Here is a 105340-nt window from a genome sequence, read left to right on the forward strand (position 1 = left end):
GCCAAGCCAAACATAGTGCCAGGCAGGTGCAGGACATGTGCCTGCCCAGGCAGGTGCAGGACATGTGATGTGGACATGTGACCAGCGGCCATCTTCTGTCTTGTGCCTCCTCCACAGGGACAAGGTCACAGGACTAATTAAAGGGCCAGTAGCATTTTAATCCTTCATAATAGTTTATGTCCACAGCATTTTTACTGCTAAGGGAAGCAAAATAACAACTAATTACACAAGTTTTAATATAAGCTTTTTAATGACCCATTTGAATATGAATTATGCTTGTTCCTGGAATACCCCTTTAATATGAATAAACAGATGACCCCTGACTTATATTTTTCCCTTTTTCACCATTAAAATTATAAATGAACACAGATGTACGCTATATGACCAAAGATATACAATTTTATTAATAATGCAAAAAGAGCACAGCAAGTACAAACAACAATAAAAACCATTAAAAAGTGTGCAAAGCACACAAATTCAACAGGCAGAGCAACCCAGCATATGATAGTGCTGGTTGCTCTGCACACCACCAGCTCCCCCCTACCTGCAGAGAACCCCTTCCTCTGCACAAGTGTAAGGCAATGCACGATGATGAATCAGTTGGAAAAAACCTTGCTATGTCCCAAAACCAAGGTGCGGTTTGACTAAGTGTACAAATGTACAAAGTCTGGGGGGAAAAAAAACCCAAGATACTAAAAAAAGGTGTGGTGGGCGCTAGCCCAGGGTCCACGCTCAGTTTTACCTGTAAAGATGGCAAAGTCCTGTCGTAGAATGCGGTGGGGGGAAGAGCTGGGGGAAGACCCCACGCGTATCGCTAGTCGCCTAGCTTCCTCAGGGGTGCTGAACTAGCTGTGCAGTCTCCATTTTATGGGGGAGTGATTCTATGATGTCAGCTGGACCCAGATCATGTGACTTCCAGCGGAAGTGACGCGCGCAGAAAAAAAAAAAAAAAACTTTATCAAAAAAAAAAAAACTTTATTGCAAATATCATGTCCAAGTGGAGGTAAGTATGTGCGCCTGCGCCACACCGCACGATTGAGTCGTGCTATTGCCCATAATATTGAGCGCGTCGGCATGTAAGTAATGGAACGGACAGCCAATGGGCAAAAATGAAAATACGAAAAAAACGGGAAAATAACTGAAAAGGAGGTGTGTGAAAGAAGGAATCTTGTGACCAAATATATGTGGTATTTGTGTGATAAATAAAGTGCCGCGTGCATATGTAGTGTACCCAACATTTGCTGGTTACGGGTGACTAATGATAATAGTTAACCCCTTGAGTTGCCGGCCATGCAACATGTCATGCAAGTGACTAAAAAATGGACCTCATGATACCATATATATATAGTCAATCAGTAAAATTAAATACATGGTGGAACTCACTAATAAATGAATACATAAAACAACACCTGTGAAAACATAAAATTAGGTGTACACTAAATAAATATACAAATGTGTACCATGCATCCACTCACACATACTTTCATGGGCCCATGACCATCCATACTCACATGCCATATAATAAAATACAAATGCATCCACCAAAAACTGCTAGGTCAAAAATCTCCCCCCAGAAAAAGGGAAAACAATACAATGAATTCATCATATATACATTCATGTAACAAAAATAATTAAACATGTATAAGAAGGAATATATATTTTAGATCTCAAATTCTATGGTTAAATACTCCTGTGGATAAGACGGTAGAAACCGGATCCAGATGCGCCAAGGAGTCCGACTGGAAGGGCTGGTGAAAAACAAATCTTGTTCATGTGGGCAGGCTTGATGTAAAGAGGTCTCAATTGACCATGTGAGGTATAAGTTGGAATAAGAGCAACATCAGGTAAACGCTGGACCAATAACAATCTATAGAATAAAGGTAAGTAAGGCAAATTAGTACATGCGATGTTAAAAAATCAGTAACAGGGTTATGAAGTGTGTGAAGTGCAAAGTGCTTACCTGAGTGAAACAGAGAGATGATAGTAGTGATGTGCCCTGGATATAATCCAGATAAGATCCCTGGAAATTGCCATGGAAGGTGTGACTAACCAGTGAAGAGCAAAAGTGATGGACGAGTGGCAGACAATTGTACACAAATTGTGATAATGAGAAGATGGATGGGGTGATGAGGCTGTGCATGTTGGGTGAATGTGTAGGGCTACTCACAAACCCGAAAAAGTGTGTATGCAGTGAGGGTAAGGGTGTACGTGAGGGAAGGGGTCACATGCATTGACACCTGAAGGTGACCCAAAAAGGTGAAAAAGAAGTGTACAAAACCTGAAACAGTGAAAAGAAAAAAGAATTTGAACCACTCCCCTAGTGGCTGCTGAAAAGAAGTGAAATAAAGTAAAGATGAATATAAAAACATGATTACCTTTTGTAAAAACCTCCAAAGAAGAAGTCCTCATTCATGCCTTCCGGGGCTTTGCATTTTAGGCGGTATATCCATTTTGTTTCCGCCCGTAAAAGGGCCGGTACAACATCCCCTCCCCGAATATTTAACTGTAATTTTTCAAGTCCAATGAGGCGAAGGCCGCGAGGATTGCCCTGATGGCATTGAAGGAAGTGTCTGGCCACAGTTGTAAGGGTTTTACCCTGCCTGAGATCCTGGTTTGCATTGGTGATAGTGGAGATATGTTTTTGGGCACGTTTTCTGAATTCTTGTGTGGTTTGACCAACATATAACATGGAGCAGGGGCACTGAAGACAGTAAATAATATTCCGAGAGCGACAATTAATGAATGACTGTAAATGATGTTTTTCTTGGTTCTTCGGATGGCAAAAGACATCACCGCAAGCAATCAAGGGACATATTGAACAATCCCCACACGGCTGGGTGCCCGTGAGTCGCTGTCCATGTCCCAAGGGTATAGTTGGTCTTTGAAAGTGACTATGTGTGAGAGTGTCACGAAGATTCCTCGCCCTTCTAGCTATCAAGCGTGGTTTATCTGGAATATGGGGTATAAGCCTGCAGTCACTCTTCAAAATTCCCCAGTTCTTGGACAAAATATGGTACACATCTTGCCATTGATTATTAAAGTTGGCCACCAATACTGGCTTGTCATCTCTCTGTTTGATTTGTGGCTGGAAAGTCATACTTTGTTCAGTTTTACATGCCCTCTGATAGGCCCTTGATATTATTTTGTGGGGATAACCGCGTTCTTTAAATCTCCGTGTTAGATCTCGGGCATGATGCCTGAATTGTTCTGGCTCACTGCAGTTTCTTTTAATACGAAGAAATTGGCCCACTGGAATGGCCTTTTTCATGTGCTGGGGATGAAAACTGGAGTAGTGTAAAAGGCTATTTATTGCGGTTTCTTTACGAAACAAAGTAGTATTGATTCTGCCATCTTGAATAGAGATTCGTAGATCCAGGAAGTCCACTGTTGAATCTGAAATGACCGGGGTAAGTTTGATCTGCCAATCGTTTGAATTCAATTTTTCCACAAATTGCAATAAATCACTGCGGGGACCCTTCCAAAAAAAGAGGATGTTATCAATGAAACGGAACCATCCTATGACATGCCTCCCGAACTCCGGCAATGGGTACACGCAGGCCCCCTCCCACCATCCCAAAAATAGATTCGCGTACGAGGGGGCACAACGCGCACCCATCGCCGTGCCGGAGACCTGCCGATAGTAGGCTCTGTCAAACACGAAAAAATTGTGTTTTAGAATAAATCCCAAAAGTTCAATGAGAAATTCATGGTGCCGTATATCACCACCCTCCATGTTCTGAAAAAAAGATTGAACTGCATTGAGGCCTACCTGGTGGATGATGTTGGTGTACAAGGCCTCAACGTCCATTGAGACAATCCAAAGGTCTGTAGAAGGTAAGTCCAGGCTCTCCAATTGAGTGATGAGATGGGTTGAGTCCCGTATATAGGAGGGTAAACGGACGACATGCGTCTGTAAGAAAAAATCAACATATATGCATGCCTTCTCACACAGCCCCCCTATACCAGCCACAATGGGCCTACCTGGTGGCTTGTCCACAGATTTATGCACCTTTGGGAGCATGTAAAAAGTTGGGGTGGTTGGATTTTTGGTCATCATGTAAGACTTCTCTTGTTTGGTTATGATGCCCTGTTGGAAAGCAGCGTCTAAAAGGCGATCTATCTTGCCCTTGAATACTTCGGTGGGATCAGAGGGTAAAACAGTGTAATAGGCACAATTGGATAGTTGTCTTCTTGCTTCCTCCAAGTACATGTCAGTTGGCCAAAGGACAATATTCCCGCCTTTATCTGCTTCTTTAACAGTAAAGGTCTTGTTTTTATGTAAATCTTGGAGGGCTCGTCGCTCTTCCCGAGATAGATTTTCATGTCTGTTGGGGTCCAGACGTAATGATTGTATATCCTGCAACATACAATCAAAGAAAATTTGTATTGCAGGGAAAAGTTTTAGGTTAGGTGTTACCTGGGAGTAATTCCTAAGTGTGAAAGGTCTCCTACCTGTTGGATTTTCGTTTTCCCTAAGTAGAGCTAAAAGATCTGCAAAGACCTGACGGTCAGTATGCGGCATGACATCCATCAGAGACGGTTGGTGAAATAGCAATTTGAATGACAACTGCCTACAATATAAATAAATATCCTTAATCAGCAAGAATTTATCTAGGCGTTGCATGGGCGAAAAATTAAGATTTAGAAACCTACCGGTAAATCAGTTTCCACTAGTCCACCATGACGGCCACCTGGAGGATGCCCTTTGACCTCTGTGGGAACAGGAAGGAGAGAGGTTAAAAGTCCCCTCCCAGCATCCTCCCACCAGTGTCTACCAAATAACCACACCTGGAATGGATGCAACTGTATTTATTAGTATGTTAAGTCACACACCTGAATACAACAAAAAACAATTAATATTAGGGAGGGAATAAATAGGCCGTCATGGTGGACTAGTGGAAACTGATTTACCGGTAGGTTTCTAAATCTTAATTTCCACCACGTCCCCCATGACGGCCACCTGGAGACTTATCAAATGAGATGATAAGCTAGGGTGGGATGACTGATTGAAGCACCTTCCTTCCGAAGGCCAAATCTTTATTTTTAGGAATGTCCAATCTGTAATGTTTAATGAATGTATTTTGGGAAGCCCAAGTCGCAGCCCTGCAGATTTGGTCTAGTGTAGCTCCCCTTCTTTCTGCCCACGAAGTAGACATGGCCCTTGTAGAGTGGGCCTTTATGTTCAATGGAACCGGCTTGTTCTGTAGGTTATAGCACTTTGAGATTGCCATCTTGAGCCATCTAGCGATTGTGATCTTAGATGCCTTTTTTCCCTTGTTGGGTCCCTGGAATTGAATGAAGAGGTTATTATCTACTCGCCATTCCTCAGTGGACTGAAGATACTTTAATACCATGCGCCTTACATCAAGAGTATGCCATTCCGCCTCCCTGGAGGATGTCGGATTGCTGCAAAAGGATGGTAGGATAATTTCCTGGTTTCTGTGGAAATTCGAGACCACCTTTGGAAGAAAAGCAGAGTCAAGAGTTATTATAATTCTGTCATCTAGAATCTTTAAGTAAGGCTCTTGAATAGAAATGGCTTGTAGTTCTCCAAGTCTTCGGGCTGAGGTTATAGCTACCAGAAAAACTGTTTTTAAAGTCAGGTTTCTGATATCAATGTTTTCTATTGGTTCGAATGGACCTTTGGATAAGGTATTGAGAACCAACGTAAGGTCCCAGGTAGGGATTTTAGTAAGGACCTGAGGATGGATCCTAGAAGAGGCGGTTATAAACCTTTTTACCCACCTATTGTCCATTAGGCAGCAGTCATGAAAGGCACCAAGGGCAGACACCTGCACTTTTAAAGTGCTTGTGGACAGACCCCTTTCTAATCCAGCCTGCAGGAACTCCAACACCTGAAAGATATTAGGGTTATCTTGTGATGGAGGTTTGTCCCCTCAAAAAGATACAAATTTTTTCCATATTTTATGATATATGGCAAATGTCACTGGTTTTCTACTTGCCTGTAGAGTGTTCACCACCCTTGATGAAAGACCCTTTCTTAGCAGGAGTTCCCTTTCAGGATCCATGCTGATAGGTCGAAGTAACTCGGTCTTGGATGAAGAACTGGGCCTTGAAATAGGAGATCGTTCTCTGGAGGAAGTAGGATGGGTTCCTGAAGAGCCATGGATCTCAGAAGAGGGTACCAACTCTTCTTCTTCCAGTTCGGGCAGATTAGTATTACCCTGGCCTTGTCCAGGTAAACCTTGCGTAGTACTCTTGAAATCAGGGGAATTGGGGGAAAGGCATATGCTAGTGGCTGGTCCCAAGTATGGCTGAATGCGTCCAGAGTCGAGAATGGTTCCCTTGTGTCTAGAGAATAGAAAAGGTTGCACTTTGTATTCTCTCTTGAAGCAAACAGGTCTATGAGAGGTTGCCCCCATAAGGTGATCAGATGGTCGTAAATCTCCTGCTTTAGACACCATTCGTTTGGTAATAGTGTTTTCCTGCTCAAGAAGTCGGCTGTTAGGTTCTCTCTTCCACGAAGATAGATTGCGGAGAGAGATTGGCAATTGTTCTCTGCCCATTTGAAGATTTTCTGTGATAGTGCCAGTAACTCCGGAGATCTGGTTCCCCCCTGTCTCTTCAGATATGATACAGTGGTGGTGTTGTCGGATAATATCAGGAGGTGAGAACTCTTTAGGTGAGACCTGTTGGATCTCAGAGTTTCCCAGACTGCACACAATTCTCTGAAGTTGGAGGATTTGGCACTGATTTCTTGAGTCCATTGACCCTGTACCAGTTGATCTTGAAAACAGGCGCCCCAACCTGACTTGCTTGCATCTGTTTGAATGGTAATCAAGGGCTGTTGGATCCATGGGACGCCCCTTCCTAAGTTCCTTGTATCCAGCCACCACAGAAGATCTCGTCTGACGCTCGGCGGGATCTGGACCCTTTTCTCTAACCCTCTTGGTGATTTGTCCCAAGATGAGAGAATCCAGCTTTGGAGGGATCTGGAATGGTTTTGGCACCAAGAAACTGCTGGGATACTGGCTGTCATCTGCCCCAAAAGCTTCATCGCCGTTCGGATTGAGACGTATGGTTTTTTCCTGAATGATAATACGAGGTGTCTGATGTTGTCCTTCTTGTCCTGTGGAAGAGAAGAGATTTGGCGACATGAGTCTAAGATTACCCCCAAAAATTTTATCTGGGTAAGGGGAGAAAGACTTGACTTCTGAAAGTTGACGATCCACCCCAGACTTGTGAGTGTAGAAATCGTAAAGTCCCGAAACCTGATTAGGTCTAAGCTGGTACTGGCTATAATCAGGAAGTCGTCTAGATAGGGAACGATAGACACATCCTGATTTCTTAAGAAAGCCACCACCTCTATCATCAGTTTGGAAAATACCCTGGGAGCGGAAGATATTCCGAAGGGTAGTGCGCAAAACTGAAAGTGGTGAGTTACCCCTTCCGGAGAAAGAACAGAAAATCTTAAATATTTCTGAGAGGAAGGGTGGATGGGAACGTGGTAATAGGCGTCCTTTAAGTCTATGGTGCACATAAAGGAGTTTTGGTGGATGAGGGGTATAGCAGATCTTACCGACTCCGTCTTGAAACGTCTGTATATTATGAAGCGATTTAGTCCTCTCAAGTTTATTATAAGACGATTCAATCCGTTGGGCTTTTTCACTGTGAACAGAGGAGAGTAGAAACCTTGTTCCTCCTGATTGGGCGGAACTCTCAGGATGGCCCCCAGTTGTAGCAGATTCTGGACCTCCTGCCAGATGGTGACCTGTATAGAAGGAGATGATGAGGATGGGCGGAAGTATCTTTGTGGGGGAAGACAGGAGAATTCTATTCTGTAACCATTTTTTACAATATCTCTTGCCCAGAGATTTGATGTTATCTTCTCCCATTGGGAAGTATAAAACATGAGTCTTCCCCCAACCTTGGCGTCACTGCTTCTTACTTTTTGATGGGTCACTATTTGAGGAGAACAAGAAGCCACGACCTCTGCCTCCCTTGGGGTAGCTCCAGCGGCCTTGTTTGCCCTTCCCTCTGTAGTTTTCCCTCTGGTCCTTGGGGCCACGAAAAAATTTCTTTTTGGTGTCGGGACGATTTTCCGGAAACCCCATCTTCTTGTCGGCAGCTTTCTCGAGAATGGCATCGAGGTCCGGGCCGAAGACGAACTCGCCTGAAAAGGGGATTCCACACAATTTTGTTTTGGAGCGTAAGTCCCCTCCCCATTGCTTCAGCCAAAGCACTCTCCTCGAAGCGTTGGATAGAGCCCCTTCTTTAGCTGAAAATCGGATGGACTCCGCAGAGGCATCAGCTAGGAAGGCTGTTGCTAACTTGAGGAGAGGAATATTCTCTAAGATAACTTCTCTAGGAGTATGGTCTTTAACATGGTTTTCTAGCTCTTTCAGCCAGAAGAGTAGTGTTCTGGCTACCGAGGTGGCCGTCAGGTTAGTCTTCAGATTTAGCATCGATGTATCCCATGCTTTCCTGAGTAGTGCCTCGGTTTTACGGTCCATAGGGTCCCGTAGTTGCCCCGCATCTTCAAAAGGTAAATCCATTTTCTTGGATACCTTGGACACCTGTACATCCACCTTAGGACATGCGTCCCAGATCTTCGAATCTTCAGGTTCGAATAGAAGTCGTTTCTTAAAATTTTTGGAAACTGCTATTTTCTTTTCAGGTTCTTGCCATTCTGCCGTGATTAGATCTTTCAGGGTATTATTAACAGGAAAGACCCTTCGCTTTTTGGTCCTCAATCCTCCGAAGAGATCCTCTTCAACCGATCTGGGAGGGATTATATCTTCAATATTTAGAGTATCCCTTACTGCTTTGAGTAATCTTTCCATTTCTTCAATAGGAAACAGATACCTAGCTTCAGATTCTTGTAAGTCAAAATGTGTTACTTCTGAATCTCCATAAGAACATGACGGAGATTCGGAAACATCTGAATCCGATACCGGAGTGGCTAAATCTGGATCCATACGAGCTCTCTTAGGGGAGGGGCCCTGAGGAATCTGAGAGGTTGAGGTGAGGGATACAAATTTTTCTTCGATAAACTCCTTAATCTCATCCATAAAGGAGGTTTTCTCGTCCCTCAATAATTTATCAATACAAGATTTACATATTGGTTTCTTATGCGTATCGGGTAACTTGCTGAAACACATATTACATCTTCTGCTCTGAACATCAGATGATTTAGTTTTAGATTTCGCCACTTTGCCCCCTTTCTCCTGCTTCTCCTCCTTGCCTTTCCCCCTTCCACCAGATTCCTCCTGGAAGGGAAAGGAGGAGAATTTGTTGCAGGAGACCGTAAAACAAAATATATACACATGTAACATGTGGAGGACACCTCCAGCGCACTTACAAGTACCAGCGGGTGGAGAGAGCCTGCATCTGCCTCTTCAGACATGGCTGTGACGGCAGGGAGCAAAACACACGGCTGCACGAGAGTCCAGAACCAAACTTGATCTTAGACCTCAGATCAACGCTTACCCTCAAAACCTGCTTAAATACCTTCTAGGGGAGCCCATCCCCTGTTGAAGGCTGCAGCCGGCGTTCATGCTCCGGACCCGGCATCGGAGCGTCACTTCCGGTCGCGCCGGAAGTCATCATCTGCCTCCGCGCGACACACCGGGATTTTGTATTTAAAGCGCACGGAGCGCCACCGCTCTCCCTTAGGCGCCGCCGCCAGCGGGACGAGCGGTGTTTCATCAGGCCGGACGGGGATGACCAGGGAGGGCCGAAGCCGCCCGTGGACCCGACCTGCGTGGCTTGGTCGAGGACCGCGCGACGGTAGGTGTTCACGTCCCCCCTTACACCTGGATGATGCAAGGAGAGATCTTCTCTCCATCCTGACCCTGTGGGAACAGGAAGAACACTGGTGGGAGGATGCTGGGAGGGGACTTTTAACCTCTCTCCTTCCTGTTCCCACAGAGGTCAAAGGGCATCCTCCAGGTGGCCGTCATGGGGGACGTGGTGGAAATTCAGCCCTTTTGCCAGAACCCTCCTCTCAATATCAGTTAGCACATGTGTGGAAAGATTAATGATCTGCAGATTGGACTCACCAGGGTTTGTTATTAATTCCTTCTGCGTTGTCTGCCCCTCTTGTACGTTGGGGACCAGTCTCTGTATTTGGGTCCTCTTTTCCGCAGATTGATTTGGCTTGCGACGCCCCCGCCTGATTCTCCTTCCTGGTCGCTGGTGTCTGTAGATAAAAAAATCGCTTGATGCTGCTTCATTAGGTGTATCCCCATTGTCTCTACGTGCCGGAAACCTTCTCTTATTACCACTATGTGTCCATTGATATGCACGTTGTTTTTCAAAATCCACCCGATCCCTCACAAATTTGTCTTTTTTCTTTGAAACTACTTCCTTTTCATATTTATCTATGATGTCTTTTAGTTTGGCCTTAAACGGTGCGACTAGATGCGTCTGGTCAAACTGGGACAACTTCATTTCATTCACCTTAATGTGCTCTTTTGTCTCCGACAACAATTGTCTATCATGATTCAACAACAGGTCTATAAGTATTATGGAGCACTGTGTCAGTCCCTTTTCCCACGTAGTTTTGAAAGTGTTATCAACCTCCCAAGAGGGAAATTTTTGAATTCACAATGCATGTGACCCCTTCCCTCACGTACACCCTTACCCTCACTGCATACACACTTTTTCGGGTTTGTGAGTAGCCCTACACATTCACCCAACATGCACAGCCTCATCACCCCATCCATCTTCTCATTATCACAATTTGTGTACAATTGTCTGCCACTCGTCCATCACTTTTGCTCTTCACTGGTTAGTCACACCTTCCATGGCAATTTCCAGGGATCTTATCTGGATTATATCCAGGGCACATCACTACTATCATCTCTCTGTTTCACTCAGGTAAGCACTTTGCACTTCACACACTTCATAACCCTGTTACTGATTTTTTAACATCGCATGTACTAATTTGCCTTACTTACCTTTATTCTATAGATTGTTATTGGTCCAGCGTTTACCTGATGTTGCTCTTATTCCAACTTATACCTTACATGGTCAATTGAGACCTCTTTACATCAAGCCTGCCCACATGAACAAGATTTGTTTTTCACCAGCCCTTCCAGTCGGACTCCTTGGCGCATCTGGATCCGTTTTCTACCGTCTTATCCACAGGAGTATTTAACCATAGAATTTGAGATCTAAAATATATATTCCTTCTTATACATGTTTAATTATTTTTGTTACATGAATGTATATATGATGAATTCATTGTATTGTTTTCCCTTTTTCTGGGGGGAGATTTTTGACCTAGCAGTTTTTGGTGGATGCATTTGTATTTTATTATATGGCATGTGAGTATGGATGGTCATGGGCCCATGAAAGTATGTGTGAGTGGATGCATGGTACACATTTGTATATTTATTTAGTGTACACCTAATTTTATGTTTTCACAGGTGTTGTTTTATGTATTCATTTATTAGTGAGTTCCACCATGTATTTAATTTTACTGATTGACTATATATATATGGTATCATGAGGTCCATTTTTTAGTCACTTGCATGACATGTTGCATGGCGGGCAACTCAAGGGGTTAACTATTATCATTAGTCACCCGTAACCAGCAAATGTTGGGTACACTACATATGCACGCGGCACTTTATTTATCACACAAATACCACATATATTTGGTCACAAGATTCCTTCTTTCACACACCTCCTTTTCAGTTATTTTCCCGTTTTTTTCGTATTTTCATTTTTGCCCATTGGCTGTCCGTTCCATTACTTACATGCCGGCGCGCTCAATATTATGGGCAATAGCACGACTCAATCGTGCGGTGTGGCGCAGGCGCACATACTTACCTCCACTTGGACATGATATTTGCAATAAAGTTTTTTTTTTTTTTGATAAAGTTTTTTTTTTTTTTCTGCGCGCGTCACTTCCGCTGGAAGTCACATGATCTGGGTCCAGCTGACATCATAGAATCACTCCCCCATAAAATGGAGACTGCACAGCTAGTTCAGCACCCCTGAGGAAGCTAGGCGACTAGCGATACGCGTGGGGTCTTCCCCCAGCTCTTCCCCCCACCGCATTCTACGACAGGACTTTGCCATCTTTACAGGTAAAACTGAGCGTGGACCCTGGGCTAGCGCCCACCACACCTTTTTTTAGTATCTTGGGTTTTTTTTCCCCCCAGACTTTGTACATTTGTACACTTAGTCAAACCGCACCTTGGTTTTGGGACATAGCAAGGTTTTTTCCAACTGATTCATCATCGTGCATTGCCTTACACTTGTGCAGAGGAAGGGGTTCTCTGCAGGTAGGGGGGAGCTGGTGGTGTGCAGAGCAACCAGCACTATCATATGCTGGGTTGCTCTGCCTGTTGAATTTGTGTGCTTTGCACACTTTTTAATGGTTTTTATTGTTGTTTGTACTTGCTGTGCTCTTTTTGCATTATTAATAAAATTGTATATCTTTGGTCATATAGCGTACATCTGTGTTCATTTATAATTTTAGTAGTTTTTTGGTACAGCTTTGGCCGCCATTGTATGCTTTTTACTTTAGTGGTGCCGATCCCAGTCTCTAATCTTGCATTTTGACTTTTTCACCATTGGCAATCACATAGGGATCGTGTATACCTTATTCCCATAGAATCTGGAGCATCATGTTCCCTGTCAGGCTGAGAAGCTGCAGCCAGGTATTATGTACCATGCAGATCATAGAGATGTAAAGCTGCCGTCATCTGATCCGTCTCTTCCAGATATTAAATTGCAAGTTGTGAAACAATTCACATCACTTCAAAATCTGAGAAGTGAGACGTATAATAAGTGCTGGACATCTCCGCACAAGCCTAATAGGATACATGAAGTGATCCCACTCTACTAGGAACAAGGCGCACAATGCTGTAATGTATGGAGCCATCTCTGCCAGAATGATGGAACCCAGCTGCGACAGGAAGATTGAATACTGGGAGAAATGTATTTAACCCTATAAGGAACAATTTTCTAAAATAAATATTTGGACAGTGAAATAAATTTTGTTTTTCTATATACCTTTTTACTGAAACATATTCAAGTTAGACTCCATGCACACAAATGAATATCCGGCTCCAAATTCCGTCCCTATATCGCCTATGTCACCCGGCTACGGTACGGTGAGTGCATACATGTGTTGCCATACCGTACCATCAATGGAAAAAAGATCTTCTCCCAAACTTATACCGGGGTGCATGGCTCTTAATGGAGAGGGGAGGGGTGAGCAGTGATTACCTCTCCAGCCCGAACGTATGCTATGCCCCAGTTCCCCGTATGCTATGGCCCAGGTGTAGCATACATTAGGGCACATTTACTTACCCGGTCGCGATCCCTGCTGTGCGTTGTCCGACAATCATGGACTCTGGCGCGATTCACTAAGATCGTGCGCTCAATATCCTGCATGTGTCGCTTCCCTGCTCAGGTCCGGCGGATTTCACCTTCTTCCTGGTGCATGTAAGTGCTTGATCTTAGTGACACAATTTAAATGTTAAATCCCGAGCTCAGTCTGAATCCGTCAGATCGGCTGACGGCCCGCCCCCCCATTTCTGTCGCATGAAAGCCTGTGCCGATGCGCCAAAATCAAATCACGTGCGACACAATCCCCTTCTAAATGCCTGTCCCAGCGCTATCCCCGAAAATGTCGGAAAACCCCACGGAAATGCGGCCGCGGGACCCTTAGTAAATAAGCCCCATTGTGTACAAGGAGCCTTAAAGTTATATAATGGACTTAAATTTCCGATTTCAGCTTTTATTTCAGGGTGTCCGCATTAAAACTGGATGAAGGGTTCCGTAGTTTCATCTTTTTAACGTGTGCTGTCCTTTAGGGCTTTCAGACTAAGCCCAGTTTTTTTAAAAATCAGCCTTGTGTCACTATAAAAGGTTATAACCTTGGAAACTTTAACACATCCGGGGGATTATGAGATTATTTTGTCGTGACACATGGGGGAACATTTACTAAGAGTTTTGGAAAATGCACTAAAAGTGCTTTGTCTGTGTATAATGCTCGGTGCGCCAGATTCATTAAGATCGTGCGTCAGAGATCATGAATTTGGCGCTTCCCTGCACTGGCCTGACAGTTCACCAACTATTTTGTGGTGCACTTTTAACATAGGGCTTGCGACAGACTTTGCATGTTAAATCTGGCACACAGTCCGACTGAGCACCGGAACGTCCCCTAATTTGTGTTGCGTGGAGACTAGTGCAGCTGCCCCACAAGAGGGTCACGTGTGACACATTTGTTGTACAGACACTTCTTAAATACCTGTGCAAGGAGTTTACACCTATAAGAAAGTGCAAAGTGTGTCAGAAAACGGACGCAAAGCCCTTAGTAAATGTGCCCCATTGTACTTCAAATTTATTGAAAAATGTATTTGCGTTTAGTTATGTAAAAAAAAAAAAATTTTTGAACAATTCTCCATTTTTTTTAAAGTTCGCTGCTTTTCAGGCAGATAATTACGGCACGCAAATCACTTCATAGCTTACATTTCCCAAATGTCCGCTTTATATCGCCATGGCTTTTTATGCATCCGCTCATTTTTCTAGGGTGTTATGGGGCTTAGTTTTCTGGATGCAATTTTTCACCAGAACCTACATTTGTAGGGACCTGCTCAGCCTTAAAGTTCTATGAGAGGCCAAAATAATAGTAAAACCCCATAAATGACCCCCCATTATAAGAACTTTACCTCTCAATGTATGAAAAACCAATTTTATGAAGTTTGTTAACCCTTTAGGTGTTCGACAGAGGTTAAAACAAAATAGAGGTGGAATTAATCTTGTTATGGTTTTATGCTGTTGTAAAACTTTTCAATAAAAAACGTTTAATGATAAAAATTTGTAATTTTTTCGGACCATACATTAATTTTGGCCCAAAAATTAAACATTTATCAAGGATTAAGTAATCCCATATGTGGTGGTAAACTGCTGTATGGGCACACGGCTGGGCATAGAATGGAAGGAGCGCCATTCAGAGCAGAGCTGCATTGTAATATCTTACTGTCTATAAAGTTTTGTTTTTTTTAATTTAATTTATTGTGGATATTTGGGGACTTATTTTTTTCAGGATGAGATCCACTTTTCAGGTACATCACTTAAGGAGGTTCAATAGCTAATTGATCAGATCTTATTAGCTCTTTATTTGTGGGGATAATTTGGGTATAGGGTTTTAAGTTATTAGTTTTAATTGGGCCGTTCACCATACCAAAATAATGTAATCTTTATTCTAAGGGTCTTCACGATTACGGTAACATCCCATTTTTATAGTTTATCTTGGATAACTTGTTGACAGAATATAGATCTCATTGAGTGAGAATTCCCTTGTTTTTGTATCACCGTGTTCTAGGAGGCATTACATTTTACATTTTTTGTTTACAGAGCTGTTTTAGGGATTGTTTTTTGTGGGACAAGCTGTACCTTTTAGTGGCAAAATGAAGAGGTAAATGTTACTTTTTGATCACTTTTTATCATGTTATTATGAGATTGGATGGGAAAATATCATATTTTTTACATTTTTTTATGGCGTTCATTGTACGGGTTCTGTAACATTAAGGGGCTAAAGGGACAAAAATTAATAAAACAGATCTGTATTAGGACCTGTCTACAATTTGGCTAGGTGATAACGTTTAATAGATGGAAAATATTTGGACACAGAGATACCTAAAATGTTTAACTTTGTTTATTTTAATTGGGTTTTTATTAAATGGGAGGTCAGTTTTTAAAATTTGTAAGTATTATTTTTACTTTTGTCAAAGATTCCTAACAGGGTTTTGACATGTTTTTATCTAATGGCTGTTACCAGATACTACTTCAATATACCGTATATACTCGTGTATAAGCCGAGTTTTTCAGCACAAAAAATGTGCTGAAAAACGTCCCCTCGGCTTATACACGAGTCTATAACAAAAAAAAATTACCCACTTAAAAAAAAATAAACTTAAATACTCACGCTCTGATGTCAGCGCGACTCCCCGATGTCGGCGCGACTTACCGATGTCAGCGCGTCCCGTCTTCTTTCTTCTCTGCGGCTCTTCTCTCTTCTTTCATGGACGCGGCCATGTCTTCTTAGTGGCCGCGCATACTATGACGTCAGCAGCGGCCGCGTCATAGTATGCGCCTGCTAGAAGAAGAGATGGCTGCGTCCATGCCGGAAGAGAGAAGAGGAGCCGCGGAGAAGAAAGAAGACGGGACGCACTGACATCGGGGACATCGGTAAGTCGCGCCGACATCGGGGAGCCACGCTGACATCGGAGGGTGAGTATATAAGTTTATTTTTTTAAGGGCCGTGGGGGCAGGCTGGCTGTATACTACTAGGGCCTTCTGTATACTACTGTGGGCTTCTGTATACTACTGTGGGCTTCTGTATACTACTGTGGGCTGCTGTATACTACTGTGGGCTGCTGTATACTACTAGGGGCTGCTGTATACTACTAGGGGCTGCTGTATACTACTGTGGGCTGCTGTATACTACTGTGGGCTGCTGTATACTACCGTGGGCTGCTGTATACTACTAGGGGCTGCTGTATACTACTAGGGGCTGCTGTATACTACTGGGGGCTGGCAGGCTGTATACTACTGGGGGCTGGCAGGCTGTATACTACTGGGGGCTGGCAGGCTGTTTACTACTGGGGTGGTTTGACCAATGCATTTCCCACCCTCGGCTTATACTCGAGTCAGTAGTTTTTCCCAGTTTTTGGTGGTAAAATTAGGGGTCTCGGCTTATACTCGGGTCGGCTTATACTCGAGTATATACGGTAGTTATTTTGCAGTAGAAAGCGTTTTGTTCATTATATCTATTGATGCCATGTCCTAAACATAACCAGTTGTCCAAGATCAAACATTGTTTCTATTGGCCCCTAGGGGTGTACAAATAATAAAGAACAAATACTTACCTCAAGGTAAATAAGAATTATTTATATCTACTCCCCTCCCTGTACAATGACCTCTATATAGATAACACTGACCCATCATTACATCATACTGACAATAGATGATGTCACAGCTTATCTCCTCCCCCTCCCTGTACAATGACCTCTATATAGATAACACTGACCCATCATTACATCACTGCAGACAATAGATGATACGGTACGGTACGGTGAGTGCATACATGTGTCGCCATACCGTACCATCAATAGAAAAAAGATCTTCTCCCATACTTATGCCGGGGTGCATGGCTCCCAATGGAGAGGGGAGGGGTGAGCAGTGATCACCTCTCCAGCCCGAACGTATGCTATGCCCCAGTTCTGGCCCAGGTGTAGCATACATTAGGGCACATTTACTTACCTGGTCGCGATCCCTGCTGTGCGTTGTCCGACAATCATGGACTCCGGCGCAATTCACTAAGATTGTGCGCTCAATATCCTGCATGTGTCGCTTCCCTGCTCAGGTCCGGCGGAGTTCACCTTCTTCTTCCTGGTGCATGTAAGTGCTTGATCTTGCGACACAATTTAAATGTTAAATCCCGAGCTCAGTCCGAATCCGTCAGATCGGCTGACGGCCCGCCCCCCCATTTCTGTCGAATGAAAGCCGGTGCCGATGCGCCAAAATCAAATCACCTGCGACACAATCCCCTTCTAAATGCCTGTCCCAGCGTGATCCCTGAAAATGTCGGAAAACCCCATGGAAATGCGGCCGCGGGACCCTTAGTAAATAAGCCCCATTGTGTACAAGGAGCCTTAAAGTTATATAATGGACTTAAATTTCCTATTTCAGCTTTTATTTCAGGGTGTCCGCATTAAAACTGGATGAAGGGCTCCGTAGTTTCATCTTTTTAACGTGTGCTGTCCTTTAGGGCTTTCAGACTAAGCCCAGCATTGTGTCACTATAAAAGGTTATAACCTTGGAAACTTTAACACATCCGGGGGATTATGAGATTATTTTGTCGTGACACATGGGGGAACATTTACTAAGAGTTTTGGAAACTGCACTAAAAGTGCTTTGTCTGTGTATAATGCTCGGTGCGCCAGATTCATTAAGATCGTGCGTCAGAAATCATGAATCTGGCGCTTCCCTGCACTGACCGGACAGAGTTCACCAACTATTTTGTGGTGCACCTTTAACATAGGGTGTGCAACAGACTTTGCATGATAAATCTGGCGCACAGTCCGACTGAGCACCGCAGCGTCCCCTAATTTGTGTTGGGTGGAGACTAGTGCAGCTGCCCCACAAGAGGGTCACGTGTGACACATTTGTTGTACAGACACTTCTTAAATACCTGTGCAAGGAGTTTACACCTATAAGAAAGTGCAAAGTCTGTCAGAAAACGGACGCAAAGCCCTTAGTAAATGTGCCCCATTGTACTTCAAATTTATTGAAAAATGCGTTTAGTTATGTAAAAAAAAATTTTTTTGAACAATTCTCCATTTTTTTTTAAAAGTTCGCTGCTTTTCAGGCAGATAATTACGGCACGCAAATCACTTCATAGCTTACATTTCCCAAATGTCCGCTTTATATCGCCATGGCTTTTTATGCATCCGCTCATTTTTCTAGGGTGTTATGGGGCTTAGTTTTCTGGATGCAATTTTTCACCAGAACCTACATTTGTAGGGACCTGCTCAGCCTTAAAGTTCTATGAGAGGCCAAAATAATAGTAAAACCCCATAAATGACCCCCCATTATAAGAACTTTACCTCTCAATGTATGAAAAACCAATTTTATGAAGTTTGTTAACCCTTTAGGTGTTCGACAGAGGTTAAAACAAAATAGAGGTGGAATTAATCTTGTTATGGTTTTATGCTGTTGTAAAACTTTTCAATAAAAAACGTTTAATGATAAAAATTTGTAATTTTTTCGGACCATACATTAATTTTGGCCCAAAAATTAAACATTTATCAAGGATTAAGCTATCCCATATGTGGTGGTAAACTGCTGTATGGGCACACGGCTGGGCATAGAATGGAAGGAGCGCCATTCAGAGCAGAGCTGCATTGTAATATCTTACTGTCTATAAAGTTTTGTTTTTTTTTATTTAATTTATTGTGGATATTTGGGGACTTATTTTTTTCAGGATGAGATCCACTTTTCAGGTACATCACTTAAGGAGGTTCAATAGCTAATTGATCAGATCTTATTAGCTCTTTATTTGTGGGGATAATTTGGGTATAGGGTTTTAAGTTATTAGTTTTAATTGGGCCGTTCACCATACCAAAATAATGTAATCTTTATTCTAAGGGTCTTCACGATTACGGTAACATCCCATTTTTATAGTTTATCTTGGATAACTTGTTGACAGAATATAGATCTCATTGAGTGAGAATTCCCTTGTTTTTGTATCACCGTGTTCTAGGAGGCATTACATTTTACATTTTTTGTTTACAGAGCTGTTTTAGGGATTGTTTTTTGTGGGACAAGCTGTACCTTTAAGTGGCAACATGAAGAGGTAAATGTTACTTTTTGATCACTTTTTATCATGTTATTATGAGATTGGATGGGAAAATATCATATTTTTTACATTTTTTTATGGCGTTCATTGTACGGGTTCTGTAACATTAAGGGGCTAAAGGGACAAAAATTAATAAAACAGATCTGTATTAGGACCTGTCTACAATTTGGCTAGGGCTTCAGTGATAACATTTAATAGATGGAAAATATTTGGACACAGAGATACCTAAAATGTTTAACTTTGTTTATTTTAATTGGGTTTTTATTAAATGGGAGGTCAGTTTTTAAAATTTGTAAGTATTATTTTTACTTTTGTCAAAGATTCCTAACAGGGTTTTGACATGTTTTTATCTAATGGCTGTTACCAGATACTACTTCAATATACCGTATATACTCGTGTATAAGCCGAGTTTTTCAGCACAAAAAATGTGCTGAAAAACGTCCCCTCGGCTTATACACGAGTCTATAACAAAAAAAAATTACCCACTTAAAAAAAAATAAACTTAAATACTCACCCTCTGATGTCAGCGCGACTCCCCGATGTCGGCGCGACTTACCGATGTCCCCGATGTCAGCGTGTCCCGTCTTCTTTCTTCTCCGCGGCTCTTCTTCTTTCTTCTATCTTCCGTCATGGACGCGGCCATGTCTTCTTAGTGGCCGCGCATACTATGACGTCAGCAGCGGCCGCGTCATAGTATGCGCCTGCTAGAAGAAGAGATGGCTGCGTCCATGCCGGAAGAGAGAAGAGGAGCCGCGGAGAAGAAAGAAGACGGGACGCACTGACATCGGGGACATCGGTAAGTCGCGCCGACATCGGGGAGCCGCGCTGACATCGGAGGGTGAGTATATAAGTTTATTTTTTTAAGGGCCGTGGGGGCAGGCTGGCTGTATACTACTAGGGGCTTCTGTATACTACTGTGGGCTTCTGTATACTACTGTGGGCTTCTGTATACTACTGTGGGCTGCTGTATACTACTGTGGGCTGCTGTATACTACTAGGGGCTGCTGTATACTACTAGGGCCTGCTGTATACTACTGTGGGCTGCTGTATACTACTAGGGGCTGCTGTATACTACTGTGGGCTGCTGTATACTACCGTGGGCTGCTGTATACTACTAGGGGCTGCTGTATACTACATGGGGGCTGGCAGGCTGTATACTACTGGGGGCTGGCAGGCTGTATACTACTGGGGTGGTTTGACCAATGCATTTCCCACCCTCAGCTTATACTCGAGTCAGTAGTTTTTCCCAGTTTTTGGTGGTAAAATTAGGGGTCTCGGCTTATACTCGGGTCGGCTTATACTCGAGTATATACGGTAGTTATTTTGCAGTAGAAAGCGTTTTGTTCATTATATCTATTGATGCCATGTCATAAACATAACCAGTTGTCCAAGATCAAACATTGTTTCTATTGGCCCCTAGGGGTGTACAAATAATAAAGAACAAATACTTACCTCAAGGTAAATAAGAATTATTTATATCTACTCCCCTCCCTGTACAATGACCTCTATATAGATAACACTGACCCATCATTACATCATACTGACAATAGATGATGTCACAGCTTATCTCCTCCTCCTCCCTGTACAATGACCTCTATATAGATAACACTGACCCATCATTACATCACTACTGACAATAGATGATGTCACAGCTTATCTCCTCCTCCTCCCTGTACAATGACCTCTATATAGATAACACTGACCCATCATTACATCACTACTGACAATAGATGATGTCACAGCTTATCTCCTCCCCCTCCCTGTACAATGACCTCTATATAGATAACACTTAGAGATGAGCGATGAGCGAACATACTCGTCCGAGCTTGATGCTCGGTCGAGCATTAGCGTACTCGAAACTGCTCGTTGCTCGGACGAATACTTCGCCCGCTCGAGAAAATGGCATCTCCCGCCGTTTTGCTTTTTGGCGGCCAGAAACAGAGCCAATCACAAGCCAGGAGACTCTGCACTCCACCCAGCATGACGTGGTACCCTTACACGTCGATAGCAGTGGTTGGCTGGCCAGATCAGGTGACCCTGGGATAGACTAGCCGCTGCCCGCGCTGCTCGGATCATTCTGTGTCTGGATGCCGCTAGGGAGAGAACTGCTGCTGGTCAGGGAAAGCGTTAGGGTGTTCTATTAGAATAGTGTTAGGCAGGAGTGATTCAACAAGAACCCAACAGCCCTTCTTAGGGCTACAATAACGTTATACATTTTTTTTTTTTATTTGCAGCTAGTACCATATTGTGAGGAATTTGCAGGGGGACTTGCTACCGTTGTGTTTAGCTCTTAGTGACACACATATCCACCTCAAACACCAAAGTGGGACAATTTATTAGGGGTTTGATTTCAATTAGGCACAGTCTGCCATTTACTTTTTATTTTACGTTTATTTTTTGATAACTCAGCGTCATCTCATCTGGCATAGCAGTGTGCTTTCATAGTTGGCTAGAAAATAGCCATAGCAATAGGATAGCATCGTTTGGTTTTAAAAACTAAAAAACACAAAAAAAAAACACAAAAAAAAATTATAAAAAAAATTAGTTATAACTTTCAATTTCAAAATGTTTAACCCGAGGGCTAGGGGTAGAGGACGGGGACGTGGGCGTCCAACTACTGCAGGGGTCAGAGGCCGTGGTCCTGGGCGGGGTGAGACACCACCTGCTTATGAGGGAGCAGGGGAACGCCGCAGAGCTACACTCCCTAGGTTCATGTCTGAAGTTACTGGGACTCGTGGTAGAGCACTGTTGAGGCCAGAACAGTGCGAACAGGTGATGTCGTGGATTGCCGACAATGCTTCGAGCAATTTGTCCACCAGTCAGTCTTCCACGCAGTCCACCCATGTCACCGAAATCGGCACTCCTCCAGCTCCTGCACCTCAGCCTCCTCCCCCCAGTCTGCCCCCTCCCAGGAAAATTTGGCATTTGAACCGGCATACTCTGAGGAACTGTTTTCTGGACCCTTCCCACAGTCACAAACCACTTGTCCGGTTGCTGCTGAGCAATTTTCCGATGCCCAGGTTTTCCACCAGTTGCAGTCTGTGGGTGATGATGACCTTCTTGACGTAGTGGAAGAAGTGTGTAAAGAGGTGTCGGACGATGAGGAGACACGGTTGTCAGACAGTGGTGAAGTTGTTGTCAGGGCAGGAAGTCCGAGGGGGGAGCAGACTGAGGGATCGGAGGATGATGAGGTGACAGACCCAAGCTGGGTTGAGAGGCCGGGTGAACACAGTGCTTCTGAGACGGAGGAGAGTCCTCGACCAGAACAGGTTGGAAGAGGCAGTGGTGGGGCCAGACGGAGAGGCAGGGCCAGAGCTGGTGCATCAGCGCCAAATGTGTCACGTAGTGAAGCTCCCGTGGCGAGGGCTCCCGCGGCGAGGGCTAGATTTTCAGAAGTCTGGAGGTTCTTTAAGGAAACACCGGATGACCGACGGACTGTGGTGTGCAACCTTTGCCAAACCAGGATCAGCAGGGGTTCCACCACTACTAGCTTAACTACCACCAGTATGCGCAGGCATATGAATGCTAAACACCCCACTCAGTGGCACCAAGCCCTTTCACCTCCGGCCGTGCACACCACTGCTCCTTCCCCTGTGTCAGCTGATAGTCAGCCCCCTGCCCAGGACCCTGGCCCAAAAACCCCATCGTCGCCTCCACGATCCTCCGCAGCATCCACCAGCGTTCAGCTCTCCATACCCCAGACGCTGGAGCGGAAAAGGAAATATAGTGCAACCCACCCGCACGCCCAAGCCCTCAATGTCCACATCTCCAGATTGCTTAGCCTGGAGATGCTGCCCTATAGGCTGGTAGAGACCGAGGCCTTTCGCAACCTCATGGCGGCGGCCGCCCCTCGGTATTCGGTCCCCAGCCGCCACTACTTTTCCCGATGTGCCGTCCCAGCCCTGCACCAGCACGTGTCAGACAACATCATCCGTGCCCTGACCAACGCCGTTTCTGACAAGGTCCACCTGACCACGGACACGTGGACGAGTGCTGCCGGGCAGGGCCACTATATATCGCTGACGGCACATTGGGTTAACTTGGTGGAGGCTGGGACCGAGTCTGACCCTGCGGCTGGTCATATACTGCCGACGCCGAGGATTGCGGGGCCTACCTCGGTCCAGGTCTTTCAGGCCTACTATGCCTCCTCCTCCTCCCACCCCTCCTCCACCTCCTCCTCCGAACTACCATCCGTGGGCATGGCGACAGCAGGCGGTGCTCAAACTGCTGAGCCTAGGCGATAAAAGGCACACCGCCCAAGAACTATTACAGGGCATCACGGCGCAGACTGATCTGTGGCTGGCACCGCTGAACCTAAAGCCAGGCATGGTTGTGTGTGACAACGGCCGTAACCTGGTGGCGGCTCTGCAACTCGGCAGACTGACACATGTGCCATGCCTGGCCCATGTGTTAAATCTGATAGTTCAGCGTTTCCTCAAGACATACCCCAATCTGTCTGATTTGCTCACGAAGGTGCGCCGCATCTGTGCGCATTTCAGGAAGTCCAGCACAGATGCTGCCACTCTCAGGGCAGCGCAGCGCCGCCTCCAACTGCCCGCTCACCGACTGTTGTGCGACGTGCCCACGAGGTGGAATTCAACACTAACCATGTTATCCAGAGTTTACCAGCAGCGCAGAGCGATTGTAGACTGCCAGATGTCAACTTCCACCAGAACTGGTAGTCAGGTCAGTCAGCTTCCTCAAGTCTACAATGAGGAGTGGACGTGGATGTCTGATATCTGTCAGGTGCTGAGTAACATCGAGGAGTCAACACAGATGGTCAGTGGCGATGCCGCCATCATCAGCCTCACCATCCCGCTGCTTGGCCTGTTGAAAAACTCTCTGATCAGCATGAAGTCGGAAGCTTTGCGCTCGTCACAAGAGACGGGGGAAGAAGATTCCCTTGTTGATAGCCAAAGCACCCTCAGGTCTGTTTCTCAGCGCATATCGGAGGAGGTGGAGGAGGATGAGGAGGAAGAGGAGGAGAATGTTGGCGAGACACAAGAGGGGACCATTGTTCAGTCCTTCCCTGTTCAGCGTGTATGGGCAGAAGAAGAGGAGTTGGAGGAGTTGGAGGAGGAGGAAATGGACAGTCAGGCCAGTGAGGGGAGTGAATTCTTGCGCGTTGGGAATTTATTCCAGCACCGATTACTGGGTATTCACTCTCCTGGACCCACGGTACAAGCAAAATCTTTCCACTCTCATCCCTGGAGAGGAAAGGAGTGTGAGAATGCATGAATACCAGCAGGCCCTGGTGCACAAGCTGAAACAGTATTTCCCTTCTGACAGCGCTAGCGGCAGAGTGCGTAGTTCTGCGGGACAAGTAGCAAGGGAGAGTAGGCGAGCAGGCAGCTTGTCCAGCACTGGCAAGGGTACGCTTTACAAGGCTTTTGCCAGCTTTATGTCACCCCAGCAAGACACTGTCACCTGTCCCCAGTCTCGGCAGAGTAGGGCTGATCTTTACAGAAAGATGGTGAGGGAGTACGTAGCTGACCATACCATCGTCCTAAATGATCACACAGCTCTCTACAACTACTGGGTTTCAAAGCTGGACATGTGGCACGAACTGGCGCTGTACACCTTGGAGGTTCTTGCCTGCCCTGCCGCTAGCGTGTTGTCCGAGCGGGTTTTCAGTGCAGCTGGTGGCATCATCACCGATAAGCGTACACGCCTGTCGACTGACAGCGCAGATAGGCTGACGCTTATTAAGATGAATAAAGCCTGGATTTCTCATAATTTCCAATCTCCACCAGGTGAAGGAAGCTCAACCTGAATAATTTATGCACTCCTCCTCCTCATTTTCCTCCTTCTCCTCCTCTTTGTACACTAAAGCAGAGGAAACTGGCTATTTTTTGACAGGGCCCACTGGCTCTAGCTATAGTACTCTATGCATTAAATTTTTCTGGAGGGCCACCTACCTGCTCCTCTGGTTTGAAAACTTTTTTGGACTGCCACATACAGGCACTCAATCTATTTCATTTTTCTGGAGGGCCACCTACCTGCTCCTCTGGTTTGAAAACTTTTTTGGACTGCCACATACAGGCACTCAATCTATTTCATTTTTCTGGAGGGCCACCTACCTGCTCCTCTGGTTTGAAAACTTTTTTGGACTGCCACATACAGGCACTATCCAAATTAAATTGTCTCCATAGCAGCCTCCACACGTTGTCTCCATTGCTACCTCCAAAAGTCGTCCATATAGCTGCCTCCATACATCGTCCCCTTATCAAACGAGGTGTGTCAGGCAGAAATTTGGGTTGTTTTCATGGATTCCACATGAAAGTTGTTAACTTTGTCGCCCCCCTGCTGTGTTATCCACAAAATATACTGGCAAACTTTTATGATTAACCGATATTATTTCAGCGCTTCTTGCGCATCTGTTTACATTCCCCTCACCCGCCATATCCCAAACTTATAAGAACGCTACTACACTTAACTTGGTGGAGGCTGGGACCGAGTCTGACCCTGGGGCTGGTCATATACTGCCGACGCCGAGGATTGCGGGGCCTACCTCGGTCCAGGTCTCAAAGGCCTACTATACCTCCTCCTTCTCCCACCCCTCCTCCACCTCCTCCTCCGAATTACCATCCGTGGGCATGGCGCCATCAGTCGGTAGCTCTAGGCACAGCAGCAGTGCCGTCGCTAAGCGACAGCAGGCGGTGCTCAAACTGCTGAGCCTAGGCGATAAAAGGCATACACCGCCCAAGAGCTATTACAGGGCATTCCACATCAAACTTGTTAACTTTGTCGCCACCCTGCTGTGTAATCCACAAAATATACTGCCAAACTTTTACCATTTACCGATATTATTTCAGCGCTTCTTGCGCATCTGTTTACATTCCCCTCACCCGCCATATCCCAAACTTATAAGAACGCTACTACACTTGATCTTATACAAAATGTTCTTAGAAGTGCTGTTTGGGGAGTAGCCTAGAGACAGGGGCTTGGATTGGCGAAAGCTCGCCTGGCAGCGGAGCGCCAGCTCCATCCCAAGATCCAACTAACATAGTTTTAACTGCAGCACCTTTAATCTACTACTAGTTCACTGCCTCCATACATGGTCCCCTTATCAAACGAGCTGTGTCAGGCAGAATTTTCAGGTGTTTCACCACATACATAGTGGAACTCGGCGCGTCTGTCGCCGCCATGCTGGAGACCTGCAGTTGCAATCATAGAAGCGCAATATGGATGCCCCATACTGTCGCTCTTAATAATGGAAGTCCTCTCCATGGCTGCCTCCAAATGTCGTCCCCTTATCAAACGAGCTGTGTCAGGCTCATTTTTCGGGTGTTTCACCAGATACGTTATGGAACTTGGTCACTATGTCGCCACCATGCTGTGTTATCGACTAAATATACCGTCAACCTTTTGTTCACAGAGGAAATAATTTCAGCGCTTCTTGCTCACCTCCTTCGGTTCCTCTCTGCCACCCATTGGTTTGAAGCCTGAGTCCATTTAGGGTATGTCGCCATGCCACTCTCTAGCCTGCCGCTGCTGCCGCTGCCTCTGCATGCCGTCCCCTATAGTGTCAGGGTCAATTATTGGATGTTTTAGATGCTATCTAGCTTCATTCTGTCACTCTGTCATGGCCATGCTGTTGCCCATAATTTTGGCATAATGGTGCGTTTAAGCAGCCTCAGAGGCATCCATGCATGCTGCCCCTGCTGTTTCCTGTCCATTTCCGTGGTGTTTCCATCCTTTTCTGAGGTTTCCAGGTGTTTGGCCAAGCTTCCCTGTGCAGAGCCTTGGTCCCCTTGAAAAATGCTCAAGTCTCCCATTGACTTCAATGGGGCTTGTTATTCGAGACGAGCACTCGAGCATCAGGAAAAGTTTGTCTCGAATAACGAGTACCCGAGCATTTTAGTGCTCGCTCATCTCTAATAACACTGACCCATCATTACATCACTACTGACAATAGATGATGTCACAGCTTATCTCCTCCTCTTCCCTGTACAATGACCTCTATATAGATAACACTGACGCATTATTACATCACTACTGACAATAGATGATGTCACAGCTTATCTCCTCCCCCTCCCTGTACAATGACCTCTATATAGATAACACTGACCCATCATTACATCACTACTGACAATAGATGATGTCACAGCTTATCTCCTCCCCCTCCCTGTACAATGACCTCTATATAGATAACACTGACCCATCATTACATCACTGCAGACAATAGATGATGTCACAGCCTATCTCCTCCCCCTCCCTGTACGATGACCTCTATATAGATAACACTGACCCATCATTTCATCACTACTGACAATAAATGTCACATCTTATCTGCTCCTCCTCCCTGTACAATGACCTCTATATACATACCACTGACCCATCATTACATCACTACTGACAATACATGATGTCACAACTTATCTCCTCCCCCTCCCTGTACAATGACCTCTATATAGATAACACTGACCCATCATTACATCACTACTGACAATAGATGATGTCACAGCTTATCTCCTCCCCCTCCCTGTACAATGACCTCTATATAGATAACACTGACCCATCATTACATCACTACTGACAATAGATGATGTCACAGCTTATCTCCTCCCAATCCCTGTACAATGACCTCTATATAAATAACACTGACCCATCATTACATCACTACTGACGATAGATGATGTCACAGCTTATCTCCTCCCCCTCCCCGTACAATGACCTCTATATAGATAACACTGACCCATCATTACATCACTACTGACAATAGATGATGTCACAGCTTATCTCCTCCCAATCCCTGTACAATGACCTCTATATAGATAACACTGACCCATCATTACATCACTACTGACAATAGATGATGTCACAGCTTATCTCCTCCCCCTCCCTGTACAATGTCCTCTATATAGATAACTATTATGGACTATTGCTTCCTATTCCTATGAGACTGTGGTAAAATACGTCACTAAATTCTGTTACTAGACTTTGGAGAACATGGCCGTCCTATAATCTCAGCCCGGACATAGAAGAAAAAATCTAATTAGAAAACAGTGTAAGATTTTGGTTGCACATTCGCCTAATGTACACATTCTTCTTAGGTTCGGCGCACCATATGGAATGCGCTGTTATCTTCTGCCCATCCATCTTTCTGACAAGCTATCGCCCATTTCGGGATTTGATTAATTTTTCTGTAATGTTCAAAATGAGCCAAGCTTACACAAATTAAGGTTGAAGCATCTCGGAAATGAAGTGTGTACCGGCTCCGGTTGTTTATCAGCTGTAATTAGAACAGACGGGTAATTTTCTTATGAAAGTAATTTTGGGATAACCTCATGTCTTTGCCAAGTATATAGTAGTCACCCGACTATCATTGGCAAGTCTGTTATTTACTCCTGAGCTTCATTAATGAACAATTTTATTAGAACCACCTGGTAGGATAAAATTACTCAGATACGCACTTTGTAAAAAAAGTATGCAGGCACCGGGGCATTATCACCCCATACCTGCCCAATCCACGGGGGCGCCTCTCTAAGCTCTCTGCATAACCACATGGCGTGGGGTAGTTGCATGATTATGGGGTAGAAGTAGTAATAAAGTCCTCTCATAATATTTTGTAGTAAGTATTTAATGGGATCGAGATTAAATAGGATAAGAAAAACACTGGTTGAGTGTGAGTGTATACATATGTGTATATGAATGTGTGTGTATGTGGTGTGTTTATATTCTATGGGGCATATTTATCAGGGCCTCTGCGGCACGAAATAATCGCAAATGCTAGCTTATTGCTAGCACTTTTGATTACTTGCCCCAATCCGCCACCTTCACAGAAGTGGGGCGTGAAGGGGGGAGTGGTAATGTCCCGCTGTAATGCACCGCGCCGGAGCACCGGCTGCTGCTGGCACCTTTTCAAAATTCATCTGCGTTTATCTCTACGCCAGGCAGGGCCTGGCATAGAAATATACGTTGTGCAGGACCCTGCCTGATACATCAAGAGGCGGGAGCAAATGCAGCGGCGGGGCCACGAGCTCCAGCGTATGATACATATCACCCTATTGTGTATGTATATATATGATGTGTATGTGCAGTATGTGTGGGTGTGTAGTGTGTATATACTGTATGTGTGTATATATGCTGTATATGGAACTATATGATTATATACTATATTTGTGCGTATATGTGATGTGTATATGCTGTATGTGTGTGTATTTGGTGTGTGCCTGTGTATATGGTATAAGGTGTGTAAATACTGTATTTGCGTTTGTTTATATACTGCATGTCTATATATGGTACTGTATGTGTGTATATACTGCATATATGTCTTTTTACGCTATATGTGTGTATATGGTGTATTAATATTGGATACATGAATATACAATATGTGTAATAATATGATGTATATACTATATATTTGTATTTGATGTATATAATGTATGTATAAATGTATATATAAGTGCAGAAATGTTGTCTGTAGAACTGCATGTGTGTATATAAGTATATAAATGTGTGTGATTGTATAAATGTGTGAGTGTAGAAATACGTATATTTTTTAAGGGGAAGGGGATCACATTCAGAAGTCTGCTATGTATCCCAGTCTCTCCTTGTATGACGGCACACTCTGCACTTTCTATATCCATACTTAGAAGTACATGGGATATTAGAAGAAGTCCCCGGTTCTTCCAATTATATATGGAGGCATAGAGAGAAGTTTCCTTGGAGAAATCCCTTGTGTTGCTGAACATCTGTATGCTTCATCCATCCTCTACTGATAATGGAGTTATTACCGCTCACATATACATTATTCAGTCACTCTCTCCCCTCCTGGGAATGATTAACAACTCATACATGTTATCCAGAGATATTCTTGGAGAGAAACACTGCTTTATGCCTCCAGAATCTACAATTACCTCTTCTTCTCATTCTTGTCATTATTGTAGAGAGATGTCCACAATGTAACTGTGAACATGGCTCTATAGCTTTCTAGTAATCCTTGTTAGTACACTAGTATCTCCCACCAGGATCAATGATTGTAAATCAGCACATTTACACACTGGTGTGTTCCCCCTCTGGCAGGATCTGGTTTTAGGGAAAAAAAAGGCTTTAAAAATTATGCAAATGAGTCTGAGGGGCTCCATGCTCCATTAACACCTATGGAGCCCAGAGCCCCTTTGGACTCATTTGCATAGTTTAACAAATCTTTTTTTGTAAAAACAGGTCATAAGAAGTTAAAAGAAGAGCAGATCCTGCCAGAGGGGGCACACACCTGCATGTCAGTGTGCTTGGTTTACAATCCTTCATCCTGGTGGTAGATTTCCTTTAAAGATCAGAATGGCACTTTCAGCCCTGGCAATGATCATCTTGGAGGAGACCTTTCATAACAAATAATATAAAATATGTAACTGCTTCTCCATTCCCTGTGTTCCTACACCATGCTTTAGAAAATTGGATTTCTAAGACGTTTTCCAGTTTGTGGGATGAACCTGACTGTTTAAGGAAGGTACCCCTAGACCAGTGATGGCGAACCTTTTAGAGACCGAGTGCCCAAACTACAACAAAGACCCGCTTATTTATTGCAAAGTGCCAACACAGAAATGTAATTTGTGATTTATACTCCCTTCTCTGTCACAGTTTTCATTGATACCAGCACCCTGAGGCACCAATAAAGCAGAAAATAGTCCCAGGTACAGCTGTCACTTTAATATAGCTCTGTGCACAGCAAGTCCTGGGCTGTCTGGGACTGCAGGAAGATACCTGGAGTCATCTCTGGTGATGGCCTGAGTGCCCACAGAAAGGGCTCTGAGTGCCACCTCTGGCACCAGTGCCATAGGTTAGCCATCACTGCCCTAGACTGACTGGTGGTTATTAGATGTGAAGGGATTACAAATTTAGGTATTATTGCACTTTAGTAGGGTTGGTGAGCTGTGTCTTTAAGATGGGCTCTCACCCCTCCCCAGCGTACCTCACAATATCCTACTCTCCTACAGAACAAAGTTTTTAAATGGCTGCTTCTATATGCTTCTATAATATCTATAATAAGTTTTTAATTTTAAGTCACAGCAGGCAAAATGGTAGAAGATTTGAGATGGTGGTTGCCCGGTTGGCCGACTTGCCAGCTGGGAGTCTAGCTGGGCATACTACTTCCATAACTCAAAACAGTGCCTGATTTTTGGATATTACAGGTTAATGTATATATTAAAAGCTGTGACCTAATTTTCCACCAAGCAAGAAGCCTTTGTCATTTTAATAAATTGTTATAAATTGTTATACTGTTATAGTTTACTAACAGGTGGTTACATTAGGTTGCATGCCCCTCCACTCTTCATGTTCAGAGCAGTCCCAATGGGCTGACACCTGCCACTTACTAACATTTAGCTTTGCTATGTAGACAAAGACAGAATAAGCAGAGTAATTTTACTGTCATTAGAGGATGAGAAACTTAATTGTGACCCTGTTAAAATATTAGATAAGACAAAATAGTAAAAAACTGAAACTATACACAGAGATAAGGCTCTCCTGTCACTTCATGGGCCTATATTGTGGCCTGTATTGGAATATTTACAACAAAAAGTAATACTATTTGGCATGTGTTAATTGTTCATTGTAGCTCCCATAAATCATAAATAAAGACACTGGGGCAGATTTACTTACCCGGTCCTGTCGCGATCCAGCGGCGCTTTCTCAGTGGAGGATTTGGGTCTTCCGGTGATTCACTAAGGTAGTGCGCCCGATATCCACTACGTGTCACTGCTGCGATGAATTCCGTTGGAGTTCACTGAAGTTCACCGTCCTACCCTGGGTGCAGGTAAGCGCGTGTCGAGCGACAAATTTTTTTTAAAAAATACGGTGGTTTTTCCGAATCCTTCAGGTTTTCTAACAGCCACGCCCCCGATTTCCGTTGCGTGCATGCCGGCGCCGATGCGGCACAATCCGATCACATGCGCCAAAATCCCGGGGCAATTCAGGGAAAATCGGCGCAAATCGGAAATATTCGGGTAACGCGACGGAAAAACGTGATTCGGGCCCTTAGTAAATGACCCCCACTATGTAACTTTAAAGGGAACCTGTCACCACATTTTTCACAAATACAGCTAGAGGCAGGTAACTAGAGCCCTAGTAACTAACTGACAAACTAACTACCTTTTAGCTAAAAATTGTTTCTCTCAGTTCCCCATTTAATCAACTTTATAATTTTACCTGGTATCCAGGGATATCTATAGCAAGTCAAGGTTTGCGTGGCCTCCTCAGGATCACATCATCATGTGACCAGGGTGACATCATTGCAGGTCCCTTAGCATTCTAACATTAGCAAACTGTACCCCATGCATATGTATCACAAGAAATGTGATTTCATTGATCAGATATATATGTATAGGGTACATTGCGAATGTTAAGAGGCTAATGGACCTGTGGTGATGTCTCCGTAGACTCACATCCTTGGATATCAGGTAAAATTATAAAGTTGATTATATGAGAATCTCAGGGAAACAATGTTTATCTAAAGGAAGGGTGTCAGTTAGTTACTAGGGCTCTATGGGAACCTGTCACTAGCTGTATTTGTGAAAAAGACTTGATTGTCTTCAGACTGAAAAGCTATTTGTCAAATTCTCAAACCACTTTAATTTATCCAATATTTTTAATGACCATTTAATAATGAATTTTCTATAATTGTTTTCCAGGTGGTAAACTCTAAGGTACCTGACTACAGCCACTGTGACTCATCCTCCATATTACAGTTCATGGCCCTTATGCCTTATGTCATCAATCCAGTCCTGTAAATATAATGACTAAGCAGAGCAGATTGTAGCAACGAAATGTTACATTAGTGTAAATTAGCGCAGACGATAACACAGATGTGCCGAGACACCGCTGCTTTAATGGTCTGTCTCCATAACTCATCTGAAGTGAAGACAGAAGGTTGAGTCAGCTATTATCACTGCCTGGCATATGGGACGCATTGCGCCAATTTCTGTACAGTAAAGACTTTAAGATGGAGAGGGATCTCAGATTTAATTATTTTACTGCTTAAATCTAAATGTAAATTGCTCTTCAATATTATTATCCTGTGTAACCTCCTTAAGAACACAGGTAATTAAAAAGAAGTGTGCGGGGGGGAGGGGGCATTGGGGCTTGGGCAGATGCACATATTGCTACGATTGTGCAAAATGGCATCAATGCGTGCAAGTCTGACACAATTTATAAAATTCCAATGTGCATTTTGACTTGCATGTCCTATATTTCATCTAAGTAACAAATAATTTGCATTCCTTAAAGGGACCCTGTCACCAGGGACCTCATTTTCACTATAGACAGATTACAGCCCATTACAGCTGCATTGAAAATATTCCTTTCTGCTTTCTCTAAGCATTTGCATAATTATGTGTTATAGCTTACCTTAAAATCCTCTGTGAAGTCCTAGGGGTTGGTATTTGGTTTGGATGGATTTAAAAAAAAACAACATTGTCTGTGACTTGTCTGTGCTGCAGACTGCTCAGCTCTCAGCCCGCACCTTTGTGCTCCTGTACAGCTCCTCCCTCTCCCTCTATTGTCAGCTCACCAGGCTGTGAACTCTGTGAAGGAGCAGGAGGGAGTAGCTGTACAGGAACACAAAGTTGAGAACTGAGAGTTGACAAGCAGACAACCCCTGGGACTACATAAAGGACTCTGTCAGGGTGAAAGGTAGGTTATAACACACAATTATATTGTAATGCAAATACTTGCAAATACTTGGAGAAGGCAGAAATGACAAACAATGCAGCTGTGATGGCCCTCTGTAACCTGTCATTAGTGAAAATGAGGTCCCTGGTGACAGGTTCCGTTTAATAATACATAGGGAGGTCGTGAGCAGGATCTCCTGTCTTTTTTTATTTCCTGCAATCCAAAAGCCATAAGAAACTGTCTGCTAATTATAGAAGCACCCTGCATGGTGATCGCTGGGTTCTGTCTTCACAGGAGGACAGCCTAGGGCCTAAAGATGGCCCCCTGGTCTGTCCTCAATTTATGGGCTCTTTCACATTGGTGTTGTTTTTCATGTCTGTGGTTCCGTGATGTCCATGGATGCCTCACTCAGCCATTGATTTCTACGGGTGTTTCCACATTGGCTTGTATTTTTACTGATGCATTGTCCGTTGAAAAACAGCTGTAACATCCGTTTTTTTCGCTGATGTTTAACCTTTAGCTTTTTTTCGCTAATGTTTAACCTTTAGTTTTTTTGTCTGGACACACAAATGGAGGCATCATGGAGACAAAAAAAGAATGAAAAACAGAGACACAATGGAGACAAAACCAACGGATGCACAACTGAAGCGGAGCAGCAATACCAGTGTGAAAGAGCCCTATGACTGCTAGATCCTGCCTCCAGCAGGATCCAGCAACCTGTGTGTCAGCCTATGCAGCACAGCATTAGATTAGTATTATTGTGCACAAGTGATTAATAGTTCACTTCTTCAAGTTTCGTAAGACTTAAAAAAACTATAAAAAACTAAAAAAAATATAAAAGAAGTTACAGCTTTTGAACATCTTGCCACAAAAAATGGAAGAAAAAGCGATCAAGTAGTTAGATGTACTCCGAAATTGCATCAATAAATAGTACATCACGCCCCACAAAAAACAAGCCATCCCAAACCTCCATAAAGAAAAAAATGTTCTGTCTTCCAGAAGATGGCAAAAAACAAGTGGTTTTCCCACAAATAAGTTTTTATTATGAAAAATAAGTAACATATAGAAAAACTCTATAGATTGGCTGTTGCTGTAAGCTCACAGACCCATAGAATAAACCTTACATACCTTAAAGGAAACCTACCACTTAGAATGGTAGGGGTAGGCTGTAAGTACCGAGCACCAGCTCAGGGTGAGCTGGTGCCGGTACTTACTTTAGTTAGTGTTATAAACCACGGTATTGCGGTTTTAACACTTTTTAAACTTTAGAGCAGAAGGGGCTTCGGTGCTGCGCGCGACCGTGCGCGCGCAGCATCTCCGCTATTTCCTATGTAGGCGCGCGCACGGTCGCGCGCAGCGCCGAAGCCTCTGCTGCTCTAAAGTTTAAAAAGTGTTAAAACCGCGATACCGCGGTTTATAACACTAACGAAAGTAAGTACCGGCACCAGCTCACCCTGAGTACTTACAGCTCACCCCTACCATTCTAACTGGTAGGTTTCCTTTAACTACATTACAGTTTGGAGGGGTATATTGGGCACTAGCCTCGGGCCCGCAGTCCCAAAGGTATCCGGCTCTAAATTAACTTCCCTGGAAAGAGGTTTCATAGTTACTATAATGCCCCTATGGCAGTGGTGAAGGTGTGGCGCATGATCATTGGATCATGGTGGCAGCTTATTAACCTAAGGCAGCAGATTTATCCACTTAGCACAGTTGATGTTGCCCTAAAAACCTCATTTGCTGTTATAGTGCCTCACACTCCCTTCTGTTCTCTGGGCACTTCCCCCCTCCCTCTGCCTGCTGTAATCTCACAGTGGGAGAGGGGAAGTGCTCTTACACAGTGTCACAGACAGCGTTGGACTGGGTCGGCGGGGGGGGGGGGTAGGGGAATCCCCCGGTGGGCCCCCGGTCCCAGACACCAACCGAGTCCAGACACAAATTTGCTTGGAGGTTCTCTGTTAATGCCCCCAGAGCCCTTCTGGCTCATTAACACAATTTTTAAAGTTGAAGGAGGCCATGCATAAGAAATATAAGAAGTATACCAGAGTGCCTGGATCTATGAGTAAGGGCTCTTTCACATTGACTTGTGCTCAGGTTTAATGCTTTAGCCAATAGTTGCAGAGCAGGAAGTCTGAATTGTTATGCTGTAGCCAATAGCTGCAGAGCAGGAAGTCTGTAATGTACTGCTTTAGCCAATAGCTGCAGAGCAGGATGTCTGTAATGTAATGCTTTAGCCAATAGCTGCAGAGCAGGATGTCTGTAATGTAATGCTTTAGCCAATAGCTGCAGAGCAGGATGTCTGTAATGTAATGCTTTAGCCAATAGCTGCAGAGCAGGGTGTCTGTCGTGTACTGCTTTAGCCAATAGTTGCAGAGCAGGAAGTCTGTAATGTTATGCTGTAGCCAATAGCTGCAGAGCAGGAAATGATGCCACAAATGCAATATTTTTCCAACTTGTTACACAGTTTAGTAAAAACTTTTGCTCTTTTTTTGTTATTTCGTGTGGGTCTTCATTGTGCAGAGAAGGTTACAAACCTTTATTTGGAGACTAGAGCTAAAGAACAAGCAGACGCGGTGTATAACATGACCTTTGCACTAATAAATATTCTCTTGCAGTTTTCTTGTAAGCTTTTCACCTCTGGGATAACATCTCTAGTAATAATGCATATTGCATATTTCAGTAATGTCTCATTTCCTATGTGTCTCATATTCCCGACAATCGATTCTCTGTCAGTCGTGTGACCTCTATCTCTCCTCATCACCATTTCTCTTACTTTAAATTTGATAAATAAAGGTAACAGAAACAAGTCACGTTTGCTTGATATCCTCCATCGCATGGCAATTATCCAATATGTGCCTCCCATAATTCACCTATGGAAAACCATGTAAACAGGTAACGTAAAGATCAACAGCGAATAATGTTGTAAATGTGGCTAAGAATTTGGAGAATTAAAGATGGCGACAGACACCAAAGCTAATCCAATTCTTTATTCTAGTGCTTGGTTATAGAGAGGTAAAAACATCTGATCACACAGCTCGGCTGTTACCACCGCACCGCAGACCTACCGCTTCTCCCCCATGCACTGTAATAGGAAACTTTTTCTATGCGGTACAATATATCCATATTTATATATTTACTATTATTTTGTTTTTTAAAATATACAGTATATACTTGAGTGTAAGCCGACTCGAGTATCAGCCGACCAAATGCATTGGCCTCCCCAGTATATAGCCAGCCAGCCCCCTGTAGTATATAGCCAGCCAGCCCCCAGTAGTATATATCCAGCCAGCCCCCAGTAGTATATATCCAGCCAGCCCCCAGAAGTATATAGCCAGCCAAACCCCAGTAGTATATAACCAGGCTGCCCCCAGTAGTATATAGCCTGCCAGCCCCAGTAGTATATAGCCAGCCAGCCCCCAATAGTATATAGCTAGCCAGCCCCCAATAGTATATAGCCAGCCAGCCCCCAGTAGTATATAGCTAACCAGCTCCCACTGGTATATAGTAGTGTATAGCTGGTCCTCTGTAGTATATAGTCAGCCCCCTGTAGTATATAGCCAGCCCTGTGTAGTATATAGCCAGCCCCCTTTAGTATAATGCCAGCCAGGCCCTTGTAGTATATATACAGCCCCCTGTAGTATGTAGCCAGCCCTCCCCCTGTAGTATATAGATAGCCCCCTGCAGTATATAGCCAGCCCCCTGCAGTATATAGCCAGCCCCCTGCAGTATATAGCCAGCCCCCTGCAGTATATAGCCAGCCCCCTGCAGTATATAGCCAGCCCCCTGTAGTATATAGCTAGCCAGCCCCCTGTAGTATATAGCCAGCCAGTCCCCTGTAATATATAGCCAGCCAGCCTCCTGTAGTATATAGCCAGTCAACCTCCTGTAGTATATAACCAGCCAGCCCCTGTAGTATATAACCAGCCAGCCCCTGTAGTATATAGCCTGCTAACCCCTGTAGTATATAGCCTGCCAGCCCCTGTAGTATATAGCCAGCCCCTGTAATATATATAGCCAGACAGCCCTCTGTGGTATATAGCATGCCTGCCCCCTGTTGTATATAGCCTGACAGCCCCCTGTAGTATATAGATAGCCCCCAGTAGTAGATAGCCAGTCCCCTGTAGTATATAGCCTGCCAGCCCCCTATAGTATATAGCCAGCCAGTCCCCTGTAGTATATAGCCATCCCTCTGTAGTATATAGCCTGCCAGTATTTAGCACATAAAAAAATAAAATGAGTACTCACCCTTCCGGCACCCCAGGCAGCTCCTCTTCTATCTTCATGTGCGCCCATGCCAGCTCCAGGTCAGTGACAGGTCCGTGCGCACAACTGTGATGTCAGGTGCTGGTGCAAGTGAAGAAAGAAGAGGACCTGCTCGGGGCATCGGAATGGTGAGTACTCAATTCTTTCTTTTTATAGACCAATTGGGGTATTTTCAGGACAAAAATTGTGCTGAAAAACTCGGCTTATACTCGAGTATATATACGGTAACCTGTCTAACAAAAAATAGCTTTAGGGTTCCAGCTTTTTCTTCAACTAAGCTTTTTGATGGCTTGTTCTATGTGGAGTAAGCTGCAAATTTGTCACCTCTTCAGGATACATATACCATGGTTATCACTATTTCATTTTTTATGGAAATAATGTGACATTAAACCACTGGTCCATAACAATCTGTGGGTGTTTAAGTGCTCAATTCAACAGGATCACAACATTGAAGAGTTGAAATACAATGTGCTGTACAGACTACAGAACTTTTTAACCTTGTCCTGATTCTCTTGGGTAAATCTGTTACTAGAAATAAATAATACATCCAAGTCACATTTTAATTTATTGAAATCATGAGCCCCAGGTACCTTCAATGAAGAGAATCCATGGAGATCAGTGAGGATCATGGACAGGCGGAGATGTTTCTATAGGACAATTGTAGAATGTTTAGAGGAGTATTGAAATCTCACAATGTACTTGTTACAAGTATCATTCATTCTCCAGTTCTGAGCTGGTTATTGTTGAGCTACGACTATATGTAAAATTTTATATATTCAGTGTCCCATGCCTTATTAATACGAATAAGTTACTTTAGATTTTTAATGAAATATTTTACCCTTGAGGGTTCTTACAATTATAAGTATATCTTGAACTCTCCGCAACTACACATTCCAAAACTTTGCTTCCTTTAAGTCTATGCTCCATTACTTTCTTGATGTAGGACGTAATAGTACTGCACAGGTTGATGTGACTTCTCAAACCGTGCAGTACTATTATGTCATGCTTCTGGCCCCGACTCACATGCAGAACCGGTATCAGAAGCTGCGGGTGTCAGCTGTATATTTCAGCTGATACCCTGCTGTACCACCCACCACCTGAGGTAGCTCCAGTTGTTGGTATTAGCCCTTACATGCTTCAGTCAAGCATGACCGCAGCGCGTAAGAGAATTCTGGCTTATTCTCATCTAGATCAGACCCCCTGCACCTTGGGTCCGATATGTGCCCTGGGGCTGCCCGGGCCCAGGTAAATGAGGCCCTGTCTCCGTCCGGGACCTGGCTGTAACTTACTCAGTGTGCATCACTATTTTCAGTTACTTACATTACACTTCTCTGTAACACAATACATGACTATAGCACAGAGGCAGCAGGTCCGCTGTCTTTGGGTTGTGCTGGACTTTGACCTCTCCTTTGCAACTCATAGTCAATCTTGCTCTTGCCGTATGCATCTCAGAAACATCTCCAGAATCCATCCATTTCTTAAGACAATCCAGTCTTAATTCAGCAGCCAGGCTCGTCTTTCAGACCAAACAGTACACGGATGCCTCCAGTTTGCAACTGCACTGGTTGCCTGTCTCCTTCCAAATACAGTGAAAAATAATCACCCTAATCCACAAAGCTCTGCATAATGCTGCACCTCCCTATCTCTCTTCTCTCATCTCAGTCTATCGTACAACCCATGCCAGTTATATTAGATAAATCTCTACCTTAATTTAAACCTCTCACGTACATCTCTAGGATTTCTCCCGAGCTGCACCAATTCTCCGGAATACCCTTCCCCGGACTATCAGACTAATACCCAACCTCCAAAGCTTCAAATGTGCTCTTAAAACCCAACTTTTTGGCAAGCCTATCACACTCGCTAACTGCATGAAATGTCAACTTTCCCTTTACTAATCCATCCTATGTCCTCCTCCAGCAAACCTAAGATATAAAAGAGAACAGAATAAAATAATTTAACAAATAAATAAAAATTCAACTGCTTGAACCGGCCATCAGTGGAAGCTGTATAATTGTGTATCTGGTGAGGTCCACAGGGGAAGCTATAATTGTGAATCTCATGAGATCCACAGTGGAAGCTATATAATTGTCTATCTGGTGAGATCCCCTAGTGGTGACTGCAGGTAGCACTTATCACAGTGATACAGTAAGTACACCGCCTTGTGTTAGATCCGCCATCCGCTGAGTGATTTAGGTTTGGTTGCATCACTGTGATCAATAGGAGATCAATCAGTCAGTGATTCAGTCTTGGCGGTCTGTATCCTATTTGTGACTCACAATTCCGTACATTCCTGCTGATGTTTTTAGCAGGATTCCCCGCTGCTCGTGTATTGTAAACATGATCCCTAATGACACAGCACCGGATTATGGTCGCAGCAGGAACAGAATTGTCCTTTGTGTCAGACGCCAACTTAAAACGAAAAGCTTGTGAGTCATGGACCTGAATCCATATAAATATGTCATGGGGGGGGAGAGGCGCTTGGATTCGCACATCAGGCATCTTGTAGGAATATAAAGAATTTAAGGAAAATGCTCCTATAAACACAGAATTATAAGAATAAATTACTGTATCTGCCAGTAGCAAAGAATTTTTTTTTGCATTTATTATTTTAAAAAAATGGTCTATTATATACACTCACCGGCCACTTTATTAGGTACACCTGTCCAACTGCTCGTTAACACTTAATTTCTAATCAGCCAATCACATGGCGGCAACTCAGTGCATTTAGGCATGTAGACATGGTCAAGACAATCTCCTGCAGTTCAAACCGAGCATCAGTATGGGGAAGAAAGGTGATTTGAGGCCTTTGAACGTGGCATGGTTGTTGGTGCCAGAAGGGCTGATCTGAGTATTTCAGAAACTGCTGATTTACTGGGATTTTCACGCACAACCATCTCTAGGGTTTACAGAGAATGGTCCGAAAAAGAAAAAACATCCAGTGAGCGGCAGTTCTGTGGGCGGAAATGCCTTGTTGATGCCAGAGGACAGAGGAGAATGGGCAGACTGGTTCGAGCTGATAGAAAGACAACAGTGACTCAAATCGCCACCCGTTACAACCAAGGTAGGCAGAAGAGCATCTCTGAACACACAGTACGTCGAACTTTGAGGCAGATGGGCTACAGCAACAGAAGACCACACCGGGTGCCACTCCTTTCAGCTAAGAACAGGAAACTGAGGCTACAATTTGCACAAGCTCATCGAAATTGGACAGTAGAAGATTGGAAAAATGTTGCCTGGTCTGATGAGTCTTGATTTCTGCTGCGACATTCGGTTGGTAGGGTCAGAATTTGCCGTCAACAACATGAAAGCATGGATCCATCCTGCCTTGTATCAATGGTTCAGGCTGGTGGTGGTGGTGTCATGGTGTGGGGAATATTTTCTTGGCACTCTTTGGGCCCCTTGGTACAACGCCACAGCCTGAGTATTGTTGCTGACCATGTCCATCCCTTTATGAACACAATGTACCCTGTAACATCTGATGGCTACTTTCAGCAGGATAATGCGCCATGTCATAAAGCTGGAATCATCTCAGACTGGTTTCTTGAACATGACAATGAGGTCACTGTACTCAAATGGCCTCCACAGTCACCAGATCCCAATCCAATAGAGCATCTTTGGGATGTGGTGGAACGGGAGATTCGCATCATGGATGTGCAGCCGACAAATCTGCGGCAACTGTGTGATGCCATCATGTCAATATGGACCAAAATCTCTGAGGAATGCTTCCAGCACCTTGTTGAATCTATGCCACGAAGAATTGAGGCAGTTCTGAAGGCTAAAGGGGGTCCAACCCATTACTAGCATGGTGTACCTAATAAAGTGGCTGGTGAGTGTGTATATATATAAAATATTTGATATGATTATCTGCGCATTTATAATATTTCTTATTTATTGGGGGACATTTATCATACGCTGCCGATCGTGCGCCAGTGTATGATTGCCCCGCCGCTGCATTCGCAGCATACATCAAAAAGAAGCCTCCCGGCCAGCCACGCCCTCAGCTCGGCCGCCGGCCGACTAAGGACTAAATTGTCGCAAGTGCTTGCAATAGACTAGCATTTGCGAGTATTTCAGGGCCACTGCGCCACGTCAGTCCTGATAAATATGCCCCATTGTCTCTATTTCATAGAAAGATCATCTAAAGGGAGGAGTTTAGGGAACAGGGTGTGGCTAATGTTGGTCTCCGGTTGTAGAGGAAGCAAAGGTTTGAGGCACAAATAATATTTTCATGATTGAATACAAGACATGCAGAATTCATACAGGCTGAAATTATTTTGCATGCAAGTAAATGCATTGGAAAGCATGAAGAACATACTTTTTCAGAACCTGAACTAGCAGGGGCTGCCAAAAGCTATCACCCCCTAAAGACTATAAACAAATAGTGAATAACCGAGTTTTCATGAAATACAATTGTACATATGGTGGAGGGAGAAAAAGCTGGCACATCATGCCCCAATCCTAACATCCCCCCCCCCCCCACCAGTGTGGGGAAGGCGGACTTACTAAGCGGCACCAGCCTGTTGGCGACTTCAGCTATAAACTCTGCAGGTTTTAACTTTTTCTTATACCTTGTATTCCAGAAAACTGAAATAAATGTCTTAAGTGTTTTTACAAAAAATATGGTGGACAGATCACGAGGACTGTCACTTTACAGTAGGATCAGACAACAGAGAATTGTTTGTAGTCTGTAACCATGGAGATGCATGGGTCTTTATGGAACCTTATACACAAAGGGGCAAATTTATCAAAAATTCGGTTTTAATTTGCGCCAAAAACTAAAACAAGCAAGATTTGAGAGGGGAAAATAATGCAATAGACAAATAACACATCCAAATAATGATACTTTAGAAAAGAGAGGGAAAGCGGATGTGCAAACAAGATAAATTTTATTATTTCATCAATATACAAAAATAAAAACATTTAAAAACCCAAAAAATGGGAGAAAGAACACAATGGTCTCTCCTCAGAGAAATATTTCATATATGTACAACCAACAATGGATAACAAAGCTGCTAAATATGGAGGTGTAAAAATATACACAAAATCACATGTAATAATAAGGTGCAAAGTGCCTAGGCTGAATACATACAACGGTTCTTGGACTGTGTGCTGTGTGGTGTACAAGACAAGTAGAGACAGTGTCTCTATGCAAGGTGTTTATATATTATGGGATCAAAAAACAAAATAAAACATAGATAAAGTGCTGCATGCAGAAAATAGCAGCTAGTGGTGTAGATACACAATTCAAGTAGTAGATTTCGAATGGGAAATAGAGATGCGCTCATTAACATGCATTAATTATTATAAGAAGCCTTTCTTAATCAGTTCCTGAGACATCAATGGGGGACTCTAATCATCTGTGAATACTAAAGAGATGTGACTTCACAGTGGCTTCGCAGATACAGAACAGAGGCAAGGACAAGGGTTTAGAATAACAGAGACCAGGACACTAGACTTGGGTTTTATACATCAGCTTCGCATTGAAATATGATGAAGTACAACAGACCAAATTTATTAAAAAATATACACCCTTCAAAATGTTCATCCCTCCGTGTCTGCTTAAAAACTATATTTACAGCTACATTCCCCATAGCATGACAGCAAAGTTTTAATTTTCTAAGAGCATAACAAAACACTAAAGATGTGCTGTGATTGGCTACTATAAGCACCAATGGCCATGTCTCTTTTGCAATCAATCTGTCACATGATAAAGACGAAAGCCACATCCTAATTTGAGCTTTCTACCTCTCACAATTGTTGTAAGCCAAAAAAAGTTGAAAATGTACCCCAAAATTGCTGAAAATCTCTAGATACATTGTTTAAATTGATCTAGTCTCCCAGTGTTATTAGAATTTGGGAAGGAACCATATTGTTTAAAAAAAATGAAACTTGCAATTATAAATTCTAAGCGATTTTGTAATTTTGCTGATAGGGGACAAACAACCAACTAAAAAGTAAGGGAAGACACAAGTGTTAAGTCCTAACGGTAAACCTGCCCAGCTGTCCCTACTTACTTGCTGATGCTACCCTGGATGGTAAGTGACAACTGGGTGATGTTGCCTTTCAGCACCTATGTGAAACAGAGACAAAATCAGGACAAGACAAAATACAAGAGGAAGGTTATACTAATATGGATGAAGACAAAGAGTACTATAGAAAACAGGAAAGCAGACTAGCAGAAGAGGAATGTGAATGGGAAAAGCATCTGACCATCACAACAAGCTTAAAGAGGTTTCCCCACGAAAGAAAATTCTCAAATTTCAATCCCCTAGTGATGTTTACACAAAGTTTATTTTTAACCCCCTTACTTTACTCAGTTTTATTGCTGTTTTAGCTCCTATCACTCAGTGATGGTCAGTGTAAGATTCCAGAGTGTTGGCGGGGACTCTAAGCAGACACATTATGATCCCTGTAGTGCTGTGAAGTGCTGTGTGCTGACAATGTGCTTAGATTATTAGGGTACAGGTTTATATAGACTTTTATTTACCTTCTGAACATTGTGCTAGTATCTGACACATAGAAATAGAGATGAGACGGATCAGAGATAAGATGAAGAGATCCATGACATGCACATTACACACAATGACACAGTCAGCTCTGCTACATCTCTGCTCTCACACTATCATATCTGCAGTGCCTCCCTCCCTCTCCCTCGATAAAGAACTTATCTGCCTCTAGCTTGTACTTCTCCTCTCGCTGCTGCTGTTGTTTGCCGGCGTGGAAGTCAGTGTGTATCAATGTGAGCTTGTCCTGGGATGCAGAGGGAGAGAGTAGCTCAGTGAAGCATCAGGCAAGATGGCTGCCGACCCTAAAGTCAGAAGATATAGGGTCGGAAACCAGGGGTGACCGAAATTGTATACACCAGGACTGATAGAGACCTGTTGGACTTATATCTGTGAAATGCTGCATTTTTGTTAACAACAGTGAATTAGAGAATGTGTTATTTTGTTATCCTGAGTATATTTAAGAAACTTGTCTTCATGGGAATTCCCCTTTAACTGTTTGCAGACCATAAAGAAAAATCAGAAAAAGACAGACAGGTGTGGTGGAATTCAATAGACAGCCAGGAATAAAACAGGGCTGCATTCAGACTAGTGCAAGACAGAATACAAAATAAGTACAAAATCAGAGTTAACAGCATTTCTTTTGCTGTACTTTTTGGACAGAATATAGCGCTTAAGTCTGAACAAGCAGAGATGTTAGAAAAAGACATAACTGAAGGGTTGCAGAGGGAGCCCAGGAGCCTAAGAGGGCCCATAATGTGCCTCAATCTCTGGTGCTATTAACAATAAATTATAGTTTTGTCCTAGCTTACATTTTACATAGGGATTTGGTCTCCTGTAGGAAAAATACTGAATTCTATCCTATTGATTTGTTTCTGGCTTTTACTAAATAATGCATTTTAATCTTCACAAACAGATGGAAAATGGCCAAACATTAAGTAGCGAGGCCGCTTAATCCCGGTGCTTCTTCTAATATATTGACATTGTCTGTGTTGAAGATTTATATGCGAAAGATTAAGAGATAAATTTCCACCTGTATGCGCACCGCTTGGGGAACGCGGAGTCATAGTAACAGCATGACTTACAGTGTGAACAGAGATTCCTCCTGGTGATGAGGTTCTTCAAATCATACATTAGAAAAATCCTACAATAATTGTGCAGCATAACGATCATTTAAGTAGTGTAACTTCTTGTGACGCAGGCCTGCTGCAGTCTTAAAGGAGTATTCCAAAAAATTAAAGTTATCAATTTCATATTGCCGGGGGTCCGACACCTAGAACTCCAAAATATCAGTTTTCTGAAACACAGAACTTAGTTTGACTGACCCATGATGTTTATGATATTTATGCTGCCAGATAACAAAGAAGATTAAGGTATCTTGGGGGGGGGGGGGGGGGGGTAAACCACCCTTTTGGGTTGGGCTGTAATTGAAACTCCTTCAACTACACCATTGGCTGTATAGCAATAGAACAGATAAAACGACCACCAGAAGCTGCTCTTACCTTTGTTCTCCTCATGTCTCTTTACATGGTTGAGTGAATATAGTTTATTTTACTCCAGCCACCAACACTTGTGTTTTCCTTGACTTCCTTCCATCAATATCTCCTATTCATCTATGAACACTTAAGATATCTCAGTACAATGAGAAGATGAAGTCTCTGACAATGACTTGTATTCTGCATCTGTTTAGCAGTTTTCCTATCAGAACTCCTGTAGGTTCTAGTTCTGCTGGCTGAGTACTAGACTCAGGTTTAGGCTCTGCAGAGGGGTAAGTGACATCTTGCTGCCTCTCTGACCTAGGGGTGTGTCACAAATCCCGGTTGGAACGACAGATGGCTCTTGGTGATCTGTATTCTCTCTATGTGCTTTTGCTGCTTGCTTTAACTTTTTGACTATTCTACTGCTTTACAATTTAGTACCTCGCCACCATTTTAGTTTTGACTTGGTTTGCCTGACCTTGCCATTTGTCTGTATTTCTTGTGTGTCAGTCTTCCTATTCTGTGCTTGGGAAGGGAACACTACCCAATTGTCTCCTGCTGTTTAGCACATAACATGCAAATTGTCATAGGCAGAGTTTGTGAGAAGTGCAGGGCTTGCAATTATTCCCTTGTGTTGACCCCTAGGGAGGTTCATTCTTTTATCCTTAGTAGCATAGGAGCCAGTGGCTGCAGACTAGCCATTATGGATTCTCCATTACACTGCACAGAGAAAGGAAATTTCGTTAATTCATAAAGTACGGACCTGTTTGACTAAGATAGAAACTTCCTATTAGCTCCAGCAGCCTGTTCAGATCTATATTTCTTCTCTGTTGCCCATGACCCCAAAACTGTCACCTGCCAACTTGCCTCATGTGCCCTAAAGGTGGCACGGGACAACCACGAGGATGGTCCCTCCTTTTGCCACAGTGCAGACATGGAACAAGACTGATAAAGAAACAAAAACAGAAAGCAAGGTCAAGGTTGGGGGTCACAACGAGATAGCAAGTATAATACAGAATCGGAGTCAATAGCCGGGCTCAATAAACCCAAACACAACAAAGGCCTAAGCAAAAAATACAACCAGAATTAACGCCACCTTATCTGGCAACTGCGGATAGAGGGGCGTTTTGGCATGGACGTTACAGTAAATGAGTCCTGCTCCTCCCTTCAGACCCTGCGTCATGTATTATACAATGAATTAGCTTTGACTCGAGTTTTCCCTCACTGCCCCCTTCCCTCTCAATAGAATTCATTGTAATCTGATTCCTCTGTAAACTATAGTGCACACGGATTCACTAGAGTTTACAGTAAATTTTAGCACGGAGTTAGAGGAAGAAACAAGACTGATAATTAGTTACAATCATTTTTTATAAGAAAAATAAAACAATTTTTTTGCTAACTATTTTTTTTCAGATTTGCTTGTTCTATTGATTTCTACATTCTTCTTGCAAAAGTTATTGATCAATGATGTTCCCTTTCACTGCACATCTCCAAAATATTTCTTAATAAAAATAATTTCAAAATAGTTTTAACTTATTAAAACAGGAGTTATCCGTGCAAACATTTGTATTCTAGCTCCAAATTGTAAAAAAAAAATAACATTCTAGAATCAAAACTTGATTTATTCACCCCATGCAGTGACTGAACTTTCTTGATACTTCGAAAACAGTTATATTTGCTAAGTGGAGGCATCCTGTAGAGTTAGAATATTTTACTTTGTGTAGAATGCACATAAACACCTTCAGGCAACTTTGTTTCCAACAGCGATATTCTGAAAAAATAAAGTTGCATGATGATCTGAGTCAACAAGATGATTACTGAAATAAAATCTATAGAAATATATATATATATATATATATATATATATATATATATATATACACTCACCGGCCACTTTATTAGGTACACCACGCTAGTAACGGGTTGGACCCCCTTTTGCCTTCAGAACTGCCTCAATTCTTCGTGGCATAGATACAACAAGGTGCTGGAAGCTCCTCAGAGATTTTGGTCCATAGTGACATGATGGCATCACACAGTTGCCGCAGATTTGTCGGCTGCACATCCATGATGTGAATCTCCCGTTCCACCACATCCCAAAGATGCTCTATTGGATTGAGATCTGGTGACTGTGGAGGCCATTTGAGTACAGTGAACTCATTGTCATGTTCAAGAAACCAGTCTGAGATGATTCCAGCTTTATGACATGGCGCATTATCCTGCTGAAAGTAGCCATCAGATGTTACAGGGTACATTGTGGTCATAAAGGGATGGCCATGGTCAGCAACAATACTCAGGTAGGCTGTGGCGTTGCAACGATGCTCAATTTGGGGCCCAAAGAGTGCCAAGAAAATATTCCCCACACCATGACACCACCACCACCAGCCTGACCCGGTGATACAAGGCAGGATGGATCCATGCTTTCATGTTGTTGACGCCAAATTCTGACCCTACCATCCGAATGTCGCAGCAGAAATCGAGACTCATCAGACCAGGCAACGTTTTTCCAATCTTCTACTGTCCAATATCAATGAGCTTGTGCAAATTGTAGCCTCAGTTTCCTGTTCTTAGCTGAAAGGAGTGGCACCCGGTGTGGTCTGCTGCTGCTGTAGCCCATCTGCCTCAAAGTTCGACGTACTGTGCGTTCAGAGATGCTCTTCTGCCTACCTTGGTTGTAACGGGTGGCGATTTGAGTCACTGTTGCCTTTCTATCAGCTCAAACCAGTCTGCCCATTCTCCTCTGACCTCTGGCATCAACAAGGCATTTCCGCCCACAGAACTGCCGCTCACTGGATGTTTTTTCTTTTTCGGACCATTCTCTGTAAACCCTAGAGATGGTTGTGCGTGAAAATCCCAGTAGATCAGCAGTTTCTGAAATACTCAGACCAGCCCTTCTGGCACCAACAACCATGCCACGTTCAAAGGCACTCAAATCACCTTTCTTCCCCATACTGATGCTCGGTTTGAACTGCAGGAGATTGTCTTGACCATGTCTACATGCCTAAATGCACTGAGTTGCCACCATGTGATTGGCTGATTAGAAATTAAGTGTTAACGAGCAGTTGGACAGGTGTACCTAATAAAGTGGCCGGTGAGTGTGTATATATATATATATACATATGAACCCCTCAAAGTCCTCTGCATACTCTAATAAACAAGAGGTTGTCTGTTAGGTAGTAAGTTCATTTTTACTCTCCGAAATGGCTGTGATTTATGTTGCAGAGCGATGATTCAGCCACTTTGCTTTTTCACTTGTTGTGCCATACTGAGCCGAAAAGAAGTTGAATTTTTTTCACTGCAATACAAATTACAAAGGAAGAAGTATAGATATAATATTAAAAAACACACTCTACAAAATAGTTATAACCCCTTCCTCTTATTCTGTGTGGGAAAGGTGTACATGATTCCAGTGACTTAAAGGGGTTTTCCAGCAACTCTGCAAAACATTTGGGGGCCAAGGCACCTAAAACATTCTGTAATTCCAGTAGTCAGCTGGAAGATCAGGGAGTCATGGGAATAGCTTAAGCTAATGAATGGCCTTGTTAGACCACAGGCTCAAGTGCAAATTCCATGGTTTGAGGAAAGGACTCCTTAAAAAAAAGTGAAATGACACACCGGAACCAACACAGGCTAAAAATCTGTAAAAGTATTTACCCCACAGGGTGCAGTGCCCAGGTTATGTGTGGCCCCAACGCTATGCTGAGCTTGCCAGGCACTTTCGAGGTGCCATCATGTGTTGCCGCTCTCCGGAAGGAATGGTAAAACATGGTGCCCTCTAATAGGAAATACGTCCAGAGAGTCAGGGTCTCCAGCAAACAGTTTCTTTCTTTACTGAAGAAATTCAGGTGCAAGGCAATACAGGCAGATCAAAGGGCTGACGTCTCCTATCTCCTCCCTGGCAGATGAAGGGTTAATGCTGCCCTGGGCTAGCTGTCCCTCTCTTTCTTACAAGCCTAGTACCCTGGTCACAGGCTGGAGCCCATTGTCTATGGTAGAGTCTCCCCCATCTCAGCTTCTTCTTCTGGTTGCTCAGGTAGACTGGAAGTCTTCTCCTCCAAGCTCTGTTCCCTAACTGCAAGACACTAAGGACTAGGATTGTACCCATGGCATACTTTCTACCAGGGGAAGAGAGGTGTTACATTTCAGCACAAAAACAATGCTAAACTGTTTCCTATAAACTTACATTGAGTCCCAATTATATTCTATGGCAGCAAGCAGGCCCGGCTCCAGCACCCGGCATACCTGGGCAAGTGCCGGGGCCCAGAGAGCTGCCGGGGGCCCACACAAGCTGTGCACATCTTCACTTCCTGTTTTGACTGAGGAAGTATCCTGTGCCCTGCACTGTTCCTCCCTCACTTGGACAAGGCACAGGACAGTTAGAGGCTGCTGAGCAGCCTGTGAAATACAGCACATAATAGGTTAACCCACCCTTCCCCCATCTCTTCTTCACACGGAGCTGCAGAATAGCAGAGATCTGGCAGCTTAGAGATCGGGACGAGATGGAGGAGGAGGAGGAGAAGGAGAAGCCTGAAGACTCCTCTGTGTGATGCCAGGGCTGCTGCAGACACCATGGGGTGTAATGGTATGTCACATGTATGGCTGTGTATGACTGATCCATATGGTGAGTGTATGGTATGTGTGATGATGTGTTTGCCTCCATGCTTGTCTGTATGTATCTGTCTGTATGTAGCTATACTTGCTGCATGTGTGACTGCCTGTATATGTCTTGCTGCATGTGTGACTGCCTCTATATGTCTTGCTGCATGTGTGACTGCCTGTATATGTCTTGCTGCATGTGTGACTGCCTGTATATGTCTTGCTGCATGTGTGACTGCCTCTATATGTCTTGCTGCATGTGTGACTGCCTCTATATGTCTTGCTGCATGTGTGACTGCCTCTATATGTCTTGCTGCATGTGTGACTGCCTGTATATGTCTTGCTGCATGTGTGACTGCCTCTATATGTCTTGCTGCATGTGTGACTGCCTCTATATGTCTTGCTGCATGTGTGACTGCCTCTATATGTCTTGCTGCATGTGTGACTGCCTCTATATGTCTTGCTGCATGTGTGACTGCCTCTATATGTCTTGCTGCATGTGTGACTGCCTCTATATGTCTTGCTGCATGTGTGACTGCCTCTATATGTCTTGCTGCATGTGTGACTGCCTCTATATGTCTTGCTGCATGTGTGACTGCCTCTATATGTCTTGCTGCATGTGTGACTGCCTCTATATGTCTTGCTGCATGTGTGACTGCCTGTTGGTTTGTATGTACATGAGAAGGAGAGAGGCTTCTGTTTCAGCAGTGATGTGTATTAGGAGGTTCTGCAGCAGCTGAACTGTTATTGTGATGTATTGAAGCAGCTGAAGTGTGTATTATGATGTTAGGCAGCAGCAGTGATCTGTATTGAGGGGTGTATTATGAGGTTCCGCAGCAGCTGAGGGGTGTATTATGAGGTTCCGCAGCAGCTGAGGGGTGTATTATGAGGTTCCGCAGCAGCTGAGGGGTGTATTATGAGGTTCCGTAGCAGCTGAGTAGAAGCTTCAGTTTTATTACTTGGCAGAGGGGCACAAAGTTTTAGGCTTGTCCTGTTGGTTAAATGACCTCAAAACTGCCCTTTCCGTGATAGGGCTGTTTGGGATGATAAATTAGGGAATATTTTAGGAAACAGGAGACTGTTTTAGTTTCTGAATTTTAAATGCTGCCACGTGAGTTCACTGCAAAGGGGCCCCCTGAGGTTCTGTCGCCCAGGGGCCTACTGAAACCTGGAGCCGGCCCTGGCAGCAAGATTCTAAAGTGTAAACAACTTTCCAGACACCACCTGTCATTCTAAAGGTCAAGCTGTCTACTGTTAAACAAGTCTGTTTTTCTTCTACTACTACTACTAGCTTCTCTGAGAGATAGAGATACACAGTCAGAAATCTCTCTCAACGTTCATTAACCCTTTCTACTAATCTACACAGATACAGTAATAATAAACAGAATGTATATAATAAAACACTATAGATTAATGCAAGATAACCCTTGATGTAAAATGAAGTCTACCATGGGGCCCAGCCACTCATAGTTACACCACTGCCCTCAGGGACTGCTGTATACGAAAGAGGGGGTGGGCTACGATATTATGAGGAGGAATGAATAAATTATTAGAAGGAGAGCTCCGGGTGCCCTTTGTGACGTGCACATGGCACTAATTTGCATAAATTCAAAAGATAATTTTTTACTGAATTCACAACGGTTTATGGATACAGAAGATAAGTCCTCACTGCTAAATGTGAGTGTGCGTGGTTTTTCTACCTGCTTTTCTCAGTGGTAGATAAAGCTACTCCATTTCGGTCTACTCGGATGAAGTTGCTATCATTTTTGTAACTTTTTGAAAAAAGAAAGTTTACTTAGATCACTCTGGAGCGCATAGATCAAAGCTTTTCGATTTTTTTACGGCAGAATTTTGTTGTGCAAGTAATGGAAAATTTTTCCCAAAACACTTACATTTCTTTTATTTGTAAACAGCTTGCTCAGATAACCAAATTCATTGGAGGGAACTAGAACCCATTCCCTCTCCGTCTTCCATCCATCTTGTGCCCAGAATAGCGCAGGCAGCCGTCGTATCTATGATGTATGAGACATCCAGGGGCAGACACAGACTCGGTCACGTAGCCGCGGTCCTCAGCCAGACGAGGCAGCCGGCTCAGAAACCATCGCTTACTATTGGAATACTGCGGGGAACAATTCAGGGGGATTTGCAATATTTACTTTATTGGAAATGAATGCAAAAAGATCCAAGGTATAAATTTTCCATGTGCAATCTGCTAAAAGCCCTAATTATTGTGTTTCAGGAAACAGATTTGTTCTAAATGTGCAAAATGGATGATAACAATTACCGGTAATGTTTTTTATTATATTGTCTAACTTCATGATGAATGTTGTCATGTGAAATCCCTTTACACAATTTTATAGTTTAGTCCTTTTCAGCTGGGGACACACAGGGCAAAAGAGGGTCATTTTTCCTGTTTATGAGTCATGTTACAATTGCCTATGAGGATGGTTGAGATATTTAATTTAATTTTTAGTTTTTTTGTCTTAAATTTATTTTTTGGTATCGGTGATGTGAACATATAGCCAGGAACTAGTTCCCAAGAAAATGCAATCACAATTGTCTTTTCAAGCTCTTTTTGACCCCAATTTTATATTGGTCCCCCTTTACCAGGAGGTGGCCCTGTCCACCATCAAAATCCATCATGATAAACCAGGGACACTTACTCATAGATCCAGGTACAGAGACTGTGGTAATCTTCTTATATTTGTTATCCATAGCCTTCTTCCTTCTCAAATCAACTTTGAAAATTATGATAATGAGCCTGAAGAGCTCTGGAAGCTTTACCAGAGCCTGTCAGTGCTGCAGGTTCACAGCTTGTTACACCCAACCCCTGCTCTCTCCCTCCTCCCTCTACCTGTGTAATATAACAGCAGTAGGAAGTGCAGGAGGAGGGGAGAACTGCTCTTCTCATTATAACAGCTTGTAAAGCTGCAGCACGGAGGGGCTCTGAAAACACCCATTAGAGCCCTCCAGGCTCATTTGAATAAATATACAAGTTGATTTTAGAAGGAAGGAGGACATGGTAGCAAATATATACTCAGTTTTCCCACTTAAAAAGATGAGAGAGGTCTGTAATTGACATCATAGGTAGAACCTCAACTATGAGAGACAAAATGGGGAAACAAACCCCGAAAATCACATTGTTTGAGTTTTAAAGAATGCTTTTGCAAATTATGGTGGAAAATAAGTATTTGGTCAATAACAAAATACTTTGTTGTATATACTTTGTAGGCAATGATAATAAGGCCAAAGTTTTTTGGGTAAGTCTTCACAAGGTAGGTACACACTGCTGCTGCAAGATCTATGGCTATGTGTATGAGGCTTCATGAGGATCCTCTATTGCAGATTTTATCTGGTACTATGAAGTATGCTGGGAAAACGTGCCATAAACTCAATTGTAGTAAGTAGAATTTTTAGGCTTCCATTGTTTTTTCATGATCTTAAAGGGATTCTTTCATCAGAAAGGTCGTTTTTTCATGGTTACGGGTTCCAATAGCCTCTGGCATGTCGATTTAAAAAATGCCTTTCTAATGCGTCTGAATAATTCCAGTGCTTTTTACTGTTTCTTTAACAGTACCAGGCTCCCTGCCAGCAGTGTGTGGTGAGTCCTGGGGAGGGGCAGTTGAAATGAGAATTGCTTGTGGCAGGGCACTGACATAAGCTTGGGGTGAGAGGGCAATAAGTAAGGATGAGGGGAGGTGAAATTAAGGAGAAAACAACTTGTGCTGTATGAACTGTCCACTATCCCCCAGGACTCACCACGCACTGCTGGTAGGGAGCAGGTAATGTTAAATAAAAGATTAAAAAGCAATCGAATTATTCAGGTGCACCATAATGGCATAATTTGAAATCAACATGCCAGATGCTATTGGAACCTGTCATTATGTAAAAATAGCCTTCCGGATTGCAGGTTCCCTTTAAACATCTATGGCTGTCTTTATTTTGATTATTCTCTTCCTATAACAAAACAAGAAAAAGACCACATGCAAATAAGAAGGAAACCTAAGAAGTCAAATGGCAGGATTGAAAAAGGTTCTGGCACACTTGCTATAGCTTATTAGCTAGATCTAGCTGCTGTAACTCACTGCTCCTTCCCCCCATAGGTTTATGTAATAGGACACCACCATGACTGTCACGGGTGCTCCCCTCCGTGCCGCAGCGTGGCCGCAATCTCTTTTACCTGTCCCTGTTTTGGCAATCGTGCGCACGCTTCCCCGTCTCCTAGGGCCGGCTCCCAAAGATTTAAAGGGCTAGCGCACTGTTGATAGGCGCTGGCTATTCCCAGAATCCCTTATAACTAGAGATGAGCGAACATACTCGTCCGAGCTTGATGCTCGTTCGAGCATTAGCGTACTCGAAACTGCTCGTTGCTCGGACGAATACTTCGCCCGCTCGAGAAAATGGCAGCTCCCGCCGTTTTGCTTTTTGGCGGCCAGAAACAGAGCCAATCACAAGCCAAGAGACTCTGCACTCCACCCAGCATGACGTGGTACCCTTACACGTCGATAGCAGTGGTTGGCTGGCCAGATCAGGTGACCCTGGAATAGACTAGCCCCTGCCTGAGCTGCTCGGATCATTCTGTGTCTGGATGCCGCTAGGGAGAGAGATGCTGCTGGTCAGGGAAAGCGTTAGGGTGCTAGTAGATTACTGTTAGGCAGGAGTGATTCTACAAGAACCCAACAGTCCTTCTTAGGGCTACAATAACGTTATACTTTTTTTTTTTTTTAATTTGCTTGTGGCTGGGCTTGCTGGCACTAGTAGTGCAGCTAGTACCATATTGTGAGGAATTTGCAGGGGGACTTGCAACCGTTGTGTTTAGCTCTTAGTGACACACATATCCACCTCAAACACCGAAGTGGGACAATTTATTAGGGGTTTGAGTAGAATTAGGCAGAGTCTGCTGATTTTTTTTTTTAGCTGTATTTCATTTTATAGCTCAAACTCATCTTGCAAAGCAGTGTGCTCTCATTGTAGGCTACAAAATAGCCATAGGAGAACCCCAACGGCTTACTTAGGCCTACAATAGCGTTATATTTTCCTTTTTTTTGTTTGCTTGTGGCTGGGCTTGCTGGCACTAGTAGTGCAGCTAGTACCATACTGTGAGGAACTTGCTGGGAGACCTGCGACCGTTGTGTTTAGCTCTTAGTGACACGCATATCCACCTCAAACACCGAAGTGGGACAATTTATTAGGGGTTTGAGTAGAATTAGGCAGAGTCTGCTGATTTTTTTTTTTTTTTACCTTTATTTCATTTTATAGCTCAAACTCATCTTGCAAAGCACAAAATCCAGTTGTGTGCTGTCAGTGTAGGTTAGAAACTAGCCATAGCAATAGGATAGCATCGTTTTGTTAAAAAAAATAAAAAACTAAAAAAAAATAAACACAAAATTTTTTTTTTTCAAGTTTACACTTTAATTTGGAAAATGTTTAACCCGAGGGCTAGGGGTAGAGGACGAGGGCGTGGACGTGGGCGTCCAACTACTGCAGGGGTCAGAGGCCGTGGTCCTGGGCGGGGTGAGACACCACCTGCTGATGGGGGTACAGGGGAACGCCGCAGAGGTACACTCCCTAGGTTCATCATGTCTCAAGTTACTGGGACTCGTGGTAGAGCACTGTTGAGGCCAGAACAGTGCGAAGAGGTGATGTCGTGGATTGCGGACAATGCTTCTAGCCATTTGTCCACCAGTCAGTCTTCCACGCAGTCCACCCATGTCACCGAAATCGGCACTCCTCCAGCTCCTCCACCTCAGCCTCCTTCTCCCCAGTCTGCCCCCTCCCACCAAAATTTGGCATTTGAACCGGCATACTCTGAGGAACTGTTTTCTGGACCCTTCCCACAGTCACAAACCACTTGTCCTGCTGTTGCTGAGCTATTTTCCGATGCCCAGGTTTTCCACCAGTCGCAGTCTGTGGGTGATGATGACATTATTCATGTAGTGGAAGAAGTATGTAAAGAGGTGTCGGGCGATGAGGAGACACGGTTATCAGACAGTGGTGAAGTTGTTGTCAGGGCAGGAAGTCCGAGGGGGGAGCAGACTGAGGGATCGGAGGATGATGAGGTGACAGACCCAAGCTGGGTTGATAGGCCGGGTGAACACAGTGCTTCTGAGACGGAGGCGAGTCCTATAGCAGAACAGGTTGGAAGAGGCAGTGGTGGGGCCAGACGGAGAGGCAGGGCCAGAGCTGGTGCATCAGCGCCAAATGTTGCCCGTAGTCAAGCTCCCGTGGCGAGGGCTAGATTTTCAGAAGTCTGGAGGTTCTTTAAAGAAACACCGGATGACCGACGGACTGTGGTGTGCAACCTTTGCCAAACCAGGATCAGCAGGGGTTCCACCACTACTAGCTTAACTACCACCAGTATGCGCAGGCATCTGAATGCTAAACACCCCACTCAATCAAGGGCACCAAGCCCGTTCACCTCCGGCCGGGCACACCACTGCTCCTTCCCCTGTGTCATCTGCTAGTCAGCCCCCTGCCCAGGACCCCGGCCCAAACACCTCCCGTGCGAAAACCCCATCTTCGCCTCCACGATCCTCCACAGCATCCACCAGCGTTCAGCTCTCCATACCCCAGACGCTGGAGCACAAAAGGAGGTATAGCGCAACCCACCCACACGCCCAAGCCCTCAACGTCCACATCTCCAAGTTGCTTAGCCTGGAGATGCTGCCCTATAGGCTGGTAGAGACCGAGGCCTTTCGAAACCTCATGGCGGCGGCCCCCCCTCGGTATTCGGTCCCCAGCCGCCACTACTTTTCCCGATGTGCCGTCCCAGCCCTGCACAAGCACGTGTCAGAGAACATCCTCCGTGCCCTGACCAACGCCGTTTCTGACAAGGTCCACCTGACCACGGACACGTGGACGAGTGCTGCCGGGCAGGGCCACTATATATCGCTGACGGCACATTGGGTTAACTTGGTGGAGGCTGGGACCGAGTCTGACCCTGGGGCTGGTCATATACTGCCGACGCCGAGGATTGCGGGGCCTACCTCGGTCCAGGTCTCAAAGGCCTACTATGCCTCCTCCTCCTCCCACCCCTCCTCCACCTCCTCCTCTGAATTGCCATCCGTGGGCATGGCGCCATCAGTCGGTAGCTCTAGGCACAGCAGCAGTGCCATCGCTAAGTGACAGCAGGCGGTGCTCAAACTGCTGAGCCTAGGCGATAAAAGGCACACCGCCCAAGAGTTATTACAGGGCATCACGGCGCAGACTGATCTGTGGCTGGCACCGCTGAACCTGAAGCCAGGCATGGTTGTGTGTGACAACGGCCGTAACCTGGTGGCAGCTCTGCAACTCGGCAGACTGACACATGTGCCATGCCTGGCCCATGTGTTAAATCTCATAGTTCAGCGTTTCCTCAAGACATACCCCAATCTGTCTGATTTGCTCACGAAGGTGCGCCGCATCTGTGCGCATTTCAGGAAGTCCAGCACAGATGCTGCCACTCTCAGGGCAGCGCAGCGCCGCCTCCTACTGCCCGCTCACCGACTGTTGTGCGACGTGCCCACGAGGTGGAATTCAACATTAACCATGTTATCCAGAGTTTACCAGCAGCACAGAGCGATTGTAGACTGCCAGATGTCAACTTCCACCAGAACTGGTAGTCAGGTCAGTCAGCTTCCTCAAGTCTACAATGAGGAGTGGACATGGATGTCTGATATCTGTCAGGTGCTGAGTAACTTTGAGGAGTCAACACAGATGGTCAGTGGTGATGCCGCCATCATCGGCCTCACCATCCCGCTGCTTGGCCTGTTGAAAAACTCTCTGGTCAGCATGAAGTCGGAAGCTTTGCGCTCGTCACAAGAGACGGGGGAAGAAGATTCCCTTGTTGATAGCCAAAGCACCCTTAGGTCTGTTTCTCAGCGCATATCGGAGGAGGTGGAGGAGGATGAGGAGGAAGAGGAGGAGAATGTTGGCGAGACAGAAGAGGGGACCATTGTTCAGTCCTTCACTGTTCAGCGTGTATGGGCAGAAGAAGAGGAGTTGGAGGAGGAGGAAATGGACAGTCAGGCCAGTGAGGGGAGTGAATTCTTGCGCGTTGGGACTCTGGCGCATATGGCAGATTTCATGCTTTGCTGCCTATCCCGTGACCCTCGCGTTCAAAGAATTTATTCCAGCACCGATTACTGGGTATTCACTCTCCTGGAACCACGGTACAAGAAAAATCTTTCCACTCTCATCCCTGGAGAGGAAAGGAGTGTGAGAATGCATGAATACCAGCAGGCCCTGGTGCACAAGCTGAAACAGTATTTCCCTTCTGACAGCGCTAGCGGCAGAGGGCGTACTTCTGCGGGACAAGTAGCGAGGGAGAGTAGGCGACCAGGCAGCTTGTCCAGCACTGGCAGGGGTACGCTTTACAAGGCCTTTGCCAGTTTTATGTCACCCCAGCAAGACACTGTCACCTGTCCCCAGTCTCGGCAGAGTAGGGCTGATCTTTACAGAAAGATGGTGAGGGAGTACGTAGCTGACCATTCCATCGTCCTAAATGATCACACAGCTCCCTACAACTACTGGGTTTCAAAGCTGGACATGTGGCACGAACTGGCGCTGTACGCCTTGGAGGTTCTTGCCTGCCCTGCTGCTAGCGTGTTGTCCGAGCGGGTTTTCAGTGCAGCTGGTGGCATCATCACCGATAAGCGTACACGCCTGTCGACTGACAGCGCTGACAGGCTGACGCTTATCAAGATGAATAAAGCCTGGATTTCTCCGCATTTCCATTCTCCACCAGGTGAAAGAAGCTGAACCTGAATAATGTATGCACTCCTCCTCCTCATTGTCCTCCTTCTCCTCCTCTTTGTACACTAAAGCAGAGGAAACTGGCTATTTTTTTGCCAGGGCCAACTGGCTCTGGCTATAGTACTCTATGTATTTAATTTTTCTGGAGGGCCAACTACCCTGTCCTCTGTTTTAAATAATTTTTGGGAGTGCCACATACAGGCACTCAATCTATGTAATTTTTCTGGAGGACCAGCTACCTGCTCCTCTGGTTTGAAAACTTTTTTGGACTGCCACATACAGGCACTCAATTTATTTAATCTTTTTGGAGGACCAGCTACCTGCTCCTCTGGTTTGAAAACTTTTTTGGACTGCCACATACAGGCACTCAATCTATGTAATTTTTCTGGAGGACCAGCTACCTGCTCCTCTGGTTTGAAAACTTTTTTGGACTGCCACATACAGGCACTATCCAAATTAAATTGTCTCCATAGCAGCCTCCACACGTCGTCTTTTTAGCTGCCTTCACACGTTGTCTCCATTGCTACCTCCACACGTCATCGCCATAGCTGCCTCCAAAAGTAGTCCATATAGCTGCCTTCATACATGGTCCCTTTATCAAACGAGCTGTGTCTGGCAGAATTTTGGATTGTTTTCATGGCTTCCATGTTAACTTTGTCGCCACCCTGCTGTGTAATCCACAAAATATACTGGCAAACTTTTATCATTTACCAATATTATTTCAGCGCTTCTTGCGCATCTGTTTACATTCCCCTCACCCGCCAGAACCCAAACTTATAAGAACGCTACTACACTTGATCTTATACAAAAGGTTCTTAGAAGTGCTGTTTGGGGAGTAGCCTAGAGACAGGGGCTTGGATTGGCGAAAGCTCGCCTGGCAGCGGAGCGCCAGCTCCATCCCAAGATCCAACTAACATAGTTTTAACTGCAGCACCTTTAATCTACTACTAGTTCACTGCCTCCATACATGGTCCCCTTATCAAACGAGCTGTGTCAGGCAGAATTTTGGGTTGTTTTCATGGCTTCCTCATCAAACTTGTTAACTTTGTCGCCACCCTGCTGTGTAATCCACAAAATATACTGGCAAACGTTTATCATTTACCGATATTATTTGAGCGCTTCTTGCTCACCACCTTTGGTTCCTCTCTGCCACCCATTGGTTTGAAGCCTGAGTCCATTTAGGGTATGTCGCCATGACACTCTCTAGCCTGCTGCCGCTGCCTCTGCATAGTCCCCTATAGTGTCAGGGTCAATTATTGGATGTTTTAGATGCTATCTAGCCTCATTCGGTCACTCTGTCATTGCCATGCTGTTGCCCATACTTTTGGCATAATGGTGCGATTAAGCAGCCTCAGAGGCATCCATGCATGCTGCCCTTGCTGTTTCCTGTCCATTTCCGTGGTGTTTCCATCCTTTTCTGAGGTTCCCAGGTGCTTGGCCAAGCTTCCCTGTGCAGATGCTTGGTCCCCTTGAAAAATGCTTGAGTTTCCCATTGACTTCAATGGGGCTCGTTATTCGAGACGAGCACTCGAGCATCGGGAAAAGTTCGTCTCGAATAACGAGTACCCGAGCATTTTAGTGCTCGCTCATCTCTACTTATAACCCAGTCTCTCCCTGAACATACCCGCCAGATCTTTGTGCCTTGTGCCTTTGAGAAACTGTTCCTTACTACGCTCCTTTGCTGCCTGCCCTGACTTTCTGCTTAGTCCCCGACTCTGATCCTGTGCTGCCTGTCCTAACCGCCTGCCTGTCCCTGACGATGATTCTGCTCAACGTTTGTGTGCCTCGCCTTGGCAACCACCGTGGAACAACCTAGTGGTACCACGCCCCTACAAGTCCAACCTGCTTTGCGACGGGCTCTGGTGAAGACCGGTTTCCACGTAGACTCCGGCCCCAGGTATCGGCTTACGTCATGGTCCACGGTGGTCCAGTGGGTCCACTACCCCTGGTGTCTGACAGTGACCTCCTGTCCATTTACCTAGCAAGATGGAATTCATCATTAAATTGGGAAGCACATATCAGAAACTTTCTTATTTTCACGTTTACTATTGTTTTATACAAGATTTGTTGAAAATTAAGTGGACCCACTAAGAACTCACTCCCATGGTATTCCATTGGGTCGGTCCAAAAATATGAAACAGTACATATTAAGAAATTATATCATCTATAAAACTTTAAACTATATAATTTTCTCCATAATCTTCAGAAAGTTTTTCTCTTCCAAGTACACATCAACTTTAATCTAATTAGCTCTAAGAGTACATAACATCTCAGGAGCTGAAGAGAATGTAAAATGTATTCTGTGCATTCACCATGGTCAAGGTGCCTTTCATAAAAGCTAGCAATAAAAATGATTTATCTCCCAAATTGTTAATAAAAATGTAAAACATTTTACAGAATTTGTTAGGGGGGTCATGGACTATGTTTTGGAAATCTTTAATAAATGAAAACGAAAACGGTTAGAAATAACACGGGTCTGGAATGCTTTTATCGGCATCGGATCTCGTTCTGTGCCGGTTGAGCACTTAGCTGCAAACAAAGCGCAACTCGCAATGTGTTACTTAACAAAAAGGTTATAGATGAATAATTTGAGCAAATTAACCTTTCTACGTGTGCTCAGTTTTCCAACTGCTACAAGGACATTCATTGGTGTGAGAACACTCGGCGTCTGCTGTGAAGTTTTATACAACGGTGAAAGTGATTTAGAGAAATAAATATAGATTTCATTTGTATGTTGAAAAATACATTTTGATCAGCCTGTAATAATACACAATAATATTTCTTTTCAAATGCCAAGCATATATTATAACCTGTGGGCACAAACTGTCTGGAAGTGTTTTACTTCCCTGCAGTGCCTCCGCAGGAGAAAATAATTATTACGTACAGTATCCTTATGAAATTAAAGGGAACCTGACAGCAATAACTGAACTAATAAACCACTTCCAGTATGTTGTCATGTTTCTTTCATGACCCAGTCGTGTGACATCATCCAACTTTGAAGTGAGAAATTAATCGATTGTATAAAGTCAAGGAGGTGGAGATTTTAACACTGAAGTCCAGCTCTTTCTTCCATAGAAAGTCCTTTTCAATGTAATTGATTGTCCTGTATCCAGAGACATCGCTAACCAGATCTCCTAAACTCTGATGCGAAGGAGGCATTCAAAGTTCCCCACCCTGACTTGAGTGTTAAACTCTCCTCCTCCTTGACTTTATACAACCAGTTTACAGCTTAGTTTAAAGTTGATTTTCTGTATTATGCCACCAACCTGGACCATGAAAGAAACAAAAACTGGAAGCTGTTGCGCTGCTTTACAATATTACGGCAGCGGTTTATTTAGCCAATTGCTGATGACAGGTTCCGTTTAATAGGTTGATTACATCATGTATGGTTTTGCTCCAGATAATGATTAAAGCCAGAATCAGTTGTAGATACTGGGGCAGATTTACTTACTCGGTCCATTCGCGATCCAGCAGCGTGTTCTATGCGGTGGATTTGGGTCCGGCCGGGATTCACTAAGGTAGTTCCTCCGACGTCCACCAGGTGGTGCTGCTGCGCTGAAGTTCCCCAAGGCCCGCCGGAATGCACTGAAGTTCACCGACCTATTCCTGGTGAAGGTAAGCGCGAGTACCGCAACACTTTTTTTTTTTTTTAAATGCGGCGGTTTTTCAGAATCCGTCGGGTTTTCGTTCGGCCACGCCCGCGATTTCCGTCGCATGCATGCCAGCGCCGATGCGCCACAATCCGATCGCGTGCGCCAAAATCCCAGGGCAATACAGGGAAAATCGGCGCAAATCGGAATTATTCGGGTAACACGTCGGGAAAACGCGAATCGGGCCCTTAGTAAATGACCCCCACTATGCAAGGATCTGGCACCGGGACCTTCCTCTAGAAACCCAAATTGACCTAAAATGGCTTTTAAAGTTAGTTTTCTACAACAGTCTGTGTACTAATGTTGAAAAAGACCAAAATAAAACAGGGACATAGCCAGGAGTAGGAATGTAGGACATTTCCTCCAGATTTATCTACTGGGCAACCAATGCAATTGCCTGGAATTCAGTAAAAAAATAGATGTTTAATAAATCAATAGCATCAATAAGAAATGTGCAATACTTTCATTCACCTGTGGAGATGCTGCAGGCAAATTAGACACTAGCTGCCCATCACCTGATCACTGGGTTCTCAGAAATGTTACACCTTGTTCTCCTCTAATCATTATAAGGGTTGGCAAGGAATAGCTATTGATGCTCTATCAATGCGGTCACACGTCGCATTTAACGCATGCGTTTAAAACCGCATTGGAATAGCTGAAGAGTGATATGCCTAATTAAATAGCTGTTAACACTTGCGTTTACAAAACGCTAATGTTACTGCTTGTGTTAACGCATGCGTTAACATTGCGCTAGCACTCACCACATTAGGATGTCTTCTGCCTGTCCTTCTGGTGTTTAATTCAGACTGGACGAACTGTCGGACAAGGTCAGCCACTGATGCATTACCGCAGCGGCCATTGCTGCACTCCAGGGCAGTAGCCTCTTTGGTAAATTAGCATATTATAACAATTAAAGATTAGCAAAGATAGAGGGGAGTAACGGATTAGCCTTAAAAAGGGCTATCCTTACATAAGCTAGACGCACCTACCACCAGATCTACCTTAATAGGTAGATCCGTGGTGGTAGTTTTCCTTTAAATGTGTATCTCCTTTCCAAGAGCAAGTCAGTAACCAAGCCAGTGCAGACACCGACACTTTATGTAAATGTCCCCCATTGCGTCAACTCATTCAGGCTCTGTATACTTAAAAAGATGACAACCCCCCCACCACTAATTGATTATTGATGGCCTATACCCCAAGGAAAAGCCATAAATAGTTATTTCTTGCTAACTCTTTAAATTACTATACACATCATAATCACACGGGAAAAAAAAATCAATAACACATTTTAGCAGAGCAATTTGCAATACATTTGAACACAGTGATTTTACATTTATGTACAATTTATACTAAAAATAAATTGAAATCCATTCAACAAAATACCACATGGTAATAACAATTCTAGTAAAAAGAAAAGTAATTTTCAATTCACCAGCAAATTACAAATGCATTGACGAAAGGTCAGAGTGACCTCAGTTGACCTTGCACAGTTCATGGTTTTTGGGTTGTGTTGCCATGCTCTGACAGGCCAAGGAATACCACAGATTCTTCATAGTTTGACAAGCAAGGCACACACCAAGTAGATAACTTTCCTTTTACTTTATTTTGATTGACATTCAAGGTATATAAGTTATTAACATTAAATGTCAATCAAAATAAAGTAAAAGTTATCTACTTGGTGTGGTTCTGATTGATATAAATAATGTAGAATGCTGTTTTGGAATTTTTTGCCCATGGCAACCAATTATAATTCAGCTTTCATTTTCTCACAACAGTTTATAAAAATAAAAGCTGAGCTCTGATTGGTTGCCATGGACAACTAGAACAGTTATACCTCAGACACTTATGATAAATCTCCTCCATACTGTCTTGTGAATGAGTTCCAACTAGAGATGAGCGAACATGCTCGTCCGAGCTTGATGCTCGGTCGAGCATTGGGGTACTCGAAACTGCTCGTTGCTCGGACGAATACTTCGCCCGCTCGAGAAAATGGCAGCTCCCGCCGTTTTGCTTTTTGGCGGCCAGAAACAGAGCCAATCACAAGCCAGGAGACTCTGCACTCCACCCAGCATGACGTGGTACCCTTACACGTCGATAGCAGTGGTTGGCTGGCCAGATCAGGTGACCCTGGGATAGACTAGCCGCTGCCCGCGCTGCTCGGATCATTCTGTGTCTGGATGCCGCTAGGGAGAGAGCTGCTGCTGGTCAGGGAAAGCGTTAGGGTGTTCTATTAGCTTACTGTTAGGCAGGAGTGATTCTCAAAGAACCCAACAGCCCTTCTTAGGGCTACAATAACGTTCTACTTTTTTTATTTTAATTTGCATCTAGTACCATTTTGTGAGGAATTAGCAGGGGGACTTGCTACCGTTGTGTTTAGCTCTTAGTGGCACACATATCCATAGCAAAGACCGAAGTGGGAAAATTTAGTAGGGGTTGGATTTCAATTAGGCACTAACTCAGTGTCATCTCATCTGGCATAGTAGTGTGCTTTGATACTTGGCTAGAAAATAGCCATAGGAGAATACAAAGAGCTTACTTACGCCTACAGTAGCGTTCTATATATTTGATTTCTGGTTGATCTGCTGGTGGCTGTACTTTCTGCAGTGCATGTACTAGCCAATTCTGAGCAATTTGTAGTGAGACTTGCGACCGCTGTGTTCTGCGCTTAGTGACGCACATATCCATAGCAAAGACCGAAGTGGGAAAATTTAGTAGGGGTTGGATTTCAATTAGGCACTAACTCAGTGTCATCTCATCTGGCATAGTAGTGTGCTTTGATACTTGGCTAGAAAATAGCCATAGGAGAATACAAAGAGCTTACTTACGCCTACAGTAGCGTTCTATATATTTGATTTCTGGTTGATCTGCTGGTGGCTGTACTTTCTGCAGTGCATGTACTAGCCAATTCTGAGCAATTTGTAGTGAGACTTGCGACCGCTGTGTTCTGCGCTTAGTGACGCACATATCCATAGCAAAGACCGAAGTGGGAAAATTTAGTAGGGGTTGGATTTCAATTAGGCACTAACTCAGTGTCATCTCATCTGGCATAGTAGTGTGCTTTGATACTTGGCTAGAAAATAGCCATAGGAGAATACAAAGAGCTTACTTACGCCTACAGTAGCGTTCTATATATTTGATTTCTGGTTGATCTGCTGGTGGCTGTACTTTCTGCAGTGCATGTACTAGCCAATTCTGAGCAATTTGTAGTGAGACTTGCGACCGCTGTGTTCTGCGCTTAGTGACGCACATATCCATAGCAAAGACCGAAGTGGGAAAATTTAGTAGGGGTTGGATTTCAATTAGGCACTAACTCAGTGTCATCTCATCTGGCATAGTAGTGTGCTTTGATACTTGGCTAGAAAATAGCCATAGGAGAATACAAAGAGCTTACTTACGCCTACAGTAGCGTTCTATATATTTGATTTCTGGTTGATCTGCTGGTGGCTGTACTTTCTGCAGTGCATGTACTAGCCAATTCTGAGCAATTTGTAGTGAGACTTGCGACCGCTGTGTTCTGCGCTTAGTGACGCACATATCCATAGCAAAGACCGAAGTGGGAAAATTTAGTAGGGGTTGGATTTCAATTAGGCACTAACTCAGTGTCATCTCATCTGGCATAGTAGTGTGCTTTGATACTTGGCTAGAAAATAGCCATAGGAGAATACAAAGAGCTTACTTACGCCTACAGTAGCGTTCTATATATTTGATTTCTGGTTGATCTGCTGGTGGCTGTACTTTCTGCAGTGCATGTACTAGCCAATTCTGAGCAATTTGTAGTGAGACTTGCGACTGCTGTGTTCTGCGCTTAGTGACGCACATATCCATAGCAAAGACCGAAGTGGGAAAATTTAGTAGGGGTTGGATTTCAATTAGGCACTAACTCAGTGTCATCTCATCTGGCATAGTAGTGTGCTTTGATACTTGGCTAGAAAATAGCCATAGCAATAGGATAGCATTGTTTGGTTTTAAAAACTCAAAAAAAAACAAAAAACACAAAAAAAAACAAAAAACACAAAAATAAACAAAAAACACAAAAAAAACCCAAAAAAAGTTAAAAAAAAAAAAAAAGTTATAACTCTCATTTTAAAAATGTTTAACCCGAGGGCTAGGGGTAGAGGACGAGGGCGGGGACGTGGGCGTCCAACTACTGCAGGGGTCAGAGGCCGTGGTCCTGGGCGGGGTGAGACACCACCTGCTGATGAGGGAGCAGGGGAACGCCGCAGAGCTACACTCCCTAGGTTCATGTCTGAAGTTACTGGGACTCGTGGTAGAGCACTGTTGAGGCCAGAACAGTGCGAACAGGTGATGTCGTGGATTGCTGACAATGCTTCGAGCAATTTGTCCACCACCAGTCAGTCTTCCACGCAGTCCACCCATGTCACCGAAATCGCCACTCCTCCAGCTCCTGCACCTCAGCCTCCTCCCCCCCAGTCTGCCCCCTCCCAGGAAAATTTGCCATTTGAACCGGCATACTCTGAGGAACTGTTTTCTGGACCCTTCCCACAGTCACAAACCACTTGTCCGGTTGCTGATGAGCAATTTTCCGATGCCCAGGTTTTCCACCAGTCACAGTCTGTGGGTGATGATGACCTTCTTGACGTAGTGGAAGTGTGTAAAGAGGTGTCCGACGATGAGGAGACACGGTTGTCAGACAGTGGGGAAGTTGTTGTCAGGGCAGGAAGTCCGAGGGGGGAGCAGACTGAGGGCTCGGAGGATGATGAGGTGACAGACCCAAGCTGGGTTGAGAGGCCGGGTGAACACAGTGCTTCTGAGACGGAGGAGAGTCCTCGACCAGAACAGGTTGGAAGAGGCAGTGGTGGGGCCAGACGGAGAGGCAGGGCCAGAGCTGGTGCATCAGCGCCAAATGTGTCAACTAGTGAAGCTCCCGTGGCGAGGGCTCTTGCGGCGAGGGCTAGATCTTCAGAAGTCTGGAGGTTCTTTAAGGAAACACCGGATGACCGACGGACTGTGGTGTGCAACATTTGCCAAACCAGGCTCAGCAGGGGTTCCACCACTACTAGCTTAACTACCACCAGTATGCGCAGGCATATGAATGCTAAACACCCCACTCAGTGGCAACAAGCCCGTTCACCTCCGGCCGTGCACACCACTGCTCCTTCCCCTGTGTCAGCTGCTAGTCAGCCCCCTGCCCAGGACCCTGCCACAAAAACCCCATCGTCGCCTCCACGATCCTCCACAGCATCCACCAGCGTTCAGCTCTCCATACCCCAGACGCTGGAGCGGAAACGCAAATATAGTGCAACCCACCCGCACGCCCAAGCCCTTAATGTGCACATCTCCAGATTGCTTAGCCTGGAGATGCTGCCCTATAGGCTAGTAGAGACCGAGGCCTTTCGCAACCTCATGGCGGCGGCCGCCCCTCGGTATTCGGTCCCCAGCCGCCACTACTTTTCCCGATGTGCCGTCCCAGCCCTGCACCAGCACGTGTCAGACAACATCATCCGTGCCCTGACCAACGCCGTTTCTGACAAGGTCCACCTGACCACGGACACGTGGACGAGTGCTGCCGGGCAGGGCCACTATATATCGCTGACGGCACATTGGGTTAACTTGGTGGAGGCTGGGACCGAGTCTGACCCTGGGGCTGCTCATATACTGCCGACGCCGAGGATTGCGGGGCCTACCTCGGTCCAGGTGTTTCAGGCCTACTATGCCTCCTCCACCTCCTCCTCTGAACTACCATCCGTGGGCACGGCGCCATCAGTCGGTAGCTCTAGGCACAGCAGCAGTGCCGTCGCTAAGCGACAGCAGGCGGTGCTCAAACTGCTGAGCCTAGGCGACAAAAGGCACACCGCCCAAGAGCTATTACAGGGCATCACGGCGCAGACTGATCTGTGGCTGGCACCGCTGAACCTCAAGCCGGGAATGGTTGTGTGTGACAACGGCCGTAACCTGGTGGCGGCTCTGCAACTCGGCAGACTGACACATGTGCCATGCCTGGCCCATGTGTTAAATCTGATAGTTCAGCGTTTCCTCAAGACATACCCCAATCTGTCTGATTTGCTCACGAAGGTGCGCCGCATCTGTGCGCATTTCAGGAAGTCCAGCCCAGATGCTGCCACTCTCAGGGCAGCGCAGCGCCGCCTCCAACTGCCCGCTCACCGACTGTTGTGCGACGTGCCCACGAGGTGGAATTCAACACTGACCATGTTATCCAGAGTTTACCAGCAGCGCAGAGCGATTGTAGACTGCCAGATGTCAACTTCCACCAGAACTGGTAGTCAGGTCAGTCAGCTTCCTCAAGTCTACAATGAGGAGTGGACGTGGATGTCTGATATCTGTCAGGTGCTGAGTAACTTTGAGGAGTCAACACAGATGGTCAGTGGCGATGCCGCCATCATCAGCCTCACCATCCCGCTGCTTGGCCTGTTGAAAAACTCTCTGGTCAGCATGAAGTCGGAAGCTTTGCGCTCGTCACAAGAGACAGGGGAAGAATATTCCCTTGTTGATAGCCAAAGCACCCTCAGGTCTGTTTCTCAGCGCATATCGGAGGAGGTGGAGGTGGAGGAGGATGAGGAGGAAGAGGAGGAGAATGTTGGCGAGACACAAGAGGGGACCATTGTTGAGTCCTTCACTGTTCAGCGTGTATGGGCAGAAGAAGAGGAGTTGGAGGAGTTGGAGGAGGAGGAAATGGACAGTCAGGCCAGTGAGGGGAGTGAATTCTTACGCGTTGGTACTCTGGCGCATATGGCAGATTTCATGCTAGGCTGCCTATCCCGTGACCCTCGCGTTCAAAGAATTTATTCCAGCACCGATTACTGGGTGTTCACTCTCCTGGACCCACGGTACAAGCAAAATCTTTCCACTCTCATCCCTGCAGAGGAAAGGAGTGTGAGAATGCATGAATACCAGCAGGCCCTGGTGCACAAGCTGAAACAGTATTTCCCTTCTGACAGCGCTAGCGGCAGAGTGCGTAGTTCTGCGGGACAAGTAGCGAGGGAGAGTAGGCGAGCAGGCAGCTTGTCCAGCACTGGCAAGGGTACGCTTTACAAGGCTTTTGCCAGCTTTATGTCACCCCAGCAAGACACTGTCACCTGTCCCCAGTCTCGGCAGAGTAGGGCTGATCTTTACAGAAAGATGGTGAGGGAGTACGTAGCTGACCATACCATTGTCCTAAATGATCACACAGCTCCCTACAACTACTGGGTTTCAAAGCTGGACATGTGGCACGAACTGGCGCTGTACGCCTTGGAGGTTCTTGCCTGCCCTGCCGCTAGCGTCTTGTCCGAGCGGGTTTTCAGTGCAGCTGGTGGCATCATCACCGATAAGCGTACACGCCTGTCGACTGACAGCGCTGACAGGCTGACGCTTATTAAAATGAATAAAGGCTGGATTTCTCAGAATTTCCAATCTCCACCAGGTGAAGGAAGCTCAACCTGAATAATTGATCCACTCCTCCTCCTCCTCATTTTCCTCCTTCTCCTCCTCTTTGTACAGTAAAGCAGAGGAAAATGGCTATTTTTTGACAGGGCCCACTGGCTCTTGCTATAGTACTTCATGCATGTAATTTTTCTGGAGGGCCACCTACCCGGTCCTCTGTTTGAAACAATTTTTGTGAGTGCCACATACAGGCACTCAATCTATTCCATTTTTCTGGAGGGCCACCTACCCGGTCCTCTGTTTTAAAAAATTTTTGGGACTGCCACATACAGGCACTCAATCTATTCCATTTTACTGGAGGGCCACCTACCTGCTCCTCTGGTTTGAAAAATGTTTGGGACTGCCACATACAGGCACTCAATCTATTCCATTTTACTGGAGGGCCACCTACCTGCTCCTCTGGTTTGAAAAATGTTTGGGACTGCCACATACAGGCACTCAATCTATTCCATTTTACTGCAGGGCCACCTACCTGCTCCTCTGGTTTGAAACATTTTTGGGACTGCCACATACAGGCACTCAATCTATTCCATTTTACTGGAGGGCCACCTACCTGCTCCTCTGGTTTGAAAAATGTTTGGGACTGCCACATACAGGCACTCAATCTATTCCATTTTACTGCAGGGCCACCTACCTGCTCCTCTGGTTTGAAACATTTTTGGGACTGCCACATACAGGCACTCAATCTATTCCATTTTACTGGAGGGCCACCTACCTTCTCCTCTGGTTTGAAAAATGTTTGGGACTGCCACATACAGGCACTCAATCTATTCCATTTTACTGGAGGGCCACCTACCTGCTCCTCTGGTTTGAAAAATGTTTGGGACTGCCACATACAGGCACTCAATCTATTCCATTTTACTGGAGGGCCACCTACCTGCTCCTCTGGTTTGAAAAATGTTTGGGACTGCCACATACAGGCACTCAATCTATTCCATTTTACTGCAGGGCCACCTACCTGCTCCTCTGGTTTGAAACATTTTTGGGACTGCCACATACAGGCACTCAATCTATTCCATTTTACTGGAGGGCCACCTACCTGCTCCTCTGGTTTGAAAAATGTTTGGGACTGCCACATACAGGCACTCAATCTATTCCATTTTACTGCAGGGCCACCTACCTGCTCCTCTGGTTTGAAACATTTTTGGGACTGCCACATACAGGCACTCAATCTATTCCATTTTACTGGAGGGCCACCTACCTGCTCCTCTGGTTTGAAAAATGTTTGGGACTGCCACATACAGGCACTCAATCTATTCCATTTTACTGCAGGGCCACCTACCTGCTCCTCTGGTTTGAAACATTTTTGGGACTGCCTCCATACATCGTCACTTTATCAACTTATCGAGGTGAATTCAACGGAGTGCCTACCTGCTCCTCTGGTTTGAAAAAGGTTTGGACTGCATATTTGACAGGCACTATCAAATTAAATTGTCTCCATAGCAGCCTCCACACGTTGCTCCATTGCTACCTCCAAAAGTCGTCCATATAGCTGCCTCCATACATCGTCCCTTTATAAAAACGAGGTGTGAAATTTGGGTTGTTTTCATGGATTCCACATCAAAGTTGTTAACTTTGTCGCCACCCTGCTGTGTTATCCACAAAATATACTGGCAAACTTTTACCATTTAGGGATATTATTTCAGCGCTTCTTGCGCATCTGTTTACATTCCCCTCACCCGGCATATCCTAAACTTATAAGAACGCTACTACACTTGATCTTATACAAAAGGTTCTTAGAAGTGCTGTTTGGGGAGTAGCCTAGAGACAGGGGCTTGGATTGGCGAAAGCTCGCCTGGCAGCGGAGCGCCAGCTCCATGCGCATCATGCGCTTCTTGCGCATCTGTTTACATTCCCCTCACCCGCCATATCCCAAACTTATAAGAACGCTACTACACTTAACTTGGTGCAGGCTGGGACCGAGTCTGACCCTGGGGCTGGTCATATACTGCCGACGCAGAGAATTGCGGGGCCTACCTCGGTCCAGGTCTCAAAGGCCTACTATACCTCCTCCCACCCCTCCTCCACCTCCTCCTCCTCCGAATTACCATCCGTGGGCATGGCGCCATCAGTCGGTAGCTCTAGGCACAGCAGCAGTGCCGTCGCTAAGCGACAGCAGGCGGTGCTGAAACTGCTGAGCCTAGGCGATAAAAGGCACACCGCCCAAGAGCTATTACAGGGCATTCCACATCAAAGTTGTTAACTTTGTCGCCACCCTGCTGTGTAATCCACAAAATATACTTGCAAACTTTTACCATTTAGGGATATTATTTCAGCGCTTCTTGCGCATCTGTTTACATTCCCCTCACCCGCCATATCCTAAACTTATAAGAACGCTACTACACTTGATCTTATACAAAAGGTTCTTAGAAGTGCTGTTTGGGGAGTAGCCTAGAGACAGGGGCTTGGATTGGCGAAAGCTCGCCTGGCTGCAGAGCGCCAGCTCCATCCCAAGATCCAACTAACATAGTTGCAGCACCTTTAATCTACTACTAGTTCACTGCCTCCATAATAATAATAATAATAATCTTTATTTATATAGCGTCATCATATTCTGTAGCGCTTTACAAATCATAGGAAACAAATACAAATGTAATGTAACAGAGCACAACATTTGTATGGAACAACAGGAGTGAGGTCCCTGCTCGCCAGAGCTTACGGTTTATGAAGATGATGGGGTAACACGAGGTAAAAGAATATTTAATGGTCAAGCCATTCTTCTTAGGGAATAGAAAAAAATATAATAAATGGAATTGCTGTCGCTTGAACCACTCAGCCGTCATCTTATATACCAGGTCCAGGGTGAATGGGACTGCAGAGAAGTCTGGTGCCTGTTGGTTGCTGGATAACAGATGGGAGGACGACACAGGACGGGTTAGTAGAAGAGTTAAAACTTCATGCAGTTAATGAGTGTTATAGGCTTGCCTAAAGAAATGGGTTTTAAGAGCACGTTTGAAACTTTGGAGGTTAGGTATTAGTCTGATAGTCCGGGGCAGAGCATTCCATAGAATTGGTGCAGCTCTAGAGAAGTCTTGGAGACGCGAGTGGGAGGTCCGCACTAGGGTAGAGGTTAATCTAAGATCACTGGCGGATCTAAGAGCACGGGTTGGGCGATAGACTGAGATAAGAGAGGAGAGGTAGGGGGGTGCAGCATTATACAGAGCTTTATGGATGAGGGTTATTATTATTTTAAACTGTATTCGAAAGGAGACTGGCAGCCAGTGCAGCGACTGGCATGAACTGTAAGCATACATGGTCCCCTTATCAAACGAGCTGTGTCAGGCAGAATTTTGGGTTGTTTTCATGGCTTCCATGTTAACTTTGTCGCCACCCTGCTGTGTAATCCACAAAATATACTAGCAAACTTTTATCATGTACCGATATTATTTGAGCGCTTCTTGCTCACCTCCTTTGGTTCCTCTCTGACACCCATTGGTTTGAAGCCTGAGTCCAATTAGGGTATGTCGCCATGCCACTCTCTAGCCTGCTGCCGCTGCCTCTGCATGCCGTCCCCTATAGTGTCAGGGTCAATTATTGGATGTTTTAGATGCTATCTAGCTTCATTCTGTCACTCTGTCATGGCCATGCTGTTGCCCATAATTTTGGCCTAATGGTGCGATTAGGCAGCCTCAGAGGCATCCATGCATGCTGCCCCTGCTGTTTCCTGTCCATTTCCGTGGTGTTTCCATCCTTTTCTGAGGTTCCCAGGTGTTTGGCCAAGCTTCCCTGTGCAGAGCCTTGGTCCCCTTGAAAAATGCTCGAGTCTCCCATTGACTTCAATGGGGTTCGTTATTCGAGACGAGCACTCGAGCATCGGGAAAAGTTCGTCTCGAATAACGAGTACCCGAGCATTTTAGTGTTCGCTCATCTCTAGTTCCAACCTTTCATCGCATTGAACAACTACTCAATTGTAAGACCAGAACTTTTACTGTATAAGTAGGGCTGTGTGCCTACAGCAAAAAACAAGTCCTACAAAAATGCTCAACACCAGTTACCATGCCTTAAAAGCGTAACTGTAAAGTTATAGTGATTTTACCAAATTATTATATGTGATTCCCCCTTTGAAAACAAACAGAGGGATGCCTACTTTGTGCTGCTCGTCCTTTTCTTTCCAAAGTTATGGCATTTTCTGTTCTGAAAGTGTTTGATAAAAATCTCTCTCACCAGAGGGGAAGCGGGCGGAGACTAATATCTGTCAGCCTATGCCCTCAAGCTGAGACCAGTTAGCTTGCCCACAGATAGCATTTAATTTTCCACATAACTCCAGTGAATACTACACAGTGCACATACAGAATGTATATGGAGACAGCCTGGCAGCTTCCATCACATGGAGGAGCAGAGGATATGTACAGTACATACAGGGTGTATTAGGTGACCAGCCTGGCAGCTTCCATCACATGGAGGAGCAGGGGATATGTACAGTACATACAGGTTGTATAAGGTGACCAGCCTGGCAGCTTCCATCACATGGAGGACCAGGGAGCATATAATAAGTGGTAGAAATCATAAGTACATGAAGTCTATGCCTGTGCTGTGTGAGCACTAAGGGTTAATAGTTTCCCTGCACAGAGCTGATAAGGAGGTGGGGGAAAGAGCTGCAGCATGAGGTGCAGTGAGAGACAGTTCTGTAGAGTTGCAGACTGGGATGGAGGGACTGATAGGGAACAGGAGAGATCTTGTACCTCACTATTCTGTGCAGGAGACCTCAGTATCCACAATTATGAACAAATCCAGCTCTTCCACATTCACTGTCACATGACCTCCTCCTCTGTGAGCAGGGAGCAGCAGCTCCTCCCCTCCCATGGAACCAACTGAGAAACAAAGTATAAACAAAGTACAGACTGCAGGGTTTATCAGCACATGCAGAGGAAGCAGCTACTACAGCTCTTAGGTGATCTGAGGTGTAGCAAAGAAACTGCTGGATTAAAGTAACAAAGATAACAGGCAAAGTTGTTTTACATCCCAAGAGCTATTGATTTGTGGAGACAAAAAACCTTTATGGTTACTCTTTAAACTACTATAACCCAGGGACCAGCCTTATAACACTAAACACCAATAACTGACCTAATTAACTATAGCAGGGCTATTAATCTCTGATTAACTAGAATGAGTCCTTCAAATGACTCAACTCACAGGTACCAGGCCTGTAAAGCAATAAACACCAGGGACCAGAAGTAAAAACCACTTATCACCAAGGATCAGGAAGATGACCCACTAAATACAAGGGACCAGGCCTATAAACCACTGAACATGAGGGACCAGCCTATACATTACTCAACAGCAAGTGCTAGGCCTATTAACCAATGAAGAAAAATGATTAGGCCTATAAACCAATGAACTAGGGTGAAGGCCTATAAGTTACCAGGTATATGAATTACACAACAGCAAAAGCCAGACTAAGCCTCCTAACCACTGAACACCAAGAACAAGCCCTTTAGATGACAGGCCTTCCTTTAAACTATTAGAAAACAAGGGCTAAGCCTCTAAATAATTGGATGTCTAAAACCAAGCGCTTTACCAATTGACATCATAAAAACTACTCAGAGCCAAATGCCTTATAACCAACTGGACACCAAGGACCAGGATTATTGTCCAATGAACATCAATGGCTTAGCTTCTAAACTATTCATTTAAACCAATGATTATTAAGGACCAAACCTATATAGCACTAAACACCAAGGTGTATAAACAACTGTGCACCACGATCCCATACTTTAAACCAGTCAAGTGCCAAGCTTCTAAAGATTAGACGTGTACCTATTAGATATCAAGGTTTGGACATGTTGAATACTAGGCACCATTGAACATAACTTCAAATCAATGGTTATCAATGACTAGACCTGGAAGACATTGGACACCCAAGAAAAACCTTCTAAATTTCTACTACCTCAGGAACTGTAAGTTTAAACTGATGGACAACAAAAAAATGGAACCTCTAAAACACTACATGGTAGGGAACATAGCTCAAAGGCATAGGACATCACTAACTCTAGAAGATAATACATGGGCTCATACCAAGGAACTTGTCTGGAGGTAACTTTTCCTCTTTATGTTTTTTGGGAAACACATATGGATTTTAGTTTACTTGTACTGAGTTAATGGGGCACATTTACGAAGGGTCCGTCGGACGCATTTCCGTCGGGTTTCCCAAATTTTTCTGTTTTGCGCTGAATTGCCCCAGGTTTTTGGTGCACGCGATCGGATTGTGGCGCATCTCCGCCGGCTTTCATGCGACACAAATCGAGGGGGTGTGGCCGTCGGACAACCCGACTGATTCGGACAAACCGCGGAATTTAAAAATCAAATTGTGTCGCAAGATCAGCAGTCACATGCAACGGGAAGAAGAAGGTGAACTCCGGTGGACCTGAGCGGGGAAGCGACACACGCAGGAAGTTGAATCGTGGAGCTCCGAATCCTCGTCGGGCATTCCGGATCGGCTGCGTCAACGGGACGGATAAGTAAATGCTCCCAATGACTCAAAATACAATTTTATTACTGAGATCCCACAATGTAATATGTGATGTTATCTGTAGTTTGGAGGTAACTCTAGGTCCAATCTTTAAAGCACCTGCTAGAGATCAGTGTTGTATTGGGGTACCGTGGGCCCACCAGATGTCATAATGGACCTAAGCATAATGGACCTATGTAGGATGTATAATGGCCTACACATAGGGTGTTTTTGCCCTGGACTATGGAAGCCTATTATTATAGGTGAGGGCCTGGTTCCACCAGATGATTCTCTAGCCTCTGGTAGGCCAATCTGACTCTGCTTTAAATGTACTTCCAATAAAGTAAATTGCCTATAATGTCTGTCCCAGACCAGCCCTAACGATATGCATCACTATGTAACTATGCAAAACAGCCAGTGTTATTAAGCAGAACATATGTTCATCAAGCATAGATGCAATAACACTATCATTAACTACATGAATAGAGCTAATTACCACTGACAGCAATGACAAGTCACCTTGTTGCATTATACTGTACCTTGGGACGGTACATATTATTACGTAATTGAGAATGCATCTAAATTAAAATGTGAGACCTGTCATCCTCATGACACCCCCGAGCATGTAAGTAAAATTAGAAATAGAACGCGGTGAGACAAAGTCTTGTACGTGGACACGGGAAGGACATGTTGCAGTATCCAAACTTGCTTTTTTTTAGTTAACCTGGAAAGACCCTCAAATCTAGACCTAGGATTGTCCGAGGAGGGAGAGTCAGCTCACCTGAAAGCCATGTAGGGATATCTGGCGTGTTGGAGCACGGACAACTCAGATCCAAGTCCACTATATAGAAATAAGTGCTACGTCCATCTTCAAACAACAGTCCAGGGTGAAACCAAAAAATGTGGTACTTTATTTCATCTTCTTATAAAAATATCATGGAAACAGATGAACATGTAGAGAGCACAAGTCTACACAGCGTTATTGCCCTGGACTGTTGTTTGAAGCTGGACCTAGCGGTTACCTCAAGATCATTTTCCTATCTCTTTTACTTCTCCCTCATGTTAGTAGGTAGTGTGAATATATTTAGAGGGGCAGGTGTCTGTGTTCCTAATATATCTTGAAGGACAGGTTTGAGGTCTGAAAATACTTTGAGAATTTGGTGTATGGTTTTCACGTATTCAAGAGCTCTGGTCAACATTCTGAAATTGATAAGAGGTTTGGTTCTCATATATGGGGCATCTAAATATACCCATCCAATTGTTTAGATTAATCACACCTTTCAAAAGGAACCTAAATTGCTTACGTGACCCACTGGCCTGGGTTTCATCCTATACAGGGTGGTCTCAGGTAGACATCTCAGGTCAGGTTGCAGGTCTTTAGAGTAACTGCCCACAAGTTGACTTGTCATCTTTTTGTAACTATCTTTATTGTTTACTATGACTTCAGGGGTAACACTTCTGGTGGTTGTCATGGCCATAAGGTAATGTCCATGTTTCCGACTACTATGAGATGCCAAGTGGGTACCAGGTACCTACTGGACCTACATAAGCCTATTGCCCCTAGTTTCTGCAATGGGTTTCTGCTTTCGCTAGACTTTGCTATACAATCTTGGTATCCTACTGATGTTTTCGGAAAAAAAAACTGTAAAGTATAGACAAAAAGAAAACATAAACATAAGGTGCTGAATCGATAAAATCATATGCTTACAAATAAGGTCCTGATGATAGAGCTCTTCGATAGAAATCAATAAAAACAGCAACATCATTAGAGCTAAGAGCACAAAAATAACCACATAAATCCCTACCGCCTGCCCGGTTCAACGTTCCGTTCCTTCCAATTTAAGATGGGTGCATTCTCTCAAATATATGAAATATAACTCATTACACAGCACCATAGCAACCAGTGCCAGACAGCTGCTGCCAAGCAAGATAATGGAATGCATCAAAAGAGAATGCGATAAACAGGAGGACAAAGCAATCTCTCATTTGTACAAATCGCTATTCGGATTGTTCACATTGGGGCAGATTTACTTATCCGGTCCGTTCGCGATCCAGCGGCGCGTTCTCTGCGCTGGATTCGGGTCCGGCCGGGATTCATCAAAGCAGTTCCTCCGACGTCCACCAGGTGGCGCTGCTGCGCTGAAGTCCGCTAAAAAATGCCTCGAAATACACCGGCCTATCCAGGATGAAGGTGAGTGAAATTTTCGCGACACAATTTTTTTTTTAAATGCGGCGGTTTTTCCGAATCCGTCGGGTTTTCGTTCGGCCATGCCCCCCGATTTCCGTCGCGCGCATGCCGGCGCCGATGCGCCACAATCCGATCGCGTGCGCCAAAAACCCGGGGCAATTCAGGTACAATCGGCGCAAATCGGAAATATTCGGGTAACACGTCGGGAAAACGCGAATCGGGCCCTTAGTAAATGACCCCCATTGAGTTAAAGTTTGGTTTCAAAAACATTCTAAGCATTGACTTTACAGGTTCAACAACTTTTTTTTATTGACAAAGTTTTGTATCGATTTGTAATTCTATAAATCTCCATATTTTTTTTTGACTAAAAGTCAGGGATAAACGAGTCAATAGAAATAATTGCGGCAAAAACTTTGTTGTTTACAACAATCACTACTAAAGTACCTGCAGATAGAAATGTATTGTCCTGATGAATCACTCCATATTCGATACTCAAACTAAGTCCCGGTCGAGAACGGTCAAATTGAGTAGAAATTTGTTCCCCTATTGAGCTTTAATTTCTTTTCTCAAGGTCACTAAAAGTAACATTGAAGAAGAGGTGAGGATGTTTTTCTCTTCCCAGAAACCTCTTAACCTCTTTATCTGTTTTTGCATCTGTTTTTTAATCTTTTTCAGTTTATTTCCATTTCCGGAGCTGTATGAGGGCTTGTTTTCTGCAGGACAAGCTGTACTTTCTAGTGGCAGCAATTCTCTTTACATGCAGGGTACTGGAAAGCTGGAAAACAGTGAGGATTTTTTTTATTGCTTTCACTGTTCGGGCCAAATAATACATCCCCCCCTTTTCTTAGAATCATTACGATTACCGAGATACCAATTTTATATTGTTTTGTTATGTTTTCATAGCTTTAAATCATTTGAAACAAGATTTTTTATTAACATTTTTTACGGGTGGCAAAACAAGTGGAGATGACGACTTTTGGAAGTTTGTTTCTGTTGAACATTTTTTGCTTTTTTTTAAAACTGTTTTATTTCTCGGCCACCTAAGGTGTTTAAGACCTAGACCCTAAGGTGTTTATGACTTAGTTGCACATCCTGACCATTAGCATTTGCCATGAGAACAGAAGAAGTCTGCCTGACCTTGTCTGTATTTCTCCTGTCTTTCCATTGCAGCAACTTCCTGATAGTGGGTTAAAGGGTCAGAAAGGTGACTCCCGTGAAGGTGACTTTTGTGTGCGAGGAGAAGCACAGCAGGGAGATCCCCCATGTGCTGCTGGGACGAAAGACAAGTTCTCATCTTCTCATTTGGTAGTACCCAGACAGAAGAAGAAGAAAGAGAAATCCTCCATCCAGAGACGCGTTACGTGTGAGCTACTGGAGTGACAACTTAATGAATGAGAAGATGCGCTGACGATGTGGATGATTTTCACTTGCTAACTTGGTATACTCACCTCTACGGGATTGACCAATGGACGCCGACTCCTCGTGGCTTCTATACTCCACTGGCAGCTCTTCTCAAGGACTATAACTACATGCTTTGTAATCAAGACATCCTCAAGGTGAGCACCTCTACCTCTAAACCTTTCTGCTGAATCCTAAATACTACACTTGAGTCCTTGCGCCATGTGTCTCTCTTCCACCCTTTTGATTCAGCGAATCGCTCCATCTTTGTCCTCCCTTGAAGGGAGCCCAGGGTCCATCCAGTTCGGTGGCAAAGTGGGCCAGTTTGTTTCATTTTTGTCCAAAAGAACAATAACGACATGAAAGTGGCGCATTCTGATGATTGTTTTGTCCTTGAAATCACAATAAAACATATTACGAGAGCTATTTGCTTAGATTAACTTCCAAATTTGCAAAATGAAAAAGCTCTGAAATACATCAGTTTGTCTAGCAAATGCCATTATATGTTCTGGCCTGACCAAAAATCCCTAAAATATCTTAACAATTTTGAGAGCCACATAAGGGTGAAAAGGTCAAGGAGTTACTACTCATATAACCAAGAAAACATATGAGGACCTTGTACTCTGACAAACGCACGGTGCAGCTGAGGACATGGGTGGCTTTTAGCTTGGAAAAATAAAAGCTACACTCAAGGGGAACCTTTGTTCGGATGATGCTGTGAGTTTTTCCTTTGTACTTTACCTTTACACACTGTATGATCAAGGCTACTACAGAAAAGGGATTTTTCTGTAGTGGAAAGTAGGCAAACACAACGTTTAAATTATATATATGTGGGTGCACATGGCGAGAATCTGACCTCAAGATCCATAATAATTCAAATGAAGAGGGGAATAGTACTTATAAACAAAAATGTAGTGGCCTTAGTTATATAGGAGATGGAAGGGTCATGTAAGTCCCCCACCACTCAAGCAACGTTTATCCCTAGTGAAAGCCTCCCTTCATTTAAGGTTCCATGAAGCAGCTTGACATGCTACATGGACCATATATCTGCTCCATAACCTGCCCCTCCGATGGGTTTGACAAACTGAACCCTGCAAAATGAGTAGTTTTTACCAGAAATGAGGCTGAGGGCAAACATTCCCCAAACATCAAGGAGGCCCCAAGCTAATGTTCTCAAGGTGCCAATATATTGAAAAACTATTGGTTAGGATTCTCACCAATCACAATACTGGGAGGTCCTTTTCTCAATTATTAATGTTTTGGCAGGTGGCACATGGGATTGGCAAGCACAGCACTTGGTTATCTTCATTGCTGATTATCTCATTGGTGCATTGGCAGTTCTTCAGAAATCATGGACAGATTACAGGATAATAGTTTATACGGTTGAAAAAAGACACTTGTCCATCAAGTTCAACCAAGGAAGGGAAGGGATTGGATGAGGAAGGGATTTAGGGGAACAATTCTATATAACATAACCATCAATGTTATTTAGGTGTAAAAAGGCATCTAGACCCTTCTTAAAGCTCTCTGCTGTCCCTGCTGTGACCAGCGCCTGAGGCAGGCTATTCCACAGAGTTACAGTTCTCATAGTAAAAAAGCCCTGTCGCCTCCGGTGATTAAACCTTGTTTTCTCCAGACGGAAACAGTGCCCCCTCGTCTTTTGATTTGATCTAATCTGAAACAACTTACCACCATATTTTTTGTATGGACCATTCATATATTTAAATAAATTAATCATGTCCCCTCGTAGTCGTCTCTTTTCCAGACTAAATAAATCTAGTTGTTTTAATCTTTCCTCATAACTAAGACCCTCCATACCCCTTATCATTTTTGTGGCTCTACGTTGAACCCTCTCCAGCTCCAGGGCATCCTTTTTATGGACCGGTGCCCAGAACTGGACAGCATATTCCAGGTGAGGCCGAACCAGTGCCTTGTACAGGGGTAATATTACATCCCTATCACGAGAGTCCATACCACTTTTGATACTCAACAAGTTCCTACTAGCTTTAGAGGCAGCTGATTGACATTGCATGCTGTTATTCAATTTATGATCTACTAGTACCCCCAGGTCCTTCTCAACAAGGGACTCTCCCAGATTTACTCCGCCAAGGACATATTTTGCCTTTGGATTATTGGCCCCCAGGTGCATAACCTTGCATTTATCCACATTAAACCTCATTTGGCAAGTGGATGACCAAACATTCAGTTTGTCCAAGTCACCCTGCAGCCTATGAACATCCTCCATAGACTGTATTACACTACACAGTTAGGTGTCATCTGCAAAAATAGACACAGTGCTATTAATTCCTACCTCTATATCATTAATAAATATATTAAATAGTAGTGGGCCAAGCACAGAACCCTGGGGTACACCACTCATAACTGGTGACCATTCCGAGTAGGAATCATTGACCACAACTCTCTGGATACGATCCTTCAGCCAGTTTTCAATCCAATTGCAAATGATTTCTGCCAAACCAATAGCCCTAATTTTACCCATCAGGCGTCTATGAGGAACAGTGTCAAATGCCTTTGCAAAGTCCAAGAACACAATATCCACAGCTGCTCCTCCATCCAGGCATCTGCTCACCTCTTCATAGAAGCAGATAAGGTTAGTTTGACAACTTCTATTCTTAGTAAACCCATGCTGGCTGTCACTTATTATTCTATTTGATGTCACATACTCCAGTATGTAGTCTTTTACTAATGATCAATGCTAGGTCATCTACAGCAATTCCCAAGGTGCAAAGGGCATAACCAGAATAGATTCCTTAGGCCCAGCAAATAAAGTATAGTGCTAACAAAATTAAAGTATAAGGGGTCCACCCTTCATCAACCCTCATAGCTACTAAGTTGGGCTGTCTACTTATGGTTCAATGGGTACCATTATTGTGCAAGATCCTAGGCTCTGATGGATCTGGGCTCTGGGTAGGGGGCAACTTTTACTGTATATTCATAGAAAACCTCTTTAAAAGGGTTCTCTGGGTTCTATTTAAAAACATGGCTGCTCTCTTCCATAAACAGGTCCTCTCCAGACCATGGCGGGTGGGTGTTATTGCAACTAAACTCCATTCATCTTTATACAGCTGGGCTTTAATAGGTCAAGTTTTTCAACCTCTGGACAAGCCCCATAAGTATCATTATCTTACTACTTACATAACTATTGTCACGGGCGGGTGCACCCATGCTCCGATATTTATGGTCCCGTCCAGCAACTTACCTCTCTAGGTTCCTGACTCCAGCTCCTGGGACGTCTGGCGGTGCTCCTGCTCGTGGACTAGGCCGCATGCTTTCACGCTCACTAGGGCGTGCGCGCCAGACTCTTTAGGAATTTAAAGGGCTAGCATCCTCCTTATTGGCGCTGGCATCCCGGGTCTGCTATATAGCCTGGCGACTCCCAGCATCCCCTGCCAGATCTTCTGGTCATTCTGCTGAAGAGAAAGCTTCCTGAGCGTTTACAGATGCCTCTGTGATTCCTGAGCGTTTCCAGGTGTTCCCGTGTTCCTGTGGTGTTCCCGTATTCCTGTGGTGTTCCCGTATTTCTGTGGCGGTCCCGTATTCCTGTGGCGGACCCGTATTCCTGTGGCGGTCCTGTAATCCTCTGGCAGTCCGGTTATCCTGTGGTGGTCCGGTTATCCTGTGGCGGTCCGGTTATCCTGTGGTCTTCCGAGGCCCTGCCAGCTGTCCTTCCGTGGTCCTTCCAGCCGTCCTTCCGAGGTCCTGCCATCCCGTGGTCCTGCCATCCCGTGGTGCTGCCTTGGTGGTCCAGAGAATACACAGACTTTAGCCCCAGAGACTCTTCCCGCACCCTAGTGTGTGACAACTATGTTATATATGAACTAGTAAAGGGCCTCAAGATGGCATCTTATTATGTTAACACAGCGCCAATTTGTAAACCATGCTTTCCATTTGATACCTACAGGAATCAGCGTCAACTACTATACACATGTTCCATAATTATTAGATTTGATTAAAGGCATTTCCTTATGATTAGATGCATTATAGTCGGCCATGTGGGTATTATGTTATATATTCATCACATCACCGATACATGTTGTATAGCGCAGGTCATGGTGCCGGTGGGAATTATTAAGTCTCTATCACTACAATGTTATGCGTCTTCCTGGTTTGAATGAATACATTTATAGCTTTTGTGTTACATCTTCTGTCACCTAAGTAATGGAAATGTAACATTTCCTGCAGCTTTTGATTGTTTCTCCGCTTAAACCACCCACACACCGTACTTCCTACAGATGCCAAACACTTAATATTTTTGTTGGTTTATACTTGGTCGCCGTTTGAAGGATTTTCAAGGCTTTGTTCACACATGATGGGGCAGATTTACTTACCCGGTTCATTCGCTATCCCTCGGCGCGTTCTCTGCGGTGGATTCAGGTCTTCTGGCGATTCACTGAGGCAAATCCTCCGAAGTCCACCAGGTGTCGCTGCTGCGCTGAAGTCTGCCGAGGCCTGCCGGAGTGCACGATCTTATACTTGGTGAAGGTAAGTGCGTGTCCAGCCCCCCTTTTTTTTTTTTAAATGCGGCGGTTTCTCCGAATCCGTCAGGTTTTCATTCGGCCACGCTCCCCGATTTCCGTCGCGTGCATGCTGGCGTCGATGCGCCACAATCCGATCGCGTGCGCCAAAAACCCGGGGCAATTCAGGGAAAATCGGCGCGAATCGGAAATATTCGGGTAACACAGCGCAAAAACTGCGAATCGGGCCCTTAGTAAATGATCTTAGTGGTAATTGAGCTTTATGTCTTAAATTCATTGTTATTTCTCAATTTGTAAAAATCTTACATTCCAAAGGCATAAAGTTAAGAAAAAGCCTTTAAATATACACATAGCCACACAATTATAATACACTGGTGCCCCTAACCCTGGAAGAATTGCTCCCTACAGACAGTATGCAAGTACGGGCACCTGCAGGGCCCCCCTAGTATCTGCGTTACACTCTTAGCAATACATCAGTGAGTAGCTTGTAGAAGTGATTCCTCTATTCCTTTCAGGGTTTTATTTCTTCATATAGTGAGAGACATATTCCTCTACCAAGGCCATTTTGGACCAAGCAGACACCATTTTAGTCTTAGCCAGGGGTTATACTGACCACTGTCCAGCCTTGTCATGTTTGTTTTTTATCTCCTTGTATTTCTACGATTGTCATTGTCTGAATTGTTTGTATTTGTGTAATTTGTATATTATATTGTTATGTGGATGCTAGTGTTATTGGGGCACAATTAATCTCCCCTATGGGGATAATAAAGTATTCTATTCTATTCTATTTAAACTTCATTTTGTGTGAATTGTTTAGAAATTACTGTGTCTTTGCTATTGCTACCTTATCTTTTCTGCAGCTCCTCTGCTTGAAGGCCATGTTGTGACTTATACAGAACTGACCCAAGGACAATTAGTATATACATTCTGTTTATATGAGAATAAGGTCCCTGGAGGAAACGGTACATAGTTCATCTGCATTTTGGAAGAATGTCTTAAAGGGGATTTTCTGGTATATTCAATATGGCCAATAGCATTGCAGTATATTATCACATCAAATGAATAGTGTCCAAATAATGACCACAGTAGTTACTTTTCAAAACGTATCAACTTTACTTCAAGGCTTTACATTATCCATTAGCAACTTCATTTGCCCAGTAAAAGCATATAATAACTTTGTAGCTGGAGGTTACTATTTATATATAGCTGACCACAATGTTTCAACCTTGGATCGCATAAATCAGCTTAACTTCTTTCATTTGTGTCTTTGTATATGTCACCGATCTAGCATAGTCGGCACATCGAATCATAATATAGATATGCTTGACTCACGTTCCTCGATCCACGGACAGAGACACTACCTCTCTTAGACGCCATGAGACGGTCTTTCGAGCCTCATGTTCATTGTGACGTTTCGAGGGACACGCCCCCTTCCTCAGACATGTCAGGTTCTCATTCGTTATCACAAGTTATACTATCTGTTTCCGGAAGTTTCTGTGCACATACCATCATAAGTGTACAACGCTAAAAACAAATTAAAATTCAGAACACAGCAATTTGTACAGCCGAACTGCATATCTACTAACATTACATTATTGCATCAATTATAATATACATAAAGTCTTTAATACAATTAGTAAACCTATCAGAGATATACATTAATATTACAGTCCTCGTTCAGACCTTTAGGGCTTTTTGTCTCCAACCTACATATCCAATAAACTTCTCTCTGTAAGAAATGTTTTTTTTCACCTTTTCCCTATCATTTCCAAAAACTTCCTCAATTATCATCCATTTCAATTCTGCCCCCTGGTGTCTATGTTCCTTGACCCCTTAACGCTCTGCGCCGTAGCTCTACGGCGCAGAGGTATAAGGAGTGTATGAAGAGGGTTCACGGGCTGAGTCCTCTTCATACAAAGGTGGGGGTTTTTGCATATTGCAGCAAACCCCCACCGCTAATAACCGCGGTCGGTGCTTGCACCGATCGCGGCTATTAACCTCTCCGTTGCCGCCGGCAAAGTCGCCGGCGGCATTTAAAAGACGATCGCCGCGCCCCCCAACCGTCATCGGGGGGCGGCGATCGGTTGCCATGGTAGCCTCGGGTCTTTGTTTGACCCGAGGATACATGGCTTCTGCACATCCATTACAATGAGCCTGTGGCTCATTGTAATGTATAGTGTGCAGAAATGCCATATATTGCAATACAGAAGTATTGCAGTATATGGTAGGAGCGATCTGACCATCTACGGTTAATGTACCCTAGATGGTCTAAAAAATAGTGGAAAAAAAAAAGAAAAAGAAAAGTTTAAAAAATAAAAAAAATGAATAAAATATTAAAAATTCAAATCACCCCCCTTTCCCTAGAACTGATATAAAACATAATAAACAGTAAAAATCACAGACACATTAGGTATCGCCGCGTCCCAAAACGCCCGATCTATCAAAATATAAAAACGGTTTACGGGAAAGTAAAATTTGTTACGCACAAAATAAGCCCTCACATAGGTCTGTACACGTAAAAATGAAAAAGTTATGGATTTTTGAAGGTGGAGAGCGAGAAATGAGCGAAAAAACCCTGCGTCCTTAAGGGGTTAAAATGTCGCGCTACTGTAGTTCTGCCATATTTTTTCTTCTCTGATCTTCCCTTATTATCACCCAAATCACTACCCAATATCTTAACCTCTTGTTTCCCATATGTTCTGATAGCAGATCTATGTTTGTTTAATCGTGTTTTTATCGGTCTTGATGTCTGACCTACGTACATTTTTACTATTACACGAATGCCAACCTTTAATGGAAATATTTGTACCATATAAGGCAGTGGTGGCGAACCTATGGCACGGGTGCCAGAGGCGGCACTCAAAGCCCTTTTTGTGGGCACCCGGGCCATCGCCCCAGCACACCAGTCATATTTTGATACTGACTTTGCTACTTGGGACTGTAGGAAGAGGGAGAATTAGACAGGGTGAAATTATTTTTGGAGGATCGCCTGCTGGCCCCATGATTCTCTGTGTACTGAGGGAAACTGGAAAGAAGCTAAAATGATGAAAATTTTCCATCTTTCTACTGTGTTGCTGTACTCAGGAGGGCAATATGATTGAAAGTTGTTGAACAGGGAGCAATAAGTTACTGCTTTCATTTTTGGTTGGCACTTTGCGATAAATAAGCAGGGTTTTAGGTTGCAGTTTGGGCACTCGGTCTCTAAAAGGTTCGCCATCACTGATATAGGGGGTGGGATAGTTTTTCTCCCTTGATAATAGAACTACAGTTCTGACAAGATAAGCACGCATGGGTCCCATTCTGTTTAGCTCTCAAAAATTGTTGTTTATTAAGTTTACCCTTACTAATGTCTGCTCTTATTAGCCGATTCCCAAGGGATTTGCCCTTTTTATATACAAACCTAGGTTTCTCTTTAAAGAGTGGTCCATAATGCGGATCATACTTCAACATATCCCAGTGTTTAAGAATGGTACTTTTAATCCATGTAGAATGGCTATCGTAAGTTGCAACACATAAATGTTTTTTTATCATTGTTCTTTTGGATCATACCATAATGCCGTATTTGCCGTAATTTCTGCCAATCTTCTTGTGCTACCTCCTCACTTACTTTAACAATTTCTTACCGACTATAACCCTTTTCGACAAACTTCTCGACCATTTTTTCACTATTCAATTCATATTCTTTATCATCATTACAAATACGACACGTCCTTGAAAATTGTCCCTTAGGGATCCCCCTAAAGTTTCCTGGATAGTGAAAACTTGATCTATTTAAAAGGTTATTTTTATCTCAACGCCTTGAATACAATCTTTATGTATTTGTTTTATGTTTTCTACTGACCAACAGACTTTTAAATACACTTGAAAAAGGGGACGCCGATCCCCGAAACGTGTCGTGTGACTTCCTGTACAGTCTTTTTATACTAATAAATACCTTTGAAAATCTATCGGTCTCGTTGAGCGCCTCTCGTCCTTGACCCCACTGAACTTATTACCTGACATCTACCGGTATGGCATCCCGAGTTTGAAGATCACAAGGCCGCACCGCTGACCATTATCCTACACGCCCCTAACTAGAGTTGAGCCTTGTGTGAGCACAACTCCACCAGGTGAGCATTCACCAACCACATTCAGAACATCTGAGTCTATACATTATCACCCAATGAGCGCTTTTTTTTGTTCTTGTTTTTGCTATTCTTTCAAAGATTGGGGAGGACACCTCCGGGTCAAATGTGCTACGTTCTCTAATTTTATTTGGTATAACAGCCTTATCCTTACTTAATGGTTTTTTAATCTTTAACCGGTTAAGGACTAGGCCCTTTCCTGTTTTTTCATTTCCATTTTCACTCCCCACCTTCATTTTTATTTTTACACGTAAAGAGCTGTGTGACGGCTTGTTTTCTGCGTAACAAATTGCACTTCATAGTGATGGTATTGAATATTCCATGGCATGTACTGGGAAGCAGGAAAAAAATTCCAAATGCAGTGAAAATTGTGAAAAAAACGCATTTGCGCCATTTCTTGAGGGCTTGGATATTACGTCTTTCACTGAGCTCCCCAAATGACATGTCTACTTTATTCTTTGGGTTGGTACAATTATGGGGATACCAAATTTGTAAAGGTTTTATAATGTTTTCATACATTTACAAAATTTAAAACCTGTTCAAATTTTTTTTTTGGGGGATTTTGCCATCTTCTGGCGCTAATAACTTTTTTATACTTTGGTGTACGGAGCTGTGGGAGGTGTCATTTTTTTGCGACATTTGATAATATTTTCAATTATATCATTTTAGGACTGTACGACCTTTTGATCACTTGTTAAAGGTTTTTTATATTTTTCAAAATGGCAAAAAAGTGCCATTTTTGACTATGGGCGCTATTTTCCGTTACGGGGTTAAATGCATTGAAAAACCGTTAATATATTTTGATAGATCGGCCATTTTTGGACGCGTCAATACCTAATGTGTTTATGATTTGTACTGTTTATTTATATTTATGCCAGTTCTAGGGAAAGGGGGGTGATTTGAATTTTTAGGGTTTTTTATTATAGATTTTTTTTAAACTTTTGTTTATTTTTCTTTTTACTATTTTTTATACTCCCTAGGATACTTTAACCCTAGGTTGTCTGATCGATCCTATCATATACTGCCATACTACAGTATGGCAGTACAGGCAGTCCCTGGGTTACGTACAAGATAGCTTCCTTGGGTTTGTACTTAAGTTGAATTTGTATGTAAGTCGGAACTATATATTTTATAATTGTAACTTCAGACAAATTTTTTTTTTTGTCCAAGTGACAATTGGATTTTCAAAATTTTAGGCTGTAATGGGACCAAGGATTATCATTAAAACTTCATTACAGACACTGTAATCACAGCTGATCATTGCAGCCTGGGACTATAGTAAAGCATCCAGAGAGCTTCACCAGAGGTCACAGTGGGCAGAGGGGTCTGTCTGTAACTAGGGGTAGTCTGTAAGTCGGTTGTCCTAAAGTAGGGGACCGCCTGTATATGGGGATTTTCCTCCTCATTCATTACAATGTGCTATCAGCACATTGTAATGAAGGGGTTAAAACGAAATAGCCTCAGGTCTTCGGAAGACCCGAGGCTACCATGGAGACGGATCGCCGCTCCCCAATGACGTCACAAGGAGCAACGATCCTAGGCAAGATGGCGGCGCCCAGCTTTGCTAGCACCGATCGCGGGTGTTACCTGTAAGTCTTTGCTGCAATATGCAGCAAAGACTTACCGGTTATGGAGAGGGCTCAGCCCGTGAGCCCTCTCCATGCACTGAGACCCGACCGCCGCCATGAATACATGGCGGAGCGGTCGTGAACCAGTTAAAGAACATGCTTAATCTCAGACTACTGCAAAATGTATAAATGTCAACTGTAAAGTCAAACTTCTGTGTTTCATAAGTTGGCACAAACCCCAGTCCTTTATTAAGGACATTCATTTCAGTTTGAGTCAAGACTTTATTAGAAATATTAACAACTAAGTTCATTTTTTCTTTGTCTCAAAATTCTTGTGAGAGGAACGTCGCATCATTCGTTCACCTTTCTTGTTATTAGGGTCATCGCTTTCTGATGATCCTTGATCCAAACTAGTGACCCGCTTATTTCTGGGTATATACGAGCGTCTTATCTCTCTTCTTTTTTCCGACCATGTATAAACCCTATTATTTAAATAGTTCTACATATCACGTGTAACTTTTTGTAGTTTTTCTTCGAGAGTCGTAGTCCTCTGTTCATCAATCACAGTTTGAATCGCATCCATCGTGGATATATATTCGATTTCTCCACTCTCTTCTTTAAAGTCTGCCTTAATGATTTTAATCTCTTCTTGTAAATTAATAATTGCTTTTTGAAGATGTTGTATTGGCAAGAAGATTGGCAGAAATTACAGCAACCTGGTATGATCCAATAGAAAAATGATAAAAAACATTTATGTGTTGCAACTTACGATAGCCATTCTACATGGATTAAAAGTACCATTCTTAAACACTGGGATATGTTGAAGTATGATCCGCATTATGGACCACTCTTTAAAGAGAAACCTAGGTTTGTATATAAAAAGGGCAAATCCCTTGCGAATCGGCTAATAAGAGCAGACATTAGTAAGGGTAAACTTAATAAACAATTTTTGAGAGCTAAACAGAATGGGACCCATGCGTGCTTATCTTGTCAGAACTGTAGTTCTATTATCAAGGGAGAAAAACTATCCCACCCCCTATACGGTACAAATATTTCCATTCGTGTAATAGTAAAAATGTGGTATACGTACTGAAATGCCCCTGTGGCAAAATGTACGTAGGTCAGACATCAAGACCGATAAAAACACGATTAAACGAACGTAGATCTGCTATCAGAACATATGGGAAACAAGAGGTTAAGATATTGGGTAGTGATCCGGGTGATAATAAGGGGAGATCAGAGAAGAAAAAATATGGCGGAACTACAGTAGCGCGACATTTTAAGGAACATAGACTCCAGGTGTCAGAATTGAAATGGATGATAATAATTTCCATAATGGAAATGATAGGGAACAGGTGAGAAAAACGTCCCTTACAGAGAGAAGTTTATTGGATATGTAGGTTGGAGACAAAAAGCCCTAAAGGTCTGAACGAGGACTGTAATATTAATGTATATCTCTGATAGGTTTACTAATTGTATTAAAGACTTTATGTATATTATAATTGATGCAATAATGTCATGTTAGTAGATATGCAGTTCGGCTGTACAAATTGCTGTGTGCTGAATTTTAATTTGTTTTTAGCGTTGTACACTTATGATGGTATGTGCACAGGAACTTCCGGAAACAGATAGTATAACTTGTGATAACGAATGAGAGCCTGACATGTCTGAGGAAGGGGGCGTGTCCCTCGAAACGTCACAATGAACATGAGGCTCGAAAGACCGTCTCGTGATGTCTAAGAGAGGTAGTGTCTCTGTCCGTGGATCGAGGAACGTGAGTCAAGCATATCTATATTATGATTCGATGTGCCGACTATGCTAGATCGGTGACATATACAAAGATACAAATGAAAGAAGTTAAGCTGATTTATGCGATCCAAGGTTGAAACATTGTGGCCAGCTATATATAAATAGTAACCTCCAGCTACAAAGTTATTATATGCTTTTACTGGGCAAATGAAGTTGCTAATGGATAATGTATTGAAGTAAAGTTGAACAGTATCTTCTTTTGTCATTATTTGGACACTATTCATTTGATGCGTTATTTGAGGAGAGCTGGAGAATCTCCTGTCCTAGACCATTTGGAAGCTATACGAAAAATTGACTCCACATACTGTCATTTTTGTGTTATGAAATGGAGTATTTTATCACCTTTCACGCCCCTATGCAGATGATATATGTGGCTGCGCGTTAATAAAGTATGTGAGTCTACATTTTCTAAGAGACTGGTGTGTCTTGGTTTCTGCTCTCATCCTGGTACTGGAAAGTACTTCTTGGCTAAAAGGGTTAATTCGAAAATCACCATAAAACTGCAGGGCGGTTTAAGCCCTAGATAAAGATGTCTTACATTATTAAAGGGGTTGGCCACTTTACCTCATGGTTCTTGTAATGTGTGTGTAGGTGGACAGAATATTAGTTCATTTATCAATATACATCTATTAATAGTTCTTCACCGATTTCTTGATATGTAAAGTGAAGCCTCCTGTCTTTTACCTCATCAGCCAGAGATTCCTGACCATAAAATGGCTGCAGATGGAGGGTCATGTGATGTATATTTGCCTTTCAGGATGATTGCCCAGGGACAGATAGAGATCACAAAACACATACATTTTTTGCATGTTTATCATGTGTTTAGCTGGTTGAATCCATTTTTATTTAATTCTGGAAGTGGAAAAACAAACGTTCTAACCAAATGCATACTGGACATGCAAAAACGCACTGACAATGGACCAGCAATGCACCAGGTGACCGCCCCCTCTAGGTTAAACACCATTTTAATGCCTTAACATATCAAACTTTTATTGCAAATTTACTACTATATTCCAATCAGAAGAGAATATTTTGGTCTTGCAGTTTTTATATGTCCTACTCTATCTAATGGCTATTCCCACCAACTATTTTTTAGTTTGATTCAAATGCAACTTTTAAAACCTCTTTTAAATACATTTCTATTTGTGATGTCCCATTAGGGGGCGTTTATTATTGGCTTTGCTCCAGTTTTCTGTCGGCCAGGTTGTTTTCTTTTTGTTGCTGCGTCTTGTGTGCCATTACATTTCGGCGCTTCTTTTCTGACATTCACAATTTTTTTTTTGTAGCTCAATTTGGGGCACAACTCTTCAATACCAACTCTTTCTTGGCACTATTTTCAGTGCACAACTAGGCCACATTCACACAACCGTTGCACGACCGCTGGGGGAGGTATATATGGCCACAGGATATACGTCTTCCATAGGCCGGCAATGGGCGCATGGAACGGTACTGTGCAGCACACGTGTGCAACTGTACCATTCTGTGCCCAGGGAAAGAAAAGGAGATGTCCTATCTTTCCCCGTAATACGGAGCCGTGTATCTCTATGAAGAGGGCCTGGGGGGGGAGAGGGTCTGCCGCAGCACTCACCCCCTCCTCCTCTTTCATGCTCCGCCTGTTAGGGTGAATGTAGCCTTAGACCAACAAAAACCAAGTCTATCTACTTCTAAACCCCTTCGTGAATATGGGTTGACGTTTCTGAAGCTCATTAGTTTATCTAAGGTCTGTTTCACATTATTCTGTGATAATTCAGTGAGTGCTGCACCAGGGACTGATCACTATGCTGGGGATTGTCGGCTCTTCTACATATTAGGGAAATAAGAACTATGTGCATCATATATCAATATAATGCACATTGTCCAATCCCCAGCATAGTGATCAGTCCGTGATACGGCACTCGTTCTGGCCATGACCACAGACTGATCACGGAATAATGTGAAACGGGCCTTATGGTGCGCCACAATGTAACATCTTAGTGCAAATCACCACTAAATTTAGGTGACAAAAAACAAAACCTAGCGCCAAAAATGTCCATAAATGTCCCCATTGTTTCTCAAATAATTCCTTCTTAGAACAATTTTGCCTTGCATGTGTATATTCTGCTACTGGTAGCCTTGTTTGAAATTAACTTGTACAACATTTTTGAGTAGTTGAAAATGGATATTGGTGTTGGTTATATAGCACCAACATATTCCATAAGACATAACATTGTAATCACTGGTGGTGATCCATGTCCACAGTAGGGTTTAATATCTAATTTTGTGATCTAAGACACACACTGGGGATCCTCGCTCCGGCCACCTAGTGGATACAGGTGCAAACTCTGCCAGTTCCAACCTGTAGACCAGATCGGAACTGGCTGAGTTTTTCGCTACAGAATATATAGAATACAATAGTATATCTGGCAGGCTGTGGGGTTCACGTCTTACTCCCTCCCGCACACTCTCCGTCCTGACACGCCCAAAGTGGCATGGTGGGAGGGGGAGATTCATGTGTCTTAAGGCATAATGAATCTCCCCAACTGTGGCCAATTTTTTGGAGTGTGAGTACCCCAATAAATCCCAAGTAGTTTATCCCTGGTTGTTCTGAAGCACAGAATCCTAGTTCTGCAAGAATATGAAAATTATGGATGAGAGAGCACCATTTACATTGTGTTCAGAAACACAAGGGGTGGGACTCGACGTAATTGCAGATACATTTCCATTGAAACAAGCACCTGGTGTTTTTTTATCGGTTTCATGCCACATGCTCATTACCGATCAAATGTGATTTAGTGGAAGAGCATATGCAATTGGGCCGAGTCCCACCCTTGGGCGCTTGCATTGTGGGAACGCCGAGGCATGTTGGGACTCTTGGCACATATGTATATTGTGTGTATATTACTGTAGTGATTTGTACTCTGTAGTATTTTTTGTGTAGTTTCTATGGTATCTCCTAAAACGTTGAAATGTATAAATAATATAAAATATCTTCTAGTAAAATTAACGAGCTGCCCAGAAAAAAAAAGATAAAAAAAACAAGCTCACTGTACAAGGAATGGATCAGTCCTCTGTGTTTGATCTCCAGTAAGAGTTCTCCCACCTCTTCAACTGAGTCTTTGAAACTCCTTCCGGATATTTCATGTTCAGCACTAATCACTCACATGTCGAACATCACATTTTCCTACGCTTCGGTCACGGTCTTTGCTCACTTATCTCAGAACGCTGACTCCAGCAAAGCCATCAAGTCAAGTCCCACTAGCTAAAAGAGGTCCGTTTACTTGATTGTAAAAGTGAGACGTCTTCTGGGAGATTGTGACCTTGTCTGACATATTGCAGCGCATTTCCTAAAGACTGTGCGCCAGTTCTCTGTCAGACTTTGCATGTTCTTTTCAGTACAGAGGGCACCAGATTCATGATCCACTGCTGGGACATGTTATTAGTGAGGGGAGGCGACTGCTGGACATGTTATTAGTGAGGGGAGGCCACTGCTGGACATGTTATTAGTGAGGGGAGGCCACTGCTGGGACATGTTATTAGTGAGGGGAGGCCACTGCTGGGACATGTTATTAGTGAGGGGAGGCCACTGCTGGACATGTTATCAGTGAGGGGAGGCCACTGCTGGGACATGTTATTAGTGAGGGGAGGCCACTGCTGGGACATGTTATTAGTGAGGGGAGGCCACTGCTGGGACATGTTATTAGTGAGGGGAGGCCACTGCTGGGACATGTTATTAGTAAGGGGAGGCCACTGCTGGACATGTTATTAGTGAGGGGAGGCCACTGCTGGGACATGTTATTAGTGAGGGGAGGCCACTGCTGGACATGTTATTAGTGAGGGGAGGCCACTGCTGGGACATGTTATTAGTGAGGGGAGGCCACTGCTGGACATGTTATTAGTGAGGGGAGGCCACTGCTGGGACATGTTATTAGTGAGGGGAGGCCACTGCTGGGACATGTTATTAGTGAGGGAAGGCCACTGCTGGACATGTTATTAGTGAGGGGAGGCCACTGCTGGGACATGTTATTAGTGAGGGGAGGCCACTGCTGGGACATGTTATTAGTGAGGGGAGGCCACTGCTTGGACATGTTATTAGTGAGGGGAGGCCACTGCTTGGACATGTTATTAGTGAGGGGAGGCCACTGCTGGGACATGTTATTAGTGAGGGGAGGCCACTGCTGGGACATGTTATTAGTGAGGGGAGGCCACTGCTTGGACATGTTATTAGTCAGGGGAGGCCACTGCTGGACATGTTATTAGTGAGGGGAGGCCACTGCTGGGACATGTTATTAGTGAGGGGAGGCCACTGCTGGACATGTTATTAGTGAGGGGAGGCCACTGTGGGACATGTTATTAGTGAGGGGAGGCCACTGCTGGGACATGTTATTAGTGAGGGGAGGCCACTGCTGGACATGTTATTAGTGAGGGGAGGCCACTGCTGGGACATGTTATTAGTGAGGGGAGGCCACTGCTGGACATGTTATTAGTGAGGGGAGGCCACTGCTGGGACATGTTATTAGTGAGGGGAGGCCACTGCTGGGACATGTTATTAGTGATGGGAGGCCGGTGCTGGACATGTTATTAGTGAGGGGAGGCCACTGCTGGACATGTTATTAGTGAGGGGAGGCCACTGCTGGGACATGTTATTAGTGAGGGGAGGCCACTGCTGGGACATGTTATTAGTGAGGGGAGGCCACTGCTGGGACATGTTATTAGTGAGGGGAGGCCACTGCTGGGACATGTTATTAGTGAGGGGAGGCCACTGCTGGACATGTTATTAGTGAGGGGAGGCCACTGCTGGGACATGTTATTAGTGAGGGGAGGCCACTGCTGGGACATGTTATTAGTGAGGGGAGGCCACTGCTGGGACATGTTATTAGTGAGGGGAGGCCACTGCTGGGACATGTTATTAGTGAGGGGAGGCCACTGCTGGGACATGTTATTAGTGAGGGGAGGAAACTGCTGGGACATGTTATTAGTGAGGGGAGGCCACTGCTGGGACATGTTATTAGTGAGGGGAGGCCGCTGCTGGGACATGTAATTAGTGAGGGGAGGCCGCTGCTTGGACATGTTATTAGTCAGGGGAGGCCACTGCTGGACATGTTATTAGTGAGGGGAGGCCACTGCTGGGACATGTTATTAGTGAGGGGAGGCCACTGCTGGACATGTTATTAGTGAGGGGAGGCCACTGTGGGACATGTTATTAGTGAGGGGAGGCCACTGCTGGGACATGTTATTAGTGAGGGGAGGCCACTGCTGGACATGTTATTAGTGAGGGGAGGCCACTGCTGGGACATGTTATTAGTGAGGGGAGGCCACTGCTGGACATGTTATTAGTGAGGGGAGGCCACTGCTGGGACATGTTATTAGTGATGGGAGGCCACTGCTGGACATGTTATTAGTGAGGGGAGGCCACTGCTGGACATGTTATTAGTGAGGGGAGGCCACTGCTGGGACATGTTATTAGTGAGGGGAGGCCACTGCTGGACATGTTATTAGTGAGGGGAGGCCACTGCTGGGACATGTTATTAGTGAGGGGAGGTCACTGCTGGGACATGTTATTAGTGTAGTGAGGCCGCTGCTGGACATGTCTTCTTATGAAGAGATTAAAAGGACGCTACAGAAAAAAGGGCAGCTACAGGACAGGGGGCATTTTAGATTAGGGGCTTCAGGAAAGGGGGCATTATATGGGTTGGGGTTAGATATGGACTGTTTGCGGGACAAACAATTTTATTGTCCAGGGTACATGGTGAGAGGGTTACCCGGCCCGGTCCCTGGTAAAAAAAAATTTGGGTGCAGCTGGTCCCCAGATACAAAATGGTTGGTTGGTTAACACTGCCCTAGATGACAGAGCCTCACTAGGCCCCTTTGCTGTGAACTCATGTGGCAGCAATAAAAATTCAGAAACTTAAACAGTCTCCTGTTCCCTAGTTTATCATACCAAAAAGCCTCTTCTTGGTTATTTTATGAATTCCTTATGTACAGCCTTATGTGCCCCCCCCCCCCCCCCCCCAGCAGCTCTGGTCCCCAGGTATGCCCTGGGCTGGTGCCGGCCCTGGCCACGATATAAAATCACATTGCAAATCACCACTAAAATTCTGCACCAAAAATAAAGAAAGTCCTCTTGTGTTGGACTCCTCACAGGCAGGATTCTCCCTCCGCTTCAATTTATGTTGCTTCTGTACTTATTTTTTTTTTGTTTTAATACTATGTATGTGAACCCCTTTTCAAATGTATAACTCTTTAGGCTATATTCACACTGCGTTGCCCACCCGTACCGTACCGTAGCGGGCAACGGCAGTGTACGGGGAAAGGAGGAGGAGGTGAGCGCAGCTAACCCCCGCCCCTCTCCATAGGAAGTAATGGTGCACGGCGCCGTATTATGGGTAAAGATAGGACAGGTCCTATCTTTTTTCCGGGTACGGAGCGGTACGGTGCCGCATGTGTGCTGCACCGTACCGCTCCCGTAGGGCGCCGTGCACCCATTGCCGTCTATGGAGGACGTATATCGGCCGTATATACGTCGGCCGTATATACGTCCTCCATACGGTCGTGTGAATGTAGCCTTAGAAATAATAACAACAACAAACTAAGTACAAAAATTGGAAAAGGCTAAAGACGGAAAGGGTTAGTTTGATATATTATGGCTGAATTTAATAGCATATCCTGAAATATGTTCCTTGTAAGACACTATAAACAATTATCACCACAAAATAATTTTTCAGTGCTGTGAGTCATACATTTGATCTTCAGGTCAAAATGTCTTATTTCACAAAAAAGCCAAAAGATTACAGAGCTGTTGTTAAAAGGTTATAAAAATCCTCAACAGAATCATAAATCAAATCAATTATTAATGTATCAGACAACATCTTAGTCATCCGGATATGTCTGCTGCCAGGACGAGGAAATCTGGATAAGCCATGATCTCAGGGATGAAGTATCTGTTGAAAATACAAAGATATTTAGTAAGGTTGGGTTCACATTTTTTGTATACGTTTTTTGTGTACGCTCGGCATATACATTGGGAAAGCTCAGAAAGTCTACCCATTGACATATACTAGCAGATGTAGATGTTGCCTCCCATATGACAAATTCCCTGAAAATGGTAGGGTCCTGCTCCCTCCTGCTGAACAACGTATACACTCAGCGGAGGCCATAGATAGCTATGGGGAGCGGATGCAGCGTATTGCATCCTGGAGCCCTAGCCGCTAAGAGGATACGTTTCTCAGCAGGAGGGAGGACGCTGGTGATGTCACTGTCCATATAAGGTCATCACTTGGGAATCCCCCCCCCCCCCCCGTACAATGGCAGCAGCCAATCACCGGTTGCTGCCATTGTACACTCCTACCCCTACTACTTCCACATCTTCTCCAACATAGCGGTGATGTTGAGGGGTATATCTTGTTTAAGCGGGAGGGGGTAAAATATCATCTCATGCGAGTTTTGGCCAATGCCTCTTGACGAGTAGTGCATTTGTGTATTTGCTACTTGAATAGCCTCAGTCCATTGCTCCTCTGAGAAGGCTGCGTTAACATCTGATTCCCATTTGATCATGTAAGGAAGTTTAGAGAAGGTTTTTTTGTTTTCTAATAGATCATAGAAAAATGACATTCCTTTCTTTATGCCCAATGATGTTTGTAGTTTTTGTATAATCTTAGAGTTTACCGCTGGATGGGGGGTGGGAATAGTGTTTAAAAAGCTGCGTATTCTCATGTATTTGAAAAAATCGGCATTGGGGAGAAAAAAACTTTTCCATGAGAATATTGTAGGGAGAGTGTTTTCCATTGGTAAGTATTTCATTAATGGAATGTATTCCATTAACGTACGAAGTGGTTAAGTTCATATTTGGAATTGTCAGTTCCAAAAAGTTGATCGGGATTTATTGGGAGGGGGATCTCCTCTCCTTCTGTTTGTAATAAACTAAGCTTTTCCCAGGCTCTTTCGGTAGCCTGTATTGTTATTAGTTTGGAAGGAGGAGGTTTAAAGGGGTATTCTCGTCTGGGCATTCACAGTATGTTTCATTAATCTGCCGTATATAAACATATCTGCAATTAGAGGTTATTAAAAAAAATTTACCTGTGTGAAGATCATTTCTCATAAATGCAGTGATATGGTCTCTTAGAAACAAGACTAATTTCTTGGATACGGCCACCTCTGCTGGAGGGATTGCCCAAAGAAACAGAAGGTTTGTGTATATGAAATTTCCGGGAGTTACTGTATGTCCCATTGTATGCCCTCCTGGGGTAATGATTGCTGAACCCAGGGGGTCAGGCAGGGCTCACTAGCGCAGGTCTGGCCACTGCTGCCAAAATGTGAGGTGGTCGTATCTGAGGAAGCCATCTCGTTTCTAAAGGGACAACATGACTACATTTATGAGAAATTATCTTCACACAGGAACATTTTCTTTAATAACATCCAATTGCAGAAATGTTTACATATGGCAAATGAATTAAATTAAATGTAAATGCCCAGATGGGAATACCCCTTTAATCCTCCATGTATGGGTCAGAATTCTATTCCTAAGGTGAATGTTTTGCTGGTAGCTTTTTTCGATATCGCTCCAGATTATATCGGGGGATTAATTCCACCGAAATTGTGACTGGTCTTGTATAGTTGCATAATGATAATCTTTTAGGTCGGGGAGACCTAGACCTCCTGTATTTTTGTTTTTGGATAGTGTCTTAAATGCTATTCGAGGGTGTTTGCCCTGTCATATGAATTTGTTAAATTGCATTTTTGTTTTGACAAAAAAAGATTCTGGGATAGGGATTGTACTTAGCGCACATAGATACATATCGGGAGTATCATCTAAACTGCTACTCGGCCAAACCATGATAGAATATATTTTATTCCAGTATTTTTCCCGGTTCTACATTAACATTAGTTATAAAGTGGTAAATGGTTTGTTAGGTATAATTTACTTACTGGTTATGTCAGGTCTATTCCCAGATATTTTAGATTTTGCTGTTTCTCCAATCCAGTTCATATTTCCGTTTTAGATTCCTCAACAAGTTTTTGTGAATATTGACCGGTAGGATTTGTGTTTTCGTGTTATTTATCTTGTACGATGGGTGATAGCGGACACCCTTGCCTCGTTCCATTGGATAAGGTGAATGCACAGGAACGAACTCCATTAACAAATACTGTGGCAGATGGGAAAGAGTAGAGAGCCTTTATTGCCATAAAGATACAGCCTTTCAGACCATACTTTTGGTGTACTGCAAATAAATATTCCCAGTTTACCCTGTCAAACGCCTTTTCATTTTCAAGTCTCTCCAGAGATGCTCCGTTGGGTTTAGGTCCGGGCTCTGGCTGGGCCAGTCAGGAATTGGTCACAGAGATGTTCTGAAGCCACTGCTTTGTTATTTTAGCTGTGGGCTTAGGGTCATTGTCTTGTTGAAAGATGAACCTTCAGCCCAGTCTGAGGTCCAGAGCGCTGGAAGAGGTTTTCATCCAGGACATCTCTGTACTTGGCCACATTCCTCTTTCCTTCCATTACACCCAGTGGTCCTGTCTCTGCCCCCATAGCATGATGCTACCACCATCATGTGTCACTACTGAGTCCTTCATGTGTTTTGCACACTGTATGTGGCTTTCATATGTCTTGTACTGAGGAGAAGCTTCCGTCCCCAACTGGTGGAGGCTGCAGTGATAGGGGACTTTGTGGAACTTTCTCCAATCTCCCTACTGCATCTCTGGAGCTCAGTCATAGTGGTCTTGGGGTTCTTCTTTACCTCTCTTACCAAGGCTCTTCTCCCACAATTGCTTAGTTTGGCAGGGTGGCCATTTAGGGTTATGGAGGCCTCTGTGCTCTTAAGAACCTTGAGTGCTGCAGAAATTCTGTTACTATGACAGCCGGGAATCTATACTAAACTCCCAGGCCTGTCTCTAAGAGATCACTAGCAAAGATGCTATATGTACTATATAGTAGAAGAGATCGGGCACCCAAGGGTTAAAGTGCCCTTGGAGGTATAAAAAATAGTAAATATATATAAAAACCTAAAAGAAATTTACCCCAATATTTTCAGTTTTATAAATGCATAAAAATACAATAAAACTAAATAAATTTATTATCAGATTTTTGGAGCGAAAAATGAAAAACCCCAAAAACAAAAAAGGACCTGGTCATTAAGAGGTTAATAAAGAAAATCATTTAGATACTTTGAAACAATAAAATCTGAGATATCGTGAGACCTACAAATTGTGCCCGACCTAGGCTATGCATAGATAATAGAGCAGATTTAGCGCTCGTGGTATCTCCATGCTGATGGAAACAATGGATGGTGATGGCAGTGGAGTCGAGCCACACGGTGAGAGGTCTACTCTTTGTTTAAGAGAAAATTCTCTTGTACTTTCATGATCATACAATTCATCCGTCTACTGTTTGTCTGGTTTTCAAAAAGTACAATTCGTGCACTAATTATTTTCCAGGAGATGATTACCTCTAATGACTAATTATTTTATGTCTCGCTTCAGCGTAGAGTCCTTTGTAAATTGTCCTTTAGATTGACGTTCTGTGGCTTTTAGAAGAGCCACTTACTGTGTTGCACATCTCTGGATGACTACATAACTGCTGCATATTCCGCTTAAAGGTAATACCAATATTAATAAAATAAAATCAGCTTTTCAAATGTCAAATGTGCATTTTAGTGATTGTTGAAAACATTTTACATAGACACCAATGAAAGTTTATTCTGGGGGTATTCATGATTATATTTGACATATCTGATGTCCATTATGATCAAGGTTATAGCTGGGTATTGTCAGGATCAGAGGTAGTGGATCCTCTGGACCACCGCGGATGATGACTTAAGCTGACACCTGGAACCGGAGTCTAAGTAGTACCCGGTTTTCACCAGAGCTCGCAGCAAAGCGAGTTGGACTTGCTCCGTCGTGGGTACCACCGGGTCATTCCACAGGCGCAACTTTGTCCGTGGTGGCAGCAGACAAAGGCGATGTCCAGAATTGTCAGGCAAACTTGTGGTCGGGGACAGGTGGGAGGTCGAGACAGGCAGCACAGGATCAGAGTCGGGAATGTAGCGGTAGATCAGGACAGGCAGCAGGGAACTGGAGTCACAATCGGGAATCAAGGTCACAACGGGAAATAAGGATAATCGCAAAGGGCATGGAACAAAGCTTTCTCTTCGGCATAAAAGCACAACGATCCAGCAGAGGACACTGGAATGGGCAGGAATTTATCTTGGCAGGTGGCCAGCCAGCGCCAATTATCGGCACACTGGCCCTTCAAATCTCACAGAGTGCGTTTGCCCTAGGAGACAGGAACGCGTGCGCCGGAATGAGGGGAGCGAGTAGACCGCCGCTGGAGCTGGAAGATGTGAGTCAATGTGCAGGCAGGCTCCAGGGGCACAGTAAGGTACACGGCTGCGCCTGCAACCCAGGATATTGACCGCAGGGGTACCCGTGACCATGACAGATATAAAGGGAAATAGAAAGACATGGTGAAGAGTGGATGGGGTCAGGCCAACTTTTCTGCTTTCCCTCAGCACTTCCACTCTCTTCACAGACCTGTTCTCAGCTTTTGATGTTAACCTGTGAAGGACATGGTTAGAGGAAGCCCCAAAGCTATGCTGTGTCCACCAAGCACCATCAAGGTGTCACCACATGTTGCTGCTCTCTGGAAGACCTGGTGCACCCCAATGGGAAATAAGTAAAGAGAGTCAGGGTTTGCTGGGAACAGTTTCCTTCGTTACTGAAAAAATTCAGGTGCAAAACAATACAGGCAAATCATAGGACTGACTTCTCCAAAATCCTACCTGGCAGAAGAAGGGTTCTACACTGAGGTAAGGACTAGCTGTCCCCCTCTTTCTCAGAAGGCTGGTACCCTGGTCACAGGCTGCAGCCCAGGGTCTATGCCAGAGTAATTCAGCCAACAATAAATGAGAGCTAGTGAAAATAAACAGGAGACATATAAAAAAATGTAACACGCTTTATTCATGATTCCAAAATAGAAAGAGTAATATATGGAGAGCAAGTCTAAATAACATTACATTACAGACTTACAAAGGAGAGTGGGGATACAAGAAGCTCTGCAGCGTGGAGCAGTGACTCCCCACGACAAAGGTATAAATATACAGGGACAATAACAGTTATAACATGCCACTATATATAAGCCCACTAAAAATGAATTAACTCATAAAAATATGCATCATGGGGGATAATATACAGAGTATCCAAACAGATGCACCTAGACCAAAATGGTAGAGGCGTAGAAATTTACAATTTAATCACAAAACACAGATAATGGAGGTTATTAATCATTGGTTTTCCTGGGCTTTTTTGGCATAAAAAAGTCTCAAAGTAGTCACATTAAGGGTTTTTGAGTCTTTTCACTGCTAAATAGTCTCACAGGATTACATACACCTCTTCAAAGCCACATTCATGAATTGAGACTTTTGCAAAAAGTCTCATAAAAAGTCTCATAGTTACTCCAGTCCCCGGCTGGCATATGTGCTGAGACTTTTCTGCATTTTGAGACTTTTTTGGAACTTTTTGAAAAACAAAATCCCAGACAGAAAATAGACCATAAGAATATTTATTAACCCCTTAACGCTCTGCGCCGTAGCTCTACGGCGCAGAGGTATAAGGGATGTATGAAGAGGGCTCACGGGCTGAGTCCTCTTCATACAGAGGTGGGGGTTGTTGCATATTGCAGCAAACCCCCACTGCTTGCACCGATCGCGGCTATTAACCCTTTCAACGCCACCGGCAAAGTCGCCGGCGGCGTTTAAAAGACGGC

At 44.1% G+C, this 105340-nt stretch overlaps 2 long non-coding RNA genes across 2 annotated transcripts in view; one reads left to right on the forward strand and one right to left on the reverse strand.

Moving 5' to 3' along the window:
- The first annotated feature begins 50566 nt into the window (after positions 1–50566).
- LOC140116440 (uncharacterized) lies at positions 50567–81032 on the forward strand. Its single transcript, XR_011852753.1, has 2 exons — positions 50567–50778; positions 80383–81032. It is a non-coding gene; the product is annotated as an uncharacterized lncRNA (long non-coding RNA).
- Positions 81033–99299: 18267 nt separating this feature from the next.
- The window catches only part of LOC140116441 (uncharacterized), a 16870-nt gene continuing 10829 nt past the window's right edge, over positions 99300–105340 (reverse strand). Inside the window, exon 2 of the long non-coding RNA XR_011852754.1 lies at positions 99300–99524. This is a non-coding gene — a long non-coding RNA (uncharacterized lncRNA). The remainder of the gene's footprint in view (positions 99525–105340) is intronic.

Source organism: Engystomops pustulosus, chromosome 2, assembly GCF_040894005.1.
Source record: "Engystomops pustulosus chromosome 2, aEngPut4.maternal, whole genome shotgun sequence".
Lineage (NCBI taxonomy): Eukaryota > Metazoa > Chordata > Amphibia > Anura > Leptodactylidae > Engystomops > Engystomops pustulosus.